The 121,810-nt window shown below is 42.1% G+C and overlaps 3 protein-coding genes and 1 long non-coding RNA gene across 10 annotated transcripts; 1 reads left to right on the forward strand and 3 right to left on the reverse strand.

Annotated features, from left to right (window-relative positions):
- Positions 1 to 8,220: 8,220 nt before the first annotated feature.
- Positions 8,221 to 31,378, forward strand: NT5E (5'-nucleotidase ecto; the record flags this gene model as incomplete). Its single annotated transcript, XM_081857128.1, has 9 exons — positions 8,221 to 8,586; positions 14,084 to 14,306; positions 16,994 to 17,182; positions 22,382 to 22,579; positions 23,543 to 23,697; positions 26,660 to 26,768; positions 27,590 to 27,739; positions 29,710 to 29,910; positions 30,954 to 31,378. 9 exons carry the CDS (start codon positions 8,221 to 8,223, stop codon positions 31,112 to 31,114), a joined length of 1,752 nt encoding a protein of 583 aa, XP_081713254.1. The 3' UTR covers positions 31,115 to 31,378.
- A 513-nt stretch (positions 31,379 to 31,891) lies between these two features.
- On the reverse strand, positions 31,892 to 69,065 carry SNX14 (sorting nexin 14). The gene is made up of 28 exons (XM_081856942.1): positions 68,905 to 69,065; positions 67,648 to 67,768; positions 66,131 to 66,207; positions 65,970 to 66,048; positions 64,376 to 64,419; positions 62,775 to 62,862; positions 62,208 to 62,292; positions 60,098 to 60,254; positions 59,415 to 59,490; positions 54,965 to 55,009; positions 54,800 to 54,880; positions 54,568 to 54,682; positions 53,418 to 53,573; positions 52,947 to 53,071; positions 50,474 to 50,532; positions 44,453 to 44,585; positions 43,526 to 43,718; positions 42,994 to 43,077; positions 42,764 to 42,864; positions 42,390 to 42,501; positions 39,908 to 39,948; positions 39,657 to 39,776; positions 38,837 to 38,960; positions 37,284 to 37,448; positions 36,893 to 36,988; positions 35,403 to 35,494; positions 32,665 to 32,721; positions 31,892 to 32,100 (listed from the first exon to the last, which is right to left on the reverse strand). Exons 1-28 carry the CDS (start codon positions 69,042 to 69,044, stop codon positions 32,095 to 32,097), a joined length of 2,772 nt encoding a protein of 923 aa, XP_081713068.1. The 5' UTR covers positions 69,045 to 69,065; the 3' UTR covers positions 31,892 to 32,094.
- Positions 69,066 to 74,028: 4,963 nt separating this feature from the next.
- On the reverse strand, positions 74,029 to 94,119 carry SYNCRIP (synaptotagmin binding cytoplasmic RNA interacting protein). 7 transcript variants are annotated; one of them, XM_081857074.1, is made up of 12 exons: positions 93,830 to 94,118; positions 92,275 to 92,434; positions 91,464 to 91,582; positions 91,220 to 91,327; positions 89,272 to 89,385; positions 89,008 to 89,184; positions 86,600 to 86,735; positions 85,421 to 85,626; positions 83,617 to 83,766; positions 82,347 to 82,468; positions 78,399 to 78,907; positions 74,029 to 76,675 (listed from the first exon to the last, which is right to left on the reverse strand). In XM_081857074.1, the coding sequence occupies exons 2-12, from the start codon at positions 92,420 to 92,422 to the stop codon at positions 76,650 to 76,652; spliced, it is 1,815 nt and encodes a 604-aa protein (XP_081713200.1). In that variant the 5' UTR covers positions 92,423 to 92,434; positions 93,830 to 94,118; the 3' UTR covers positions 74,029 to 76,649. The 7 variants fall into 7 exon arrangements, with proteins under 7 accessions (XP_081713200.1, XP_081713199.1, XP_081713198.1 ...); XM_081857073.1 differs by having other exon boundaries at positions 74,029 to 76,678; XM_081857072.1 differs by having other exon boundaries at positions 74,029 to 76,678; positions 78,384 to 78,907.
- Positions 94,120 to 97,489: 3,370 nt separating this feature from the next.
- On the reverse strand, positions 97,490 to 101,471 carry LOC309339526. Its single transcript, XR_014155443.1, has 6 exons — positions 101,321 to 101,471; positions 100,338 to 100,397; positions 99,447 to 99,470; positions 99,166 to 99,239; positions 98,072 to 98,142; positions 97,490 to 97,766 (listed from the first exon to the last, which is right to left on the reverse strand). It is a non-coding gene; the product is annotated as an uncharacterized lncRNA (long non-coding RNA).
- Between the last annotated feature and the right edge of the window lie 20,339 nt (positions 101,472 to 121,810).

Here is a 121,810-nt window from a genome sequence, read left to right on the forward strand (position 1 = left end):
ATCGGCTCTGCTGGCGGGAAAGGCTGCTCCGGAATCTCTGGAATGCGGAAGTCCTTCCAACGTTCCCCCTTTCCTTCCCGCTTTTCCATAGCTCTAGCTTCCTGGCGTGCCCCAATGGACAGCGCTGATTTAGTCAGCTGATCCATAGACTCCGCCCTAGGCGCCCGGGAAAGTTCATCTTTCACTGCCGGAGAGAGACCTTCTTCAAACAGCATTTGAATAGGTTCACTAGCAAGGTCCCACCCAAGTCTATGAATCAGCATGGTGAACTCAGTCCAGTACTCACGTACAGATCGGCTCCCCTGTTTACACGCCATTAACTGCCTGCGCACCACTCCCTGCTCGATCTCGCTGGAAAACATCAAGTCCATGGCGCGGAAAAACTTCATTGTGTCCTTTAAGATTTCATTATTGGCTGCCATCAGGGGCCGAACCCAGTCCCTCGCCCCTCCCTCTAGATGGCCAATCACGTACGCCACTCTAGAGTTCTCGTCGGGGAAGTCATCAAACAGTAGATTGAGTGCATATTGCATCTCTGTCCTAAAGGCTTGATAGTTCCGGGGATCCCCCCCAAATTTCTGCACCAGTCCAGGCACCCGTCTGGCAAGTGGGGTGGTCTTCCCCTTATCTGCATCTTGAGCCCTCCTCTCCTCGAGCCTCGCCGTTTGCAGTGCCAGCTGGACCTCCAACGCCCTGTACCTTTGTTCCAGGCTTGGATCTGCGCCAGCTCCCGCTCCTGCTCCTCCGGTTCCGGATGGTTCGCTCATGATGCCTTCTGCTTGCACAAGCTGCTTTCAAAGACTGTCAGATTGCTGTGGTGGGATAGTGTGCTGCTTGTGCGTAAAAGCTTGATCCCTCTGGGGTTTGGCTGGTCATCCAAACCGATGCACTAACGGAGCCCCCAAAGCATGACTCCGTCAGTCGCTGGTAGAATCTGACAGTGGGCGTCTACGGAATTTACGCCAACATAAAAGCTCTTTGACAGACATGCGCTTTCGAGACTCTCTGCGTGACAGTTTCCGGCGAAGGGTGGGCGTTCCCAACGGGGGTCCCGTTACCTCTCCACTACTCTCACTGGAAGCATCCCAGAGCCTCCCCTCCGCTGTGACTCCTGCACTCCCCCTGCTGGTTCCCTCTTCTACTGCAGATTCTCTCCTATTCTCCTGTAGCCTGTCCACTACCTGTCTCTCCGATGGCAGTTCCCTGACAATAGCCTACTAGGGAAATGCTGAAGTCGCCCTTTGCGGTGCCTCAGGGTCAATTTTCTATGGTAGCCCAAATCTCAGTTGTACCGGTGTATGGCTATATCTCAATTTTAACTCATGAGCTGTTGCTGCAATCTGCTCCGGTTGCATATTTTATCTTTATGAATGCTGTTTTTATTGTGTTATGTTATGTGAGCTGGTCTTTGACCGTAATAAATTATATATCTCTTTCATTCCTTTGCAGGGAATCTTCTAGTTAGGAAATTAAGAGAAGACTAGGTTTAGCTCTCTCCCTTAAAAGCCACTTCACACATTATTTGTGATTATTATTTTTTTTGGGGGGGGGGAATCCAAAAGCACAAGAGGGCTAATGTATAGCATTGCATTACAGGATACAATGAATACACAAACAAGATATTAATAACAAAAAAGTATGAAAGGAATTATATGAATGACTAGAACTTAATGTAAGCATAACTAGTAATTTAAAGATGTTGGAAGTATTAGAAATATTAAAGTAATGTAATGATACAAATCTTAATTTTCATGTATACACGTTATGGGATCTGTACTGGCAGTGACTGGCCAGGAAGAAGACCTTCCTTGTGGCTGTCATAGATAGCTCAATGAAGAAGTCAACCCGGTGTGTGGCAGTTGTCAAAAATGCAAATTCCATGTTAGGCATCATTGACAAATCAATGGAGTAGACTGGCTGCCTCACCTCACTTCAATCAGGTAGTTGTAGAGCTGGAAAAGGGCAACCATCATTATCAAAGGGATGTAGCAACTTGCCAAAGAGGAAATATTGCAGCATTTGGGACTTTTCAGTTTAGAGAAAAGGTAAGAAAGATGTGCCAAGACGGAAGTTTACAAAATTATGCATGGCATGGTGAAAGTGGATAGAGACCCCCTCCCAATAATTCATAACTTATGGACCTCCACTGAGGCTGAATTGATAGAAGATTTGGGACAGATAAAAGAAAGAACTTCACTCACACAGTGCAGAGCTAAACTATGACCCTTGCTTCCACAGGAGGGAGTGATGGCCACCAACCAGCCTTCAAAAGAGGACTGAATAGGAGGGCTATCAGCAGTGATAGCTGTGCTGTGCCTCCATGGTTGGAGGAAGCAATGCATCTGAATACTAGCTGCTGGAAACTGGAGGAGATGAGCGGGCTGCTGCTTGAACACTTTCAGCAGGCATCTGTGTAGCCACTGTAAGAACTGGATGCTGGAGTCGACGGGCCCTTGGTCTGGTCCAGCAGGCTCTTCTTACGTTCCTAAGTAACAGCTTAGTCTAAGTTAATTATAGTTAATTATACACAGAAAAGCTATCGCCACCCTTACATCATAACAGAACGAACAATAGTGATTAATAGTGAGGTCATAATATGTATGAAGGATGCAAGTTTATTTTAATAGCTGTCTGTTACAGACTCACACACTGTGTACCGACTAAAATTACAGCATTCCACACAATAACAATACCACCAAAGAGATGCACTATAGCTTAGTGAAGAGCCACATTTTCCCCCCCCCCCTTCCTGGTAGCAATATTTTCAAGACTGACCACATGGAAAGTATGGTGACCACACAAGAGGTGTGTTTTAAGAGGAAGGCATTTGGATTATGCATTTTAAAAAATAGGGGGATAACTGTATGCATGCTCAGCACACTCAAAGCACACAGCAAACTCGAGTGCTTAAAAAATGAGTAACAGTTTTTTATATGTTATGCAAAAAAAAAAAAAAAAAACCCTACAAAAAATGAATTGATAAATCACCTCGTGGTTTTCCTACTAAAATGCAACTCTTTCTTTAGGGTTGCTATCTGTTTTCTTAGCAGGAGCAATGTCATGGGAAGAGGGTATCTATAGGACTAAGGTAAAACTGCAAAGCTCCCTTGCTATTTTAAAAATATTTGATGCTGCATGTTGTTTAAGGAACCTTGTTATATTTATAGTAATGAAATGCAGGTTTTTGTATGTTATATTTGCTATTGTTTTGCTATGTTTAAAATGTCACTGTGTTATTGGTTTGCAATGTTATTATGAAATTGTTTTTGTAGTGTTTTTTGTGGGAAAGCGGCATATGAATGAATGAATTATTTTTGTGCCTTTATCTAAGGCAAGCAGAAATCCCACAGGCGCAGTTTCACCTCAAAGCTCAAAATGTACTGGTTGTAACTACCGTGCACATGCAGAGTCCTTTTCTTCTCACAGTGTAGCTACTACCGCCAGCCTTTGCTTTTAAGAACAAGTTTTCCAAGTCAGAGTTTGTAACTTTGGGCAGAGGCAATTTCAGGAATCCAAAATGCCTTTCATTTTAGCAAGTAATCACTGGGTGTGTGAGGCATAGCTACGAAACCACCATTTCCTCCCTCTTCCTATTGCCACATACAGCTTGAAGGCAACCCTGGCATAAGCCCTGGTGTTCTGTGGTTGCTGTTATTCTCTTCTCTTCTGTACACAGCCCCCCCCCCCCCAGCAACCTCTTTGGCAAATCTGTGTTTAAAATATCAGCAGCAGCTCTTTTGAATTCCTGTACAGTGAGCTATTTAACTGTGGCATGAATGCTCCCAAGCCCCCTCTGAAGACAGGACATTCTGGTTTCATATGCAGATGCTAATGTTATAATTGAGACAACATGTAACAAGTTAGGGAGGCCAAATAGTGAATTACAGAGAATCCCATAGCACCTTGTGAGAATACCAAATTAATTGTAGTATAATGTTTTGTAGACTCGAGCCTGCTTCACAAATACACGAAATGCTCTGGATAATTTTGTGTTGTTGTCGATGTTTGTGCGGGTGAAACTTCTTTTTGTTGCTCATTTCTGTACTTCCATATGTTTACAATTGGCATGCTATGCTAGTCACTTCCCAATCAACTTTGTTTTTAAGATGCCGTTCTTCTCCATTGTGTTTCATAATCTCTTGGCTTGGAATTCAGAATAATGATGCATGCGGAGACCATTCTGGGGTGGGGTATTGCCGATAAAGTCCAACAATAACTGATCTTTCCAGAGAATAGAATTAGTTGCAACAGTTTCCCTTGCAACAGATTTCACACCTCTGTGATGCAATTCACAGCTGCTCCCCTCTCTCTAATGAGGATAAATAGTGGTCACATCATTTGAAACATTGCAATTCATATAGAGAATCCCCAAGTCTTGAGGTCCAGATCCCCATTCTTTCTACCCCTGACCAAGTAGGTGTTGTATTTTATTTTATTTTATTTTACTTTGTTTCAGTACAAGGTACCTACCACTTACTACATGTGTTTAGGGTTACAGTAGCGAAATCTGAAACACAGTTAGGAAGAAATCTCCAATGGACAGCATGGCATGAACTTCTGAGTAAAAATGCAGAGGTTTCTGTTGCACATCCTATTCAAGTAATGAGCACTTTAGCAGAGTACATCAACTTCAAAGATAAGTTCAATGGCATTCCTTATCAATTGAAGCTTACTTCTCTGTCCCCAGTCCCAACCCTTCTGATTGCATTGGGGGGGGGGGTGTTAAATGAATGGTGAAGAATTGTCAAGGCAGCAAAAAGGACAAGCTGTGATATCAAGGAAAGGAAGAGCAGCAGCAATATGGTCTGTGATCCCTTTGATCCTTTGAAGATCTTAGGTTTGAGAACAATGGTTGCCCCTTAAAAAGTAACTTTGGGTTAGATAAATTTTGGAGACTGTCTGCATGATAAACTTGCATTCAACTTTGAGAAAGGAGAGGGGACCAATGCTATTATCATTAAAATTAGTACTATCCCTAAACCACTGGAAGAACATGCACCATACCACCTTAACTAAAGGATAGATTTTCAGGCTTCTCTGAAATCCATTTTCTCCATATTGTTCTAGGAAACAACTGTGATTACTTTGTCAATTCTTTGTAACTGGAAAATTTGAAGGAGTGGTGACACAACCTTTGGCTGTATTTATTCACTTGAAATAATATATTTCCTGCTCTTATTCCTAAGAAGAGAGGTGTGGAATAATGTAAACAGAGCTTTAAATGTCCTCTCCAATAAAAAAGCAAGCAATAGCAAACAAAAGCAAGTACAGTGGTACCTTGGGTTAAGTACTTAATTCATTCTGGAGGCTCGTTCTTAACCTGAAACTGTTCTTAACCTGAAGCACCGCTTTAGCTAATGGGGCCTCCTGCTGCCGCTGCACCACCAGAGCACGATGTCTGTTCTCATCCTGAAGCAAAGTTCTTAACCCGAGGTACTTGTGACGTTAACATATATGAGAGAGTGCTGGAGGGGAAATAGTTAAATAGGTTGCACAGACAGGACCCAGGGGGTTGGAGTCAGTGGGTCTATAAAACTAGTTCTGGGAGGAATTCTGGGAGGAGTTCATTGGGAGTTGTTGGTGGGCAGTTGGTTGGTTTTAGTGGGTTGGCTGGTTGGGAAAGGCAGTTGGAGAAGCATTTGGGAATAGAGAGACAGTTAGGGCAGTGGGTTCTTGAGTGTGGGGAGGTAGAAGAGATAGAGAGGAAAATAAGACTAAGAAAGTAAAGAGCAACAACGTTTGGAATGCTGTAAAAGTGTTGTTTGTGTCTAAAATAAAATACACTCTTTATTAATTGAAAAGCTGACTGAGACTGAAGTGATTTTACCAGGGAGGACCTGGTTGGTGGCAGCGGATTAGTGGTGTACACGTCAATAGTCCGTGAGACGACCGGGGGCTCCATACGAACGCCACAGTACTATTTCTGGGTTAGCCGAGTCTGTAACCTGAAGCGTATGTAACCTGAAGTGCATGTAACCCGAGGTACCACTGTACTGTATCACAGAAGCCCAAGCAGCTGAGAAGGTTCAGAAGTCTGACTAAAAAGAAAAAGTTTAACTGTCCTATACTTAACCTATACTAAATATTTCACTTAATATTCTATTTGCTGACTGCTGGTCTATGACTGTAATAAACTGATTGATTGATATTCTATCCATTGTGTGCATAGATAGAATAGTGCAGTTTGAGATGTCATTGGCAGGTCCCCTACAATGGCCCCTAGCGGCCATTTAGATCCATAGGCTTGCTTGGCCGCATATAACCATTTGGTTTACTTAAAAGCAGCGGCGCAGCATGGGTTGTCAGCACCCGGGGCAAGGCAAGTAATTTGCGCCCCTAACCCCTAACCTGCCGCCGCTGCCAGCTTCTTCTTGCTGCTGCCTGGGCTGGTCGGGTGTGGTTCTCTCCCGCGCTCAGCGCTGCGCTGGGCGGCCGCTGCACTGTCCCTCCCCCAGATAGTCCCTCCCTCACTCTCTCTCCGCTCCGCTCCGCACCGCAACGCAACGCACGCCTGGCACCCTCCCCCTCCACAGTGGGCGGCGACCCGGCAGCTCGGATCGGATTCGCACAGCCAGCACTGCAGTGAGAGAGAGTGAGTGAGCCAGGTAGGGGCAGAGAGCTGCGAGTGCGAGCGCGAGCGCGCCCCCCCCCAAATGTTGCGCCCGGTGCGGCTGGTCCCCCCTGCACCCCCACGCTACGCCACTGCTTAAAAGTAAACAAGTGGAAAATCACATGTCAGCACTTTACTTTCACCAGTGTTACATTGAAGGACAATGAACATGAAAGAGTAATACAGTGGTACCTCGGGTTAAGTACTTAATTCGTTCCGGAGGTCCGTTCTTAACCTGAAACTGTTCTTAACCTGAAGCACCACTTTAGCTAATGGGGCCTCCTGCTGCTGCCGCGCCGGCGGAGCACGATTTCTGTTCTCGTCCTGAAGCAAAGTTCTTAACCCAAGGTACTATTTCTGGGTTAGCGGAGTCTGTAGCCTGAAGCGTATGTAACCCGAGGTACCACTGTATTGTGTTTCATATGTGTGTCCTTTCTGGTTTGTGGCAGTGAGAAGGAAATCTGCCATGAATGCACAAGCCCTTTGTCAATCAAGTAAGCCACACTTGACCTATGGCTCTCCGGCAATGGGCTGTGGGAGCAGTGAGCTTCTGAGTGCCCTCACTGCTTGGAAGCAGTTGGCTCCCCTTCACACTGTATGATATCTGGCACTGCAAAATTTGCCATCCAAGGTCAATGTGAATTGGCCATTGGCTGGCCTGAAGCAAGGAAGGACTGTCCTTCCTTGGAAGTTTCTAAGCAGAGGTTGGATTGCCATCTGTCATGGATGCTTTAGCTGAGATTCCTGCATTGCAGGGGGTTGGACTAGATGACCCTTGGGTCCCTTCAAATTTTATGATTCTAAGTTAGTGTCTCTCTTTAAGCTACCTCGCAGAGTTATGCGAAGGAAGGGTCCCCCAATGCAAGTGACTGTGCAGGGGAGCCTGTTGCCTTTTTAGACTGCAGCTCCGAGTTATAAATCGGAAAATTAAAGGTAGCCGCATTGCCCAACAAGAAACAAAACAAAACCCAAATTTATTTTAGGGCAACTAAGGCCAATGGAATGTGCCCAAAGTGGAAGGCACACACTCAGTTTTGTAACTTGTTGGGTTGATATGGAAATAGGAACAGGTTAGTCAGCTGGCAGCTGGGCTCAGATCAAGGACTGGAGACATCATGTCAAGCGAAACGTTACCATATGTAATTATGTATTGTGTAATGTTGCATTTAGTAGTAGTAGTAGTAGTAGTAGTCCTAGTCCTAGTCCTAGTCCTAGTCCTAGTCCTAGTCCTAGTCCTAGTCCTGGTCCTAGTTTAAGGAGTGCTTGGTGCCCGGAGTTCACATGCAGAAATGACAATATGAGCAAGCCTCCCCAGATCTGCCCAGAAAAGTGCCCAAGGATGCCAAGACTCCTCTCAGGAAAAGTTGACTAAGCAGGGAAGGCGAAGGCGGGAAGGGAGTCTCCCGAGGAGCCCGGCAGGCAGCACCCGCGGAACTCGCGGCGGGGGGTTAGTCGTGATTGGAGGGGGCGTCGGATGGCGGCGCGCGGGAGGCGGCCGCCCAGCTCCTCCCCGCCCCGCCGGGCTGCGCCTAAAGCGCCTCTGTCGGCAGCTGCGCTCCCCAGTGCCAGTCAGTGCGCCGAGGGGCAAGGAGCGCGCGCTGCCTTCCCTCATGGAGAGCCTCAGGCAGCGGCGGCGGCGGCGGCGCGCGGGGCAGAGTTGCGCGCGGAGCCTGGGCGCGCTGCTGCTGGGCGCGCTTTGCGCCTGCTCGGCCGGCGCCTTCGAGCTCACCATCCTGCACACCAACGACGTCCACGCGCGCGTGGAGCAGACCAGCCGCGACTCGGGCAAATGCGTCGGGCAGGATTGCTACGGAGGCGTCGCGCGGCGCGCCACCGAGATCCGCCGGGTGCGCGCCGCGCAGCGCAACGTGCTGCTCCTCGACGCCGGCGACCAGTACCAGGGCACCGTGTGGTTCAGCTTCTTCAAAGGGCAGGAGGTGGTGCGCTTCATGAACCTCCTCGGCTATGACGCAATGGTAAGCGGGGAGGGGCGGCGAGAGAGGGGGGCAAACCCGTCAGGTGGGGCGCGAGGGTCTGGCACGCTCCCCCCCCCCACTCCCCAAAAAACTTTCTGTGGCGCCATTGGGTCCTCCCAACAGTATGGAGGGAGGCCATAAGAAAGATCTGAGCAGGCATGAGAAGAGGCCGGTTTTCTTTCTTTCCCCTTCATAGCTGAAGGGACTCAGGCTCCCCTCAGGTAGTTGATTGGCAGGCGAGGTAATGACGCTCTTCTGTTTAGGGTAGCAAAAAGCAAGAGTCTGAACCATTTTTTCCAAGCTTCCAGGGGTTGGATACTAACCAACAACAACAGTGATCTCCCTTCAGCTTTTCCACTTTCCGCCTTGATTCTATTTGGTCAGCTTTATTTTGAGGCAACTTTTCCAAACCCTGAGCGCTTCAGATCCTGTAAACACTACCTGCACCATGTAAATGATAATAAAATTAAGCTGTGGACCTTAAGAGATCAGCTGGCCATCTTGAATGGAAGAATCCTTTCTTCTTAAGTAGTGGAGAAGGCCAGCAGCCAGCCACAACCAGAAGATGTGAGACTCAGCACTGAGAAGCTCCTCTAGAAGAGGTTGGGATTTTGGAGGAGATGCTCCGGAGAAGCAGAACCTGGTGCCTATTTTCTTACCTCCATGTAAGAAAAAAATGAAGCACTCCCATCATTTAGCTTACTCTCTGGGTGCAGAGGAGCTGCAGGCCTGCTGTTGGAAAGAAAGTGCTGGACTAGTTGCACCTTTGATCAGATCCAGCTATCGCCTAACTACTGCTGTCGGTTACATGGAACTGCCTCTGAAGACTTGGATGTGTTAATAACAAGCCCAGAATACATATGTGAAGCTGTTAATTTGTATATCCAAAAATGAACCCATCTCGGCAGTACTTAGCAAACTCCATTGGCTTCCAGACTGCTGCTGAGTAGAAATAAAAGTGATAGTGCCATCAGATCAGGACTTTGGGGCAGACATCAAGGGTCCCCCACTCAGAAGAATGAGCAGGAGGGCCTTCAAATGCAGCAGGGCTGGCTTACCACACACTGAAGTAAGTTAAGTAATACACACTCCCATCTAAACAGCAGGAGCCCCTGAAATGCCGTTTTAGACTTTGGACATTAAGTTCAGAGTCTAAAATACTTAGCTGCACCGCTGATTCCAAGTGCTGCAGATTTTTAACCCTTAAAGCCGTAAGTCTGGAACCATGGCATTTGGAAGACCATCTACTATACTGCTATATGCCATGCGCTAATATTAAAACCATTATTTGAGGCCTGACTTGTGAACTTATGTTGGTAGCAGCCAGATACAGGATTATTTGATCATGGTGCTCCGGGAGTGAAGTGTCCTTTCTCTTTATGAATTCACCTGATTACAAATTTAATAACTTTTAGCCACAAAATTAAAATGCTTTTATATTTCCAGGGTTGTGTTGTTGTTTTTTAAATGGTTTTTAGACTGCTGCTTAGTTGCCTTAGATTAGAAGATACCAATGTGATTTAGATATGCTGTTTTAATTCTTCGTTCAAGCAGCCTTGGTAATAATTTAATTTTATGTCGAAGTTCTCTTGATGATATTTTATTGAGAAGATATAAATACATTTTGATTGATTAATTGTTATGGAGCCTGAAGGCAGTTAGAGGTAGAGTATTTGGAGGGGTAGAATAACACATATTGGAAATTCCTCAGGGATACCTCAGGATTACGTCTGCCATTTTCCATGGCAAATGTGCCTTATTCTATGCTATACATACACACTAGGGAAGTTCTAGCAAGAGCCCATCTTTAGCAGGCTAAAGGCCATCTGGCATCCTCTACTCACCAACTTACCTATGGGAAGCCTCTTAAGTAGGACCTGAGGGCAGCAGTTCTCTTCTCAGCAACTGGTATTCAGAGGCATACTGCCTCCAAATGAGGTTGTAGAACATAGCCATCATGGTTAGCAGCCACAGATAGCCTTGTCCTCCATGAATTTGTCTAATCCTCTTTCACAGCTATCCAAGCTGAAGGCCATCACTACATCTCGTGAGAGTAAAATCTGATAGTCCCACAGAAGGCACTATGCATTGACATAAGAAGAGCTTTGTTTTGACTGCCCTGATTCTTCCAGCAATTCAATTTCAATTGATGGCTACAAGCTCTTGCAGTATAGGAGAGAGAGAGAGAGAGAGAGAGAACCCCTCTCCCAATTCACTTTTCCCATACCATGCATAATTTCAAATACAGTGGTGCCTCGCAAGACGAAATTAATCCGTTCCGCGAGTCTCTTCGTCTAGCGGTTTTGTCGTCTTGAGAAGCACGGCTATTAGCGGCTTAGCGGCTATTAGCGGCTTAGCGGCTTTAAGAAAAAGGAAAAAAACTCGCAAGAACTCGCAAGACGTTTTGTCTTGTGAAGCAAGCCCACAGGGAAATTCGTCTTGCAGAACGACTCAAAAAACGGAAAACTATTTCGTCTAGCGAGTTTTTCTTCTTGCGAGGCATTCGTCTTGCAGGGCACCACTGTACCTCTGTCAAGGTATATAAGGTCTAGTTCCAGATCAGTTACCACCAGTTCAGGTCCCATGAGCATATATGTGAAATTAGAATTATTTTGCCCCAGTGTGCATCACATTGAATTATTCCTAGCAGCGGCTATTAATAAGACAAAACAGCACAAGACCAAAGATGGATGTAGAAAACGTAATCCCACATGGGAAGACTGTTGGGATGATGAAGAAATAGTGAACCAACACCTAATATCCGAAAATCCGGTGCTGTTAACAATTACTGTACTGCCTGCTTCTTCCATAAACTGCAAGCTTTGATCAGTGTAATTGTCATAGTATCCTATCTTAAAGTGATTATATTAAATTATTGTTGCCACTTGTATCCTCGGGATATATACTTCCAGGAAACACTTCTGCCGGTTGCGCATAGGAAAAGCATTTGCCGTTATTCTGGCCTCTAGAAAAACACACACTCTTAAATGTGTCACTGAATCTAGAAAGGTGGCTATTTTGCTTTGTGACAACAGCCTGCTCACATCTGTTCCACTTATCAAACCTCTGCAGGCAGTGTGGCAACAAGGAGTTAAGCACTTGGCACTAAACTTAAGTGAATGGGAATATAAGATTACTTGAAAGAAAATGTGTGAGAGAAGGCTGGGGTGGATATTGGACTCATCTCTTCTTCTCATTCTGTGGTGTGAATTGCAGTACATCCTTTCATTCCAATCAATATGAAAATCTCTAGGAAGAGGTTTTTAAATCTCTTTTTGTGAGATGAGAGAGCAACAGGAGACATAGATATATAACTTGCAGTGTCTGGGCAAGGGAACATCTTGTCCTCCTTTTATCCAAGTGTTGGCTGGCACAGCAGAGCCATCGGATTTGAGATTATTATGCCATACCTCGTTCCCTCTCCTAAGCAGCACAGGGTTAGGGTGGAGATTTTGGGGGCCAAGCTAAAGCCAGTCCCATCTTTGCTTGGCACTACTGTTTTTGGTTTCTGGATAAATGACAAAAAACTATTGCATAAAGATACATGGGATGTGGTTTTGGATCCCCAAATTGCTTTTCTTTGGTGAAATCTGTTTAAGCATAGTGGGAACTATTTTGAAATAATCTGTAAAAAGAAATGAAATGTACAAGATTGAAAGAGTCCTGCTCTCAATTATATGTGCAAAGTAAAAGCAGATGTTTGTTTCAGTCTCAAAGCATACAGAAAATTCTGGAATGTGCACAAGCCAGATTCTAAATACTTCATTGCTGAAAATTTCGCTATTTGCTTAGATGCTACTTTTATAATATACAGATTTTATCTGCTTTTATTGGGAACACATAACATGTGGGTGATCAGCTCTGGACAAACCAGGCTTGTAATCAGTGCTGAGTTGTTTTGCTCAAGCTTTCATTCTATTTTAAGCATGTGAAGTATCATATATTTTAAATCCATTCTAGGTCTTGTTCTGGGCATTTTAAGTAGCTTCAAGTTGTTTGTTTCCACATCTAAATCACAGTGTGGGCAGCTCTGTTTGGTCTGCACTGCACTTGTTGTGGAGAAAAGAGGGTAAACATGACTTAGCACACTGCAACATAGTACAATGCGTTATCTGGTGCCTTCCATGCAGACCACAATAGATGAATAGGTGCCTACTGTAAACAGACACAAACCTCTCTGAAAGTATTATTGAGCCATATTGCGGTTAGGTGTGTAAATATGTTTATCTGCCTACCATGTCAGTCCAACTTAATAACACTACATGTTTAATACAGTATCATGTTTATAACATTGTATCCTGCCCTAAGCACACAAGGGACAGGGATGCAAGACCAGGCATTGCCTGAACGGTGTGTTTCATATTTCAAGAATCCCTGTCATTGCCTAAAAGGGTGGAAATCAGAGAAATGATTTGCCCTGGAAAGTGTAGAAGGAAGCTGCTTGGAAATATTGGCTCTTCAGAGTAGCTTGTTACACCATGGCTTAAAAAAAGAGAGGAATAAATTACAGGGATATATTTGCAGTGTAATGCATACATTTCCAAATCTTTTCTGCTGAAGGCATGGTGAGTAAGTACATATTTTGTCATGCTGTGCAGTGTTGATTGGTCAGATTGATCTTTGGCTCAGGAAAAAAATGGGTGCAAGATCATTCAGTTGCTTACTGGTCTTCAAAATTAAACCAAGAAGAGGGTAGAAGGATAAAGACAGCAGGATAAAAGTCCCTTTCTTTTCCTTCAGCAAGCACTGTCATCTTGAAGTGCTTTTTACAGTTATACAGGGTGAGTCCTTTAAAAGAGGCCCCGTGGATACAGAGTACACATGTTCTACGGGGTGTCTTTTAAAAGACTCACCCTTTAGTTGAAACTGAAGTCAGGCAACTGCTACACCCAAATACGTTCCTTTGGTGAGCAGTCTGGTTAAAGATGGTTATGGGAGAGCCTTGATTTCAACCTTGCAAAAAGATAAATAAATTTAAGCATTCTAAGGAAATTATTGAGGGCCACTGAAATTCCAAATATTTTAAATTCTTAAATACAATTACTCATTGGCTCAAAATTCCAAATCTAGTCCATTGTGACAATTGGAGAGGATGCTGACACTGTTCTTGTTTGAAAATGGGGCTGAGGGACTTATTCACCTCCAGATATTGCTGGACTCCAACTTCCATCAGGCTTGACCATTGGTCACACCGGCTGGGGGTTTGGGGAGTGGAAGTACAACAATATTGAGAGGGCCACAGGCTTTTAAATCTTAGCATTTCAGAGACTGAAGAACTGTGTTGATGCACCTCCAAATATTAGTAACTGAACTGAAATAGATGTAAGAGAGTTTGAAAAGATACTATTTGGATATAGCATACTGTTCACGTGTTAGAACTGGATGGATCACAGTGTAGATTTTAAAATATGTCCTTATGCTGTACTTTGCTTTTCATGATTGCGGGAACTTCTTGTCAATAGGAGATTCTATTTTTCTTTTCTTTTATGTTGTGCAGACAATCGGGAACCATGAATTTGACAATGGTGTGAATGGATTATTGGATCCACTGCTGAAAAATGTTAAGTTTCCTGTTGTAAGTGCAAACATTAAAGCAAACAAGAAACTAGCAAGCAACATCACAGGATATTTCCTTCCTTACAAAATTCTGGAAGTTGGTTCGGAAAAAGTGGGAATTGTTGGCTATACCTCGAAGGAGACACCTGTCCTTTCAAATCCAGGTATTCTTTCTTTTAATGCTTATGTAAAAATTATGCAAATAAATATATTTATTTTGAATCATGTGACTCCCACCCTGTTTTATTTCTTCTTCCTGTAGCAATTATATTAAATGGTGCTCAAAGTAAGATAAAAAGTGAGCACCAGATATGTGTGGCTATAGTGGAATCAGATGATAGAACCTCTCCCCCCCCCCATATATATACACACATACACGGTTTTCATCTATTTAGATCTTTGTTTAATTATCAGCTTAATGTGTCATTCAGTCACAGGCATCTGGACAGGTCTCAAAGATTATGAGAGGAATTCAATATTGTGCTAAGGCAGTCATCAAGACAAGTACCATATGTTCAAGTGTACAAGATGACTTTTTATCCCTGGAAAATTACCCCAAAAGTCAGGGGTCATCTTATACGCCTGGTATATGCATTGGGAAGGAGGAGAGGGAGCCGGTGAGCAGAGGCGCCCCTTCTGCCATCACTCCTCCTCCCTCCCCACAGAAGGGGATGCAGAAAGTCCTTCCGAGCGTGGCGCTCACATGCCCGCCCGCCAAACGCCTCGCCTTGGGCTGCTGCTGCTGCGACGGCAGAGGCAGTGGAGGGGTGCGCACTCTGCTCCTGATGATGCTCAAACCCTACAACTCTAAAATTGAACAGCAAAAGTTGGGGGTCGTCTTATATGCCCAGTCGCCTAATACACTGGAATCTACGGTATTTTGGCTTGCCAGATGTATGCTGTTCCAGGGGTTCTCTTGACACACCCCAACCAGTTATAGTAGGTGGGTGGGGAGGAGAGGGGAGGGGAAGGAAGACCCATTGCAAAAGAGAACAGGACTTGTTATTTGAAACCTGCCCAATGGTTATTTAATGGTTAATTAGTTAGACCAAAATTTATACCAGGAGTCATTAGCTCATGTATATTTCAAAAAAACACATCTGTCCTCTGGTGCTTTGTGTAACCTCTCCCTTTCCTCCTTGGGGAAGAATTGTGAAATCACCTTGTCTAAGCAACTTAAGACATTTGCATGAATTTCAAAAGGATATAGATATATAGGCTGTACAAATGCAAAATCATCAGGCCAAGAAAGCTGCATTTGCTCTGAGCTAAAAGGAAATGCCACTCTTTACTCCAGAGCCCAGAGCAAAAGGCTGTTGGCTTTACGAGCTACCAGATGGTGTTCCATGCAGCTCAGCCTTTTGCTTTTCTAGGAATCCTTTTGTGTATGATTTTCCATTATTATTGTGAGAACATGGAACAAAGCCTAAGCTATTGCTCAGTGTCATACAAACCCGGGGCCAAAATGAGGGCAGCCATTTTTGTTTAGACACGTGTTCTTCATTCATGTCCAATAGCCAATATCCACTGCTATTTCATATCCAGGAGTAAGGAACTGCTGATTGACTGTATGTTAGCAAACTGCTACATAAATGCTTTGGTGAATGAATACGTTCTGTAGCTGTTCTAGTACTGACTAATAATGGGAACATAAAGAGCCTGCTAATAGTTCCAAAATTAATAATGGGAACATGGTTTCTGATTCCACTCTGGCATTGGCACCTTATTATGGTCTTCTTGTTTCTGAAGGTGTCTGGAACACTGGAGGCTAGGGTAGATTGAATCTCCTTATTAGCATTATTTTTGTGGGGATAGCTTGCTGCATAATGTTTTAATTGATATTACCCCTACCCTCCAGAGCTGGTTTGGGGAGAGTGTACAGTGTGTGCTGGGGGCGAGGAGATGTCCCCCCCTTTAAAAAAAAAGTTTTAAGTTTCATTTATATATATGACAACAATTAGCCAATCATAATTTTAACTTTTTAAACTCTGGCTCCCTTCCCCCTCTTTCTGTGGTTCTTTACCTTTCTTTTCATTTTCCTGCATACTCCAAATTATCTCAACATATTCTTTTATGTATCTATTCCTGTATATATCTCATTCATATATATATATAGAGAGAGAGAGAGAGCGCGAGCAGGTATTTACAGTAATCCTGCCAATGTCTTAATCTGTTTACAGTTTGTTTGTAAACACTCAAAAAACAATTTCCATTCCTGTCTAAAAAGAATTGTTTCCTTGATTTCTTATTCTCCCGGTAAGTTTCGCCGTTTCTGTGTAGTCCATTAACTTCTGTTTCCAATCTTCTCTTGCCAGGACCTTGGGGAGATGTCCCCTTGCACAAGTGGAAGTTGTTCTGCTTGCACAATGATTTTATTTGAATACCATCCGCTTTCTGCTAAAGCAACCAAATGATTTCCTGTCATATGAGGGATCCACAGAACTACGGAGCTAGCAAATTAGCAATGTATCAGTGTAACTTCCATTACAGTGGTACCTCAGGTTAAGTACTTAATTCGTTCTGGAGGTCCGTTCTTAACCTGAAGCACTACTTTAGCTAATGGGGCCTCCTGCTGCTGCCGCGCCACCGGAGCACAATTTCTGTTCTTATCCTGAAGCAAAGTTCTTAACTTGAAGCACTGTTTCTGGGTTAGCGGAGTGTGTAACCTGAAGCGTATGTAACCTGAAGCGTATGTAACCTGAGGTACCGCTGTACTTAAACCAAGAGAGAATGTTATGTATAGTATATACGTTATATATGTATAATATATTTGTTCATGTGCTTTGGCAAATCATTTTGTGAGAATAAAATAAAATACAAAACATTAATGCATTTTTTTCTGGATTTTTAGGGCCGGATTTAACATTTGAAGATGAAGTTATAGCATTACAGCCACAAGTGGACAAACTTATAACTTTAGGAGTCAACAAAATCATTGCACTCGGTCACTCTGGTTTTACTGTGGACAAAAACATTGCTCAAAAAGTGAGAGGTGTGGATGTTGTAGTTGGGGGACATACAAACACCTTTCTTTATACAGGTATGTCATTTCCTTGGCAAAAAGAGGGGATTCTGATTGGTTAGTACTTATTATTGTAGCTATGCTTGTAGCTAATTATTGTAGCTATGTCTCAGCATTTATAACAGGGTGCTAAATATTTAATTCTTCGTGCTCGTCATTGTGGTACAGCTAGGCATGTTTGGAAGAAACTGTCGTGGGAACTGAACATTTGAAAGTATAAGATTAAACCTTGAAACTAGTCTAATGTAGAGGTTTTTTTTCTCCTGATGTCCTTCATCAGCCTTTCCTAACCTGGTGCCCTTCAGATGCTATAGGCGGGGTTCCCCAAACTTTTTAAACAGGGGGCCAGTTCACTGTCCCTCAGACACTGTTGGGGACCGGACTATAGTTTGAAAAAAATACGAACAAATTCCTGTGCACACAGCACATATTTTATTTGTAGTGCCCAAAAACACGATTTAAATCAACATAAACTTATAAGTATTTCAATATGAGAGAGAGAGAGAGAGAGAGAGAAAGGAGGGTGACCAAATAAGAGGGAGGAAAGGAAAGAGGTGCGGCCTCAGGCTCTGAGCAGTGGTGGCAGCATCTGGCTGCTCCTCCCTCAGTGCCCTCCAGTGAGAGACCCGGTGCCCCGGACCCGGCTGCAGCGCTGGCGATAGCCACTGTGCCTTCGTGCTATGCCCACATTTCCACAGGCCTTCCTCGGAGCTGGCTCCTCTGGGCTTGTCTCCAGACCTGGCTGGTCCATGGGCCAGTCTCGCCCCCTTTGGACCTGCTTTACCTGGCAACTGAAGAGGAGGAGGTGGTGGTGTGTGTGTGTGGAGAAGGAGAAGCCAGGTGGGAGAGGGGATTGTGGTCACTGCCACAGAGGCTGCCGCCGAACTGGCGGTCCCTTCCCAGTGGTTTGAGGGAGCTGCCACTAGTTCCAGCAGTCTCTCTCTCTCTCTCTCTCATGCACACACACCCCTCCCTGGTGTGCCCATGCGCATGCGCACCTGGGATTGCAATGGGATTGATGAGCAGTCAAGTGGGATGGGGCTGGAGAGTGTGGTCTGAGGAGAAGCCGGAAAGGATTGGACCCAGCTGCTTGCAGTAGTAGTGGTTCGGAGGGAAGGAGGGAAGGAAGCTCGCGTTGGCTGTAGCCATCTGGGCAACAGGAAGGAGGAGTGCTATGGGTTCTGCAATTGCCAGGCAGGGGGGTTCAGGACCCTGGCGGGCCAGATTTGGCCCGCGGACTGTAGTTTGAGGACCCCTGCTATAGGAATCTTAACACTCTATAGCCTCAGCTAGCATGTCCAATGGCCATGAATGAAGGGACTTGTAGTCTATCAGCATCTAGAAGGCATCATGTACACCAATGGGGGTAAGATGCCCAATGAACTGACTAGTTCTTCTAAGCAGACATTAATAGAATTGTGCTGTTATTTGAGAAGCATAAAAGATCAATGAAATATCAGCAACACTTCTTGTAGGTTCAGTGACACTTCTTGTTCAGTTTTTACGTGTTTCTTTTTTCAACATCTTGAATTTACCTTGGTCATAGCTTTCAGTCTTTTATTCATTCATCAGAGTTTCATTTTCTCCTCAGGAAGTGGTTGGCTTTTGGTTTTTTGCTAAGCACTAAGGATGCTGGGCCTTTTTCCAGTGGCTTGCATAGCTGTACACAAATGAATCATGTCTCTGTCCTCTCCTGTTCCTGCTTGTGTCTATGTGTCTTTCCTGCACTTGGTCCAGAATAAATATGAACTTTGTCTCACTCACTCTCTCCCGTCTTACACCTTCCTCCAGGATTGTTTAGTGATTTCTCCAGCCTCCCTCATACTAGATCAGGGTAAACTTTCCTGTGTGTGAAATGTTCCTCTGAAATGGTGGTTTGTTTTTAAAACCTTTCAGAAATAGTGGTGGGATAGCTCACCTCAGCAATATTCAAAATTGGCTCAGAAATTGGAAACTTTTCCAGGATGTCTTCAGAAAAAAACAACATTCCGTTTCCCACTATTCGCTCTATTCTAATTATAACATTGGTCATGTACAGATGGCACAAACACTTTGCTTTTTTCAGATATACCTGTAAAGCTTCTGGCTATCAGAACCTGGTCTGCTGAATGCTTGCCAAGCATTCACAGATTATTGTTGTATATCTGATTGGGAGTGAAACTTTTAACCTATAGTTTCCCCCACAATAGCCACGCTATGGAATTTATTCACTAATGAGAGTCTTCAGCTTTTTATAATACTCCCCCCCCCTTTGAACTTCCACAATTTTATAGGGAGGATTTGACTATAAAAGGCAAAGGTGATGGAGCTGAGTGAAGCTTTGGGTTTTCTTTTGAACATAGTTTGCTCTGATTCCTATTTAGAATTTCTTCCCAATCTTTTGATTTATTTTTATTTTGCTGAAATGGGCAAGAATCTCATCCCAGTGGCTTCCCGTTTGCCTAAACATGAGCATAGAAATTTATTTCCTTCCTTGGTCCTCTATCTCTAGCAGGGATAGACTTTGATTCCCTGGATGTTCTGTTTGCCTTTAGCTGGGCCAAATTGAAAACATTTTGATTTCCTAGTTGTCCTTAGCATGGGCAATGCTAATGCCTTTGTCCTGCTACTTTAATGTTTTAGTGTACATGTGTATTCAATAACTATGGGTACATACATTCCCACTCCTTTGCATTCTTCACTATATAAACTGGTGTGTGCAGAGCCCAACCTCAAAAACTAGTAAAACCGCATTTAGTGAAAACAGTTCAGAAAACAAAATAGCTTGCAGGTACAGTCTCTCTGTCTCTCTCGCCCCACCCCTGCACTGCAAGAGGTGTAGTTACAGAGATGGGTATTCTTAGTGCTAGGTTGGCAGTCTAGGAGTTCAGAGTGCTGAAGAGGAAGCAGTGAGGTCAGGCAGGGTGTTGTGATCAGATGAGTCATGCTGCTCCAGGTGGATCTAGATAGACTTTACACACATATATCTGGCTCAAGTTATGTCTTTCACCCAGGATCTCATATACTTTTTCCCAGCTATGAGAGTTTCTCAGCTCTGTGTTCCTCAAGCCACTCTGTATCATACACTTTGTTACTCTGACCACAGACTGACATTAGTCTAGTAACACCAGTGCTGATTTGGGGGTCTTTTTCCGGGCAGAAGTCACACTTACTTTAGTTATAATGGTGTAGCTGGGTGCTGTGCTGTTGTTTATCAATAGGAAATGAGATACCTCAAACTCTGAAGTGTGTCTTTTTTTAGTTTTACATACCAGACTTTCTGATAAAATTAACATTGCGTGTTGCCTCCTTCCTGGTCTGAGCACTCTTTACTAAGCTAAACATTCATTCTTAAGCACACCATTTACAGATCGTTCATAATGCATTGTAGGGATTGAAAACTTCTGTGGAATTATAAAGGCACTTTATAAAGAAAAGGTAGAGAGTTGATTCTTAGAAGCTTGGGTAGAAGCATTGAAGCCTTTTTTTAAAGGAAGAAGATGAGTTTACCAATACATTACTTGACATAGAAAGAACATACATGAGTAGACACATCCAAAAAGCATACCTAACATTTTGATAAGTGCACCAAGCCTAGCCTTCATATTAATTTCCCAGTTTGGAACATGCAGCATTGTGCTTGCGACTGATACTGTTATACTTTGCTGACAAACCTCTGAATATTAGAATCATAGAGTTGGAAGGGACCGCAAGGGTCATCTAGTCCAACCCCTTGCAATGCAGGAATCTTTAGCCCAATGTGGGGCTCGAACCCACATCCCTGACTGAACCCACAGCTCTGCTGACTGAGCTATCCCTCAGGATATATACCCTGAATATTGAACAGCATATGAATACCTGAGATAAAAGGAAGCCTGAACATTATTAAGTTTTATCTCTTGTCACAACTGGTGCTTGGCTAAGCACATATGCAGGTGGAGCTATTTAGACTCTACAGGCTCTTTAGCCTATTGAAATGTTCCAAATTGTGTTGTTGCTGTTGAAATGGATTTTGTTGTTGCTGCTGAAAGTTGAGAAACCACCAGCAGCTACATGTTGCGTTTTCTGGCACTATTAATGAGTGAATTTGGGAGCTGTCCAGGAGTCTAGTTCTGAGACAAGTAGAGAGATCAGTGCCTGCATTCAGAAAGAATCATTCATGGCAACGAGATGCTGGGTGTAGAATATAAAATCTAGTGGCAGTGTTTTCAGTGCACCCATCAATGTCCTAGTAACACATTCAATCAGAAATATATTTATTGCCTTAATCACTGATAATGTTCTGCAGTGAAACATACTCCCTTTAGCAAAAGGAATATGGGAGCAAAATAAAATGAAACTTTTTTTTTTGAACCCGCTTCTGCTGAAGTGTGTGTTTAGTGACATAGCATCTCAGTCAAACAGTGCACATGAGGTAATTGAAAATAAAAAAGCTCAGCTTCCCATTTGGGGACTTACATCTCACCATTTATTATTTTTCTGTTAGGAAAGAATAACATGTTTTTCTCCGAGCTCTCATATTCCAAAGCTAAGAGTCAAAGGGATGAATCATGTGGATGTTCAGTGCATGTGTGGATCAAGGCTTTTCCTGACCCTCATTTCTCTTTGCTCCTGAAGATGTGAAGTGTGACATGGTGCAGGAAGATTTATGTATTCCCACCCTACCTTTTCAGGGTGACTGACATTAGCTAAGAATAAAACAACTGCAAAACAGCTAAAGCTGCATTTCTGAAAATGCACAACCTGATTGCTAATTGTTTTATTAAGGTTAGGTGTATTTCCTAAATCACTAATGCTGGGGATTACACCCAAATAGAAGCGTTATTGTATATAGAAGTGATATATATATAATTCTCAAAACACAATTCGTGCTGGAGAACAGAGTGGAAGCCTCTGATTCCCCGATCAGCTGCTGAATTGAGTAGGAGCTGAGGAAAGGCTGAGGAACTGCCTGATGACCCACTCTTGTCCTTCCCAGGAGGAGACAGACATTGTTGAATGTCTCAGAGTGAAGCTCCAAATGAACTATTGACATGGGAAAGAAGGGAGAAGGGAATGATCTGACAACCTGCCTAGATGCTGTATACATGTTATGTTTCTTGCTTTCACACACAAGCAGTTTCTTTCTGCACCCTAAATATCACTATCAGTTGATGTGCTTGCCTCATCAGTATTCAGGACTTCCTTTGAAAGCTAGGAAGGGAGAAAAGGTCATTCATTCTCTGGCCACTTTTACAGGCACCCCACCTTCAAATGATATACCAGCTGATAAATATCCATTTATGGTGAAGTCAGATGATGGGCGTGACGTTCCTGTTGTTCAAGCTTATGCTTTTGGAAAATACCTTGGCTATTTGAACGTTGTGTTTGACGACAAAGGAAATGTAATTAGAGCATCTGGAAACCCTATCTTACTAAACAGCAGTATTCCTGAAGGTATGTATGGGGAGGAGAATTTTATTTCCTGTAGGTCGCCTATTTATAACATTGATGATTACCTAATTTAAGTACTAGATAAATGCATGATGTCATGTGTCGTGTTATTGCTCCTCCTCCTTTTACTCTGGGTTGGATCCAGAGTTGTCTTTCCGCAAACGGAACAGCTCTCTCCCTTTTGTAGAAAGAGCTGAAATATGGCGGAGTCTCCTTTTGTAGGAGGAATGATTTTTGCAGATTCTCCCTTCCTCCTGTATTCCCCACCCCTGGTGCCAAGTTGAATACTGTTCCAGAGGGTCTCTCGGCACTCCAGAGCAGCTTTTTCAGGGCATGCGGGTAAAAATGAGTGAAAAATCATCTCCCTCCTGCAGGGAGTATGTGGTAACCGTTGCTCCAGTTATGAGAACTCAGGATCTAGCCTTCTTTCCTTTTCTAAAATAAATTATGCGGGATGGCTATGAACTCACATTATGCCCACTATAAATTAAATATATATTTATATATATATAAAGTATCTTGTTTTAAAGTATATAATTTCACACACTTTTTTTAAAAAAACAAAAAACCAGAAGCATATTCCCCCAAACTTAAGATTCTAAAGAGTTACTCTAGGCACATCCAAAGGTTTGGACACAACTAGTGGGAATTTGACTTTTGACTTTTTTTTTTTTACCTGGTTCTGATATATCACATCTGCTTCTGAAAGTCCGCTTGGTTCTAAAAGAAGTTAGCCATACTGTATGACACAGAATAGGGGAGGTCTGCTTTTAAGAAACCCAAGTTAATGGCTGTGTGACTCCTTTGGATCCAAACTATTGCAAGCTGGAACTTTGTTGGGAGTATTCTGGAGTGCAAGTCTGAAAAAAACCCTGAACTAATGTTGTGCTGTAGATAAACAAATATGCCATCCTCATCAGTCGCCTGGCCAGTAATAACCTTCAACATGCCCTACTTCTTTTTCAGCTGAGGATGTGAAAGCAGAAGTTGACAAGATGCATCTTCAACTACAAAATTATTCTTCCCAGGAAATAGGAAAAACTATTGTTTATTTAAATGGTACAAGTCAAGCATGCCGCTTTCAAGAGTGCAACATGGGGAATTTAATTTGCGATGCTGTGGTAAGATAATAATCCAGGTTACTTTAAGTGGTTCATTATTTGATATTTAAAGTCTCAAGTGTTTCATATAAAGTCTGAGCCTCTTGGGCTTGTTGATCGGAAGGTTGGTGGTTCGAATCCCCGCAACGGGGTGAGCTCCCGTTGCTCTGTCCCAGCTCCTGCCAACCTAGCAGTTCAACCTACCAGTGCAAGAAGATAAATAGGTACTGCTGTGGCAGGAAGGTAAATGGCGTTTCCATGCACTTTGGTTTCCATCACGGTGTTCTGTTGCACCAGAAGTGGTTTAGTTATGCTGGCCACATGACCCAGAAAGCTGTCTGTGGACAAACACTGGCTCCCTCAGCCTGAAGTGAGATGAGCACTACAATCCCATAGTCGCCTTTGACTGGACTTAACCATCCAGGGCCTTTATCTTTTATATGAAAGATGTGGTTTTGTGGCCAGGGTTGCTTATCTTCACTTGGGGTTCAGCTGGCTATGAAATTGTTATGCAAGGTCTTGTTAGTCCTTCCTGTGGACATTGAAACTATCAAACAGAAACTGCTGGTGGCACAACTGTAGAATTAGCTAGTGACAAAAGTCTGAAACAGCTTGAAAGCTGTAAGTCCCAAGCTTTTAAAGTAGGTGTCGGACTTTCACTTCTGCATGTCTTTCTTTTTCCTTCGAGACTTGCCTCTGGGAAATTTTTCTTACGATCTATACAGGTCTTTTGGGGTGACATTGCTCACCATTATAAAGTACTGGCAGTTCCTTTTGCTGCCTGGGGCTGACACCCATGGCACATTCATCAATATGTGAGTACTGGCATCACATCACATTTTTTTATAGCTTTAAATTACAGCAGATGGAGACTGTCACCATGTAAAGAGGTATTTGTGTGCAGCAGCTCTTGGACTGAGCTATTTACTCCAGAATATACGAAATTACAAAGAATGAGAGAGATTGTGGTGGCAAGGGACTAGAAGAACTGTCAGTTGTGAGTCACTCACATATGAACAGCTAAATCTTGGAGTAGTAGGTGCACTGGCCTTCAGGATATCCTTTTAAGTGTGCAAACTTCCTTACTGTATTAGTTGAGTAACCTCTAAAGCAGCCAGGGAAAGGGGGATTCATTCTGGGCTTCCATAGTTGCCTTGTAAAAATCTGAATATAAGGTTTGCACAATTAATTAGGTTGACCAGGCATTACCATCCTGTCACGGAAATGTCTAAAGGGCTCTCTATAGAAAACTACTTGACTTGTTTGTACAGGCTACTTTGCTTAGATTCATGAACAATCATTGACTAGGAGAGGTGTCATATTTAATTGATTGCACTAATTTGTTTGGATGAGAATGATATCCCTTCTACAGCTAATTATTAGTAGACTTAGTTAAACATTGACCACAGATTAGTTTAGGGCATCTTTCAGTTGATATGCAGTGCATTAATGACTTAATGTTCCTGTGTCAGATTGCAATTTAGTTTCTGCCAATGCTGTTCTTGGAAAAAAGATACCCAGTTGTATTCTTACACAGGCTAGTTGGAAAACTAAAAGTGATTCTGTGAGGTTTACAGAGTGATCCTTAGAAGTAAATCCCTTTTTCTTTAATGCTGTACGTAAGTTATGTTTAGGACTTCAGCCTCAGAATTATTATTTTTAAAACCACCACTCTTGATTTATTAAAAACCCTTATATACTGCTTTGTATTGAAGAAATATCCAAAAAGGTATACAAAGTCAGTAAACTGTAAAAACACATCATAAAAAATAAGCACTATATAAAACTGAAGTGTAAAAAGTCAATACAATAAACTGTGGACAGCCAGGAATAAGAAACCTGCAGTCTCCATATGCCATTGGACTACAGCTCCCATCATCCCTGACCACTGGTCATGCTCAAATGTGAGTTTGTTATGATTTAGTTATTAAATTTCTGCCTTTCCTCCAGGGAGCTCAAGACAGTATATGTAGCCTTTCCCCACAACATACTTCATCTTGGAACCCCCTTGAAATCTCACACTTCTGTGGAGATTGGAGGTGGTGTGTAACAATACATTTGCCTGTGTGCACCTTATAAGAACTACGATGTCAGGTTTAGTATTCAGTTTGTAAGCAGGGAGAAATCCCAAAGATTACTTGCTGTTATAGACGCACGTACCCACCAAATTACAATGGTACCTCAGGTTAAGTACTTAATTCATTCCGGAGGTCCGTTCTTAACCTGAAACTGTTCTTAACCTGAAGCACCACTTTAGCTAATGGGGCCTCCTGCTGCTGCTGCCGCGCCGCCGGAGCACGATTTCTGTTCTTATCCTGAAGCAAAGTTCTTAACCTGAAGCACTATTTCTGGGTTAGCGGAGTCTGTAACGTAAAGCGTATGTAACCTGAAGCGTATGTAACCCGAGGTACCACTGTATCCCCAATTGTGAAGCAGAAATACAACAGCAGAAAAAGGGAGCTGTAGACTTTTCAACAGGGGAAAAAATGCCATGCTTGTATTTCCCAGGATAACAGCACATGTAAAAAAACCCCTGAAATTTTTCATATTAGATCTCCACATGCCCGTGTTGGGCTGGGACCGGGAAGCTCCAGGTTCAGATCCCCACTCATAATGACGTTTACTTGGTGTTTTGAGCTATCTACTATCTCTCAGCCTTGCCTACTTTACAGGGTTGCTGGGCAGGTAAAAGAGGGAGAGGGAAGAATCTGTACATTGCCTGATTCTATCCTATACTGATTCCATACCAAGTCCATTGATATAAATGTTTTTTTAGTATACTACTATAAATGTTCTTTAGTCTTTAATTACAGTTGTTTTATTTGTGTAAGTAAATGATTTGTTGCTAGATAATATCCCAGTTTCCCCCTTCCCCCATCACATTATAAGATCTTTTCCTTTGCTGGCTTCCTGAAGTTCTTCAAGCTGAGACAAAGTGCAGACTGAAACTGATAGAATTTTTTTTTGTGTGTAAATGTTTTAGGTTTACAATAACCTGAGACATCCAGATGATAAGCAATGGAATCATGTTTCGATGTGCATCATAAATGGTGGTGGAATACGGGGACCCATTGATGAACAAAGCAAGAATGGTATATCTAGCTTTAGGGATTTTTCTTCCCCAAGGGAATGCTGCTAAAATTTCCTCTTCATACCCCACATTTCTCTCAATAAGATAATTAGTTTTAGGGATTCTTATTTTAGAGCTTGTCTACTATATTTCACAATGCTTTTCTTGGACAAAGATTTGACTTTCCCCTCCCCTTTGAACAAACATACATACCTTTCTAGCGTATGCTTTTAAAACCAATCTTACACCTATTCAGATATATAATATACATTTCTGGATGCTGAAACGCTGGGGACCAATTTAATGATTATTGTTTTCATACGAAGGCTTGTGAAATACTTGGCAGTGTCTCCATGTGAGAATACTATGACCCGTACCAAATGGGGCCTTTCCACTTGGAAAATCCCCATACCATAAGCTTGTGCATGGTAGCCCTGCCCTGGGGACTCTCCACATGTTACAAGGGATTCTGCTGCTTTTATGGTTTGATTGTTCCTATTGCTTTAAATTTTATACTATAAGCTGCCTGGAGACTCTGATAAATGTGGGGGTAGAACTATCAGAAACGTATTTATTTATTATAATATTCTTAGTCTTTATCCTGTGAATTTAGGGTGGCATAAGCAAGGTTCTCATGTTACAATCCCTACAACAAGCTTGCACCGTAAAATAGACTGCAAGATTGTGACTTGTTGGAAGGCAGTCAGTGAGCTCCACTGCTGATCAGGGGTTTGAACTCAGCCCTTCTCTTGTCTACCGCTTATATCTACAATATCACAGTCTCCTAAAGTGAGAAATAGAACACAAAACTGATTGTTTTATGAAACGTCCTGTCCCATTCAGGAACTATTACTTTGGAAGAGTTGCTGTCCGTATTGCCTTTTGGAGGAACTTTCGATTTGCTACAGATCAAAGGCTCTACTCTGAAGGAAGCATTTGAACACAGCGTTTACAGACATGGGGAAGGGACAGGGGAACTCCTGCAGGTCTCAGGTAAGTTACTTTGCCAGCATTGCCTGTTCAAGGTCCTAAACCCACACATACTCACAAAGGAGTATTGTAAGAGGATTACCTGCTTTTAAAACAATGAAGTATCTGGAACGTTGCCCCATTCTCAAGGTTAGGTGTGGTGGAACCAGGCAGGAGATCATCCCAGGGTTAGGTTTATCTTACAAGGGTGGTGCAATTCATCAAGCAAGCAGTACACAAATGTTTCTAACATGGATGCCCTCTCACCAACAGCAAAAACAAGCACGAGCCACAATTACTATACTGCTCATATTAAGACAAGAACAAAACCCCACTGTACTTATGACACTATTCAAATAAACTAAGCAGGACCTCTTGCCTCGATAATGGACTGGATGAGAGCCGATAAGATGAAGCTCAATCCAGCCTGGGGCACTGTTAGTGGGCGGTCCCCTAGACCAGATGGATGGGAGGTGGCTTGCTCTTGGTAGGGTTACACTCCCTCTGAAGGAGTAGGTATGTAGCTTGGCAGTAGTTATGGATCCATTGCTCTTGCTTGAGACTCAGGTGCGCTCGGTGGCACAGAGCGCCTTCCATCGCCTTTGGCTGGTGGCCCAGTTGTGTCCCTATCAGGACAGGGATAGCCTATGCTCTGGTAACCTCAAGGTTAATTATTGCAACCTGTTATACTCGTGGCTGCCTCTTAAGATGGTTTTGAAACTTCAGCAGCTGCAGAATTCAGAGGCCAGGTTGCTCACCAGGGCAAGACAAGTTGAGCACATAAGGATAATTCTGTCCCGACTGCACTGGCTGCCAATTAGTTTCTGCCCCCGTGGTTTTTTTTCTGGGGAAAAAGGTGGGAGAACTCACCACAAAGGCCCACAATAAAGAAATATAAATATTAATACTGGCTAATTAAATTACCTGTGGCATTTTAAACTGTTTGTGGGGTATTTTTTTCATTTGTTATTATGCTATATATTTTTGTGTTTTTAGATGGTAAACTGTCCTGCAATCTTTGGATGAAGGGCAATGAAGAAATTTAATAAATGAAATAAATGAAAATAAAATTCTTATAACTAAAACTACTTCATGTGCAGGGATTTTAGGTCACAGACCACATCAACAAATTCACTGGAATTACTGTGACTTTATGGATTGTATCCAATGTTAGTCTTACTTGAAGGAGATGCACTGAAACGAATATGACTAACCTAAGTCCATTAATTTTAATGGGCCTACTCTGAGTATGACTAACATTGGACACAACCCTATAAACACACACACACACACACACACACACACACACACACACCATTTAGGACAAGAATATTTTTGTACGTGTTTGGCTGCCTTTGTGTGAGCCACCACTTTATGAGACTTTGAAAAAACCCTATACAGAAGAATAAAGTCCATTGGACGTGAACAAAAAATGATGCCTTGTGGTTATGTATGTCAATGCCATTTTCTGGGTCTGTTGATTAGTTTTCAATTTTATACACCATCAACACTTGTTTGTGGAGAAACTAAATGCCTTTAAAGCAAAATACCCTCAGGTCCTATTTTGCTTAATATGGGATCACTGGAGGAATCATTGGAGGAAAGACAGCTACCTAACTCATTCAGCTTTGGAATCCAGTGTGTCATGGGAAGCAGAGTAATACCAAGACAGACCATTGCTTCACCCAACACAATATTATCAGCACAGAGTAATCGCCAATGGCTCCCAAGGTTTTAGATAGGAATAGCTGAAGGCTTCACAATGGCTGAACCCAGGACCTTTTCTTTTGCATGCAGTGCATGTGCTCCACCCTTGCTCTGCCACTGCAGTGTGGTCCTGTCCTGTGGTTAAATGTTGTGCTCACATCAGTTTATTCTGGTTCTGAACTTCCAAGGAGCCAGCGTCATTATTTTTTCAAGCAAGTTTTTATAGACCCAAAGAATGCAAGAGCTGATGTCTAAAAATGCTGTTCAAACTTGTGCTTCATTGATAGGTATACAGGTGGTGTATGATCTTTCTGCAAGTCCGGGAAGCAGAGTGGTCAGCTTAAAGGTTCTTTGCACAGAGTGTAGAGTACCAGTCTATGAACCACTGCAGCTGGAAAAAACATACAAAGTGCTGCTACCTTCTTTCCTTGCTGGAGGAGGAGACGGGTACCACATGCTAAAGGGAAGCTCAAATAACCACAGTAGCGGTATGTATAAGTTATTCCTGGCGATCTCTAATATGGAACATAGAATGTATATTGGAATTAATGTCCCTGTAGGAGACCACTCTCCCATGAGTGTGGAAAATGCTGCTATTAGGCAAACCTTTATTTATTCTAGCTGCAACAGGAAATATTTAACTCAGGTTGGTTTTGGAGTTCATTCAAAAGTAGAGAATGGGAAAAGCAAGAGATTACGTTTGAAACAAAAATGAGGAAATTTTCACAGGTGTAATAGTACAATCACAATCACTTCCAAAACAAGTGCACCTAATAATTAAAAGCAAAAGTTCAGTGTGTTACTGCTTGCCTTCAAGCTGATCTTGAATTTATGTGTTGGACATACAAAAGAATTTTCTAAAATCAGATCGGTTTTACGCAGGCTTTTCCTAGCATGGTTACTGCTGTCACCACAGTTGCTCCTGTGCCAGTCTTTTTACATGCCAATCACACATGCAGACCTCCCTAGAGTTCTAGTGTTGCTTGTGTGGTTTGTTTAAGTCAGCAGGGAGAAGGAAGACAATAGAAAGAAGCCTTCACACGTTATCTGGCCTGGTGTAGGAGCAACTGCGTGGACACTGGTGACAATGCAAGGAAAAGCATTTAAAGAGGGTAGGGCCTTCCAGATCGAGCCTTTAAAACAGAATACCAAAGCTGAAGAGTTTCTTTCAAAAGAGCAGCCAATTAATATCCTGTGCAGAAACCCTAAGCATGTTACAATTTGGATTCGGGCATCTACTGTAGCATGTCACTGCTTTAATCGTATATAGAGAGCACTGCATATTTAACAACAGGGAATGCATACTAGGGAACAAGAGGCTGTGAGGACTCTTCCAGGAGGAGGTCATCATAGGAGGTGGCAAAAAGATGCAAAATCTCTTTTCTGGTACAGTGGCTTTGCCTAGAAAACACAGCTCCGCAAACTATTTACTCACTGTAGTTACAGAATGTTGACCAACTGGGTGTGATTAAGATGCTACAATGATTTGACTGACATGAACTTTGGTGTTTCTTTTTCCTTTTCTCAATAGGTGATCTTGATGTCGACGTTGTTTCCAACTACATAACTAGAATGGGAAGGGTATTTCCAGCGCTTGAAGGTCGCGTGAGGTTTTCTGCTGGAATTGTTTTCCAAGGACATCTTTCTTTGATTTCCGGATTATTTGTTTTACTTCTGTGCTTCGTTTTTTAGTTTTTCACTTGCTGCAGGGGAACTTGATTTTTTCTGCATTCTATAAATTTCTTAATACTTAAAAGACAATCTCAGCTGCTTCCACTCTTCCCAGAGGGCAGAATGTAAATTATTACGGGCATGGCCATTAAAGGACATAAAATTCAACAATAAGGTTTAATGTATTTTGTATGTATACTGCGTTTGAACTGAGTTATGTATATAACTGATATGTATATTTGTTCTTCATACCGTCACTTTTTAGAAAATTAAAAACAAAAAGAAGCAAGTTGTTTTTCTTTACCCTGAGTGCTGGGCATATTGCAAAATGTTACCCAAACCAAAGAGCTCACAAGAGTCTTTGTACAATGCTGCTGTAACTTCTAGCTATGTTGTCATGGTTGGCATAAATGTAGATCTGGCCTATTGAGTGTAAAGCTGTTTCCACCCAGGGTGGTTTTGTTTTGTTTTGTTTTTTTAAGACTTCTGTGTAAGTCAGTGTGAACCTTCTCTCAGTTTGGTCCTTCATAGGATCTTCAATAAATGGCAAACGCTAGTATCCTCATACAGGCGACTCCCCATTCACACGAGTCCAATAGGTGTGCAACCGCACATATGCACATTGTGCCAAACCCAGAAGTGACCTGAAAACGTCACAAAAATGGGTGGGGTGGAAGTGGGTGTTTTCAGTTACCTGTGCAGTGCCTCGAAACATTTACCATGCATAAAAAAATATTTTGGGGGGTGGGGTGGGGTTGCCAGTACTATTTATTAGGAAGAAAGACAGTGAGGTATTACTGAAATTCAGCCAGTAATAAACTTTAATCTTTCTTCAGCGAATATATTTTTTTTGAAGTCAAAGTTCATTCTATTTACAAGGAAATGTACAAGACTAAACACATGACCTATTCAATAAATTAGCACATAGCAACTATCTATAAAATGGAGTTAATCCAGTATTTTGTTGTTTTCATCCACTATGATCCGGAGGAAGCATACTTTTAAACCTGTCAACAGCAGTATTGGGGAAGAGAGAAAGAGAAAATACCTGTGATTTAAATTTATCCAGCTATTGAATGGCAATACAATTACAGTAGAAACTCAAAGCAATGCATTAAGAAGTTGTGTAAGTGCTCTAGTATGGTGAAATCTAAAGTCCCCTGTGCAAAGTTCTGAAACGATAGCTTCAAACTGGCTGATGTAGCAACAAACATAATCTTCAGTTACGCACTGATGAGTAAAGGGGCACAATGTACCAGCATATTCTGTGAAAATGGCACTGCAGTGAGTGGAAGTAGCTTCAAGCCCCTTGCACAATTTCTATTAATATCAGCTGGGGCTTATGGATGAGAATGGGGGTTGGCTGGAAACAGTGCCATAACTTAGTTGAAAAAACTTAGGGTTTTTTTTGTTTTTTTTAGAAAAGGAATGGCATACATATCACTATTAAAATTCATATGGTGCAGACTGCATAGCAGAGCTGAGAACCATAAAGAGCAACTAAAATTATGAGCACAATGCCTTCATGAAGGGCAACTAAAACGGATAGATATGACTGTGTCACAACATACCTCATTCAATTCTGGAAATAGTTCCTGAATCCCAATATCCAGTAGAACATACGTTAACTAAAATAAAACAGAGAGATAAATTACATCCTGGAATTAGCAATACAAACTACAGTGACTGTAGGTGATTAGTAAGCCCCTGCTTAAAAGAATCGCCACCTACATGGTAACAAATCCCGAACAATAACCTAAAAGGACTCCCATGGTACACTTGGCAGAAAAGTAGAACCCCACCCAGATGCAAATGAACCTTTAGGGGCTTATATACTAGGAGATGAAACCATTTTAAAACAAACTACGGTAGTTTAAAAGGTTCTATTTTTGTTGACACACACCACTTTGAATACCTGGCCATGACAAGATAAGCTGGCAGTAATCTAGTGCCATCATTCTCCAAATCTCAAGTGGCAAATTTTATTAACCTTGCACCGAAGTGTCACAGCGAAAAATTTTGTCATGCCACAGCTGGAGTGGCACTGGCATCACAAATCCCAAGTGATCTTGCCAAACTCTGTATAACCCCCACCCTTCCTGCCTATGCTCCTATGAGCTACCTACTGACATCCCATGAGCTACCTTACTGCTATCTATTTGAATTTATTTTGGCACCAATATCACAGATTTGGCATTTCTCTCCCAAATAAATAAATAAATAAATAAATAAATAAATAAATAAATAATTAATTTTATTTATACCCTACCCTTCCTGGTTTAAAAACCGGGCTCAGGTCAGCTAACAGCAAGTATAAAACATTGATTAAAATGTGACTTTAAAACAGCATAGAATACAGCATAAAATGCAGCATCAATAAAATTCAGGGGTCATTTTTGGAAGGAAAAAACCCCAGTCAGTAGACATTGAATGATCACCAGGGCTAACTGGCCAAGTTGGTCCTACTAGGGCCAGCAAGGAGACCAGAGAATAATTTAACCAGAAAGTGTTTCTTCATAGAAGAGGAAAGGGAAAAGGGAATAGAGGATCAGGTTAATTCAAATTGAAGACCAGGTGGAATAGTTGTCTTACATGCCCAGTGGAAGGAGATCAAGTCCTGCAGGGCCCTAGTCTCGTGGGACAGAGCATTCCACCAGGTTGGAACAGTCACTGAAAAAGGCCTGGCCCTGGTGGATAGTCTGATAATCTGGCTTCCTTAGGCCCAGGACCTTTAAGCTATTATTATTCATGGACCTTGGGGTCCTCTGCAGGACATACCAGGAGAGGCGGCCCCGTAAGTACGAGGGTCCTAGGCCGTATAGGGCTTTAAAGGTCAAAACCAGCACCTTAAACCTGGCCCTATACTCCACCGGGAGCCACTGCAGCTGGTAGAGCACTGGGTGAATATGCTCCTGTGGCAAGGACCCTGTGAGGAGCCTCGCTGCAGCATTCTGCACTCGCTGGAGTTTCTGGGACAGTTTCAAGGTAGAGCGAGTTACAGTAGTCAAGCTTGGAGGGGACCATCGAATGGATCACTGTGGCCAGGTCGGGGCGGGAAAGGTAAGGGACCAACTGCTTGAAACGGCAAAGATGGAAAAATGTCGCCTTGGCTGTTGCTGCAACCTGCGCCTCCATGGAAAGTGAGGCATCAAGGATTACACCCAAACTCTTAATGGAAGGCATTGGCACTAATTGAGCCCCCGCAAGAGAAGGGAGTTGGTCCCCCAACCCCATGCCATCCAGACCCAGCCAGAGGACCTCTATTTTTGAAGGATTTAATTTCAGTCGGCTCCCATGAAGCCATCCAGCCACAGCTTTCAAGCATCTGGTCAGTGTGTTCAGGGCTGAGTCAGGGTGGCCATCCATCAGCAGATAGAACTGAGTGTCATCAGTATATTGGTGACAACCCAGCCCAAAGCTCCGGACAATCTGCGCGAGGGGGCGCATAATGATGTTGAAAAGCATCAGGGAAAGGATTGTGCCCTGTGACACTCCACACACCAAGGAGTGGCGCGATGATATCTCCCTCCCTGGCGACACCCTCTGTCCCCGACCAGAGATAAAGGAGCACAGCCATTGTCAGGCTGTGCCCTGAATCCCCACGGTGGCAAGGCGGTGGTCCAGAAGATCGTGATCAACCATGTCAAAATCTGCTGACAAATCTAAAAGAATCAGCAGTCCTGACCAGCCTCGATCCAGTTGTCTACAGAGATCATCTGTTGGGGCGACCAGAGCTGTCTTGGTCCCGAAACCAGGACAGAAACCGGACTGAAATGGATCTAAAGCTGTGCAGCAGCAGGGCAGTTTAGAAAAAAAGGTAAGGGGGGTGGGAACATGATAGAGGTGTTTAAACTGTGCATGGTGTGAATACAGAAAAGCCTTTTTCACTCCACTGTAATACTAGGACATGGAGGAATCCAATGAAGCTGAATGTCGGACGATTCAGGACAGACAAAAGAAAGGGCTTCTTCATGCAGCACCAGGTTAAAACATTGGAGGTTGCTCTCACAGCAGGTAATAGTGGCCCCCAACTTGGATTAGAGAAATTAATGGATAAGGCTATCACTAGCCATGATGGCTATGTTCCACTGCCACTGCCCAAGGCAGCATACCTCCGAATACCAATTGCTGGGGAACACAAGTGGGGAGAATGCTTCTGCGCTCATGTTTGGCTTGCAAGCTTTCCATAGTTGACCACTGTAAGAAGAAGAACTGGACTCTACCGGACCTTGGCCCTGGTTTCTCTCCGGCAGAAGAGAAAAGGAGGTCATTTCAAAACATTATAAATAATGGCTGTGAGAGCACCTACTTGTTTGTTGAGCACTGGCTGCTGCAGTCCATCAAACAGAAGTCTTATGCCTTCGTATTTGGCCTCCTCTCCAATGCACTTGCCTATCAAATCTGGACAAAATGCCAAAACGAAACCAGTTATGGCAACTCAAACAAGGAGGAGTAGAAAGTCAATGCCCAGATCATCCCCGGAGCTTTAAGTTATCAACAATGATTATTCTGCAAAAGAGATCAGCTGGTGACACCCAGTTTCCCTGAAACACTTGGGCAAGATCAGCACCCCGACATATTGTTTGTGTTGGGGCAAGCAGCACATTTCCTACAGCATCTATTGTTTGACAAGGGAGTGACTTCATGCCTCGAAGTTCATGAACCAACAAGTGTCCCATTTGGGGGCACAGAGGCATTATCATGTTCTGCTCCAATGTAATGATTAACCACCTGTGCCTATCCAGTCTTAAGTTATGTTAACTGCAATGATAATCCTCTGCTGGACGCACAATGCAATATGACTTAGGTCAAGTCAGAGAAGTCTGACTAAATTTAGGTGGAGCGTTCCATAAAACAGAAGAGTTAAGTCCTTTACAAGTCAGCTTGTTGTAGTCATCACAATTTGTTCAAATACAAGTTCTTTATATCATGCACAGTTAAGAGAGAAAATCCCTTGCACTCAGAGGCATATCTAGGGTCCCTTGCACCCTTGGCAAGGGGCAGCATTAGATTCAAACTACAAGGCGGGGGCAAACAGTAGATAAAAAGGCAAACAGCTAGCAGCAAATATGTTTCTGTGTGCCCGTGACACTGTGGAGTTGTGGGCACCCATGCTACTGGGAAAGTGTCCCAGGAATGTGGCACACACTTTCTCAGCATAGTATGAAGAATGGATGAGTGGGAAGATGGTTGCATCACATCTTGAGCAAAAGAAAGGCCCAGACAGAGGAGCCTCAAGCAAGAAAGGAGCACTTGGGGGCTGGGGAAAGCACCATAGGAAATGATACACTTAGCAGCAGATATGAAGGAATCCTCCTGATTGTCTAATGAGACTGCATAGGGACATCTTTTACTGGAAAGCAGCAAGCACACCTTCAGCAAATATGCCCTTTGCATTCTGGGAATCCCATCCTCCTACAGTGCTCTTTTCGAAGCATTAAACTATGAATTATCAAAGACATGACACTGTATCTGAAATGCAGGACCAGAGGATGCTCCAGCCGATAAATTGCAAGAATCCAGCAATGCTTATGCCACTGCCAATATTGCTAAAGAGTTTATACGAAGAAAGTATAAAACAGTAAAAAACACACACACACAACCCACACCAAATTTGTCACATGAGAATTTCTACGGTCCACATAGGTTTTAGAAATGTAATGCATCTCAAATCATCTCCCAAGTCTTTCAAGATGCCTTAAAAAATGGGCACCCCTGGATATTTGTATTAACATGTGCCATTCAGCCTGGTCATTTAGCATGCCTCTCTTGACAGATCATGCTGCAAAAATACTGAACCTGGAATGTATTTCATCATTTCTTCAAAGGTCTGTTTTGCCCTCTTGTGCTTATCCTGAGGAGATCGAGGTTCAGAATTCTCACGAAATACAGCATCTGAAATAAAAGAAACCCATTTTTTGCTGTGGTGTTATCAGCACAGGTTGACTGTTGGTTTAATTATCTTACTTGGTGAACTTCAGTTAGTTAAATGCAAAAGATACTAACCTTAAAAAAAGCCCTTTAGTTAACAGCTCTTGCTGAAGTATGCACCAGTTTTTACTTTATGCAAAGACACACAACAACAAAAAAGGCAACTGTGCAAGTACCAAAATAAGTTGCAAGTACAAAACAGAGCAAGTCTTTTTATCAAGGGAATAGCTCTCATTTGTGTGCACAACTTTCCACTAACCTCTCAGAAGTGTTATAAGCGACACCAGGCGATGCTCCTGAAAGAGTTGCTCTAGCTTGTGCTGCAGGTAGTAGTCTGTGTACTCCTCTAAGGTGCGCTTGAAGAGAATTCGCCCTCCCATCAAGATATGGTGAAGCCAATCAGGAATATGGAAAACAACCCGACCTGCAAAGTCATTATCATTACATATATTTAGTGTATGGGCATGCTTTTTTATTTGTGGAACACATTTACCTTTCAAAGCAGCTACAGAGGCTCTAATTAAGCCTCCATGTTCTAAACAATGGTTGGGGGAAAATGGTTACGTATATACTGTAAACAAACTACATTTAAAAAGCTCATTTTGCAGATATTTGTAAAATGCCAACAAGACGCACGTATTGCTGTTAGCCATGGTAGCTAAGCATTAACTTCCACACTACGAGTCAGAACACTCTGAGATCTAGAAGCGGAGACTAAAAGGGGAGTGAGGCGACTGCCTTCACCTACTGCAGGCATGCTGTGGACCAAGGGTCACCAACCCTGAACTCATGGGTATCAGAGTGCCCATGAAAGCCTTTTTGGAGCTCCCAGGATGAACCACAACCCTCAGATTCCAAACTTTTATTTTTTTCAGTCAGGTTTCTAAAAATTTTAGAACCTGTAATACGAGGTAAAACCTTCTTATCATTTATCATGAGAAATGTTCACAGCAATAGCATGTATGTGTGTGTGTGTGTGAGAGAGAGAGAGAGAGATATCAATGTTGTGTGATCTTCACAACCCAGATAACCATGGTAAACCTCAGGTGGAGCAGCGACGACTCTGCTGTAATTTGTGTTATGCCATGCCCCGCCCCACCCTAGCAGCCATACTGTGTTATGCTACACCTTCTGTGATGACTGGGGTGCACAGAACTTTTTCAAAATACTTGTCATTTACCTCCCTCTTGATTTAATAAGGAAAGTAAAGGGAGAGTGCAGAAGACAACATGGGAATACAAAAACCTGCAGTTGCTGGAGCTTTCCTGGCTGCTGACAAATACTCTTTTTGTGGGAAGGGGGATTCTGGTGGTTTGCCTGGTCTCTGAGTTCCATCTTTAGTGAGTGGTTCCTATTTGTGATGAACCATCTACACATGGTAAGTTAAATCCCATTCTTCTTCCAGCCACCGCCTCCTACTCAGCAGGGCTGAAAAAACTGTCCACTGTTACTGAATATGCTCATCAAACTTATTTCTCCCCAAACTTCAGAGATCCCAGGGCCTTATATACATTGTGGTGATTTTTGGAAACAAAAATTCAGTGGGTGGCAAAAAGTGTTCTCTCTTTGTTTCTGCTGTAATTCCATCAGCATAGTTGTGATCAAAGTCCCACATTGCAGAAGGAGAGAGAGAAAAAACATCGAGTCAGCATGGGAATTGTGCCAATAACAAAACTTTCCACACCCATATCTTTGAAATGAGATTTATCTGATCCTGGCACAAACTCCCCACACACATAATATGTTGTAGATAAGCCTCTTGTATTAACAGGCCCTCTGCTGAAAAAGAAAAACCAAGACATGATTTCTCACCAATGTACATTAAGTAGTCATAGACTCCTTCAACGGTCATCATTTCCATAAAGTAGTTCTGAATTTGTCTTCTCTCTAAGTTCTCTGAGCGGTTTGCGTTATTCTTATACAGGTCATTAAAAAGCTGAAACAGGAGAGTATCAAGTTTTCAAACAGCAACATCACACAAAAAAACACCCCGTTCTTCAGTAATTTGCAGGTTTAATGGAAGCCGCATCACTTTTCTCTGGCAACAACAGAATAGCTGAAGCGGTCAGAAGTTCTGAAATGCTATCCAATATTACCATAAAAAGGATGTTCAATTATTTTGAATGAAATTATCTGAGAGTTTGAAACATCAGCTTTACTCAGTTTTTAGCCATGTCAACCATTAACCCTTGTCTTGCACTTCAGCTATGCCAAAATGAAGTCTTCACACCTGTGACATTCTGACTTTGAAGGAATCTGAATGGAGAGGGAGGGAGGAAAAGACAGGATTGAATGAACCATGTAGCCTGTTCCTGTACTTGGAAATGGTTTACAGACTTCTCCCTCTCAAACAGCAGCAACTGCCCTGCTATTTTCAAGGGCGTGTCCTTTGAAAAGGAGGGAAAATTTCAAAGGCAGTTTGTGATATGGAATGAGGGGGATATGACATTTAAGAGGGGAATCAAACTCTTACTAGATTTGGAGTGCGCCTAAGTATAGCTCTTTGGCTCCCAGTCTACAGACTTTACAGCTTATTCAATCAGATGAAAGTTATGGTATAAAAAGGTATTGATAAAAGGTTGTGTTTACAATATCTGATTTTGTTTCTCACCCCAGCAGACATACCACATACCTTTTTGTTGTTTTCAGAAGTAGGACTGAGAATAGTAAGCTCGGGTTTACTTGGCTTAGGCTTAGGAGATTCACAGGAGTTAATAAAATTTATAATGAATGGCTCCAAGTGCTGGCCTTTCTGAAATTAACCAAACAATAGCTGTAATGGAACATTTTCAAAAGAAAAGCTCTCTGGGACAAATCTACTACTAGTTTTTGGGCGGGAGGGGACATAGTAACTACAAACACAATTAATTAAGTTATACCCACCTCTTTCATTAGCTTTCCTGGGACAGATTTTATAATTTTACCTGCAAATGAAAAACAGTAGGGAAAAATAAGCAATGATTCGCATTAGCAATAACACAGCATTAACTATGTTCCTCCACTTATTTTATAGAATTGGGTTATATCCAGCTACATCATACGTAAAGTAGAATCGCTGCATGGAATGAAACAGATAAAATATATACTTAGTCTGAAGGAGCGTCTCCACCCCCATCATTCTGCCTGGACACTGAGGTCCAGTGCCGAGGGCCTTTTGGCGGTTCCCTCACTGCAAGAAGCCAAGTTACAGGGAACCAGGCAGAGGGCCTTCTCAGTAGTGGCACCCGCCCTGTGGAACGCCCTCCCACCAGATGTCAAAGAGAACAACTACCAGACTTTTAGAAGACATCTGAAAGCAGCCCTGTTTAGGGAAGCTTTTAATGTTTGATGCATTACTGTACAGTGGCACCTCGGGTTACATATGCTTCAGGTTACATACACTTCAGGTTACAGACTCTGCTAACCCAGAAATATTACCTCGGGTTAAGAACTTTGCTTCAGGATGAGAACAGAAATCATGCTCTGGTGGTGCGGCAGCAGCAGGAGGCCCCATTAGCTAAAGTGGTGCTTCAGGTTAAGAACAGTTTCAGGTTAAGATCCGGAACGAATTAAGTTCTTAACCCGAGGTACCAATGTATTTTAATATTTTGTTGGAAGCTGCCCAGAGTGGCTGGGGAAGCCCAGCCAGAAAGTGGGGGGTATAAATATTATTATTATTATTATTATTATTATTATTATTATTATTATTATTATATACTTAGTCTCACTGCGTTAGTATTCTGGTTTTTCATACTTCAAGTAATGTCATATTTTGCTCAAAATTTCCAAAGAATCATAGAATCTTAGAGTTGGAAGGGACACAAGGGTCATCTAGTCCAACTCCCTGCAATGAAGGAATCTCAGCTAAAGCATCTGTGACAGATGGCCTAATTATCTAATTGCCTACTTGTTTGTAACACCCTTCCCGTAAGTCATGCCTTTGAAGGTGAGATAAGAGAACACGCACGTTATTATCTACATGACGATTAATGTTTGGATCCAGAGTTCCTTTTCCAAGAATGAGGCTCTCTCAGTCTGTGGAAGGGACTTTGACAGAGCAGAGGCTCATGCTGTTAAAATCGGCAATTCGTTCCAATGCCTCCTTCCTCTTTTAGCCTCCACATCGCCTCCCATGCTGCTCCAGATCATGCTTTTCTGGGAGAGCTGGCAAAAAAATCACCCACCTTCTGCCAGTGGGACCACTCCTCAATCATCAGGATAATGTAACTAAGTTTTAAACCACAGTCGTACCTTGGAAGTCGAACGTTCGGAATCCAAAGTACGGCTTCTGATTGGAGATTCCTGCAGCCAACCAGAAGCCCCGTTGGACATTCCGGTTCCAAAGAATGTTCGCAAACCGTAACACTCACTTCCAGGTTTGCGGCCTTCGGGAGCCAAAATGTCTGAGTACCAAGGTGTTCAGGATCCAAGGTACAACTGTATACTATTTAGTATTAGCTACCAAAGAGAAAGGGACATGGGTGGAGCTGCGGGTTAAACTACAGAGCCTAGGGCTTGCCGATCAGAAGGTCGGCGGTTCGAATCCCTGTGACGGGGTGAGCGCCCGTTGCTCGGTCCCTGCTCCTGCCAACATAACAGTTCGAAAGCACATCAAGTGCAAGTAGATAAATTCCTCTGGCGGGAAAGTAAACGGCATTTCCATGCACTGCTCTGCTTTGCCAGAAGCGGCTTAGTCATGCTGGCCACATGACCTGGAAGCTGTATGCCGGCTCCCTCGGCCAATAAAGTGAGATGAGCGCCGCAACCCCAGAGTTGGCCACAACTGGACCTAATGGTCAGGGGTCCCTTTACCCTTTACCTTTTACCAAAGAGAAAGATTTCTATATGCACATGGGAACTTCTAATTTTTTACTCTCCAATCATATGAATCATAGCTGGTTTAGACGTGTGACAGAAAGCAGTTGTGGGTGTGTGGCAGGAGGTGAAGGAATATTTTATTTGGTTAGAATCCAACATTTGCAATTTTGCCCTCAGCTATAGGGTGGTGGTGTGGGTAAAACCTCAGTGCCTAGGACTTGCCGATCGTATGGTCGGCGGTTCGAATCCCCGCGGCGGGGTGAGCTCCCGTCGTTTGGTCCCAGCTCCTGCCCACCTAGCAGTTCGAAAGCACCCTTAAGTGCAAGTAGATAAATAGGTACCGCTTTATAGCGGGAAGCTAAACGGTGTTTCCATGTGCTGCGCTGGTGCTGGCTCGCCAGAGCAGCTTTGTCACGCTGGCCACGTGACCCGGAAGTGTCTTCGGACGGTGCCGGCTCACAGCCTCTAGAGCGAGATGAGCACACAACCCTAGAGTCGGACACGACTGGCCCGTACGGGCAGGGGTACCTTTACCTTTATAGGGTTGTTGTTGTTGTTGTTTACATACCTAGATTGACATCAGGCAACATTTTATCAAGAAACTGAGTCTCTCCACCATTAGGGGATAAGAAGTCAGCCAAAAGCTGGCTATTGCTTAGTTCTGGATGTTGTGAAAGTTTCTTTGAGGGAGACAAAAAGAAAAACAAGCAATTACACTCAAATTAGCTTCTCTCTAGGAATGGAAATTAACTGTTAAATGTTGCAAGGTAAAAATCATGAGATACAATTTGAATTAAAATGCCATTTGAGATCAAGGTCATTCAAAATGTGTTGTGTGGCTATCAGATGGCAAATGTACACACTGAGAGAATGGGAAATTGATGAGCAGCAACCCAAGCTATCCACAGAAATAAGTACATCTCAAGTGAAGCTTCTTCATACCTGCAGATATTCCTGAAACTCCTCTCTCTTTGACATCAAGAATTCATAGTTCTTTGGTCCAATGATCCTCTTTGAAGGAAGCTGTGCATCAGGGAATGTACCTGATCATAGCACAATATGTAAAATTTAGTTAAAGAGATTTATTTTCACTTGCACTAAAATTATAGTGTAAATTTTATCAGAGTAAAATGCTATTTTAACCTCCACAGGAGGGTAGGAAATGAACATACCATGGAATTCTGTTAGCTTTGACTCAAGAACATAAAATTCAAGGTATTTTCTGTAGACCGACCAGTGTTCAGGTTTGTGACCAACTGAAAATACACAGATTATTATTTTTTACTTTTCCCTCTTGTTCATCCAAGAAGGGTTAAAAAAAAAAGTTCTACAGGCAAATGTACAAGTGTAAGACAATATGGGAAAAGTCCTCAGAAGGTGGTATTATTATTATTATTATTATTATTATTATTATTATTATTATTAGCAGCAGCAGCAGCAGCAGCAGCAGCAGCAGCAGCAATAATATCCTGCTGCAGTCAAACTATAAATACAAAAGGAAATACCCCAGTCAGGTGCAATGTTCAATAAGTGTTTATCAGGGTTTTAGACAATGCATTTGGATTTGCTGGTTCTTAATATTTTCCAAGACTTCACAGGATCGTGAAAACAACTAAGATAAAATGAGTGTGCACCAGAGCTGGGAAATCAAGAGTATTAAGGCAGGTAGGGTAAATAGGCACACACTTGTAAAGGTACCAGTACCTGCCATTCTGTCATTCCTTTCCACATCAATGCAAAATACGGGGATTCTCTCTTTCCTCTGAAGAGGGGGGTCTTCAAAGAAGTCCACATACGGGATGGTAATTTTCCAAGCTGCAAGATTGCGAGGGGTATTAGGCGTGCTAAGTGCCTCCACGGGAGAATCATCTTCCATTACCACGATGCCTTCTTCAATCTACAGTGGAAGATTCATGCATCAAGAAACCATTTTGAGCCTATTTTATTCAAGGTAACTTAAAATGTGTTTCCTTATGTGAACAAATGTATCTTGCCTTTTGACGATAATCACAGAGCTCAGGAAAGCTTACAATTCAAAACTGACAAAACAAAAGTATTAAATTGTACTGTATGAAAGAAACAACAAAAACCCAGTGCTTTTTTCTCATTTTGACTCAAGAAAAATCACCATTTTATAGTTCAAATCGGGGGAAATAAATACAGTAAATGGACAAAAGTACAAAGATTCACGAAATGTTTAGGGGTATGCGTACCCCTGCGTACTCCCAGAAAAAAGCACTGATAAAAACCAAGACCGTATCTTAAATTTCAAGAAGGGGTAGGGAACCTGTGGCTCCGAACAGTGTGGCGAAAAATGAGGGACGATGGGTGTTGCAGCACTGCCACAACAGTTCCTTATTTAGCTATGTCTGAAAGAATCTGCCTTGAACACAATATATACAAAGTGGCACAAGCTCTCAAGAGAGCCAATCAACTTCTTCAAGGATTAAACTCATGTGATCGTTTTCACGCACTTGTGTTGCTAATTGGTAACCATAAACGAAGCAAGACAGAATGAACTGAAGTCGGGACGGGGAGCAACCATAAAACGGATTGGTGGCAGCATGTAGTGAACAGGACAAAGGACGAGTGTGCAGTCAAAGCTGCTAGGACAAAGAAGAGCCAACTCACAAAGTCATCCTCTCCTTCAGCCAGGCCATAGTTGGGCAGAACTGCGCCTTCCATTGTGGTACTCTTGAACACTCCTTTAATTTTGCTACTAATACTTCTGATTCCGGACGATTCTCCTCTTCTCTGCATGCTCCTACATGAAATAAAAAGGGAAATGCATACTGCGTAGCTATTCCAAGGAGAGAAAACTGAAAGACTGCAAAGGGAACATTGAAGCAACTCTACTGCACGACATTACTTCATGGGGACATTACTTTGCCCCAATCCAGCAAGGGAGACCAAAGGGAAAAGGAACCAGGCTTCTGCTAGTAATAGACCCATACAAACAGATGTTCCATGTTGCCAGTTCTGATATTTCCAGTCACTTGGTAGAGTAAAAAGAGAGACACATTCCTGGCACATGCATTCCTGGCACTGTCCTCTATTCAAAGCCCTCTGGATTGGGGCCTATGATCTATTTCACTTTTGCATTTACAACAGGGGTGGGGAACCTTTGGCCCACAAAATAACTACACCAGAGGCGGTTTTAGGGCAGCACAACTGGTTCCCCCGCAATTGGCGCCAAGCAGAAAGGGAGCCCAGTAAGCACTTGTTCAGTTATGGGAAGCAAGTGTGAGGGCTCTGACAGGGTCCTCTTTCCTCCTTTCTAAAGTCTAGTTAGCACTTGCCCTGCTTTGGGGTGGGATGGGGGGCTCTAGGACCCTGCAGGAGTCCTCGCACCTCATTCCAAAAGCCCAGCATAGCATGAGGGCTGGGGAGGAGGCGCCAAATTCTGGCCTAGTTCAGGGCACCATAATACCAAAGCCTGCCCCCCCCCCGACTACCTCTCCTATCATCCCTGACCACTGGTCCATGCTGGCTGGACTGATGGGAGTTAAGAGTCCAGCAACATCTGGAGGGCCACAGGTTCCTCATCCCTAATTTACAGTGTAAATTTCACACAATGACTATATTTAGAAATGGCAATAAACTATGGTTTATCGAGGTGAGAACAAGCATACTCCTCCCTTCTGGGATCGCATGCTCACCCTCCCCCACTTTCTCCAGAGCAGCCATGAGGATTACAGGAAACTTTCGCTGCCAGTTTCAGCTAACCACAGTTTAGAATGCTGTCCAAATCCTAAACTATGGTTAATCTTAACTGTGGTTTGGTAAAAGATGTCGGACTGATAACCCATGATTTTAAGTTAAGCTTAATCACGCTTCATTGGGTTTGACTGATCTGAGAAATTGCAATTAATCAGAAATGAAGCTGAGAGCTCCCTAAGAGAGGCTGGGGAAACCCGGCCAGATGGGCGGGGTATAAATAATAAATTGATGATGATGATGATGAAGAAGTTACACTGGAGGAAGAGTGGGAGGATGTGAATCTGAAGGTAGGCTAGGCTTGTCCCTGTCACATCAAACCATGGTTTCTCTTGACATCTGAATGCAACAGCGGCAAAACATCATCAGCTGTGAAATGCTGGATACATGGAAAGAATGTTTTTTATATTGCAAGGGCCTCGACAGGGTGTGGGCATGTGAATTTAGACACCGTAACATTGTTAATGTGTAAACGTATTGCACCCTCCTCTAGCCCCATAAAATACTTCTCTAGGGCTCAGGCTATCCAGGGTTAGGTGCAGCAGGCCAGCTTTGCTTCCCGCCCAAGCTTGGCAACCAGTCACTTACACTGGAGAAAGCAAGAGGAGCATTTGGGGACAGCACTAGGATGCTAAACCTGCTCCTTGGCCTTGATGATGCCTCCTCTTGATAACCCAACCTATTCCTGTCTGCACAGCTCCCTCTTCATCACCCGATACTGTCTGGGAGAAGGCTTCTATTTCTGGCCAGAGAAGTGTGATGGAATGTTAAAGAAACAGCTCAAAATACACAGATTACAAAAACCCATAGCTTTCTGAAATGTATCCTTCCAAGTCAGGCATGGCCAAACTTGGCCCTCCAGTTGTTTTGAGACTACAATTCCCATCATCCCTGACCACTGGTCCTGTTAGCTAGGGATGATGGGAGTTGTAGTCCCAAAACAGCTGGAGGGCCAAGTTTGGCCATGCCTGCTCCAAGTGCTGAGTGTGGGGGAAATGAACTAATTGTTTTCTTACTATAGCACCCTTTCTGGCAAATACAAAATAGAAGCTGATGTAGTAACAATAATCAAGGAAACTGGCTATTCATATTGCAAAAATCACAGTGAGTGGTATGGGGGGGGGATGCTGAATAACGTACGCTTAAGCTATTGTTAAACTTGCACATAAATAATCAAGCATTTGCACAGGCATGTGTGATATGAGACGGCCCTAACTTACTTTAAAGCAGCAGGGAGAGATGGAAAAAAGCCAGATGGGAGGGTTAGGACTGACTGAAAATGAGGGAAAACAGACGCAGACGAAGCCTCCTGGCTGGCGAGAGCAGCTTGCCCTAAAGAAGGTGGCTTGATGCATGGCTTATAATCTTGCTCAGAGCTAGAGCAACTTATAACAGAGCATCCAGAAGGCAGCAAATTCAAATGAAAAGACAGACATTAACCAACAAATCTGCATTCCTCACACAAAAAAAGCCATGCTTCACATATATGGCCGCTTCATGCATGCACGCTGGGCTGACGCCCTTACACCAAACAAAGCCAACCTCATTTCCCACTCTAGAAACACACCAAGCATCTGAGTGGGGGGTGGAAAAAACCCCACGCAAAATGTGGGTCTTATTCAAAAAGAGGTAGTAATGGTAAATAAAAAAATGGGGGGAGGGGAGAGCAGTATTTGGTAACAGCTATGGAATAACTGGACGGTGTTTCCTGCTAACAAAAGCACTGCTAAACAGAACAGGGTCTTCGGATATCTGCTTGTTAACCCTTAGTATTCTGATTGCAGTGTGCAGCTGTGTTCATATATAAAACCTCAATGGGGAAGAAGTGCATTTAAAGAAAAAGGAATATGCACAACTATTTGACCCAGTTATTAAAACAGCATCATTAAACTAGGATGGATATGACAGGTGGCTAGTGATTTAGGAATGCTTAGTGGCAGATTTCTAGAGTTCAGAAAATATCCAAGGAAAGCTATGCCTTAAAGCCCAACCGAATGCCATTTTTGCTGATGTTTCTAAACAAGACAGAAATGTGCAGTTACTTGCACTATCACTTGAGCCTGGAAATAGTTTCCATGTATTTATTTATTTTTTTAAAAAATGTGTACAAGTGAAATATAATATAGTCACAAATAGATACAGCGTAAACAAGCAACAATGGCATGTCAGCTCAATTTACTATAAACAATCCAAGCAGAGACTACCTCTCCAGCTAGGCAACTAATAGTACTGTATTCCACAAGCCAATAAAAAGGTGAATCCCATTACACTTCTATTCTACTCAAACAGTGCAGTTAAAATTGTTAGTAGCTGCTATAGTGGCTGTCATTTCCAAATGCACTTGGACGTATCTGCTTTTCTTCACAACAGCTTGATCCTGCATTCGCTTACATATACAGTATGATAAAAAAGTACTGGCGCTGTTTCATAAAGTTTGTGACACCACAGTTATGCTTGCTTGGAGCTGAACTTAAATTGAATGCATTTGGCAAAGCTGCGCACCGAAGAAGTAAAGTGGTCTGCTGAACTGGTGAGATCACAGCAGAAATCTGATTTCTCCTTCTTTGAGCCCTGAAACAATGCTGCAGTAGGATGGCCCATTTCACACACACACACACACACACACACACACACACACACCCCGGGGGGGCAGGACTTTTGTGCCTTTTACAGCTCCCAAAAAGGACAACAGAAACAGAAGACACTTCCATGGTAATTGCATCTGTTCTACTGTTTTATTGTTGTTAGCTGCCCTGAGCCCGGATTCTGCTGGGGAGGGCAGGATATAAATAAAAATTATTATTATTATTATTATTATTATTATTATTATTATTATTATTATTATCTGCATGCCAGTAAATGCATCACTTGCATAGATTTGGGGTGGGCAGTCAAGAGGAAAGAATATCCTTCCCAGAATACAAATGTCAGCAATTATTTAAAAGTAGCAAGAATATCTGAGGGCTGCAAGGAAGACATCCCTGAATTATTTTCATACTAATGAAAGCCATACTAGTTCTTTTTTCCCCTTGTTCTTTTCTTTAGCCCCTTATTTTAGCTGCGTTTCATTGCATTCCAATCCAATTGACACTAATCCAATGGCAGCATGTAAGCACCAAGCAGATGTCTTCAGTTTTTGACTGTTTTATAACCAGATAAAATTTGTGGTTGCCAATGAACTGGTTATTCCCCAGACATGACACTAGGCTTTGGAGGCACTTGGAAGAAGGTGTGGTCTTACCACTCCCCTTGGCTTGACTTGAGAGCTGTCACAACTGCAAGCCCTCTTTCCACACTTAAAATCCTAACATGGCTAGAAGGATAGAAGGCAAGCTCTCTCCACCTTCTTGTAAACTCATAACCTTGAGTATAATATATAATTTACACACACACACACATGATTAGTTGGCCATTTGGCCAACTGTGTTTTCTTTTTAAAAAAGAAAATTGGGCTTAATATTGATTCAGTAAAACAACACATTACGTACTTTAAAAACTAGCTACTTGCACTATTTTAAACTCAGAAACCAAGCCCAACAGTTACATGAGATCATAAAGAATTTTATGAGAGATATTAGAATACTGATAATTACACAGACACAACATGCACATACTCCAGAAAGGCAACTGTTTTTCACACACCATTCTTCTTTAGATAGGAAATATCTACAAACAAAATGCAGAGCTACATAGCTAATTAGGAGACTGAATAGCAAAAGTTACTTACCACTAAGCATAAGAGGACTGTATTATTGCTAAATAGGCAAGGGTCATTTTGCATGCAATCCAGTCCCATGTATGCAGATAGGGCTTCCCTACTCTCAGCACAAAACAACAACAACTGGAAAACCTGTGCATTCACAGTCATAGAACTCTGCCTGCCATAATGAACACCTGTGACTCTGTATCCCAGCCATGTGTATCAATAAATCTGGGTTGACAGTATCTGTGCACATGCAGAAATAGAGATCCCCTCCAAGAATAAAGTGGTTCGAGCATTTTAACAATACCAATGCAAACTGCAAGTAGGAGGGTCTGCAATGATGTGCTGCTTGCCACCATCAAGTTGCACTTATCTATTCATTAATTCTTATCTTTCCCGAAGCAAGCAGACACCTGCAATGCTCAGGACACAAATCCTCTCCTTGCTCAAAGACGACAGGATACTAGCATGTACCTAAATCCAGGAAGATGGACTTTACTTAAATTGTTGATTTGCATTTATTTATTTTTACTTGTCATTGATACCCTGCCCACACCCATAGGCACTGTGTGGCATTCGTTTTAAAAGCTTGAATTTCATTTATTTTTTGCCATTTGTGGCCATATTCAAACAGTGGGCAATCAATAGTGTCCAGGGATCATCTTTCCTTTCCCGACCCCATAAAACGGTCTGGTGCCAAGGGTGTCCGGTTGCACAGAAACATAGAAAACGTAAGTCTGACAACTGGGTCCATCTAGCTGGGTGCTGTCTGCAGCAGGCATCCCCAAACTTGGCCCTCCAGCTGTTTTGGGACTACAATTCCCATCATCCCTGACCAATGGTCCTGTTAGCTAGGGGTGATGGGAGTTGTAGTCCCAAAACAGCTGGAGGGCCGAGTTTGGGGATGCCTGGCAGCAGCTCTCCATGGTTTCAGAAAGGGATCTCTCCCAGGCCTACCGGGAGTGCCAGGAATCAAACTAGGGAACCCTTTGCATGCAAACCCATGATGCTCTACCACTGAGCTGTAGTGCTTAACTGGAGCTTGTCAAAGACAGGGAAGGTATTGTGGTCAATGTACGACAACCCATTTCAATGATTATTTAACATAACATGCTCTGTTTTCTCGAGTCTGTATTGAAACAAAGTTTAATAAAAGCCAAATACATCTGACAATCTTATTGTCGTCCCCCCCCCCCCAAAGCTTTCAAAACATGCAAGTATAATACACCTACTTGTTTGATTTAGAATTGCGTGTTGGAGATTCATCTACTTTTAAGAGATGTCTGAAAAACTAAGCCAGGAAAAGAAAGTTAAAAATGGCTAAGCACATCTTTTTCATTTCATAATTATATTTTCCATAATAAAGCAGATGATTCATTTGTCAGAAATACTTCAAAATAAAAAGACACATTTTGATACTATTAAATTTGAAATTAACTGTACTACTAGGATCTAAAACAGTGGTTCCCAATTAGCTAAGTACTGCAGACCCACAGTTTTTCATAAACCAAGCCATGGACCCTTTGAGTTTGAAAATGTTGATATCAGTATGTTAGTTTTTCGCTATGTGAATGGTGCCATGGACTCCCTCCATGTGTTACACAGATCCCTGAGGACCATGGACCACCAGTTGGGAACTACTGATCTAAAGGATTTCTGTAACCTGCTCTTAATCAGCAGAAGTGTCATTTCAAGGCAGATTCCTTATTTTGTCTCAAGGTGATAATATAATCTGGGGCGGGGGGGGGGATCATGAATGGGGAACAATATCCATGGCGTTCTATTGAGCGTTTCCCCAGTTATTCACATTGACAAGAACAGTTTCTCTCCCCTTAACAAGAAAAGTCCCTGCCTCAGCAGGCAGGTTGCTGAACAACTCCAGGCACGCCTGGAAGAAGCGGACCATTTGGATCCCTTCCAGTCGGGATTCAGGCCTCATCATGGGACTGAAACTGCCTTGGTCGCACTGGTTGATGATCTCCGGCAGGCTAGGGACAAAGGTGAGAGCTGTTTCCTAGTTCTGCTGGATCTCTCAGCGGCGTTTGATACCATCGACCATGACATCCTTCTGGACCGTCTTGAGGGGCTGGGAGCTGGGGGCACTGTCATACAGTGGTTCCGCTCCTTCCTCCTGGGCCGTGTTCAGAAAGTGGTGGTGGGGGATGAGTGTTCAGACCCCTGGGCTCTCACTTGTGGGGTGCCTCAGGGTTCTGTCCTCTCCCCCATGCTTTTCAACATCTACATGCAGCCGCTGGGAGGGATCATCAGGAGGTTTGGGCTGGGTGTTCATCAGTATGCAGATGATACCCAGCTCTACCTCTCTTTTAAATCAGAACCAGTGAAGGCGGTGAAGGTCCTGTGTGAGTGTCTGGAAGCGGTTGGAGGATGGATGGCGGCTAACAGATTGAGGTTGAATCCTGACAAGACAGAAGTACTGTTTTGGGGGGACAGGAGGCGGGCAGGTGTGGAGGATTCCCTGGTCCTGAATGGGGTAACTGTGCCCCTGAAGGACCAGGTGCGCAGCCTGGGAGTCATTTTGGACTCACAGCTGTCCATGGAGGCACAGGTCAAATCTGTATCCAGGGCAGCTGTTTACCAGCTCCATCTGGTACGTAGGCTGAGACCCTATCTGCCTGCAGACTGTCTCACCAGAGTGGTACATGCTCTGGTTATCTCCCGCTTGGACTACTGCAATGCGCTCTACGTGGGGCTACCTTTGAAGGTGACCCGGAAACTACAACTAATCCAGAATGCGGCAGCTAGACTGGTGACTGGGAGCGGCCGCCGAGACCATATAACACCGGTCTTGAAAGACCTACATTGGCTCCCAGTACGTTTCCGAGCACAATTCAAAGTGTTGGTGCTGACCTTTAAAGCCCTAAATGGCCTCGGTCCAGTATATCTGAAGGAGCGTCTCCTCCCCCATCGTTCTGCCCGGACACTGAGGTCCAGCTCCGAGGGCCTTCTGGCGGTTCCCTCACTGCGAGAGGCTAAGTTACAGGGAACCAGGCAGAGGGCCTTCTCGGTAGTGGCGCCCGCCCTGTGGAATGCCCTCCCATCAGATGTCAAAGCGATAAACAACTACCTGACATTCAGAAGACATCTGAAGGCAGCCCTGTTCAGGGAAGTTTTTAATATGTGACATTTTAGTGTATTTTCATCTCTGTTGGAAGCCGCCCAAAGTGGCTGGGGAAACCCAGCCAGATGGGCGGGGTACAAATAAATTATTATTATTATTATTATTATTATTATTATTATTAACAACTCAGCGCTGCCCTCTGCAGGAAGTGCATTGATGCTAGTCCTTTTCCATTGGAGTTTTGCAAGTAAGGAGAAGGGGTTTGTACAGGCTGTACCTTCACTCTCTCCTCACGCAATTTTCTGCAAGGGTAAAGGGCTTGGGTCAAGCCTTTCCCTTCCTTTGCTCTTCCACCTCTCCCACCTACACAGTTAAGGCAACTGGAAGATCTATATTCAGAGGTCTATTTTTAAAAATAGAGCATTATCACTCCACGTTAGAATTCTGCCCAGGAAGAATAACAAGCACCTTTGAGCTAAACATATTTCAGAGACCAAAACTCTGTAATAATGGAAACCATCTTAACTAAAACAAATGGGCAAGTATTAAAGCCACCGTGTTGCATTTCTGCTTTTAAAATACATCTGACCAAATAAATATGAGCTTTCTCTCATCTTCGGGCTTACCTCACCACTGTGACAGAACCTAGGTGTAAATACACTCTCTAAGAGTGAGAAAACATGTTCATAGGCTTCAAAAAGGCATCGCATCCTTTGCAGCTTCACAACTTCATCATAGGGACCTTCAGCAACTACAGGTGAAAATGCAGAGATTGTTGGTGTGCAAAATATCAGCTGCATAAAAATGCACAGTAATAGGAGGATTAGATATTCTCAGGAGGGACTAAATCATCAAATTCTGCCCTCTTGATATTGGGAGGTTGACAAGAGCAGTTATTCTGGTAGTCAAGAAGAGACATGTGGGGGTGGGAATGTCAAGGCCACCAAGTTTGATCAAGGCATGTGCTTTGACTACACAGGTACTGTACAATCTGGCCCAACATTTCTATTATCCTATGGAAACTGGCAAGGTAAGGGAGAAAGTAATTGCATAGCCAACTACCAAAGAGACCACTTCTTCCACCCAGTCTCACTTACTACTTTGTATCTCTTCCACAATGAAAGGATCAAATCTAATTTTGTCAATGCTTTCATCCAAACAGTAGGTTTTGTAGATTTTCTGTACTTCTTCATGAAGGGACATCTTTTCAGAATCTGACAATTCTGGCTGCAAAATTTTGTCATTAAGTTCCTCTGTTGGTGGAAGAAAATGAAAAAAGGCATTATTTCTGAATATTGCAAATACTCCCTTCAAAGAAAACCCTGAAGCGACCTGCGGCTGTCAGGGAGTGGGTATGCATCACAGTCAATCTGAGCCAGTGAGCAGAGGGTGCAATCCTGCTAGCTGCAGGGGTCTGCTTTGCTGGCATGTTATCTGAAGGGAACACACTGAAGAGGACTGAAAAGGGGATGGCCAAGACCACAAAGGTCCCAAGGCAGGAGACTGAGGCATAGGGGGAGGGGGGAGAGAAAAACTAGCTACTGTCCCCATGCCGGCCGTTCTCTCACCATCGCTCATCATCACCACGGTGGTGCTGATGCAAGAGTTGGTTTGGGGATCAGTGGCAAGTGAGATGAGTCCAGCTCAATCAGCCGCTTCCCATAATGCAATTGCGGTGATGGCAGCCACAGAGTGGGAGGAGGTGGCAGTCAGTGACAGAGAGGAATGGGGTCGTCTGAACTGCAGTGAGCTGGGGCACGTTGAGGTGGCAATTACATGGGGGTGGGGGGGGGCAGTGAGGGGAGGGAAAGCAGGTCTGGCAGGACATGATGCAGCAGTGCAGGAGCCACCTGCCAAGGGTGCAATCTTGCTGACTGCACGGGTTTGCTTTGCTCTGCCATTGTGAAACAGCACCCAGAAGAACAGAAGCTCCCTGCTCTCTGCAGGAGATGCCCCTCCCAACTGCAGATGTAGTTGAAATGTCCCAATTAAACATCAACCTCACCCTGAATTGATTCGGGGCAAGATTTTGGTCGGATATTATTGGGGTCAGCTTAGGGAGGGGGTGGCTGTACAGTGCCCCAGAAATGAGTGAACTACATTAGACATTCATAAATCTCAGTATTTTGTGTGGGTGTGTATTAGAATTATTGAGCATCGCTGGGAACTTTCAGCTAGTTAAGTCATACCACTCACAATAATGGCTATTTAATACAGGTGCAGTAGGAACTTATTGCGGTACCGTACCTACATCCAAGCAGAACTGCAATACATGCACCGCTCCTTCTTTTTTCAAAAAGTTCATAAAGAGAAAGAAAAGATCCTGCTGGTTTTTAATTTCTTTCAGCTCTAATTGTAAGACCTGAATAAAAAGTAAAAATAAATAAATTAAAAATTCCTTGTTTAATTTCAATAACGAAAACAAGAACAACAACAATGTAAACATGCACAGTATTTAAACTTTTTGTTTCATGCTTACAGAAGGCTTCTTGCTTCTGGGCTCTGCAAACTTTTGCAGGAAGGGAACCAAAGCAGAAGCAGGTTCTGTTGCTTTCTCGGGCTGCAGAAGAAGAGCAAGTCAACTGAGCAAGACCATGGGATTTCAGAAGCAGAAAAATTGTATTCGCATTTTGTCAGTACTCACTGGGCTGTCATCAATGAAGATAAGTAGCAAGTGGTTCACAGTATCCTAAAGAGAAGATTAAGAAAAAATATTTTACACACAACAGTTGGAGCCCAAAGGGCCACACCTGCATGAAAACTTTGCAGCACTGCACCCCTCCTAATGTGGAACCAAAATGGCTATATTGCCTGCCATTTCCGAAAAACCGCCCCGTCTTTAGTCGCACTCTACAAGGCACCAAAGCAGCGCCAGTGGGAAGAGGTATCAGACACATGCTTGTAAGCTACTAGCCGCAGCACATCTGCTCATCCTTCTGGACACAGAAACTTGAATTCAGATCAAAATATTAAGAACACTAGAGAGATCTGAAGCTGAAACGAGATGAGATACAGCCTGACGAAACTTGGCGTCTGTGGAATCCTGCGGGAGGGATTTAAAGCACAGAATGGACAGGAAGGAGGCGAACCGCTCCCTGAAACTGCTGTTTCAAACACGTTTTTTTCCCACTGGTGGAGGCTACTACTACTCACTGGAAGAAAAACAGTTCTAAGAAAAACATCAGGCTCCTGCAGCACCACCCTCCTTGTAGAGATTTGGCAGTAGCCCAGTCCTAGATTGAGATCCTGTAAAAGTTTTCTTGTGTCACCTTCGATAACCCCAATTATCTTGCCGCACCTTATCTCTCCATTCTCTTTTCCTGACGCACCCCTTCCTGTGACATTTGCTCATCCAGCTCTACCACAGTCATCTATCCAAATGTCTCCTAATCCCTGAAAAGACTCTGCTCATCTTCCCTTGTTGCCCCTTAAGCCCTAAACTGCCACTATCTGACCACCTTAAGCCAGTGTTCAAAACTCCTCTTTTCCAGGAAGCCTTACTGCACACAATCCAAAACATGTGCAACTGAAATAACCACATCTTCTTTCCCTTCCTATCATGTTCTCATTACACACACAAAAGCCCATCATGGTGATCTGCACAAACCTGTCTGTCCATCCACAATTTTCCTTAGACCAAAGACTGGAATGGCATGTTTCAGGAATGTGCACGCCTGCCGCAATACATTAGTTTTTTCTCTTTAGTCAAGTCTGTTGATGGGAGGCCTAGAGATCTTTCCAATTCATACTTCCTATTCTTTTCAAAGCACCAATCTCTAAAGGTGTCCTGCCTCCTGCTGCCATAGGAACCCTTCTGCATTGGTTGGGCTCCCCCACCAACCCCTTGCCCACCCAATATATAGGCGAGGGCTTCTTTTTACTAGATTTGGTCCTCATCAGAACACTTGCAGATCCATGTTTATTCCAGGTATTTCAGTTAAACCTAATAACTTGCTCAAGCAAGCTAGCTAGATGTTACATTTTGATTTGTCTTGCACTCTGCTCTCCTTCCTCCCCCTTCCTTTTTCATTATTTCTTTTAATTAAAGACATAATCGTTTTGTAATACTGGAGGTTGGCTGGTTGCTTGAGATCACTACAGCTTATGAGCTAAGCTGATCCGAACACGCTCCAAGGTTTGGGCAGGCAGGGAATCAGGAGAGGATGGGCTGACACTGCCTTCCGGTGATGACTGGAGAGAGAATATGCAGGTAGTTTCCCAATTCCTGAATTAAGAGGCTTCTCGGAAGAGTGGTGGCAATACTACCAAAAAGTTGGAGCTGTGTGGGTCATGCTTTCCCCCCTTGGAGGGTGTTTGTGTGCGTTCATGTGAAGAAAGCTCTGTGACACTGCCTTCCTATGTAGTTTCTCTGCATCTGTTTTAGGGCAGGGAACTTCCATACCTGTTCTTCAGAAAGCACCAAGCACATAGATGGTGCTGAATAAACAACAACAACAGCAACCCCTTTGATCCCAAGATGCAAACTATGACTAACATATATTATATTGCTTTCCCTTTGACTAAGGGTCTGTTTTTATGCTATGGTTTTAATGATTGACCACATAAGGCAGCCACCTCAAAGTGAGACTGCCAGCTCATACATTCCACTGCCTCCGCAGAACTATGAGGTGGAAATGAGGGCTAAGTGGCATCTGCATGTTAATGGCGCTGCAGCCCAAACCTCCACTTCCTCCAGCAGTTTCCCAGGCCAAAGGCCAAGAGTGGAACAGAAGTCCCCTAACACCAGCAATTGGGCGTGCCCTACCAGAAAGGACTAGAGCCACTGTATAACAATAATAATGGTTTTACAACAGCACGAAACTGTGGCCGTTCAACCCCCCCAGCCAAGTGAACTGAGTAAGGATGAGACACTCTCAGAACCAAAACTAGAACTTTATTTGTTTATACTCAATAAAGTTATAGCTTAGAAATATTTAAGATCTTCCTTAACTTCACACTATAAACCTGCCACTGGACAGATAAATTCTTTCTAGGATGGCTATTGTCTTAGGCTACCTGTAAAAGACTCCCAGCCCCTTCTAGAATTCTAACATCCCCCCACAGAGAAAGAGAACCTTGCCTGTCCACAGACAATCCCTATCTTTAACTGAGAGCCAATTCACTATCTGTCCCCACTGACAGATAAACTCGGAGTCCTCTCAGGTAAGTCAGACACCCTTTCTTCCCACCCAGAAAGTCCCTCTCTCTAATCCCAGCCTCCTGTCTAACCCACAGAAAATCCCTACCTGTGCTCTCTCAGACAGTCCTTATCTGACCATTAGCTGTCAGCACTTCACTTAAATTCCACTCTCTTACACACATACAAGTGGAAGAGGAAGCGAGCTCGTTTTCTCCTGCTCCGGAGGCTAGGACATGACCCAACAAATTCAAGTTACAAGAAAGGAGATTCTGACTAAACATCAGGAAGAGCTTTCTGGTAGTAAGCTGCTTGACGGTGGAAGGTGGTGGACTCAACTTTCACTGGAAGTTTTTATGCAGGGGTTTGATGGCCACCTGCCATGGATGCGTCAGCTGAGATCCCTGCACCGCAGAGGGTTGGACTAGATGACCCACGGGGTCCCTTCCAACTCTACAATTCTATGAGTCTATCCTTCTGTGACTAGCTGATTGGCTCACCAGCTCCCACTAGTTGTTGGGTCACATGCACCATAGTCAACGTTATCAAAGGTCACTAGAGGCCCAGGAGAACCATCAAGGCTACAATCCCCAATCCATTCCCCAGAGTACGTCATCCACCAAGGTGGCCAAGGATGCTTCCATCACGTAAATAGGCTGAAAGCCAGACTTGAATGGCTCCATAATCAATATCATTAAAGGCTGCTTGGAACTGCAGTAGCACCCCCCACTCCAGACCTTGCTTAAAAAAGGAACACTGGGCACCAGGCAACAGTTATCAAGGACCACTGCATCTGTATTTGTTCTTTTAAAACAAAGGACATGGGCAGGGCAGCAGTCATGATCCCTTCCCTCAGAGAAGGATGATTCACTACATGGTTCAGATAGTATGTTTGGTCCTAGCAAGCTGTAGTAGCCAGAAAAGACAATGATTTTGTGCACAGGTGGTGGCACCCAATGTTCCAAGCAGCCTCAGCCAAATCCTTGGATTGCACAAGCTGAAACGCATCCAAAGCAATGTGACTGGTGGCTTCAATCTTCACCTCTGTCAACAACCTATCAGCTTATCAGACTCTGCCAACAAAACCACAGTTTGCTAGAATTTCCAGGCCCTGGGAACTTATTATTATGCACTGAGAAGTTTGTATCGGTTAAAGGATTTAAGACCGAACCAAGGACTGGAGAGCAGTCCTCCAGTATGTGCAGCCTGCTTTCCCCCTTCATTGCCGCTGGAAGGTATGTTTCCAGAAAAGGGAAAGGAGCAGAGATGGCTCAGAATGAGCCAAGATGATGTATAAGCCAAGCCACAACTGTAAAAGGATTTTGGCTCAGATCGTAATGAGCTAGTTGCTTATGAATAAATGCGCACGCTCGCAGACTGAAACCTGCCATCAAAAAAATAAAATAAAAAATCTAAAAATGCATTTAGTGGGAGTACAATCAAATGGTTGCTGGAACAATGAAAAATCTTATATATTCAACAACTGTAGCTGTTACAAATGAAGCCCTGTGAATTCCTAGTTCAAGTGATAATGTTGCAGAGGCTTTTCCTAGAACATCTCTTTATTTTAATAATTTATATCCCGATTTTCTTTAATATTAATAAAAAACCCTAAAGCCACTTAAAGCCATTTTAAAACATAAAATGAATAAAACCTTGCAAACAAGGATCAGTGTGTCAGGCTAGGACCTGGGAGACAAGGTTTCAAAATCCCAACTCAGCCATGAAGCTCACTGGGCGACCTTAGGGAAGTCCTAGTCCCTCGGCCTGCCCTACCTCACAGGGCTGTTGTGAGGGAGGACCATGTCCAGCAGCACCTTGAGCTTGGAGAAAAGGTCTGAGGCAAATGCAATAATAAAAAAAGAAAACAAATACAACAATTCATTTTTATAGCAGCCTAACTGTAGTATTTCGTTGAAAAATGAAAACAGGGCTATGTGAACTTCTCAAAACTCACCGGATCAGCTAAGAAGTCCATGGTGGGAAGGAAAACAGAACCTGAAAGGATTTCTCTTATAAGTATGGTGAATGATCTGAAAGGAATAAAAGAGCCTATTTTTATACATTTCTGCTTTTTCTCTCATCGCAGTGGAGCTTTCATAAAGTACTCTTTCTAAACTGTTGGAAAAATCACTTGCTGTTCTATTTTACAAAATATGCAAGAATTCCTCACACTGCTGCTCCCGGGGCACTCCTCTGGCCTTTCTGTCTTGCAGAGCAGAGCCAATTTGAAGCACTTGGAATGTGTACTGATCACTACTACTAAGGGTGCAAAATGACTGAAGAATATGGCGCTGTGGTGATGTTGCCATTAAGCTTTGCGGGCAGACGGAAGAGGAGCAGTTCTGTACAACCGAGATCTGTGTGGAAGGAAAACCCACTAATTGGAGATTGCGACTGAAGCCTTTGAGAAGAATCACAACCAAGCACAGGTTATACTGAAGCTACTCCCACACAACTGGTTTTTCATGAACACTGCCAAGTGTTGACCCTAGCCAGGTATGTAGTTGCACAAGAGTCCTGGAAGCAAAGTAAGATTTTCTGAGATTACAAGATTTGTTTTTGGACTCTACTGTGCGTAACCACACAACGAAAAAGTATGGAATGCAAATAAATCAGAATCCTAAATTCATAGCATACCCGCAGTCTGTTGCCTTTGGAGGTAGAAGAAAGGAGAAGAGAAGTTCTGTAAGTTTCCTTAAATAATGAAGTTCATCTCTTCTACTTCTCAAAGCCACATGGAGCTCTGGTCCATATTCTTCTAAAGCAGCTTGCTGTAAATATTCAACATTTTTCACTGCAGGGAAAAAGGAAATCCAGCAAGAGTTATATAAAATTTATATAGAATAGCTTTACATAACAATTCTTCATATTTTACTTTACAACACAGTTCAGCTGTGAAGAGCAGCTATGAAGAGTGGCAGGCTGTAGTTCTAGAGATATTGATATAGCTGCTCAGTCAGACTATTGCAATGTGTTCTGTGTACAGCTGCCTTTAAAAAACAGTCTGGAAATGGAATGTGGTCATTAACAGGGCTTCAAGCTACGGTGGCTCCCAGGCCCTTTCCAGGCCCAATTGAACGTGCTAGTTTTAACCTTTAAAGCCTGAAGCAGCATATGGCCAAGCTGCCTTTCCATAAGGAAAAGGGCCTTTTCAGTAGTGGCATTTTGGATCACATGGAGCCAAAGAATAACAGAACTGTAGAGTTGGAAGGGGCCTTGAGGATCATCATGTGACTAGTCCAAACCCCTGCAATGCAGGAATATGCAGCTGTCCCATACAGGGATCCAACCTGCAACCTTGGTGTTATCAGCACCACCCTCTAACCAACTGAGCCATGTATGTGAACTTTTCAGCACCAAGTGAAGCACCTTGTGTTAACCCATCTCTTTTTAAAAAACTTGGGTAATCTGGGCTTGTTTTCAAATCTGACTGGGGAGAGTCAGAGAATTCTGTTTCATTTTGTACCTCAAATGTTTTTACCTAGTTTACTTATTCTAAGTGATTCAGAGAACTTTATGTTATGTGATGTCATACAAATTCCATAAACACAAAGAACTTTGCAGTCTCAAGACAAAAGACACAGTTGGACAACGATCCACATTAAAGATGGAGATATTTCTGCAAGAAACACCCATGATTTCTCATCAAAAGATGTGCTCAGAATTTGCTCCAATTTCCATATGCCTGTATCTGTTATCCCGCTGTGATGGGGTGGGGATTATTCAGAAATAGCATGGGAAACTGCCAAAGTTTCCCCAAACATTTTACCAGCAACTCAGTTTATTCCTGACTGTAGCAGTTTTTCATTTGTTTTTTTGAGACAGTTGCTGGATAATCTATATACCAAGCAGGGAAGGGCTAATATCTACTCAAAACAAATATTAATCTCATGTAAAAAGTTGTGTTATCTGGCTCTGGAAGTTTCAGTACTATGATGCACACTTTCTTCTGATGCCACAAATACAGATTTGGGCATAGAACATTTAACTTATGCCAAGATACACTGCAGTAAAGCTTTTTAGTTTGTTGATGAAAGAAGAATTCAATCAATTTGGGTAAAATTCACACCAGGTGCATATGTCATTACAGAATTTACAGACATAAAATACTCTATTGTCTCCCAATATTTCAGTCACTTACCATTTCCAGAAAGGTAGCCATGATAATTCTCTGGCAGCACATAAAAACCAAAGAGTTTTGTGGCACCTTAAAGACTAACGTATTTATTACTGGATAAGCTTCCATGGACTACTGACCACTTTATCAAAAGCATGAAGTAATATTCTGATTTACAGATATACATGTTGGAGGGGGTAGTGGCAGAAATGAACAGTGAGGTCAGATGGGAATAAAATGTAGAAAATGACAGATTGCAATAATTACATTACTAACAGGCGCCATTAGCAAAAAAAAAAAAAAAACAGCCGATGATAACACAGACACAACAGTTGTAAGCCAATTGAACAAAAATAGCATGATAACAATCCATTGGCCAATTCAGGTTTTGTTCTGTAAACAAACAGCACTTGAGACAAAAGATATTCAGTACACCTGATTATTATTTTTTGCCACAAGGCTACTTTTTTGTCCCAGTCAATGTAATGATAGGGTATATATATGAAAAAAAAGTGTCATGGGTTTTTATCCAGGAAAGCACTCTGAAGAGATAACAACCATTTCATAAAGATAACAATGGGGTTTTGCCAGGCTAACAACCATTTAAATGCATGGTACTGTCAATGCTACCTTTATGACTGGCTTTGGCTATTACTTCTATATGCTTCATAGCTGCCTTCAGCATTTTCCTTGTAATAACTGTTGGAATATCCACCTGGATGAGAAGTAGAAGAAGAAATCATTTTCCCTATTATTAATAAAAAGATGACAACAAAGTGCATTTGCTTATATAGCAACATTCAAGCTGCATAATTTAAATAGTGTCAAAAAAGAATACCAGTATTGAAGGTTCTTGTTTTAACTGTAAATTAGATGCAAGAGCTTAATTCAGTCAAAGTGTCCCAGCATAAAGGACTGTGAGTACACAAACTTTTAAAAAAGTAACTGCCACCAGAAAACTCTCAAGTACTGTACATCTGAGAGGGGGCTGGGAACATAAATTCCCAATCAACCTAAGATACAATTCCCAGGATTATTTGAAAAATATTGCAAGCACTGGACTGGTATAAAACAGATATGAGTCTGCAGGGGGGGGGGCTGTGCACCCAGTGTTTCCCAAGTAATCCTTTACTATCCTCTTCTAAAAAGCCCAACCAAAAATGATTTACTTTTGATTCAACACCATAGCACTGTTACCTTGTATATTCGGCGAATTACTGCAGATGCAAAAAATCTCAGTGTTACTCTTAATTCATCCACAGATGATTCATCATCGGTTATTTCCCTGCAAAATTTCAAAAGAAAGCACCGTGCATCATTATTGATAAGCAAATACATTCATCTATGTTTCTGCTTAGTCATTTCATAGGATGCTTATAAAGTTGAGGTAATTTTAATCTATTTTAGTATTTTAACCTTTGTATGTTTTAAAATTATGCCTGCTATCTTTTCTTGATTTATTTTTTTTGTAAACCACTTGGAGTGGTGGTGGTGTTTTTTAACAATCAAGCAAAGAAATAAATATTTAGGTTAATACGGCTCCGGACACTATCTACGGGAAACGATACACTGAAAACATTTCACAGATTCCCAAACTAAACTCCCAAATTTTCATGCTCACCAGACAATCAAAGTGAGCTTTTAATTTCTAAGTATTACAAAATCCACTTGTTGTTCTTTTTTATTCCCCCTCACCTTTCCTTCTTCTTTTTCTGTATCACTTTATTTCTTTTAACTGAAATCACTTCAGTAAAATATAAATAAATAAAACTACATCTAGAGGCTTAAATATATATAATTATACAAAATGAGGCTATATATATATATATATATATATATATATATATTTGCTTTCGTAGATTTTCACGGGTACAGGAATGCAGGTTTTGGTGTCCTCGGGTGTCTTCCCGTGTAAAAGTTGGGGTGTCTAGGCGACGTTTCGACGAGGTCTCACTCGTCATCTTCAGGCTGGTGCTTTCGGCTTCTTGTTACTGGAACAGAGCAGGATCTCAGTGTTTGAGTTCCTATAAATACTGTAGAGGGGGTGTGGTGTATAGCCTCCAATGTTCTGGGCAGAGAGGAAGTTCCCAGGCTAGTGTGCCTTTTCTTCTTTTGTTCCTTAATTACTTGAGAGATATCTTGAGTGATTTCTTGAGTGATATCCTGAGTACCACTTAGGTGGGTCATTAGGTGTGGATTAGTTGTTAAAGTCTTTGTGTCTTGACCTCTTGAACTTTGTGAAGAGTTTTCCTGAGAAGATGGCTGTATTTATAGGAACTCAAACACTGAGATCCTGCTCTGTTCCAGTAACAAGAAGCCGAAAGCACCAGCCTGAAGATGACGAGTGAGACCTCGTCGAAACGTCGCCTAGACACCCCAACTTTTACACGGGAAGACACCCGAGGACACCAAAACCTGCATATATATATATATATATATATATATATATATATATATATATATATAATGGCTTAAATATATATAATGGTTTAAATATATATAATTATACAAAATGAGGCTTCAAAATGTGTTTCATATACTTTAAGCCTTATCAGTGAACAAATACTCAAAGCGCTCTTATTTTAAGACAAAATGGTATTTCAGCTCCCTCTGCTGTCTTAATGAGGCAAAGCTTTAAAATACAATATTGATCCAAGGAACTTCTACCGTCCACAGGTTAAGAATTTGCAACACAAGAATTAATTGTCTTATATGCCATCCTTTGTGACTTCTATGTGTAGATGGATATAGGGCTATTTAAAAAACTACTGAATAAAGATTCATTGAAGGAATCTTACCTGTACCAAGGATAAACAAAGTTTTCCAGCACAAGCTCAAACACCTGAAGATAAAATCACAGTGCAAAATTAAATAATGCGTTAAAATATTCCCAGTAAAAGAGGCAACATAGGGATGGCATGCCACTGGCAGAAGCATTTCAGCAACAAAGGCAGCTGTGTAAACTGCATGAATCTTCAGCCCCAAAAGCATTTAAAAAGCAATGTGTGGTACAGGTCTGGGGATACAATGTTCAGGTTTTTGTATGCCCAAAAATGTTGGTAGAGAGGTGGCAGAACTGCAGGCATGCGTTTCTTCAAGAATCAACTGGTCTGTTTACTACCAGCAATGTGAGCGGCAACAAGCCAAAAATATTCCCTTTCCCACTGATGCAGTGACAGAAAGAAAATCACCCTCTCACATAGTGCTCCTTATTTATTTATTTTTACAATCAATCAATTATTATTTAAAAAATGATAAAAGTGCTCGTTTTTCATAAATATTCATAGGACAGTGTTAATGGAATGGTTTACTTGCTTAGGCCTCTAGGTAAAAAGCTGGGAGCTACTCTCAAGTAATTGGAGTGATCTTATAGAGTTGAAGCATCTATGCTGCTCCTAGGTTTCAAGGTCAGAGCTGGGGCCTGGTAATTAGGAACTGGTTTCAGCTATGAAAAGCATGTACACTAAAGTGCTAGAAGGTTCTAGGTGTTAAGTCTTCTGATTGGTTTGGGGGACTAAGCCTCAGTTGCTATAATTTTTACTGTTAGGCTAGCCGTTGCTCCTTTGTCTCTTTTCTCCATTTCATTTCCATTCAGTCTCCTTTTGCCTTCCTTGACTTTTTTATCTGGGAGATCATATTTGCTATGCTATGGATTTTCTTTTCGGAATCATTGTTTTGTCGTATGTATAGGATTCAGAATTACCTTTTTTATTTTAGTCTGATTTATATTTCCTAAATATAGCTATCAACTGTACTTTGGTCCCCCTTACATGCAGTTATTTTTATTCCATTTTCTTCTTGTTCTTTTTTAATAGAGCTATTTTATTTCAGATTGGATACAAGCCTTGGTACTGAATCCAGTTCCTAACTAATTGTTACTGAGTAATTGGCTAGCCTGAGGCTCAGAGAGCATTTAGCTCTTTATTTTTTAAGCTTTTGCTTCTCTGGAATCTTATGGGTGTCCAGTAGGGTTTGGGAGTCTCCTTGCCCAGACTAGATAAGGTGTGATGGCAGTATACTTTGTAAGCATGTTGGCAGCCCTGGATATTAGACACCCGCTGACCCACCAAGGATGGGCCCCACATTTTAGGGTAAAGCTCTTTGCAGGTGGTATTGAATGAATCCATCCTTTCAGCATAAGGATTTTCATTTATGCAAAACAGGACCTTTCCCCTCCTCTCCTCCTGAAACAGATTTTGGACGGGGAGGACATTCTATTGCACAAGAAGAAATCCTCGCCCCGGCTGAACATTTGCTTAGCGTTATGTTGGATCCACCCATAATTTACTAATTCTTACAAACAGGGCAAATGAAAAATTCTGGTATTCAAAGCAAGGATGATAGTGATTTCTTAAAATGAGATTTCTACACCTGGTGATGCTAAACAGTTACCTCTGAGAGAGATGCATCAACTTTAGAAGGAACTTTCAAGTTCAGCCATGGCTGATAATTTTGTAGCAGAAATGTAGGCCTATAGAATAAAGAAGATTGTTAAGCAGTGCTCCATTCCTCAAGGTACAAAAAAGAAAATTAAAATGCTATTTTTCACTTACCTGTGCCTATTACATTTGACGCTACTACATACTGTACAGGTGTAACCTTGAGGATATAGTTCTTGCAGTTCTAATTGCTAAGAAAACAAACAAGTGTTCCATTACTCATAATTCTAAGGAAATAATTCAGCATTGGCCATGTTGAATGATTATGCAATGAAACTAATCACATAAGAAGAAATGTTGACAGAACAATAAAACACAGAAATAAATACTGAAACCGTCTGCACCCCCCACCCCACCCCCAAAAACCAAGGCTTGTAACATCAAACAAATATTCACACCGCAGCACATCTCAAATGTCTTGAAATTAGGCTACTCTCCTAAACTCATTCTGCTTTCACCTTCCTGCTCCTTCCCACAATCGTATCTTGCTGCTATCCCACTTGTGGAACAATGCTTGATCCAGCTGAAGCATCTACCAAATAGAAGAGGTGGGGTTTTTTTTCCAATTCTCCTTCCACCATAGCATAATACCTTCCACACTCCAACCCTCCAGAACTGATCTGAGAGGGACATAGGTGACTGCAGAGGGAAAGGGAGGGGGAAATGACAAAAAATGCCTCTCCTTCTGTTACATAAGCTGACACTTTCACTAAATAAAATGCCATTCTATAACTGGACAGCAGCAATGGATTTCTTCCACTACCTCTTCTACCTATGAATCTGTCTAAAGCAAATGGGGGGGAAAGGCAGCAATGCCAAACCTCAGCTGGGGCGAGAAAGGAGTGAGATGCAGGCTCTACAGGCTCTTTTCCCTTCTCACCAGCAGCTTCATACCAGGACAGTCTTTTCATTTATGGCAGAAGCATCAGTGATGCCAAACCTTGGCTGGTGGTGAGGAGGAAAGGTGCACCTAAGAATCCTCTCACACTTGGAACTTCATGCCACCCACTACAGTATCCCAACCTTTTCTTCAATTGGTACTCACCCCCACCTCATGAAATCTATCCCCTCACCCCCAGCTGGGTTTTGACACTAAAAAAGGAAGCCCAGCTTTTTGAGGGGGTGCAGAAGGGCTTAGCATGTTCCACCTGCGTACACCCCCTTCGACTTGAAACTGTACACAGCATCATTTAGAAATATTTGTACATGCACAGACCCTCCATCTCTTCAAAATAAGCATGTATGTCTTTTGCTAATATATTTTGATGAGGCATATGTTCCATACAATCTACAAATATTTCTATATTTTTCAGTAAAATAAATGGCTATCAAATAATTGCATTAAACATCAGCCTTTTAACTAATTGAATCTAAATTTGTGTATTACCCAACATAATGCCTCAACATAAGTACTTTTTGAGATATTGAAGAAAGTGTGCCAAATGTAGTATTTAATAAACAAAGATGCTGTAAACTTGCAGCAGCATCAACTAAAAGTAGTTCTTGATCATTAACTAATGTTTCAGTTAAATTTGCATAAACCTAGTGCTCCGACAACGATAAAAGAAAGCAGTATTCAGTTGTTCCCTCCATATGAGGTATCAAAGCATACTAATGAAGTTATACTTTACCTTGGTTTTATGTTTTATTGTAAATAGAATATTGGGTAAGAGGGAATCTGGTCCTAAGGAACAATAGAATGTGACAACTCCCGCCACAAATGACCAGAAGGTCATGAGAATGTGAAGATACCTCAAAAATAAAGAGAAAAATTACAATCTACAAATCAGCACAAAAACACGTATATCTGGTTATGTTTCTACTACGAACTTTGGGAAACCATATTCAACACTACATATACTATAACAGAAATTTACACAGCTATCAAGACATTCATATCAGATGCTGTTGGACTAAGATTTCCATCAACCCCAACCAACTTGACCAACGGGCTACAACTCTCATCATTTCTGACCAACATCTGGAGACTACAAATTCTCCATACTTGTGCTAAATGGTGAAGAAAGTGTTTGCTTATTTCAGTGCCTAACCCACAAGTGCTAAGACTTAGGAGCCTGAATGGGAATAAGCATAATGCAGTAAGTGACTGTGCAGTATCTAAAGTCATAAATGTTAAAAGAGATACGGGTACTCCTCCAAAATATCAGAGTCACTGCTGCAAAGAGACCATCATTAACAGTTGGGATAGCTTAGTCAGTAGAGATTGAGACTCGGAATTTGTGGGTTTAAGCCCTATGTTGGGCAAAACATTTCTGCATCGCAGAGGGTCAGACTATATGAGCCTCGTGATCCCTTCCAACTCTACAGCTCTATGATTCGAATTATTCCAGGCACTGCGAGACTCAGCCCCCAAGTGGTGCAAATTCACACACAATGTCCTTTGCTCACAAGCAGCATTTTGATGGTGTTGCAGGAGGGTGACAGATACTCACACTGGGCCTCTTCTTGACAGGGAGAAAAGAGAGGCTGCAGCAAAGAAAAGTGCTATTGTGAAAACAGGTGGGGGGTAGTGGTTCGTAGAAACGATCCCCACACGTGCAATTTCACTTAAACGAGGGGGACGAACGGAGGTCAACGTAACGTAAAGACAGCCCTCCTTTCTGTTTATTGAGTTTTGTGCCCTGCCTTTACTCTTAAAACACAAAACCCGAGCGGTTTACTAAAAAGGGTTTATCACGCCCCTTCCACGGCCGTCCTTCCGGCTACACCTACAAAGGGATGCGTTTTATTTGACGGGTGCAAATACATTTCGACCTGAAGCGCCTTCCGCGAGCGGGAGAGCGGGCTCTGCCTCGCGCGTGCGCTTCCGTGACGGGGAGCCCCACCAGCGCGGAACCCGCTTCGCCTCCCCCCCCCACCCCCGTTACCGGCTGAGCAGGAGCGTCGCCGCACTGAGCCCCAGGAGGAGGCAGCAGAAGAGCGGGTACTGGCGGCACGTCTCGCGCAGCGCCTCCACGCCGCGCACGCGCCGGCACAGCTTCTCCCCGGCCGCGCGCACCCGCCTCATGGTGGAGGGGGCCGTGGCGGAGCACGGGCCCCCGCTGTCAGGAAAACACCCGGGACTCGGCGCTCCCGACTTCCGGTTTCTCTCACGTGACCTATGGCCTCAACCCGCTTACTCTCACGTGACTTCCCACCAACCCACCCCCTCAAAAGAGGCGGGCCAAGGTTGACACGTGTCTCAGGCCGGAAGTTGGCGCCAAGAGGCTCCCCGAAGCGCTTTTTTCATTTTGGTTCCCCTCGGTCTCTGGGGGAAGAGCTCCCCTGAAAAGCGCAGCAAGCCTCTGCCCGCCTCGACACCCTATTCCGTGGGTAAGGGAAAAGGGCGGGGGGAAGAAGCGGAACCGCTGAAGCACTTCCGCCCATTCTTGCAAGACTTCCAATTTGTAGAAGGAAGTAAAAGCGCTCAAAATGGCGGCCCGACGAAGGAAACATTCGCCAACTCTAATAGGATAGGTCTTGTACCACATAGGTCTTGTACGCTATAGCCGGCGCAGCTTCCGAACAAGCAGTGGTCTTTACGACACGTACGTCCCTCAGGACCTGCTCACCCTTCGCCACAAAGGAAAAGCCAGTTCGCATCGCTTCTGCACCCTTTGAGCACAAATAAAACCACCAACCAAGGATGCTGTGGTACCTTCAGGTACGGAGGTACAGACATCTATATAACGTCAAAGGTTGTGACCTAGCCTGTTGTCAGTTGCATGTTTCTGTCCGACAAATAAGCCTCCCCGACTAACCTAAGCAGGATAAGGATTCACATGTACTCCAGCTCCTTGTAGAAATGGTGGGATAAATAACCCTCTAATAATGGCACCAGCTAGAGCAATTTACTCCAACCAGGCGCCGCGCTCACACTTCTCGGTTACAACTGCCATCACTATTAACCACGGCCACCCTTACTGCGACTGATGGGAACTGGAGTCTTAACATCTGGAGCAAATCAGGTTTGGGACTACTCCCCCTCCCCGGCAATTGGCATGATACGGCCGCCTTTCCCTGGCCCACCCCTTTTTGCTAAGAGTAGCCTTGTCCACGTTGCTTGAAATGACAGTTGGACAGGGTCGACTGGCATAAGTTAAAACAGCCATCCACATCGTCGGAACAGAAAGGACATGTCCACAAAACCTTTACAGAAGTCCCCCCCCCCCCACTATGTTGTATGACCGAAAAAGGCACAGCACTACGAATGCTAGCTGGCATAGAAGTAATGGGGATTTTAAGTAGTTTCTTCTTCATTGGCAATTTCCCCCAGAGGTGGGTGGGAAGAGGCAAGATTTTTCTCAATTCCAGTGATCACACAAGTCCTGTTCTATAACTGACTACAGATTAGTTGATATCTATGAATGAATCAAAAGCAACCCCTTCTGAAATCAGAGGTATATATAAAATGCAACTGTATGCACTAATGCTTAGAAGCATATCCCAAATTACCACTCTGCTTACACCATTTGAGCAGTAGGCCTAGCATAAATACTTGCTATTCAGTGAAGACAAACTCCAACAGCTGGAACACTTTTTACTTGTCGTTCCTGCTAGACAGCAATAAATTAGTCTATCTACCATTACAAGCCCATTCTGAAGATCTGATATTAAAGATTAGGCAAACATCCATCTTCTACTTATCAGATGTAAAAAAGCACCATCAAATGTACAGGACCTTGCCTATTTGTCTCCTTCATTCCCATAGTATCTCATGGAGATGTTTTCATTTAAGCACTCTACCCAGGATCAGTGTTAAATTCTTGAACAAATTAATCTACATTTGACTTTAAATATGACAAACATGGTTTCTGTGCACATAAAAAATTCTCCTCTATAATCCCAATAACGTGAGCAATGCTGGTGTTGAGTTTGTGATATGGCAGTTATAGCTGCAGTTCTCCAGACTATGCTGTTACAGAAATTTAGAACCCTTGCATTGACCCTTGACTGTGAGAATCTGAGACTCCATTTGAATTTTAAACAACCATTTAAACAAAATGCAATTATAAAAAACTAGCATTTCAAGAATAGTAATGGTGTAGATGTGGAAAATGTTCTACAACAAAGGTTCTCAAATGTTATACTCCCAGGCCCCACTTGCAATGACTAATTGCTAAGGCCCAGCAATCACAGAATAGTGGTGAGCAGAGCTAATCACAAAATGTTGGCAGCACTTGACATAATCAGATGGCAATCAGACATAATTTTCCAAAGTTATCAAATCCATCTTTGTAAATATCTAAATTCTTTGCCATGGAATTTTCCTTGTGGCAACAAGCTCCACAGCTCATTTTCCGCAAGTTAAGTACAGACTCAACTACAGGCTATTGTGACAGCCTCCCCTCAGTTTGCTGATCCTGAGGCTCTGGAGGTCTTTTCATATTTCTCCCTTCTCACCCACACGTTATTTTTACTCACCTATAACTTTTTCCTTTCACTCAACTCATATCACCACACAAATTGCAAGTTTTATTCATCACTCCTTTTACATTTGTTTCTTCCTGTTATAATAGCTTCTTATCCACTTGTTTCTTTCCCAGTTTATTTAATATGGAAAATAACATTAATATTTTTATTAACATGTTCGGAGACACCAGACTTCTCCATCTCCCAACCAATTATACGTCTCCAATTATCTTTGAAGATAACTGAAATATAAAGAAATTGCAGACTATTCTCTTACCAGCAGATCCTAGGGCAGAGGCATAGATAGGGGGGCGGGGCGCAAATAGGCACCACACCACAGGGGGCAGCACTTACCGAGGGACCTGACCTGCAGTGTGCCCGAGCCACATCTCTCCTGGGAGTGACGTGGTGGCTCTAGCACCTGCAGGTTCCACGCTGCCCAAAAAGGCAGCATGGGGCTTGCGTCTGCCCACAGCTTCCCCCTCAGCTGAGGGGGAGGCAGCAGCAGACTAGAGTGGTTCTATTGTTATTTGAAGAATGTAGTACCAGGATGCAATTTAGGGTTGGTAACCTGCCCCATTAGTAATTGGGGAAAAGTAATTCCTCCCCCCTTTAGATTGCTATTCAAAACAGCTTACTACTGCTTTGTCTAAGATTACTTTCTTGAGGAATTTATAAAGTTGATTCTTTTGCACGTTTTTTATTTTCTTTATGTATATTGTTCTGATTGAGTTTTGTATGACTCTTATAATATGTATCATGTTCTATGATTTGTGTATTTTGCATATCCAGACTTCTGCTTCTAGAACATTGTACTCTTGGCCTGAGCTTCCTCTTCCTTAAAAATCGTTTCTGGGATTGAGGGACTTCTCAAGAATAGTGCGAGGCACTGTGAAAGGATGTAAGGGGAAACTAGGAAACAGTACACACATATACTTCCATTTGCAGAAGAGGCTCAAATCCAGTGGAGGCTTCACCAAACAAAGGGAGGAATCCAATTGGTCCTCCTAGAAGTATTGCTCCAGTGGGAGGCATCCATAAATAGAGGAGGCAATTTTTGCCAACTCCCCCTGCAGTCTGCCCACCCCCATCTGTTCTGGAGGAATAAGCAGCTTTGAATCAAGCCTCGCGTACTTGCTTACCTGTAATCCTTTGCCTGAGCCACGCATCCAGAACAGCAGAGAATCGTGCCACCATCTTCAGGCAATTCTCTTATTTAAATATTAGAATAACATGCCTCTTTATATATAATGAAGCTATTTCATTTCATTTAAGTTGAGCAATGTCCCAAAAGGAATGCTGTGTTCCAACAATTCTTATTAGTTCAGTTCTTCCTTTACTACATCTTTTCAGAGAATTCCAAACATGTAATATTTTCAGAAAGCAGAACCCTCCTTTTATCCTAAAGTTTTGCTGGAAGGGGGCTTTCATCCAGTGATATAATGGCTACAAAAATGAGTAGTTTTATTGGCACACTAAGTGGCAGCACAGTTGTACTCAGGTCACTGGCAAAGACCTCTATTTTAGCAGCCACAACTTTATGTGCAAGATGAAGACTGCAGCATCCAGCCAGTCACCTTCAGCTTTTATCCTCTAATCTCAGAACAAAGCCAGTGTAGAAGACCCCTGTTGGGTCAGTTTCAGAATTGCAAAGTTAGAGAAGCTTCACATTTCTCCAAACAGCCTATGCAATCTCTTTACTCGATCAAAGGTTACTTAACATATTACGAACATATTACTATTCAATTTGTACAAGATTCACATTTTTGTTTTCAAGCCAGGGTGTGTTTAGCTTGTACTGTAATATGAAATGTTTACAACTACCTCTCCAATCTACTTCATATAACATAACTGAATATGAAAAGCATATGTACAGGGAATGTAAAATATACAGAAAAGCTTTTTGAAGCTTTCCAAAGGAATTATCTTTGTTTATAGACAAAAGGGAATTTCACAATGCCTTTAAGGCACTTCTGTTCTCTTCTCTTTTCAGCAACTGAACTAGTTGTCAGCTCAAGTCACTTTCTATAAAAAAGTCTATCAAATGTACATACCCCTGCTTATTTATTTTCTCCAGTCCTCACCAGAAATATTGCTATCAGCTTTACTTATGCTGAATGGCATTCTATGCAAAGCTGGGAATAATTCATGGGAAATAGTCTATATCTTAAAGAGAAAAATTAAGTTGTAGTAATAACTAGCATAAACTATCTTCATCAGTTCTGGAACATATGTAGACTCATTAGTATAAGCTAGCACAGAACTGAATATCGCCAGAATTTCTGCTACAACGTAACAGTAAATCTGTGTTACCATGCCAATATAATGTATGCTATCCATATAAGCATCATGTCCCAATAACTTCACTAAAGCTTGATGTAGTCTGTAACATCAACACCTAAAGTGACCAGTCAAAGATAATCTAAAATCATGATTCAGCACCTTTAGTTTCTAATTGTGAAAGCTTATCTCCTTCACATATTGTTTTAAAATTTTCAATGTTAACATTTCTTTTAAAAATATCGTTTTTCACAATACAAGTTTCCACATGCATTTTACTGTCGCTTTGTCATTATAATGCTAAAAAAACTGCACCAATGTCAGAACAGTGCAAATAATATTTAATTGTAAAAGTCATAATGGCTTGAATTCATCATTATTTAAGAACACTGTCAAGATTCTGGTACTTATTACTCACCATTGCTTTACAAACTATACAGACCACTTCCAGTCAATTTTAACATGTACCCCCACAACCCAACAATTTTTACAGCTGAAATTGAGGACCATCTGACCTCAATTTTATCTTGCATATTGTCAAATTTCATTTTGCATTTGCATTGACTGAGTACACAATTCTGAAAAACGCCAATTTTTTAATTTCCCTTCTTCCCCAAGCCTAAATTAGTGATGCTTGAAAGCCCAAAAGAAGTTTGTTTTCCAGCAATGGGAGAAATGTGGAAGATTTAGTCAGAAGGTTTCTCCCTCTTCCTACACCTCCATTAGATATCAGGTCAAATTTGGCATAAACACCTTGACAGTGTTCTTCATAAGACTATGACAGTAAAGATGCCAGTTGGCACAACAGCCTCATTGAAGGGAGCATTTAAACCTCCTTGGCACTGGGACTGCCAGCACCAAGGATTACAATATAATCAAAGTTGTATTTAAGGCTACATTTAGCAAACCTACGTTCCATAAGCCTCATCCTATCAAGTTTAAGATTTCAGAAGCTGATGCAACACTCATGTTTCTTACTCAAATATGGAAAGTAGAACTTTACCATGGGCAGTATATGAAACTGTGGCAGCAGGTGTCTCATTAAGCAGTGACTTTTTACCATCCAGCCACTTAGTTTCTTCTTATCTAGCAAGGCACATTTACATATTCCCATGAATACTTGACAAATTTTAAATTACACTTTATGTCCCAGCTATCCCAGTAATTGACATACAATATACTAAAATGATTTATTAAGGTAACAAAAATTCAATTAATGTGAGAGACAGACTACTGGAAACCACTATTCTAAAAAATGTAAATACAAGTAAACATACTGAAATGTGTGCGCACGAGTTTTTAAACCAGAAGATTTCTGCACTAACACACATTTATATTAATGACACATAAAAAAAATAAAAACTTTATTACAAAAATAAGTTACACTTGCCTCCAGCTTACAGTATAAAACAATTTTATTTGCAGGAATGCAAAATGATTGTTTGCAATGAGCATTTAACATATGACATCTATTTTTGTTAATTTTTTTCATTTACTGGGGAACTGGTGTGTATAAAACCTTAATTCGGTGTCTCAGTTCTTATTGTGGTGCCTACGGGTATGTAACAACTGCAGTATCCCTTTGGGAAGGGTATAAGGGAAGCTCTTTCTGCCAAGCCCATATTAAATCATAGTTTTATTTATCTTACCTATGCATATTTAGACTTGACAGAACTTTTTGGAAGGGTGATTCAATAGAGGATGCTTCACCACTTAACACTCACTGTCATCAAGGTGCTTTAGAAAATTAAAACATAGCACAAATGATTGTATTCTACTCTACAGGTTATCATGATCTGCATAAAGAGAAAATGGAAAGCTGATCTGCTTGTTTTTACAGCAATCAGCAATAAGAAATGCACTAATGAGAAAACATACCTTTACCTAAAAAGCTAAACTACAGCCATATACTATCTTCTATGATTTATGAAAAACTTCAAAATATCCAAATGTCAGGCTTCACTGTACAGTTGTCAGTTTTAGTCTGACCTTTTATAAAGGGACACTGCAGTATTTAGTACAAGTTGCTGATGCACTTTTTTAACATTTGATGTCTTACAAAAAGTAACATCTTGCTAAACTATTATACATCCAAATAACTACAATATCTGAAGAAGCAAGGCTGCTTTTTCAGCCACAAAATACGACAAAAACAAGGCCTGTTATGATGAACAGGAGGGATTCTTTTACAAAGCCTCTGAAATTAAAGGCAACTAAGAATGTTACATTTGGTATATATTTTACCCTCGTGTCATAATTAAACAAGCCTTGATTTTATCTACAAAAAATTTCTATGTACAGTACAGATAGGGTATAGTTCAATCCTCTGCTACTGAGGTAGTTAACCAACCCTTTAAAAAAGGTTCTGAAAAGAACCACTATCTGGAATGCCTGACTAACCAGCTCTGATGATTACACCTGAAACTGCTGTATCTGAACACATTTCAAAGTGATTACTATATAGACAACCATGATTAACCCTTCATGAGCAGAAATAAAAAGTTAAGGATGCCAATTGTGATATTCACCTATCACTGCACTAGATTTCTCAGTGCGATAAGAGAATACCACTTTTGGAATCCATTTTAAAAACACCAGGGAAAGGTCTACTTTAAGTAGATGTTTTTGTTTTGTTTTTTCATTTTTAAGAAGATTTCATTATTTAAGAGGTCATGCTAGAGATAAAGAATTTGTTGTACACATTGGGAAAAATATTAGCTTTAGATTTATAATTTGCACTGCAGAGAAAACTTAATAGAAATTCATATCAAAGTCCAAGTGTCCCATATTTGATTCCATGATCTTCGCACGAAGAATCTTCTACAAAATAATTTGCTCCTATACAGCCGCGATACTTAAGGTTGCTTGATTTCCTTACCATTACTCCACTGCAAGCTTCTGGTGTAATCCCACTTAGCAAGTCAGTCTTCATTGTAACAGGTCAGGACCGGCCTCGACCCCTTTTCCCTGCTAGCCAGGTAACAAAAGGAATCAGTTAGATAAATCTTAAAATCAAATCAGGAAGACTGTTTAAAAATGAGTAAAATAATTTACAATAAATAAAGCCAAGAACATTTTGTCATTTGATTAACACTAAATTTGAATCCCCCCACCCTTTTCGGGCTTTAAATTTTGTTCAAACTGATTTTATTTCTAATTCAGCACTCGTTTTGGTTTTGTGCACTCCATTCAACAACTTTACATTAGAATGTTTTCAACAATTTTATCTGTTATCAAAAGAACACTGAAAATTCTATATAGCTTAGTTCAAAATTCTCATATTCATTGTATAAATTACAGTTATCCAATTACATGCATTCCTCATTGCTATACGGTGCATGCTCTAATTTGGGGGGAGGGGAATTGAAAATTAAATTTAAGATATAGTATAGGCAACCATTTAAGATAATTTTCAAGGTGAGGCGGAAGACCACATGGACGCATACCAACTGAATTCTTTAAAAGCTTTAAAGATCATACATCCTCTTTAATGCAACTTTCAAAAAAAATCAATACATACGTGCACACATCTGCTTGAAAGTTGGACACGGTTCAAACAAATATTATGATTTAAAGAGGATGTAACAAGCAAGACATTTTAAAAATTCCAACATGCATGCTCTTTCAAGATTCTGCCTATGAATCCAAAAGCTATGCACTAGGCTCAATGAAACTAATATCTACTACTACGGTATCTACTACTACAGCAGTTTTGATTTCAAAATTTTATTGTGAAAGTAAATTAAATGTTAGTGATTGAAATTTGCTTTGGAAATTTCATATGGAGAACTAATTGAAATAAACTTTGGTAGTTCTTGTTTTGAATTTAAATACTTACCAACTTAACTTACTACAAGAACTTTATTATTTGATAGAAACATGAAGTCAGTTGCAAAACTATCACTTTTATACCAGAAGCAAAGTATTGTGATAAATCAGCATTGCATAGTGTGCCAAACATATTCCATACAACAATTACAAGGCATTAAGACCTTTAAGCTGCCTTGCTATGCCACATAAAATTTGAACCAAATTTGCAATAAAATTTGTCAAAAACGAATTGTAAACACAATTTTAGAACGTGTACATTTAGGTGTGAATTTTTATTGAAATAACAACAGCATAAAGATACAGGTAGCCAAAATGAATTGAAAAAACCAAATTAGTTCAAAGATCTAAATTAAAAAGCAATTGTGTAATCAATTTACCTTTTTCCTAGCAATTTAAGTTGGTAACATACAAATACTCTGACACAAGGTATTTGAAGAGACACTTAAGTTTATCAACTACCTTTTCCAAAGACATCAAGACTAACTACTACTGAAACATTGCACACACTACAGCCAAATAGACTTGAGCCAAGTTTTCCCAAGCAGTATGCAAACTAATGACTATGAATGCCTTTATTGAAAAAATAAAATGAAAATAAAATCAGTTCGCCAGAAGCAGTTAGAAGTGTGGTTTTGTTCACGTCCAAGCGGATTGTTAAAATATATACATATAGGGAATCTTGCCAGATGTCACAAATTAGAGCGGCAACCGTTCAGATTAAGGGCCAGTTTCTGATCAACCTATCAGTCTCTAATTTTACAGAAGCCCTATTTGTTCTACTTCCACTGCTGCCCAAAAGAATCCTGATAAAACTCCTGGTTTTCAGATTTGTAACCATAGTTACCAGAATGATCACCACCTTGGAGCGGTTGCTGAGCAATGGGATGGGAGCCCCAGTTCTGATTATTGGTCTGGCGCCGCTTGGAATCTGGCTGGTTGTACCCATCAGCTTTGCGCTTTCCTCCTACATTTCCACCGCGGCCACCCCTTGCACCACGTACCCCGCGGCCTCTTTGTTGCTGGGCACCTCCTCGCGCACCACGAACACCTCTTGCTGATCCAGGACCACCTCTTTGTGCATAACCGGCTCTGCCACGGGGAGGAGCAGCCCCGCGACCTCTGGAAAGAGCAGCACCCCTTGCTCCTCTACCACCCCTTCCTCTAGCTCCAACTTGAAAATCTTCATAACCATAGTAAGGATCTTCATATCCACCACGATAGTTATGGTAGTCATAGCCATAATAATCGTAATAATCTTCATATCCATAGTAGTCAGGGGGATATCCATAGCCACCTCTACCTCCTCGACCTCTGCCTCTTGTTGGTGGGGGCATATGAGGAGGGCCATAGTAGTAATAATCATCATACCTGGCAAGAGATAAAAGTTGAATTTTAATTTTCTCTCTCAAAGTATAATATCTAAATACAAATATACACACCAAAATGATTAATTCAAGTATCAGAATAGTTTCCTCAAATGTTTACTACTGGGTTATATCATGCTGTTTTTACTGCATTCATTGAACTGGAATTTTTTCTTTGGCAATGGGGCAATCATCATTGGAAAATTGTTTGATGCCCTACACTGTTCTATCACAATTCTTTTACTTCTATTTAGTAAATAAAGCTGAAGACTTTCAAACTGACCCTTGCCTAATATACTGTCTTTGCAATTACAGTATATTCATTGTCACTAATGAACTTATGAAACAAAATTTCCAGCTTCATTTCACTGGTTGCAGTCCAACAACGTATGGATTCAGAAACTTTTCTATGCCACATGCTTTACACCTACTCTGTATAGGCCCTTTCATCTTCTTACAGCAGAATCCTCCAGCTGCTGAAAATTAACAGATTGAACCCAAATAACCCAGATTTTGGAGTGTTATCATCCAGAGAATAAGTTACACTAGACCAGTGTTTCCCAACCTTTGGTCTCTAGCTGTTTTTGGACTACACTTCCCATCATCCCTAACCACTGGTCTTGCTCGCTAAGTATGATGGGAGTTGTAGTCCAAAAACAGCTGGAGACCCAAGGTTGGGAAACACTGCACTAGACAACTAAAGCTTTCTTTAGAAATTTATCCATGAAACAGCTGTATGAACTGCTCCCACCCTCTCTACCCCAATCTTCCTGAGTGGGAAATATTTTTTAATGAAACATTTACAGTCCTCATTATCAGAAAGGGAACAGGGTCAGCACATACATCTCTACATCCCTTCCATGGACAGAGAATGCGTGAAATGGGCTAGTCACAGACTAACAGGGAATACAGAAAGACCCATGAACAAGGAGGGGGCAGGGAAAGAGATGCAGGGCCCCTTCCTAATTTCAAAAACTACCACAGCATAGACATGTTTCAAAACTGACTAAAGACACCATTTGCTGATGCTTTAGTGTGGAATAGGGAGCAAAGACAGAAGCACCTGCCCAAGAGACATTAACAGCATGAAAAGTAGGAGAGTCACTGTCCACCAAATAATAATTAAGGGATATGAACTGCATGAAGAGGGAGCAGGTTCAAGCCAAAGAGAATATACATGAGCACAAAGCAGAAAGAAAGAGGACACTTGGGGCTGGATAACTATTAGGGCTGTGCACATACACGCCAAATCCAGCACTTTGGATAGACACCAAATCAATTCAGGGGCCAGTCCGAATTCGTAATCAGGGTTTAAATCCTTCACCCCCATCATTATTTAACCCTCTGTTCACCAGCTATTGAGCAGGGAATTCAACCTTGCTGGGTGTTGCTTCGCCACCACATTTCATGCAGGGAACATGCTAATGAAGCAGAACCTGCCTGCCTCCCCACCCAATTATGACAGTCTCAAATTGCTCCAAGTGAGTCAACTTGACCAGGGGTGTCTCAAACCAATCTGGCCAGAGCCTAGTTCTGCCCAGATGTGTTCAGGATTTAGTCAAATGTAAGTGTAGCTTTACAAGTGTGCTAGCAGTATTACTACTGCTGCACCACCACCAGGAGGGTACAACCCGCATGGAAACTCAGAAGGCCTCTATCTCAATTAGTTGTGATACAGTAAGTATAGGCAGTGACCATTTTGCATGGGAGTTCCATTCCTGGCCTCCACACACGTCAGTGGAGCACCTCTTGCCCTCTTCCAGGTCCAAAAGGACCCACGCACTTGCAGTCACATGTTAACTGGCCAAGCGCAAAACTGGACTATCTCACTGTAGCAGTGCAGGGGACAGCATGTGCAAATCAAGCCTCACTGCCACTACTTTTCATAAATTAGCCATATGTGATGCAAAATGATAGCTCTGAGAACTACCTAGTGTAGAGATGAATGGTGCTATCGGAAAGCCTCTTTGAACATGCACTTTCATTGACAGAATACATTCAAAGGGTAAATATGCCAACTAAAATGAGATTACAAACTAGCAGTAAATAAGCCTTGGATGTAATCAGAGCATGCACCATTCATAATTGAAAACCAGCAGTGTAATCAAATTCAATCTGTTGTTCTATAAACAGCTAACATATATACATGCTCATGGTTGCCTAAGACCTGGAACCACCACCAGGAGTTGCATCATTTCCATTTTGAGTTGCGTCCAACACTGTCTCTGCACCCACAGAATGGACTTCCACTCACATAAAGCAAGTTCAGTCCTCCCTGTACCAACAAAATCTGATTTGGATGTTCCAGAGAATGAGGAGACGGGGTGCAGCACTGCAGGGGAAAGGCCAAGTCCCAATGAGCAAACCCAAGTCTCCCATAAAGCTGCGTTTTGCCTTTTGTGATTAGCACATCTTTTACAGTTCTTGTAAAGCAATGCTTGAGACACATGAATATTTGTAACTCTTCCTTTTAATTTATTCCAGAAATGCAAATAAAAGGCTGACATTCAATGGTGTCCATCCACCAGCAGATTTCCCATCCCCACTGCAGCTCCCCATGCTCCCAAAATCTCCTTCAGTGTTGGGGACACTCCAGAACAGATTTGGAGGCGGTGAGGGCTGCAGTGGGAAGAGGAAATGTATGTCTTGCTGCACAAGTAGAAATGCACTTGTACAACATTGGATGTGGTGTAGAAACAGCTGAGATAGCTACTAGGATGACAAATAAACAGTGGGGGGAAAGGAGTATATTATTTATGGTATACAGTTTGTCCCCCACAAGGAGTGTTACACACGTGTTCCTGTCATACCACAAAATGTGCACAGGATTTCAGTCTAAATTTTCTAAAATTATTGGATAGAATATTGTCAGCAGCCAATTATTGTGTCATGAAAAACCACAGAGGATACACAAAATTGCAACACAAAGCTTAAGGTAAGAATTAGTAACAAAGAACTAAAGCTTCTAAATACTGAATGCAGTGAATGTAGGAGAATAAAATAAGCAGAAATTCATAGACCCAGAGACACTTTCTGATCAGCTACATGTCTCTATTGCTTTTTCCACTTTTTCTTATGGTATCTCAGGGGGGGAAAGCTGCACTTGCCTGATCACTTCTGAGGACATATTATTTTAAAAATGTACATACAGGCCTAAGTAACGAACAGAACACTACTTCTCACCTGGATATGTTATGTAGTTAACACAGTAATTCTCTCTCCACTTTTAAAAATAGACCAAAAGATGCAGGCTGCACTTTTATTTTTGGAAAAGCATGCATAAAGGGAAGTTGATATCTAGAACAGTAAATGTCATCAAAGAACCCTACATTTTTTTACAAATGTTTCCATGGTATGTATGCTCAGCATACAGCAAGAACTGCAAACCCACAACACTTGTATAAGTGTCATTTAGTGTCAAATGCACACACTTTAGCACTTACATTTGATTTTTAGCAGCTTGTCTCTGCGCTTTCCGCTCTTTCCTCTTTTGATCAGGTGGCTTTGCAAAAACTATTTCTATATTTTCTCCTTCTAAATCTTTTCCGTTCATTCCTTCCATTGCCTGTGGAAAATAGTTTTGAAATGCATATTGGCAATAAATTCTTCCAAAAATGTATTTTTTTAATAATATGCAAAGAACGCAGACAATATGAATAGTAAGAGATGTTGAGTAGTAGTAAGAGATCTACCGCTGGTAGATATGTAGGGCATATAAGCCCACCTCCTGTCCACTAGAGGCCCTGTCTGAGGTCCTTTGATTTTTCCAATGTGTAGGTTTTCAAAAATACTCCTTGCAACCCATGAGGGCTTGAAACCAGATCTGCAAAAAGATCTGTGCTGCAAAGCAAACACTTGAAATTAAAGCCGCTACACATTCCCACAAAATAGGTTGCAAGGTAAAGTTGTTCAAAGTAAAAACAAAGAGAATAGGGAATTGTATGAACAAAGAGAACAAAATGTAATTCTTCAGCTTTCAAATACTGAGATGACCAAAACTGGAAACTGCGTTTTCCCCTATGACAATTCTATTTTTATTTGGGGGGGAGGGTATAAATGTAAATGATTGCATTTGGTGTCATGATTAAGTTTAGAAAACTTCAGGTATATTTAGCCACTCTAACTCCTACTTGGACATGCAACACTTCATTTGCAAATAGAAGGGTCCCATTCATGAAGCAGACAAGTGATGCAGCAGGGGTTCTCAATGAAGAAAGGCGATTTAACCAATTCCTCCTTCCTACTACAAGCCTCATGTCACTTCCTACACTGTTCAGGGGTCTCCTCCAGAGTGGCTTTTCAGGGGAAAGGCATAAATGCCCAGGTTGGAGGTTTCTGTAAATGGAATTCCACTCATGAAAACTCTGGACTCAGCTGTTTCTGCACTGTGCACAAGGGTTTTAGAGTAGACTCTGGTTTAAAAAAGAGCAGATCAGTGAACTGAACAGCCTGCATTCTATCATTTTTAAAAGAGTATAGGACAAGGTAAGCATAGAAGAAGCAATGATTTTTCTACTTGGAGAGACAGACAGCAAAAATGAGCACCAAACTTCTCAGAACATTAACAGCCAACTGCTGTATTCATATCACTTTAGAGCCCAAAACTACAGCACAAAGCTTTAAGCATTTTATAACACAAATGTTTTAGCTAAACATGTGACTTAAAAATAATTTGATCATGTAGCAGTAGCTGCACTGTTAATCAAAACCTACCTTTACAGCACCATCACGTTCATCAAAATGGATAAAAGCGTAATCTTTTAGCTTTTTCACTCGCTCCAGCTTTCCAAACTGACTAAAGGCCTTTTCTAGTATCTCCTCTGTGACTGAATTTGCAAGGTTCCGCACAAATAACACTTTCACCTAAAATAAAGCAACAAGGGTTAATTCAGACTACAATTTTGTTTCATTCTTTGAAATACCGGCATTTGCCAAGAACACTTCGGATGTGCCGTTGAGTTGTATCAAACACTGCAAAAGCAACTTCCAGTCACCCAACAGGACCTTCATCCTCTTCTCATGCACACCCAAAATCTAGTCCTGTGGGTTCCCCTTAACCCTCAGAAGGTTTTGAAAGGGTTCAAGGGGATGCAGACAAGGAAGATCAAAGTTCTGTTGTGCACATTCTGGATCTCAACATTTACAAATTCCTATTATAAAGAATTCAGACAACATATTTCCCTAAAAGCTATTATTATTATTACTATTATTAACAACAACTCCATCCACAATTTTTTTCAAAGATGCTTATAGCTGGAAAAAAGCCTACTAGCTCCAAATGTATACTCATTCTTCCAATGTCACTTGGGATATGTAAGAGTGGTGGTATGTTGTTGCAAGTCCCAACACCCAAGTCCCTGGTTAGCTGCTGGAACATTAAAGGTACTGACATAGTTTCAGCATAGAAAGGCATCTGACTCCTGCCTAGAGCAGTCATCTGTCCCAGCAACGCACATTCACTATTCCCCCAGACTTTTACCCAATGTGGAAATGAAACCCAATTCCAGTAAATGATAATAAAGGATCCCAGTGATGAGACTTGGTGATTGCAGTGATGGGACTTGGTGATTTGAAGCCATCACCTACAACAATGGGGATACTAAGACTGGACAAAAAAGAAGGCAGGACTTGTATTGACAAAATGTAATGAGATAATGCAGTAAAGTTCTGTCCCTATCCTAACTGAAACTAGTTTTGTCATACTAGTCTGATAAATGCTGGTCATGCAAACACAAACAGGGCATCAGATTGAAATATGTCTCCTCCTCAGTTATGAGCCAAGTAAGCTTCAAGTTAACAATCCACAATTTGTATAAAAATTATTAAAAGCAGTGAAAATTCATATTATGATCCTATTTGCAAATTTTGTGTCATTCACCTGTTGTGTCACATGTTCACCTGTTGAGTTATCAGCTTTATATAGTTTGGTTGAAGATTTAAGTAAACTTTTGAGGCTTTCACAAATGTTCTTGCTCTGAGTGCAGAACAAGCCATTCAAGTTACTGTAAGAAAATCATTTCGCAAGCATTATTCCTTCTACAGCATTTGCAGTGTTTGAAACTCCCATTGTTGTAGGTGCATTTTGCAACAGGGAACTTCATTAGGGCAAGCAATTTCTGAGCTCTGAGCTCAGTACTGCGCCTAAGATTTCAAACTACAAAGTGGAAGGAAAGGAGGACCTTTTTCTGCCTCCCCACTTCCAGCAACTGTTTGAAGACTGGAGAAGAGACCCTCTTAAGAATATTAGGGGGGTGGGCAGGGGAAAGACTAGACCATGTGAAAAATGAATATATTTTAGCTGCAGCTCATTCATTTTCAGCTTTGCATTCTTCTTATAAAAAAGTGCGCCTTCCGTTGTTGCACCCATAACCTAGGTTTAAGGTGTTGTTTAGCTCTTAGCTTTCATATCTCAGTTTCTAACACTGAGAATTTGCCATATGATACAGATTTAACAAAATAATCATAACTTTCAGCTTGCTATAACTTTTTTTTAAAAAGTATCACTGTTATCGTTTACCTTTGCCATGACTTCAGGATCTGGATCTTCTATAGGATCAGCCCATTCAACTGTTACCACATTACCCCAGACTTTCACTTTTCCGCTCATTAGCCTACGCCTGGCTTGTGCTGCAGTTTTATGATCTTCATATTCAAGGAAACAAAAGCCTCTATTCTTTTTTTTGTCATCAGGTTGGTGATACAATATTACATCTGTGAGACCCTCTGAAATTGAAGCCAATCACATGAGTTTAGTTAAGCAGTCATACAAATTTATTTAAAAAAAGAAGTAAAACTGTGACAATTCGTCTTTTTACCCTAATATAATACAGTGGACTATTAGATTTGCTAAAATTCCCCAGTAAATTTCTTATATACCGTATTTTTCCGTGTATAACACGTCCCTGTGTAAAAGATGATTATAATTTTTGGGGACTCCAAATTAAGAAAATGGGGGGAGCTTGCCCAGTGTATAAGACGAGCCCCAATTTTTAAATTAAAAAACCTAGTCTTATACACGGAAACATACGGTAGCTTATCTTCTGATGCTCTCCCCCACATATACCATGGCACTAACTGAAAACCAACAGAGAAAATTTAATTTACTCCCCATCAAAAGTACTTTTCTAGAAAGAAAGTCTGAACTGAACAAGAAAAGACTGCATATGTACAACACTTGCCTCTAATTTGGGGCTAGATATTTGACCAGTCAAATATTTTCAGCAACTGACCAGTATAGTATGTCTCTACTGAATGTCATGAATATTCCATGACATCGTAACAGCTTGGCTTTGTTTGCCCTTTATTTTATCTTAACACAGTATAGTGTGTTAACATAAAATAAAGGGCAAACGAAGCCAAGCTGTTACGATGTCATGGAATGTTCATGAATATTCTAAATGATTGACAACGAGATCTAGCAGAACTGAACAAAATTACTCCTTTAATAATTTCTTCCAAACAGTCAAACTTACTGAATAAGAGGCTTTGGGTAAAACCTCCCTCAAGCAATGTATGACACAAGGAGAGGCCACAGTCCCAGCTCATCTCTTTCTTACTGTCAAGAATATTCCTTATGATCTCAGTTTACAATGTCATCATCATTCAACATCAGCCGAAAGATGGTGAAAAAATTCATCACTGATCACTTGAATTATTTCCTTTTAAATTCACACACCCAAGATACCAAGTAACTTACCTGTTACTTTGCTAAATTCTTCAACTATCTGCTCCTTTGTTTTACTCTTAGGGATAGAGCCAACAAAGAGCCTATTATTGGCAACGGAGATACATACACCAATATGTTTTCCAGAGCGGATTTCATGATTGTTATACTAGAAGAAAGAAAGTAATATAGGGTAGGTCATCCAAAAGTGCTTATGCTTTTCCTTGCTTGCAAACTTTGAACTTTTACTTCTTTACAGAAATATCACTCAATACAGAGTAGTATTTTTTTCAAAAGAGGAGCAAGTGCTTCAAGTACAGTGGTACCTCGGGTTAAGAACCTAATTCATTCTAGAGGTCCGTTCTTAACGTGAAACTGTTCTTAACATGAAGTACCACTTTAGCTAATGGGGCCTCCCACTGCCACCGTGCCGTCAGAGCTCGATTTCTGTTCTCATCCTGAAGCAAAGTTCTTAACCCAAGCTACTATTTCTAGGTTAGCGGAGTCTGTAACCTGAAGTACCACTGTATTGGGAGTGCACCATTTTCAGCAGCGTGGCTTCTAACCATGTGATAATGCAGTTACGTGGGCCACTAAATAGATGGTTCTATATGGCCCTGGGTTGCTTCCACCTACCTGATTAAAAGTAACTGGACACAGTATCAATGAACTGTATTGAGGCACTTTAAAGACTGACAATTTTATTATGGGCCTTGGTTCATAAAAGTTTACGCTATAATAATATTATATTTTTTTTAAATTGCCACAATAATGGGGTTTTTCTTGCGGCAACAGAATAACCTAGCTACCCTGTAAATGAGTACACTATGCTTGTCAGCTGTGTGGACACCACACACACACACATACAAGAACCCTGGAAACTGTAGCTTACCCCTCACACAGCTACAATTCCTAGCACCCTTAAACTACAGCTCTTAAGATTATTTGGGGGAAATGATCTTGAAAGACACCTTGGGTTAAACCCTATGTGTTGCTCTAATCCTAGATCAGAGAAAAGCAGCAACAGTGGTACCTGAGCACAACTATTCTCTGCCTTTCATCTCCTAATACAGTGGTGCCTCACAAGACGAAATTAATCCGTTCCGCGAGTCTCTTAGTCTTGTGGTTTTTTCGTCTTGCGAAGCACGGCTATTAGCGGCTTAGCGGCTATTAACGGCTTAGCGGCTTTAAGAAAAAGGAAACAAACTCGCAAGACGTTTTGTCTTGCGAAGCAAGCCCATAGGGAAATTCGTCTTGCGGAACGACTAAAAAAACGGAAAACTCTTTCGTCTTGCGCGTTTTTCGTCTTGCGAGGTACCACTGTACACAAAATGTTGCTTAGTTTCAAAGAAACCAACTACAGCCTGCATTGCAGCAGGATCCTCTCCCATTGGAAACACACATCAATATAAAGTGGAGTAGAAGGCATCCTTACCATACTTCAGTAATTGTACAAGCCATCTCACTCTGTGAGGAAAAGTTAAGCCTAAGACTACCTATGGAGCTACTTGGCTTTTGCTAAGTGTCCCACTGTTCTTGTTTTGACTATGAGCAAAGGATGACCTTGTCAATCTCTCTCCCCAGATACTGCTCCCCTTGACCCTTTATGGCAGTGCTCATTCCCTGAATTGAAAGTCAGAGACCAAGGATATGCTATAATCCTCAAGTAGAAAAGCAAAAGAGGGAACAGAGACCATGGAGAATGATCCCTCATTTTAAGTGGAGTGGGACAATTAGATTACTTTAATATCAAATTAAGCCACTTGAAGGCACTGCACACTATACCAATTTAGTGTACCATGTAACACTACAGTACATTCAACATTAGAGACCATAACCAAAATTTTAATTACGGGTGTGGAACTTTAAGCTAAAGAAATGGTACTTCATAAGCCCAGTCACTAGCCTGGATCTTTTTCAAGCAAGTAAGACAGAAATCTTTTGTAAAATGGTAGGCAGCTAGTTTTCTTTCAGGTCAAGGGTCATGTTTCTTAGCCTTTAAAAAGAACTTGTTCAAAATCCTGCTCTTCATGCAATAATTCCATTTTCTCCACATCTATGATATTCTAACGTATAGCCACTAATAGAATTAGAGAAGATATTGTACAGTATGAGCTCACTTAACCCAAGACATAATTCCATGTACACATGTGTAAGACTGCACTGTAAGCATTTCCATTTCTGCTATCCTTGATGCTCACAGGGATGGAAGAAAAAAAAGAACAAACAGCATATAACATAACAAACTGAATTAATAAGTTAAAGGAACTCTTAGAACTGCTTAACTAAAAGAGGTTCTGGAGGTCACGAGACCTAAACAATTCTAATCTATACATCATGATGTACACCATAGAGTATACTTTCAGCCACTGCCAGGGATTTTTGTACTTGCTTTTAGATAAAGGGGTGATCCTAAAAGAATGCAGTAAGAAAAATCTTACCAGTTTAACAGCTTCCTGAGCTGCCTCTTTGTTACAAAAAGTGACAAAAGCGTATCCTCTGTTTAAGCCTGTCAGAGGGTCCATCATTAAGCGAAGATCCCATATAGGCCCTGCTTTCTCAAATAATGGAACCAGTTCATCCTCAAATAAGTCCCTTGGAATCTTACCCACAAATATCTGTAACAAAAAAACATATTTTAAAAAGGATCACACATACGGGTAGCAAGGACACACCACCCCATCATAAAATGTGATGCTGCTTACCTCAGTGCCAACAGAAGGCTGTTGTCCTGAGTAGACACACTCTGGAGGAGGACCACCATATTTTCTTTGTCCAGTAGTCACATCAAGTGTGTAACCCGTTCTCTCCAAAAGTGCCTTCAAATTTAAGTTTAGAGTTTTAAATAAAGTCTAACTGTTTACCAAGTAATTAAACGGTCTAATTAAAATAGGAAAAGGAGACAAATGTTTGCAATGAAATAATCTTTGACACTTATGTTTTAAGAGCGACTTGCATTCCCTCAGCTTTGAGTATGTCTGAGTATATACTAATTTTGAGCAAATTTGATTTTTGCTTTGATTTTTGCACAAAAACACACCCTTCCGAAAAAACCTATTGTACATTTCAATCCTAAATCCTGTGTGCAAAGCCTCTCAAAGTCAGTTTTGCTTCCTTCGCCAGGTGCCTTCTGTTTGCATAGGCAGCTGTTATGCCAAGAATCCTACACTTATCCCACCCAATGAAGGCCTGTTTGTGCCTCACTGCAGGGCAGTAGTTCTCAAACTTTTTTCTCTGGGCCACTTTCAGAATTAAAATTTGCTTGCACCACCCTGAATTTTGTATTGATAAGAAATACATGGGGAAACTGAAATAAAACGACTCCTAGCAGTGCTTGATTTATAAAACAGAACACAACTACTTTATAATGTGATCACTGGACATCCATAAAGTATAAAACAACACAGCTGTATAAGAACATTAATCATTCCCAAATATAATACTGATTATCCTTGAATCTTCCCATCACACTTGCCACACCAGTGTGGCGCACCACACCCTGTGAGAACCACTACTGTAGGACATCAGCAGCCTTCTCTTGGCCATACACAGAGCCTGCTTCAATTGAGAATAGGTGTGCCCTCTGAATTTGGAGAGCATGCTAGAAGTGAAGCATGGAGAGACCTCAAGTTTAAAAGAATACGCCTAATAAAACATAGCATGCCTAGTAAAGCAGCAGCACAATAAGCTTGGAAGTGTCCAGGTCACTTTTTTATGGAAGGCCACTCTTCCCCCTCCTCCAAATTGTATGATGAATTAGCATAAACATGCATGCTTCAATCAACACTAAGCCTGCCCTACAGTCCTGGAGACATGCATACTTCAGTTTGACTAAAGAGATTAAATACTGCTCAGTATTTCATTAGCTCTTTGTGAATGAAATAATGGATAAAATGTATTGGAATTCCAGTACTGAGTACTCAAAAAACAAAAGCAAGCAAGCCATGGAAAAATATATGTACTGTGTGCAAATGCTACATTCAATTGCTTTTCTACAATTTCTGTACTTGATTGTCATGGGCTTTCACACAATAAAAAGTTACTCTATCAAAAGATATAATTTCTCATGGTAGAATAAGCTGAAGTATTTGCAGTATACTTCAATAGTCATGAAGCACTGAAGTCTTTCCAGTGTCAGGCTGTACTAAACTTCCAACTGCTGGCTGATACAATTTAATCTCAAATTACAGTACCAATAGTGATGATTCATGACCCGTCTATATAAAAACAGATGTGAATGTATATCTATTAAAAGCAAGAAAGAGAAAGCCTACAAATCATGATGCCAATATTAAATGTATAGACTGGGTACCAAAACTGCCATTCTATAACAATTTGTGGCATAGTGCTAGTGGCATGAATCAGATGTCAGAGGTACTTTCACAATTGCACCCTGCTAACATCTCCCTCTGCAGAATGCAGAACAGGACCTGTATCCAGAGACTTTTTCCAAGAGTAAAATATGGACAAATACTGTGCAGAGGAATCTAAATAAGGGTAAGCTGCTCTTATAGAAATGTCAACTGGCAAGCACCAATGAAGGGATGACCAAGAAAAATATTATTAAAAAAATACTTCAACACAAATCATTCTTATACAACCACAGAAATTAGCACTAAAGACATAAGCATACCGGCCTATAATGAAACATACCTTGATTTTTGCCTCATCTGGTCCTTTGCTAGAATCTGCCACTTTGGTCCCTTGTTTTTCTCGCTGTCTATATGTCTTCATGACGCCACATAAAAAGGCACTTTTGTTCTAAAAAGATTACACAAATAACGTGTAAGGGCTGAATTTTAAATCAATCATCCTGACTTGTTCAAGTTTTTCACATGTGCTAGTACAAACTGTAGTACTATCAAGGAACAGAAATGCCACTATAGTAGTACATTACCTGAACATGTGAGAGATCACTGTCTTTAAACTGCTGAAGCACTGCCAATGCACCTTCTTCATTAAATTCCTTTAAAGCTTCAATAGCTCTTTCATCTAAATCACTGTGAGCAACTAGCCCTAGAAAAAGAAATATTATATTCTAGCATTTTTAGTTATTTCATTTCAGAAGCAGATCCACTGATCAGAGGCCCATTTCAGGATTTCCCCTTTACTTAAAAAGTTGCTTTAATCTACAAATGTACTGTAATACATATGCTGATATTTGTTAAGTTTTGACAAACTCTGAAAAGTCATAATTTTGCATAAACAGTTGACTCAACTTGAGCAGTGGTTCTCAGTACTTTTCTGCCTCTTAAGGAAACTGTTAAAAAAGACTAAAGCACTCAAACAATTCTACTGGTCTCCAAAACTGAGCTTCAGAACATGACTGAAAACACAGTAGCCTTTGCACCCACAGGTTCAAACATTAAATCAGGTATCCTCCAGAAGAGATGCTTATGATTACTGCCTCACTTACTACACAGTGCTCCAAAGACAAATATAATCCACTATGAAGTCTTCCTACTGCCTGAAGTACAACTGCATTCCCCTACCACCACCCATTCACTCAGTACCACAGACTAACCTACAGCAGCATAAATGCCACATTATCGTTTATCATCCAAACACTTGCTAAGAAGACTGCAGTCCCCATCTTTGGGTTTTTGTTTTTTGTTTGGAAACCACAAAAAGTTGCTATTTTAGCCCAAAGCAAGGAAAAGTCCAATAGAAAATATTGAAAATGTGACTTTGCAAGTTTTACATCTTACCTGCAACGTAAATTTCATCTAGTTTTTCAGCAACTTTCTGTGGTAAACCAGCATCAAGCAATGTCTGGAAATGCTCAGAATGGGTAACTGCAGCAGAAGTATCCATCGGCTCTTCAGTACCATTCCCATTAACATGTTCAGAAGCCATGTTTCCAGATATCTGTTCAAACGCAATAAGCATCATAATTAAGCTATAAACCTTAAAGCCGAACTATTGGTGTATCAGTCAATACATGCAGCTACCTGCTAGGGACTCGCAGAGTGTAAGCCGTTTTCCCTACTACTTTTGCAATCAGAAAGCACGCAAGGCTTTTTCAAGAGAAAGACTAATAGTGCAAAGGCATACCCTATAACCAAAGCCTAGCGAGGATATTAAGATTTTATTGCAGATTTTACACAATCCAGCCGAACTCTCTAGCTCACCTCCCTTCTCTATCTCTCTAAAACGCCCTAAGCAGCTCTTGGAGAAGTTAGAAATGGAACAAGAAGCAAAAGGCGCGGAAGAACGTGCAGCCACCAACGCGCGACACAGCCACTGCCATTCCCTGCTGCTTTTACCCGAATCGCTTCATTCAACCCTTCGCACCTCTCGCGAAATCCCGTTCCGCTGCCTACGCTACAGCTTCTTCCCGCCTCTTTGACAGGGCCTAAAAGCAACCAGGCGAAAGGAACAAAGCGCTTCCCAGTCCGCACCCAGCCCAAGCGGCGGCAGCCGCCATATGTCCGCTGGAAACACGTGCTCGGCGCGTTCAAATGTCTTACAACTTCCTCCAGCGACCAACTTCCCTCCACCCCACCCCACCCCACCCCCCCTCCCGGAAAAGCAGCCTGTCCCTCCTCCTCCTCCACTTTTCCCTCCGGGAGAAGAATTGCAACACCCTGGGCCCGATTTCGCCATGTGGAAAGAACGGGGGGGGGGCGGACAAAAATGACTGCTTTCCCATGGCTTTCCTCCTCCCGCCGGGTAAAAACACGCACGCACAGAATCAAGACCCTCCCTCCCTTCTTCCCACCATGCTTCTTCCAACTCGAGCGTTGGAAAGACACGGATCCCAGGCTCCGGCCCGTTACGTGACACGAGGCACGCGGCAAAACCCCACCACCACCATTGAAAAAAAGAAGTCCCACCCCACCCCGGAGGCGCCTCGTGGCCAATGAATGGCGCTGCCGCCTGGACAATGAGGCAGCTGGAGCCCCTCGCGGGAGGGAGAGGGGGGGCGAGCAGGGAGGGCTTCCCCTCGCTCCCCTCCACATCGTGCGGCCTAGCGGCACCCGCCGTCCAGCGTGGCTAAGTGCCGAGAGAAGCTGCGCGGGACAGGGCCGCCGCCGGCCTCTTTTGTTTATCCAAGCTCCCACCCCGCCGGAACCGGCCGGGCGGCAGGCTGCCTCCCGCTCTCCCTCCGTTTTCCACGGGCTCCCGGCCCGCTCCTCCCGGGGAGAACCTTCTCTTCGGGCCCCTTCTTCCTCTCCACCCCCAAAGCCATCCCCCCCCCCGCCGACTCTCCCTCTCCCCTCCCTTCTCCACAGCGCCTGACGAGCTCCGGTGGCTGCTGACCTGTGTGGGGCGAGCGGCAGGCGCTGGCGGCGGCGGCGGGGGAGGGACGATGAGCGGCGCGCGAAAGGGCTCCGGAGAGGGAGGGGTGGCGCGGGCGGGGGGCGCGGTTGCGGAGCTGCCCCTTCTCCGCTCCCTCAGCGTGTCCTGAGAATGTGGCAGGAGCCTGCGTAAAATGGCGGCCGCTCGAGCGCTCACGCCGCTGCTGGCACCAACCAACCCCAGCCCCCTTCCACTCGGCTCAGGCAGGGCGGGGAGAAGCCAGGAGGAGGGAGGGAGGGAGGAGGAGGCGCCGCCGCCGCCGCCGTCGTGTGAGGGAGAGAGAGAACGCGCGCGCGCGCTGGCGCAGCCCCAACGCCGGGGTCTCCCGAGCAGATCCACAAGGGTTATCGCCCCGCCCGCTAACTTCGGCAAAGCTAGATTCTTAGGCAAGGCGGCGGACCAATGGGAGGCCGCGCATGCGCCTACGGCAGCCAGACGGTGGCTGGCGGTCCTCGGCACGCTGTAACGTTGCGGAAGGCGAGAGAAAAGAACGTTCCGTGCGCTGCTGCCCGCCTCCGTTGCGCGCGCCCCCCCTGCCCTGCCCTGCCGCCGCCCGCTCTTTGGGCGACTCCTAATTAGCGCTACGGGAAACTCGCGCACGTTCAAGAACTGAGGGAACTTTCGCGTTCTGAACTTGCCGTAGTTATTTCGGATTGTCACGGCTATAGCAATAAAATTCTTGACGATTAGTGCAATGTTGCCTTTACGCTTCATTACGTTGTTTAATTTTTGCATATACTGCGTATTAGATATATATTTAGTTTGTGGGGTTTTTTAAAAGTTCGGTGTAAAGTCGTTGGGGGAACCTGGATGTGCACCAGAAGTTGCTGTTGACATAACAGCGAAACTCGGCATTCCATTTAAAAAAATAAGAATTGCACACTATCATAGCCTAGCAAAGCATGGTACTATTCAATTTAAAATTAGTAACAGTAGTAGCAGTAACTAATAATAATTATATTGTCAAGTAGATAAACAGCTTTAAACAGGAAGATGACAGTCACTGCTGCCAGTTAATGCTACTTTCCGTACACTCCTGAATTCCCAGGAAGGGCAGCTGAGGTAAAGTTGAGCTGAATCCTCAGTTTCCAGGAAGGCCGGCTGAGGGACAGCTGAATTGTGAAGACTATTTTTTCCCCATTATGGGAGGTGGTAGGGACAGGACACAGTTAAGCTAGTGTCTAAAGCAGGGGTGGAGTTGTTTCTGACCCTCTAGCCCAGGCATGGCCAAACTTGGCCCTCCAGATGTTTTAGGACTACGATTCCCATCATCCCCAACCACTGGTCCTGTTAGCTAGGGATGATGGGAGTTGTAGTCCAAGAACATCTGGAGGGTCAAGTTTGGCTATGCCTGTTCTAGCCAAATCTAGTGGGTTCATACTTGTCCTGTGAAGCCATTTGGTAACTTCTAGGGACACAGGTGGCGCTGTGGGTTAAATCACAGAGCCTAGGACTTGCCAATCAGAAGGTCGGTGGTTCGAATCCCCGCGACGGGGTGAGCTCCCGTTGCTCCATCCCAGCTCCTGCCAACCTAGCAGTTCGAAAGCATATCAAAGTGCAAGTAGATAAATAGGTACCGCTCTGGCGGGAAGGTAAACAGCGTTTTTGTGGGCTGCTCTGGTTTGCCAGAAGCGGCTTAGTCAAGTTGTCTGCGGACAAACGCCAGCTTCCTCGGCCTATAGAGATGAGCAGCGTAACCTGAGTTGTCCACGACTGGACCCAACGGTCAGGGATACCTTTACCTTTTAGGTTGGATTACTGTAGTGCAATGCTTCTTTTGCACTTGATCCAAAAGCTGCAGTTAGTGAAAAATGCAGCAACGTTGCTGACTGGAGTGAGAACCTGTCTGCATAGAACAGCTATGCTCAGAGATCTGTGCTGGTTGCCCATTTCCTACCAGGCCAAGTTCAATGTGGTAATTATTACTATATAAAGTCATTAACAGCTTGGGACCAGTTTACTTGTGAGATGGCCTAACCCCAAATATGCCTACTCAAATGCTTCGATCTACAGAACTGGCATTGTTACAGGTGCCACATAATACTCATTCTTTAGTTGTAAGAAACTGATCTTTTATTGTGGCTACATTTACACCCTAGAAGTCATTGCCTATTGATATCAGGCAGGCTCCTTCACTATTTTTTATATCACCTGCTTAAAACATTTTTGTTTGGTAAGCCTATCTAGACATGTAGATGTCTACCAGGTCCACATGTTGTGCCAGCTGAGACCCTACCTGCCTGCGCACTGTCGTGCCAGAGGTCCATGCCCCGGTTATTTCCCACTTAGACTGCTGCAATGTGCTCTGTGTGGGGCCACCTCTGAAAGTGACTTGGAAACTACAACTAATCCAGAATGCAGCAGCTAGAGTGGTGACTGGGAGTGGTCACCGGGACCATATAACACTGGCCATAAGGATCTACATTGGCTCACAGTATGTTTCTGAGCACAATTCGGTGTTTAAAACCCTAAATGGTTTTGTCCCTGTATACCCGAAGGAGCATCTCCACCACCATTGTTCATCCTGGACAGTGAGATCCAGCTCTAAGGGCCTTCTGGCGGTTTCCTCATTGTAAGAAATGAAGTTACACAGAACCAGTCTTCTCAATAGTGGCAGCGCCCACCCTGTGGAACGCCCTCCTGTCAGATGCCAGAGATAAACAATTATACAACCATAGACATCTGAAGGCAGCCCTGTATTGAGACACTTAATGTGTAATGTTGTGTTGAGTTTCTGTTTTAAAATACCTGTAACTTTTTGCCAATATTTTTAGTATTTTATTTCACATTTACCTAGACTCCCCCCCCCCCGCAGTCAAATGGTATGTAAATTTTCAAACATATAATTTTCACGTAAACCAGTCATCGGTCCCCTGCTAGTGCACCACTGGGGGCCTTAAAAATACAGCAGGCTTCAGTTCTAAAGTGATAGAGCCGATGCCTGCAGAAAGCGTACCTCCTGGTTTAAAAAGCACAGTAATGGTTAAAGAAATCCCAATAGACAGTTCCACAGAAAAGGCACTCCAGTAGGTGGGTTTTTCCAGGCAACATCTATATAAAACCACTGAAGCCATCCAATTTCATGGTGGTATGCAAATGACAGCTCCACTACACATTTACTGTTGTATCTCATGGAGGCAATGGAAGCTCCAAAATGCTGCTTGGGGAGTTTTGGATTATCTGAAGCTTAATCCAGGTAAAATGCAGCAGCAGTTACTTGGATCCGATGATCCTGCAGAAACTTTATGTGGAGGTGGGCTAGGAAGGTTGAAGTGGGAAAATAGTTTATATGCTAATTAGGGAGAGTACTTGGTTTATTATTATTTTTTAGTTTTAATATAAATGTTACATGATACATTAAATCTATTGTATTATACCTTTTCCCCCTCCCTTGTGGAGTTTTTTATATATGGATATTCAAGCGACCAATAAAGTAAATAAAATATGGTAGTATTACTCCACTCACTTTAATGTATCTGCAGCAGCACAACTGAACACCTTAATCTGCAGATGCCAACTACACCTACACACCCCAAAACCATTTTAGTGCTGCAACTGCTTGAGTTCCACCAATTAAATTATTCAGGAAAGTTTCTTCAGTAATACATTGAATAACTAAAATACAGTGATTGTAAAGCTTTATTCTGAAACACGGCTTCAATCTTCATTCTCAAGAGCCACATAAGATCCCATGACATGAAAAAGAACCATTTGAGAACATCAAACTTTGAATATAGCAAAGCCACCGTACATATAATTGTTATAAACATTTAACTGCAAGCAAGGTTTTCATTTATTATTATTAATCTGATATTCCTTAATGGAGACACACATGCACGCTGCAACTTCATTCAGGTAGATTCCAGATAACCTTGTTTGATGCATTTACTTCTTATCACTGAAAAATTAAACACAATTAAAAAAACGATTAATGCAGATTATTACATCTATTGTACTCTAGGTCAATAATTTAAGACCAGTAGAAATACATTTAAGCAACATACTTCTTCCCAGTTTTTATTATTTAATGTTTCAGGTCTTATTACTGTGAATCCTGGTGGCGCTCAACTGTTGTTTTCAATATAATTCAGTTGGAGCTTCATTCGTATCAGAATCCACTTCAAACATTTATATGGTTTTTATTGGTTGCTACTTTTGATTCTCAAGTGCTCTGCAAATCAACACGTGCAAATGTTTTCTTACCTGTTTTTGCAATAGGTACTGTAAAAAGGAATTGAGTCTTCCACCTACAGGCTAGGCTCTCCGTCCCATCCCTATTCAGAAAGCAATGATGAAACTTTTAAATAACTTTTATAGTCAACAGAAATATTAATTATAAATCTGGAACATTTATGTCTTAAGAGTCCTGTTTTATGACACATGTCTATACATTGAGCTCAGAGGTTAAATGGTAGTTACAAAGATAAAAGCTTGTTTGGCCTTAGCTAACAAACTGAAGCCCAACAAATCAGACTTCATCAACCTGGGGCCCTCTGGATGTTGTTTTGGACCACAGGAAGCATGACGCTACTAGCTGGGACAGATGGGAATTCTAGTCCCAAACAGTTGGAAGGCACGTTAGTGAAAGCTAACATTTGTAGGTAGCCCTGTATCGGAAGCTTTTAATGTGATGTTCAGTTGTGTTTTTGTTCAATCTGTTGCAAGCTGCCCAGTCTCTGGGATAACACAGTCAGATGGGTGGGGTACAAAAAACTCCATCCATTATTGCTATATATTATAGAGGCTTTCTAATAACATAAAACAAGCCAGCCCAGTTCCAAGATTTTTACAGGCTCACATAATCCCTGTCTGCATCAAGTGTGACACCACAATCTGGCAAATGTGAAAAGAACCAAACCATCTCCTCCAACTTTGAAGCTGCAGGTTGTTAGAGACAAAGCCAGCATGTTATTTGGTGGTTTTCATGGAGATGTCTACAGAGCAGGCATACAGAACCTGTCACCCTCCAGATATTACTGGACTACAGTTCCCATCATTCCTAACCACTCTGTTGGGACTGGGACTGGTGGAAGTCCAATATTTGGAGGCACCCAGTCCTGGCTGTAGAGTCTTAGGCAAATCAGCAAAACAATTCTGCTGAACCTTCACCAAAAGCTGGTAGGGTGCAGCTACTGCTTGGAAGATGCTCAGTCCAGTAACAGCAACCTACTGGCCACATAACACTTGCCTTGGAAAAGTCCATAAGGAAGGTTTTAGAGACTTAATTATGAACCAAGGCACTTCAAGCAGTGGCACCAAACCAGCATGTCCCCCCTGCCCATTTGAATACAACTTACCAATTCAAAACATTCCACCTGCTTAATGTACGTTAGGAATGAGGAACTGCTGCCTGGATTTCATCTGCTATAACCTTTAAGTGAAAGACAGAGAAAGTAGCATCAGTGTCAACAGAATTTGATTTATTATCTACATATCAAACACTGGTTTACTGCTGGTAGTCTCAGAAGCCGGATCCATATTGGCAGTTTTTCATCAAACTGTATCAGGTTCGGGATAGGCTCATCACTGGTTGAACCAATGCCAATACATTCTCAATATGAAAATTTAACTCACATACCTTTAGGATAAAGTAGCTTCAAGCCTGAAAAAGAAAAAATACTGTATTAGGGAAATGTTTTTCCTTATATTTTCCTTCTGGTAAGAAACCCAATTTTCTTTTTATTCTGCAGAACAGTAATAACTAGAGATTTCTTACACAACAATGCAAACCAATGTTTCCTTAGTTCAAACTGCACGCCATGGTTTAAAACAAGTTTACAAGCCATGAAAACAGCAGCACAAATGCAACAGAACCATAGTTAATGGCATCAAGGGAAAGTTGCATGAATCCAGTCTGCAAATCATGGCATACAGGGAGACAATGTTACACCTGCACGTGCTGATTTTAAAAAATAAATTATCTTCCAAAGTGGAGTTTGACACAAGAGGAGCAACTCCCACATGAACTAAGGTTACAACATCTGGGGCTTTTTAGTTTTGACACTTCATAAAATTAGAATCCAAGGTTACCCAACAAAGCTGAATGGTGGGAGATCTCAGGACAAATATGCATTTATTCAAATAATTAACATATGGAATTCACACCCAAAAAATGTAGTGATATCTGCCGACTTGTGATGGTTTTAAAATGGAACAAATTCATGGAGGATATCATGCAGGAGGCTGCTACTGCATCCACACCCTGCTTGTGGGATTTCCATGCATATCTGGTTGGGCACTGAGAAAAGAATGCTGGACTAGGGAAACCTTCAGTCTAATCCAGCAGAACTCTTACGTTGTTTACCAGTCAAGCAACACTACAGTGACTTAAGTTACAGCAACAGAATTCTCCCTCCCCCTAGTTTCTCAATCTCTCATCCTCTTACAAAAGCTGAGAGAGCAGTTTTGAGTTCCCAAACAGTAACCTTACAGTTAATGACTTTGGTCTCCAAACAGCATTTTAACATACCTAAGAAAATCCACTATTCTCCATAGAATACTTTTCTACATATGTTGGTGTTTTCATAATCTGAAAATAAAATTTTATAAAGTTCAGAAGAAGGAAAAGTAGTAATACACAATAAAAGAATTAAGTCAGGGAATACCAAAACTGTGACTCATAATTGGCAAACAAGATTCATCACAAAACTTAATTCCTTCTGCCTGAATTCTGTATTTTAATGCACGAGTACAACTCTAACAGGGTTGTAGATTCAGGTAGGTAGCTGTGTTGGTCTGACGCAGGCGAAATATATATAAAATAATGTCTAGTAGCTCCTTAGAGACCAACTAAGTTTCTTCTTGGTATAAGCTTTCGTGTGCATGCACACTTCTTCAGGTTGGTCTCTAAGGTGCTACTGAACTCTAACAGGGGTCCATGGTCACTTGGAGCCACTACCACATCCCAAGCCCTGCTGCCTTGTTAGGGCATTATTTTTGCAATACTTGTTGTAGCAGCTCCAGGCAGAAACAGCTATCCCACAGCAATTTGGGTCCCTTTCCAGTATATGGGCTGACCTGCATTGGCAGAGAAAGCCCAGCAGAGGGAAATCTCCACAAATTCCAAACTCTTTCCAGTAGCATGCCTCCAGGGTTAGGACTGCTCCCTTAGAAGGCACCCCTTTAAAACCATAATCATGCATGTTCAGAAAATGAACTATGCATCTAGGATACTATGACCTGAGCTATAGTGTTGTATGTAGTTAAGAACAAAGTACAAGTCAGAATGTTCCAGCCGAAGGTTTCCATTTGCAGGATAGTGACAAGCATACACAGAAATAGATGTGTTTTAATAAGGTAATGCCACTATTATCCAAAATAGGGATTCTAAGTACACAAATGTCTAACACCTACTTAAAGTTGGCTGCAATGTAATTAATATCTGGAATATTTTCAAAATCTTAGCTAAAGTACAGTATGCAAGTATTTTGAAGCAGAGTACTGGATACATACCACAGAGCTCATTTTGTGTCTCCGCAATAGTAACACAAATCTTAGTTCCATAGGTCCTGGAACAGAGATAAAATAAGACAGGGTTAAAATCAGGTTACACAGCTATCCAGGTTTGCAGCAAACAAAGAGCACCTCTTGTGACAACACAATGACTGTTATGGCACAAGCTTCCATGGACTAAAGTCCACTTCATCAGATGTAGCCAAGGGAGAGCTCAGTTGGTAAAGCATGAGTTGTGGGTTCAAGTCATGGTCAAAGTTTCCTGCGTTGCAGGGGGTCGAACTAGATAACCCTCGTGGTCCCTTCTATGATTTAGTGAAATCTTAATCAGCAGGTGAACCTAGTTATTAAGACAGTAGATTAGTAGGTCAAGATTTCATGAAATTAGTCTGATTATGTTAGAACTTTGGTGTATGTTAAAATAGGCATGCCTTTTACTTGGGGATCCAAGCAACCAAGGCAATTCCAGCCCTATTTCAGTCACGTTCATTTCATTTGGGAGAAATCCTAGCAAGTACTTAAGGCCGCTAAGAATTACAATCATATACTGCTCCTGAGAGCTGGATTTATTTACGATGGGCTCGTCCGTTCTCTTGACTTCCTCCCTCGTGCTTTTTTATGAAGTATCAGCCGCGGGGTGGAGACGAGATCCCCAGAGGGCGGCGGCGAGTACCTCTCTTCCTCCCTCGTGGTTTTCCTACCTGTAGCTACGCGCTTCCCCACTTTAATTTGTTCCAATTTTGCAGGTTGGGGGGGGGGGAGAGACACGTGGGAGAGCGATTTTGGGCGGGAAAAAACGTGGGATAAAAAATATGCTCAATCCTTTTAGCCATGCAATAAGACAAGGGACTCCCCCCCCCCACTTTACCACATCATTAAAAATATCCTCTTAATTCAAGCCTCCACGTGCGAGGGAGCCTGCCAATCCCAGCCTACAAAACCCCACTACGAAATTCCTACACGCGCAGCGCCCCCACGTCGCCCGCGGCCCCCACGCAGCCTTCATTCGTGGCACCCCAAAAGCTACCGAGGCAGAGGGGTGCGCTAACGCCGAGGGAAAGCTCGCGAAAATAATTTTTAAAAGCGCCGTTTTTGCAGCGAGAGCGCGAGCGATGAAGCGCACCCTGCCCACAAAATGGCGGCCCTTTCCGTTTAACGGCTACTCTCGTACCCAACGCTCACCTGCTTCTTCGAGGTCCAGGCGAAAGAGCGAACGGGCGCCCTCCCGGTGCTTTATATAGGAATCCTCGGAGCAGAACGAGGCTAGCTACGCCCACCCGTCTCTCATTGGATGCAGGAGAGTGACGAGCGGGGGTAGCGCGCGGGGTGGGGAGGTGAAAGGCAGGCCTTTCGAGTGGACTTTTTTCTTTTTTCATTCCTCTTGTGCAGAAGGAGAGAGGCGGGGCTTGTTTCAAGCCGAGGCTGTCAAGGGTCTCCCTCCATGGCGCTTTGAACGATTCTCTGTTTCTTTATGATCCGATCCCACTTCCCTTCGCCTTCATCCGTAGCCACCTCGTGGTGGAGGGGCCGTAGCACCAAATAAGACATTTTAAAAAAAAGGAGCCAGGCTTTTTCTAAACTGCCAGCCCGCACAAGGCAGGATTTGTTTATTTTTGCTTATTTTGAGAAATCTCCAGGCTGACTCAGAGGAACTGCATACGCTACTACTCGGGAGCAAGTTTCCTGTCGCTTTTTGCAGTTACTTGGCAAATTAAACACAAGCCGTCACACTTAGGCGCACCAATACAAAGACAGCCGTCCACTTTGCACGGGGAAGATCCAGACAAAAGGAGTCTGTTTTCACAGTACCCGCGGAGGGGTTTATACGCCTCCATCATCTTGCCTCCCCTGTCCCCCGACCACTGTTTCACTCTGTGTCTCAGACCTGGGTGGAGAAGCCCCGAATAACAGCCGATCCGCTTCCCCTACGCCGAAGAGACAAGTCCTGCCCAGATGCAGGCTTCCTCGTGATCGTGTGGAATCTGTACACGTTTCTGTTGGCGCTTCCACTAGTGAACTATACAGGATCGGACTTCATTTCAACCAACAACATCCTTCCTCTTTCCCCTCCCTCTCCCTCTTCCCCCGACAGCATACTAGAGTTAATATGGATTTCAAGGCAGGCTTTTAGAACTTGTATGCTTAGCTTTAAACTCCATAAAATTTGCCGATTGCTGGGATGCTATTTATTAAAGCCTGCGTCAATTAAAATATGTTCTGATACAAATATGCTTTTCCCCTTGTTATACAATTATTTTAAAAATTGCATTTAACTATTTACTATTTAAGCAGCTTATACACCACTTTAGTATAATCATCTCTGAAGTGGCATACAAGAAATACATCGCAGAAAAAGTTAACATTGATTACATCAGACTTCAGTTAAAAATACCTGCTGGGATAAAAAAAAAGTATTCCGTAGGTGCTGGGTGCTCAACAGGGAGGGGGTCCTGTCTGATGATCTCAACTGACAAGATGTAAGTGTGGTTGAATCAAATGGGAACAGTGACCACAGTGCTATCAAATTCAACATATATGTAAGTGGACAATTGCTAAGGAAATCCAGAACATGATAAATAACAAGATGAAAGTTGAAAAAATCTTTTTTAATAATTCCAGTGGCACCTATAAGATCAACTAAATATAGTTGATCACCTATAAGATCAACTAAATACTCTGAAGCAGACATACCGTTGATGATTGTTATGGCAGTTGGTTCCACAGGGAAGGGCAAGGGATTTTTAAAGGGATAGATGACCAAAATTAGCTTTAGTATGTATACTGGGACATGAATCCAATATATTCAGACCAGGTCTCTCCATAGTTTTTAGTTTGGTAATGAAATCCAGAACAGTTATATTTGACTTCAAAATTATTCTTATTCTTATTCTTATTCTTATTCTTATTCTTATTCTTATTAATTTATTTGTACCCCGCCCATCTGGCTGGGCTTCCCCAGCTTCCAAAAAAATATTAAAATCCTCTAATACATCAAACATTAAAAACTTCCCTAAAAGAGGAGACGTCCTCAAAATGAGGGATTTAGTAAAAAGAAAGTTGAAAGGGGAAAAGTCAAAGATCAAATATTTCCAGAATACCTAGGGTTTTATAGAAAACCACAATAATAGAAATTCAGCTGCAATGCCTACTGCAAATTGGTAAAGGCACCACAGGAGGATGCCGCCAGTATATCTATTGAGCAAAGTCAGGGAAGCTATTGGAGGCAAGAAGGCTTGGTTCAGAAAATGGAAGACCTGCCCAAATGAGGAGAACAAAAGGGGAAACAAACTTTGGTAAAATAAATGCAGGCAATAAAGGATTTTTAAAAACTCAACTTGGAATATTGCTAGAGGCATTAAGACCCACATTTTAAAAAAAATATTCAATACATTAAAAGCAGGAACTGGCTAGGAAGGTGATTGGACTTTGAGGCAGCAAAGGGCTCAGTATACTGAAAAGGAAAAGGAGATTGCAAAGAAGCTCAATGAATCCCATCAAAATCCCATCAAAAGGTCCCAAACTAAATTAAAACAACAACAGTCTACCAACCTAAGAAAAGCAGGATTACTAGTAAAGGAAACAGTAACACAGTATATGCGGCATAGTACATGCATAGGAACTGGTTGTCATGGTCAGCTGAGAAGAGGTTATGGCTCAGATGACAAGGAGAAGAAAAGGAATGCAATACTGTACCATTATAATCATGCAATATCTGAACTGATCAGTGTGAGCTTTTAATTGTGTATTGCATTCCTCTCTCTAAAAAATCTTCAAACACAAGAGGGCACTCTAGTATTTATGGGAAATATTTACAAGAGGCGCTAAACAGGAAGGGTTATTCTGCACTGGCAAATAATTGGGTCAGGCCCATGAACAGGAGATGGCAGTCCACTTTTGCTTGATGGATCACTCTCTGGCACACAGGTGTTGGTGTCCAGGATGATTCAGAAATTTGAAGAAGCCAGGAGTGTTGCCTTCCTCCTTATCCACGCAGCAAGCAAGTTCCCTGAAGTAACCCATGCCAGCCTCAAAGCACTGCTGCAAACTCCGACCCTCTTTGAACCATTTCCCAACACAGAGAACACTCAGGGGATGATGAAGAAGGGTGGTGGTGTTGAGGTGGCACCAAACTGAGAGGAATTACAGTGTTATGGCGCATCCTTGACCTCCACCTCCTCACCGCTGTTACCTGCTGCTCATCTGCTTACCTCTGCCTCAGCCCAATTAACCTCACTTCCCAGAACAAGAGGTCAAGGTGTATAGAGGTCGCCGTTCCTCCTTGCCCTCATGGCTTGCTTAGTTGAAGCCTTCCAAAGATCAGTAATGAGCTTCTTATTTGGATGTGAGCCTCAGTAGGTGCCCACTGACCTCTGGTGCTGGACCTGAACAGCACTGTAGATGTGGATTCAGACCCGCATAATAATAATAATAATAATAATAATAATAATAATAATAATAATAATAATTTATTTATACCCTGCCCATCTGGCTGAATTTCCCCAGCCACTCTGGGCGGCTCCCAATCAAATGTTAAAAACAGTACAGCATTAAATATTAAAAACTTCCCTGAACAGGGCTGCCTTCAGATGTCTTTTAAAGATAGGATAGCTGCTTATTTCCTTGACATCTGACGAGAGGGTGTTCCACAGGGTGAGCGCCACTACCAAGAAGGCCCTCTGTCTGGTTCCCTGTAACCTCACTTCTCGCAATGAGGGAACCGCCAGAAGGCCCTCTGCGCTGGATCTCAGTGTCCGGGCTGAACAATGGAGGTGGAGATGCTCCTTCAGGTATACAGGACTGAGGCAGTTTAGGGCTTTAAAGGTCAGCACCAACACTTTGAATTGTGCTCGGAAACGTACTGGGAGCCAATGCAGATCTCTCAGGACCGGTGTTATGTGGTCCCGGCGGCCAGTCCCAGTCACCAGTCTAGCTGCCACATTCTGGATTAATTGCAGTTTCCGGGTCACCTTCAAAGGTAGCCCCATCATCTCATGTCAGTCATGCCCATGGCAGCATGCATAGCTGCTATACCCAAGCTCAACTAAGGGGGACCTGTGGCCTTTTAGATGCTGTTGGACTACAACTCCGGTCATTCCTGACCACTGGCCATGCTGGCTGAGGCAGATGGGAATCTAACAACATCTGAAGGCTACAGGTTCGCTATCCCTGCCTAGCTATATAACCGAGGCTTGTTTCACATAGAACAAAGAAATACAGAAGTATACAGTCTAAAAAGATATTACTAGGGAGGCATGTGTGTGTGTTTAGAATGGGTTACTATGTTTGTGCCTAGTTTCATATCATAACTCAAAGTGCACTATTTTATATTCCCTGGAAGTTAATATAATAAATGTTGTGAATTACATCCACATAGCTGAAGCTATTAGTAAGATAAACAGAAAAACTTCCATTACCAGATGATACCCAAAGTTTATCTTTCCTTCCTTCCTTCCTTCCTTCCTTCCTTCCTTCCTTCCTTCACACACTGGATATGTTAACCAAACTCTGACAGTCTCCGATTGCTATTAAACTCCCCCAGCCATAAAAGGAATGAAATAATAATTGGAGCCTTGTCAAAGGCTCTTTGTGCAAAGGCTTCTGTGTAAACAACTTGAGACTGCGCAGCACAAAGCTACACTGTCAGTGATCATCATAGGTGCAAGAGCTATTACTGCAGTTATTACCAAGCAGACAGAAGCAGTGATTATTATATTTTACAATGTTTATTGCCAAGGCCATTAAAAGGTATGCAATGGAGAATTCTGAAATTTTGTATCTGAGGGGAAATGTTCACTGTACAATGGCTCATCTGGGACAAGGTATGAAAAATAAAAATAAGTTACTACACATTGAGATAAAGCAGATGTGATCAGATTCCAGTTCAGCTCTGGTCTCTGTGTAATGCCATACAGAAATTGTGTGTCTTCCATGTATATTCCACCATTTCTCCAGCCACAATAACCCTGCAAGGTAAGAGATAAAATGAATCTAATCAAGCTTGTGGTGTTTTGAGTTGTGGTTCACAATTTAAAATAGCATGGTCCACAAACTAAAGTGTTGGACTTGGACCTGGGAGACTAGGGTTCAAATCCCCACTTGCCCTTAAGCTCCCTGGGTGACCTTGGCTAGTCACTGCCTCTTAATCTAACCTTCTTCCCAGGATTCTTGTTAGGATTAAATGTGGAGGAGAACCGTTTCCATCACCTTGATCTACAGGGAGAAGAAGGTGGAATACAAATGTAGTAAATAAATAAATAAATAAATTGTGAGGTGCTACACAAATACAGAGCTGCCCAGAGTTGGACATTAGGAGGATCACCTTGCTGTCCTGAAGACATTGATCAAATTTTATGGATCCCAGATAGCAAATTTTGCACATATTACAAGTACAGTACACCACTCTTCAGGACATACTTTCAGAATTCATTTAATGTATCTTCAGGTGAGTATTACAAAAGAAGAGTATTGACTAGTATGAAAATGGAACAGGAAATCATCAGATCATAATGTGCAGAATTTCAGTGCTCTTACTCTGAGGGAATATGTTTAGAATCAGAGGAAATGTCTCTTAATTTCAAAGTATTCACCATGGCTTTACTAGTTTGGACAGCAATATACACTTATGACCGGTAGGGGGCAATTAAACACAAGGTATTTACCGTAGTTACTCCGTTTAAGCCAAATACAGTAGATTTCTGGAACATGTTCTATTTCTTTTGCTATTCCTGTGTGAGAAAGAGGTTTAAAATTAATCTGAAGTTTTTGATTGAATTCGTCTCAACTGGCAAACCCATTCTAGGACACTCTAGTTAAAAGATGATTACTGAATATGTTGAAATAAGTTGTGTTCACTATATTCACTGGCTCTTTTGAAATTGACAGTTTTCTCTGACGGATTCTATAATATTATTTTATTTATTAAAAAGTAAAGAAAAAAATGTGATTGAAATAAAAACCTATCCTTAAACCATTTGGATAGGAAAGATAATAATAATAATAATAATAATAATAATAATAATAATAATAATAATTTATCACTAGAAAAGGTAGAAAAGTTCTCACAGAATGGATACAGGTTAAAAAAGATTTTGCACAAGCATGGTGTGATGGGGAGGGAAATGGGGTATCTCATTTTACAGATCCTACAAATCTTCCACTCTATGTCAACGTATATTTGTCTGTATACAAACACACTATAATGACAGCCCCTCACTTTGATGCCTCTACTCGAAAGGCCTAAATGAGATTGACCATGATGACTTGGCACAGTGGAGGAACACGTGGCCAGCAAGGGAATCTTATTTTATTTATTTGATTATTTTTATATAGCTCTTCATCCCAAAAGGGCTTCCAGACCACTACAAACAAGACAATCCCTGCCCATAGACTTACAATTCAAAAAGGCATGACATAAAGGGGAAATGGATAATAAGAGAGTTCCAGGCTTAAGGGGCAGTAAGGGAAAATGGGAAGAGTTGTTTATTTTTTAAAAAAATAATATTTATTAAAGTTTCAATAAAAAAGGTTACAAAAATGATAAAAAGAAAAAACAAAAAATACAAATTACAGAAAAAATAAAAACAGTTAAAAATAAGTCCCTCTTTCTATATCTTACAATTCATTTACTTATTTTCATGACTTCCTCACACCTCCCTTTTTTGTATTCCAGTTCAGATAGTTAATTCAGCAAATCCTTACCCTCTTTGTTTTATCTTAGTTCTTTATCTTCACATATTACAACATTATATTATCGTCTAATATCAATCCATTTTTACATATTCCTATTTAACCTTATTACTAAAACCGCTTCGTTTCATTCCGACATCATTTTAACATTCATTAATTTTACAGTGTTTCTGTAAATAATCTTTAAATTTCTTCCAATCTTCTTCCACCAACTCTTCTCCCTGGTCTCGGATATGGGAAGAGTTGTTTAAAGCAGTAGGAAAACTCTTATGGATATAGCCTTAGGAAACTCACAGCAGCCCAATGACCACAGCAAGCTTCCATTTTTCTAAATCAAGAGTCAAGCAAAGAAACATTATTAACAACAACAAAGTGGGATACAGATGGAAATATTGCAGTATGGACTTTTCCTGTTCAAGAGTTTAGCCAGTCATGACTTCCTTTAGTTACCGCATTCTATTTTCCTCTCATGGTCAGTCATCATTCTGTGACCGTTGAGTATACTCAGTCCTCACCGGACTCTTTCCATTTTTTTCTCCCTTTAGGGTTTGCATCTGTGCAAACCTTGGGGTTCCCCCAAGTGTGCTTATATCTCTCGTATGGGATCATTTCCCCAGTGGTTTAACAATCAAGCCCTCTACCCAGGCAACACTGAGAATTGAAGTTCTGTGAGAGGAAAGGGGGTCTCTTAACAACTCTCAGCACCCTTAACAAATTTCCTTGTGAGTCTTTGGGGAAAGTCATGAAAGTGGTATGATACTGCTTTAAACATACATTGTGGATGGGGCCATAGTCTCTTCACCTCAGAGCTCCCCTTACCCTTTTATTTGGCCACTTAACCATTCCACTGTGAGTGGTGTGCATCACATCTGGTGATATTTATCTGGCTGCTTAGAGATTTTGTTCAGTGCCTGTTAAAATTTGAGGCGCTTCTTAATTTTTAATATTATTGTTGGCCTGAAATATGGAGCTTTAGTAACTATGTGACTGAGCCTAGCAACCACCTTGCAAGAGTCAAACATAAGCAAGGCTTATGCCACCTACTAATTTTGAAATGATTATCCAGACTTTGAAAGTTATCAAAAGTAATGCAGTATTGAAATTAACCTCTTGTGTAGATTTTGTTTCTCTTTCATTTATAGCAGCGGCAGGTGGACTTCCAGCTTGTTGGAGCTACTCACTTTTTGCAGAGAACCTCAAAGGCTAACAGATGCAGCCAAGTGTAAAATAGTGAACTGAGCTCACAATCCTTTCAAACAAAAACCAGTTCCTGGTTTCCTCCCTGGCTTTCTTTGTATCCATTCCTGATAAATATTGGCTCCAGGTTTTGGAAGGCAAAACACACTCTGTGAGCTCCCCTTGATTTGAGAGTTTGAGTCCTCATTGCAGCAAGTCCAGGGGGCTCGTGTCAGTGGGGTCCCCTGCTGGGCTTAGAGCCCTTTACACTAGCCCTGATCCTGACCTATTTTATGGGGCCCCCCCAACTGATAGTGCTTATTGGATTTGTTAGTGCTTCGTCATAATGCTGCTTCAAAGCTGTGTCTCATTCATCTAGAACAAATGACATCAAATGGAAATTCAAAAGCAAACATACTTTAAAGCTAACTGATGCAAAATCATGTTTGTAAGCAGCTCAGGTGGGAGGTCAAAAACAGTTACTGATTTCCCCTAAGCCTGTAGTTCACTGTGGATCCCAAGCTCAGACCAGCACTCCCTTCAGCCCAGTACCCAGGGCAAGCAGTGCCGGATTTATGTATAGACTAAGTAGGCTGAAGCCTAGGGCCTCTAAATTTAGGGGGCCTCGCCAGCCTGCCCTCTCCCCAGTGCCGCAGTTTCCCCTCTTCCAAAATTGGAAACCCAAGACTTCATGCAAGGGCAGGGCAACTTAGGCCCAGCAACTATTAGACTCAGGGGTATCCAGTGGGGCCCAATTTGAAGCAGTGGGGCGCAACTTTTTTTTTTTTGTAGGGCCCCAGTTCAGAACCAAAGTCTACAAAATCTTATAGCTATAAATAAAATCCATCTAGATTGCCCTGGTGCAGGGGCCCCCTTAGGAGCGGCCCGCGGGACCCAATTTGGCCAAATTGCTCCAGTTGCCTTAAGGTCAGCCCTGATGAGACTGTACAGGGGTTGGACTGACAAGCCCTGCACCTTCTAGGTCCCTGGTGTCACCATTCAGAGTACAGACTCAAGGACTTGTTATGGAAATAAATGGGGGGGGGGTACTTATTGGAAATCAGTTTTGTCACCTATTCCCCCCCAAACCCCAAGACAATGAGCTCAGCCACCTTTTATTATAGTCGCATAAGCACTACACTACAGATGGCCATAAACTTGTACGTTCAACCACTGAAATATACACCCAATATGTAGCAATGGAGATTTATGTTACTGCTTTATGAATGAACACTGTGTTTTATGAACGGACTCTGTATTTTGTGAATTACCTAAGAGCCACCAATAGGGAACTCTAGAATCTGACAGCTAACCAATTGGGTACTACCAAACAGCGACCCCTACTGTTGAAAGCAGGTAACCAGCAGGGAATGCTGCAGCTCAGCCTTTGCAGTGTTGACTGAACAGCCCTTGCTGTGTAGATAATGGAGAAAGCTCGTAAATTGTATCCCTTCTGGCATTCTGGCCAACTCTATTACGCTGGTGTAAACCCTGGTGCACCAGAAGCCCAGAATAGCAGCAAATAAAATCCGCTCATACATCAGCAACTGATAAGACTTGTTCGGCTACTTCCATGCACATGATGTGTGATGCTAATTATTTCCCCCAGGAGTTAAATGATAAGTAATCAGAGGCAGCTGTGGGAGAGCTATGAGATACAGGTGAGCGTCAATCGGGCCTTGTCAATCGGGTCTGGGATCTTGCAGTGTTTGGAGATAGCAGTGGTGTGTAAAACTATCTATTATTTTAGAGATGAACCAAATCCTAAAAGGAGATCCATAGCAAGCTTACACAGAGTGCTGTCTGATGCTCTTATAACTATCAATTAACATCAATCAAATGTAGTAAGCAGTTCCAGTGCAATCACATACAGTGGTACCTCGGGTTAAGTACTTAATTTGTTCCAGAGGTCCGTTCTTAACCTGAAACTGTTCTTAACCTGAAGCACCACTTTAGCTAATGGGGCCTCCTGCTGCTGCCGTGCTGCCGGAGCACAATTTCTGTTCTCATCCTGAAGCAAAGTTCTTAACCTGAAGCACTATCTCTGGGTTAGCGGAGTATGTAACCTGAAGTGTATGTAACCTGAAGCGTATGTAACCCGAGGTACCACTGTATTAACAATAATCAAACAAGCAGCTACTGCACAGAAGTACTATGCTAAATAGTATGAAACCAACAAATAATGTGTTTAAGGTTTTCAAAATGCAGGCCTACAACTTCCACACTTCATGAACACTGGCAATGCTTGCTGGGGCTGAAGGGAGTTGTAGTCTAAAGCACCTGAAGGCCACCATACTGCATATATAGTGTTAAATATAGTGCTATTATATGCAATCAAAGAATCACAGAATTGTAGAGTTGGAAGGGACCCTGAGGATAATCTAGTCCAGGCTTCCTCAAACTCGGCCCTCCAGATGTTTTGAGACTACAATTCCCATCATACCTGACCTGCTAGCTAGGGATCATGGGAGTTGTAGGCCAAAAACATGGAGGGCTGAGTTTGAGAAAGCCTGATCTAGTTCAACACCCTGCAATGAAGGAATATGTGGCTGCCCCATATGGGGATCAAATTAGCAAAGACTTAGATTAGAATAATAGAATCATAGAGTTGCTGTGTTGGAAGGGACCCTGAGGGTCATCTGGTCTAACTCTTTGCTATGCAGGAATCTCAACCCATGGCAGATGGTCATCCAGCTTCTCCTTAAAACCTTGCTAGCTGGTAGATGCCTCCCATTGCTATGCCACTCTGTGTTTCTTCTATGTAGAATTTTCTGTGAAATGAGAGCAGACACATTTCCTATGTCCCAAAAACTAAATTATTCACTTCTCTATAAACAGAAACAATTAATTATACAGCATTGGGCAAAATGATTTGGCACTTTGTCTTGCAATGCATTTTTGCTATCAGGTTGTAAAATGTGTCAAACTGAAAGCATAAGCCGTTTTGTATATCTGGAAAACATTGCCAGCAATCTGTTAAAATCCAACAAGTAGTTATCACACACACAAAAAATAAAAATCAACATGCTAAAGTCAATGCGCCTTTCCTCCTTCAAAATACACACACAGAAATAGTCATTCTCAAAGTTACTATATTTGGTAAAGCGTACTATGACTGACTGCAAATTGTTTCTTCCAAACAGTAGAACGTTTTCTTTCCAAGGTAATTTTATTTCAGCAAGATGATATCTTTGTTTCCCACATAAAGGTATGCTTTAAAATTTAGTGCTCCATGATCCATTTCCATTCAGATGCTAGATGAGGCCAATTTGCATCCTTTTTGTGATGGACTGAAGAGGCCTTTGGCTTCTTTGTGGGAATCTAGCAATGACTAGTAAAGTCTGTCCTGTAGAAGCCCATCATATAAAACTTTCTCAGTGAAGTGGCTCACCCCTAGACCTTATGTAGATTTTTACCTGTGAGTAAGCCCCACTGCACACAGTGAAATTTGCTGACATGAGTACACGTACATAAAGGTAAAGGGACCCCTGACCATTAGGTTCAGTCGTGGCCGACTCTGGGGTTGTGGCGCTCATCTCGCTTTATTGGCCGAGGGAGCCGGCATACGGCTTCCGGGTCATGTGGCCAGCATGTCTAAGCCACTTCTGGCGAACCAGAGCAGCGCACGGAAACGCCGTTTACCTTCCCGCTGAAGCGGTACATATTTATCTATGTGCACTTTGATGTGCTTTCGAACTGCTAGGTTGGCAGGAGCAGGGACCGAGCAACGGGAGCTCACCCCGTCACGGGGACTCGAACCGCCGACCTTCTGATCAGCAAGTCCTAGGCTCTGTGGTTTAACCCACAGCGCCACCGGTGTCCCACACGTACATAGTTTTGTGCCATTAATGTCTAAAAAAGAAACACACCTTTTGAAAGAGAAGCACATATTGGGGGAGCAGGAATTGGTTGGACCTCTCTGGTATATATACACAATAAAGGTAAAGGTAAAGGTACCCCTGCCCGTTCGGGCCAGTCTTGCCAGACTCTAGGGTTGTGCGCTCATCTCACTCTATAGGCCAGGAGCCAGCGCTGTCCGCAGACACCTCCGGGTCACGTGGCCAGCGTGACAAGCTGCATCTGGCGAGCCAGCGCAGCACACGGAATGCCGTTTACCTTCCCGCTGGTAAGCGGTCCCTATTTATCTACTTGCACCCGGAGGTGCTTTCGAACTGCTAGGTTGGCAGGCGCTGGGACCGAACAACGGGAGCGCACCCCACCGCGGGGATTCGAACCGCCGACCATGCGATCGGCAAGTCCTAGGCGCTGAGGTTTTACCCACAGCGCCACCCGCGTCCCATATACACAATACAGGACAGCAATAAAATATGTAAGAGGAATATTCTTTTTGGCTATGTTCATGACCTCACAGCTTGTCTTTCCCAAAATGGCATCCTCAAGAGCAGTGGCGTAGCGTGGGTTGTCAGCACCCGGGGCAAGGCAAGTAATTTGCGCCCCCTAACCCGTGGATTTGCACCCCCTAACCCGTGGATTTGCGCCCCCTAACCCTAACCCCCAGATGTTGTGCCCAGTGCGGCCGGCCCCCCTGCACCCCCCACGCTACACCACTGCTCCAGAGGTCTTTGACGCCAGCTCCCATCATCCCTGACTATTGACCACACAGGCTTAGGCTGATATCAGCTGAAGTCCAACAGCAGATGGACTACTTTGGGAAGGCTAAACTTGACCTTTACTTAGAGCTGCAAAAAATTCCTAACCTTGTGCTCTCTGAATACCTTTTTACAAAGTATTGTTTCATTGTTGCTATTTATTACTAGGTAAGAAATGGGTTACTGAATTTTGTTAACTTGCTTTTAGTTCTCTTTTGAACTGTTAGGACAGCAGTGTGGTTTTTGTTTTACATTTTATCGTTTCTGTGGGCTGTCAGCCATCTTGAGTATAATAATGTAGCAAGGCAGTGCTTAAAGGCCTTCCTCATTATTTTTATTTTTTTTGGATAGTTTTTAAAAATAAACTGGATTCTGATTCTCTGTAGTCACTTTTAAGCTCAATTAACACTCTTTAAGGCTCTAATCTGTCTACACACTTTCCTGGAAGTAAGCCTCACTGAATTCAATGGGCCTCACTTCTGAATAGATGTGGATAAGCTTGTGTTGTGAGACAAATGAGCCAAGCTATTTGTGTCTAATATCAGAAAGCCTAAACATGTCAAAATATGATTTATCAGTTACAGATAGGTAGCCGTGTTGGTCTGCCATAGTCAAAACAAAATAAAAAAAATCCTTCCAGTAGCACCTTAAAGACCAACTAAGTTAGTTCTTGGTATGAGCTTTCGTGTGCATGCACACTTCTTCAGATACACAGTGTATCTGAAGAAGTGTGCATGCACATGAAAGCTCATACCAAGAACTAACTTAGTTGGTCTTTAAGGTGCTACTGGAAGGAATTTTTTTATTTTGTTTTGACTATGATTTATCACTTCCTCCAAAAATACTTTTCAATGCAGACAGATGTGTGGCTTCTAACCTACATTAATGATTGCAAGTCTGGAATGGTTGCAGGTGGAAACTGTTCTGGAATAAATTAATATGGAGCAGAATGGTGTAGTCTTGTATACAGAGGAGGTATAAAGGTCCATACAAAAGAAGACTAATACAATAATTTTATTTAGTTTTGGGTTTTGTGTTACTATGACAACCTATTCATAAAGATGAAATGCAAATCTTGGTACTGCATGCCAAGTTTTTATTTCCTCTCTTGCAAAGAATGAATCATGTTAAAGAAGCATAAGGTCACAACGAAACACCAGGGATACCCTCTTCCCCTCTGTAACATCTTAGCCCATGTCTTTAAGTTCTCGCCTTGCATATTCCTCCACCCCAACAGTAGCAGCCAATGACGTCATCAATAATGTCATCAGCTAATAATAGCACCAGGACATGGTCATATTATGGAGGGGAAGGACTCTATATAAGCTGCTGTTTACAGCAGCAAGCCCATCTTCAATTATTTTCCTCTCTATTTTCCTGGGTATCATGAATTGATTTTTAAAAAACATGCAGAAACCTGCACTGTGCTGCCACCTGTGCTTCTCATTCTTGACACACTTCTCTCAATATTATTTAGATTGCAAGGTCATTCCGCATGGGACATGTGTCACTTTTTGCATCAGCAGCATATTAGGAGATAAATCAACATCGGTATGCTTACTGCTGGAATACTGACTCTGAAAAATGAGAGAGAGGGAACTGGAGAGAACAAGATGGGAAAGGATCTATATACGTATCTCCAGAGAGTTCTCCCATTCCCAAGGCTTGTTAATTTGTGTACTTGCGTTTGTACACATACACACATAGGCCTAGATGGTAAACCTGAGTCCAGATCGAACCGCTTCAGAGTGCTGAGGGATATTCACATAAATGAATACTTCTGCACATAGAAAACTTTTTGTTTCTGTACACAAAAGCCCTGTGGATAGACAACAAGCATGTCAGGGGAAAGGTTAGTCTAGAGTCATTTTCTCTAATATATAGTTTCTCTCTGTGCACATACAAACTCTATGCCCTGCACAACATTCAGGCATGCAATGAACACAGAGCCAGCCAGCAACCATTCACCAGCCATTCATAAAAGGCAGAGTCTTAAATACTTGAATGGGAGCTCACAAGAAGGAAAGGTGGTGCTTGATACGATGTACATGCGCCATAAAAAAAAAACCCTAAGTGGTTTTTCATTTTGCTTCTGAACAATTTTATTTATTCACATGCATATTGACTTTATTCACAATTGCATCATTTGAAACTAATTAACACCTTTTTTGTGTCAGGTAACATGCATAGTCAATCAGTGCTATTCACTGGCAAGTTACCTCTGTGCGTGCTGTTAGAAATAACACTCTCACTTAAATCCCAGGGGAATGGAGAACATATGGCTCTCCAGAGGTTTTGGACACCAAAGCTGGATCTAGACGTATCAAAAAAGCGTTTTGGGAAAACGCGTTGTAAACCTCAATGTGCGAAATCACATTGGTGAAGAAGGAACTCCATAGCACCATCTGGTGTCATGGTTTTATAACGCTTATAAAATGCTTTTTCTTTACTAATGTAGCTGAGTCCTGACTCTCCTCAGTCCCAGCCAGCCTGGGCAATGGGAAGGGGCAATGGGGCAGTTGTAGTGTACCAACATTTGGGAAGGCCACAGTTTTCCCAACCTGGCTTACACCTAAGGCCATGTACACACTCTACTCCTTTAAACCCTCAAATAATCCTGGGCACTAGAGTTTTCCCCAAGCAGAGCTACAATTACCAGCAACCCTTAACAAACCACAGTGCCCAGAATTCTTTGAAATAACATGCTCTGAATATGTTTTAAAAGTATAGTGTGTGCACAGCCACAGAAGTGGGGGAGCAGGAAGGATATGGCATATAGTAAGAGAACCAGTGATTTTGTTTTCAGATTCAGGGGATGAGAAAGGATTCTTGCCCTCACTAATCCTCATCCACTGTCTAGTTCCTCTGTCCTCTGTGCTTGCTGATGCTGTTGCTTATTACTCTTGCCAGTTGCACGTTCTTACCGCTATCCATAACTAATGTTTAATGCACATAGGTAATAATGGATGCTGGTTGTGATGATGCCAAGTTTCCACTATAAGGCTGCTATAATTGTTTACACATTGCAGTCAGATAATGATGGTGAACAGACTTGGGTGGATTTAGAGAAGCCTTTTATTTTGTCAAGGGTTGCATTCTTTAGAACAGGGGTCAGCAACCTTTTTCAACCGTGGGCTGGTCCACCGTCCCTCAGACCATGTAGTGGGCCGGACTATATTTTGAAAAAAAATAATAAAAATGAATGAATTCCTATGCCCCACAAATAACCCAGAGATGCATTTTAAATAAAAGCACTCATTCTACTCATATAAAAACACGTTGATTCCCAGACCGTCCGTGGGCCGGATGGAGAAGGCGATTGGACCGCACCTGGCCCCTGGGCCTTAGGTTGCCTACCCCTGCTTTAGAAGCTGTTGTTCTCTTGGGGGCTGGGGTGATGGGTGGGATGAAGTCAGTGTGTGCAGGGCAACCCTTTTTCTTTCTGTCTTCCTAATGAGGAATGCTTGGGGGGAGTTGGGTATGTTTGGCCTGGATAAGAGGAGACCGAGAGGCGATATGAGAGCCATCTTCTTCTTTTTTAAATTTTTTTTATTGATTTTCCAGTTTTAAAACAAAATAACAGACATACATCAACAAACAAAGACATACGAACAAGTATAATTTCATATCCTCATTTTCATAAGCCTTCTTTCTCGGACTTCCCCATACCTCACCCTTTCTGCATCCTTATTTAACAGTTTTTCAGCAACCCTTTACTCCAATTAAATTATAACTTATTTTCATTCTCAATTTCATCTTAATTCATCCAACAATTTCAGCTGTAATTCTGCATCTTCCTTTCCCTTGACATTTTAGCACTCATCAATTTTAAAACAGTTCTTAAGATAAGCTTTAAATTTCTTCCAGTCTTCCTCCACCGTCTCTTTCTCTTGGTCACGGATTCTGCCAGTCATTTCTGCCAATCCCATAAAGTCAATCACTTTCGTCTGCCATTCTTCCAGTGTAGGTAATTCTTGCGTCTTCCAATACTTTGCTAGAAGAATCCTTGCTGCTGTAGTAGCGTACATAAAAAAAGTCTTATCCTTTCTTGACACCAATTGGCCGACCATGCCCAAAAGAAATGCCTCTGGTTTCTTATGAAAAGTACATTTAAGTACCTTATTAATTTCATTATAAATCATTTCCCAAAAGGCTTTAATCTTTGGGCAGGTCCACCAAAGGTGAAAGAAAGTGCCTTCAGTCTCATTACATTTCCAGCATTTATTATTGGGCAAATGATAGATCTTCGCAAGGTTGACTGGGGTCATGTACCACCTGTAAATCATTTTCATAATATTTTCTCTTAAGGCATTACATGCCGTAAATTTAATGCCGGTGGTCCATAACTGTTCCCAGTCAGCAAACATAATGTCACGACCAATGTCCTGTGCCCATTTAATCATGGCTGATTTAACTGTCTCATCTATTGTATTCCACTTCAGCAACAAGTTATACATTCTTGATAAATTCTTAGTATTGGGTTCTAACAATTCTGTTTCTAATTTCGATTTCTCCACCTGGAAACCAATTTTCCTGTCTTGTTTAAAGGTCTCCATTATTTGATAATAATGGAGCCAATCTCGTACATTGGACTTTATTTTCTCAAAACTCTGTAGTTTAAATTTACCGCTTTCCTGCTCTAAGATTTCAAAATATTTTGGCCATTTAGATTCCATATTAAGTTTCTTCACCTCCATGGCCTCCATTGGTGATAACCACCTAGGAGTTTTATTTTCCAACAAATCCTTATATCGAATCCAAACATTGTATAATGCTTTCCTAACAATATGGTTTTTAAAACCTTTATGAACTTTAACCTTGTCATACCATATATATGCATGCCAACCAAATCTATTGTCAAATCCTTCCAAGTCCAAAATATCTGTGTTTTCAAGAAGTAGCCAGTCTTTCAACCAGCAAAAAGCTGCCGATTCATAGTACAGTCTTAAGTCCGGCAGGGCAAACCCCCCTCTATCTTTTGTATCAGTTAATATCTTAAATTTTATTCTGGGCTTTTTGCCTTGCCAGACAAATCTAGATATATCTTTCTGCCACTTCTTGAAACAGTCTAGTTTGTCCACAATTTGTAATGTCTGAAACAAAAATAGCATTCTAGGCAGTACATTCATTTTGATGACAGCAATTCGACCTAACAAGGAAAGCTTCAAATTCGACCATATTTCTAGATCCTTCTTTACCTCTGTCCAACATAATTGTCTTTAAACAAGTTCACATTTTTAGATGTCATATTAATCCCCAAATATTTCACTTTCTTTGCCACCATTAACCCAGTTTCACTTTGGAACCTCTCTCTTTCAACATTTGTTAGATTTTTTTCCAAGACTTTAGTTTTTTGTTTGTTCAACTTAAATCCTGCTACCTGACCAAAAACTTGAATTAGTTCTAGAACTCTTTTTGTACTAGTGTCTGGCTCTTGTAAAGTCAATACTAAATCATCTGCAAATGCCTTCAATTTATATTGTTTGGCTCCGACCTGAATTCCTTTTACCAGCTGGTCCCCCCTAATCATATTCAACAAAACCTCCAGGACTGATATAAAAAGTAATGGGGATATTGGGCACCCCTGTCGTGTCCCTTTTTCAATAGGAAGCTCATCAGTAATCACATTATTTACAATTAACTTTGCCTTTTGTTCAGAATATATTGCACCTATACCATTTTCAAACCTTTGGCCTACCCCCATCCCGTGGAGATTCTTCTTCATAAAATTCCAAGAAATATTGTCAAAAGCTTTCTCCGCGTCCACAAATATTAAAACTGCCTTTGTATTAATATTTACTGTCAACAGTTCCATAATGTCAATTATATTCCTTACATTATCTGATAAATGTCTTCCTGACAGACCCAAAAAAGAAAATAACAGAACACCTCTAGTCATCACATACAGCTCCCAAGTTAAAACAGTACAACGCATCATCAGAGATCTACAACCTCTCCTGGACAATGACAGTTCTCTTTCTCAAGCTCTGGGAGGAAGACCTTTCATTGCCTACAGACAGCCACCCAGTCTTAAACAACTCCTAACCCACAATAATACTACAACCAGACCTAACACGGACACTGGCACCAGAGCCTGCAATAAACCCAGATGCCAACTTTGCTGCCACATACACCCGGACAACACCATTACTGGCCCCAACAACATCACACATACCATCTCGGGACTATTTAATTTCTCATCGTCTAACATTGTGTATGCCATCAAATGCCAACAGTGTCCTTCAGCTCTCTATATTGGACAAACAGGCCAAACCTTACGCCAAAGAATAAACGGACATAAATCGGACATCAGGAATCACAAGACAGAGAAACCAGTAGGAGAACATTTCAATCTCCCAGGACATTCTATACAAGATCTCAAAGTAGCTGTTTTACTACAAAGGAATTTCAGAAATAGACTGGAAAGAGAAGCTGCTGAATTACAACTTATCACCAAACTCAAAACCATGGAGAAACCTGGTCTGAACAAAGACCTTGGATTCTTATCTCATTATACATGACAAAGCCATTTTTCACCTTTTCACCCCTTGCTTTTTCCTGTAAGACCTATTGCAGTCGTTAAGAGTCGTCAACAGGCTCATCACAGCTATCTGCCAATCACCCATTCCCACCACCCTTCAGAGTAATACCCCTCCCCACCTTCTCACTATATAGAAGGGTCTGGAAACTTCTGTGAACTTACATTGAAATTGAACTCCCCCCCCCCCAGCAAGCAGGAGCAAGGGGGGAAGAAAAGGGAATTTGGCTTAACCCGCTTAACCTGCATGAAAGGAAATAAAAGGAGAAAAATTTCTGCTGTCTCTGACTCTGGGAACAGACTGCCTGGGTGAAACGCTTTGACGGGGACTGTCAGATAAGATTTGCTGCAAAGCTGAGACTTTATTTGATACATCGGGACTCTACTGAGACAACAAATTGACAGTCTGTTGCAGTTAGAAGACTTGAAGATTGTTGTTAAAAACTTTGTCTCTCTGGGGGATTTTGGTTTCTTTGTTTC

Source organism: Podarcis erhardii, assembly GCF_964252035.2.
Source record: "Podarcis erhardii genome assembly, chromosome: 3".
NCBI classification, from domain to species: Eukaryota; Metazoa; Chordata; class Lepidosauria; order Squamata; family Lacertidae; genus Podarcis; species Podarcis erhardii.

Coding starts and splice junctions, on each gene's coding strand:
- SNX14 (XM_081856942.1), bottom strand. CDS start 69,044: ATGAGGCGGGTGCGCGCGGCCGGGGAGAAGCTGTGCCGGCGCGTGCGC. Junction 42,502..42,763: donor AGTTTCAGGAATATCTGCAG/GTATGAAGAAGC, acceptor TCTCCCTCAAAG/AAACTTTCACAACATCCAGA. Junction 35,495..36,892: donor AATGATGAAATACATTCCAG/GTTCAGTATTTT, acceptor CATTTTGTCCAG/ATTTGATAGGCAAGTGCATT.
- SYNCRIP (XM_081857071.1), bottom strand. CDS start 92,422: ATGGCTTCTGAACATGTTAATGGGAATGGTACTGAAGAGCCGATGGAT. Junction 89,185..89,271: donor AGCCTTCTGTTGGCACTGAG/GTAAGCAGCATC, acceptor TTTTTGTTACAG/ATATTTGTGGGTAAGATTCC. Junction 82,469..83,616: donor AACGTGATGGTGCTGTAAAG/GTAGGTTTTGAT, acceptor TATTTTCCACAG/GCAATGGAAGGAATGAACGG.